The 134,456-nt window shown below is 57.3% G+C and overlaps 7 protein-coding genes across 21 annotated transcripts; all 7 read right to left on the minus strand.

The window, feature by feature from the left end:
- Positions 1 to 1,524: 1,524 nt before the first annotated feature.
- LOC111144016 (6-phosphofructo-2-kinase/fructose-2,6-biphosphatase 4) lies at positions 1,525 to 34,193 on the minus strand. 4 transcript variants are annotated; one of them, XM_022498080.1, is made up of 14 exons: positions 34,130 to 34,193; positions 25,361 to 25,477; positions 25,115 to 25,211; positions 20,991 to 21,057; positions 18,254 to 18,328; positions 17,829 to 17,885; positions 16,977 to 17,098; positions 14,379 to 14,586; positions 13,644 to 13,790; positions 6,699 to 6,803; positions 4,808 to 4,937; positions 4,639 to 4,701; positions 3,666 to 3,730; positions 1,525 to 1,584 (listed from the first exon to the last, which is right to left on the minus strand). In XM_022498080.1, exons 1-14 carry the CDS (start codon positions 34,191 to 34,193, stop codon positions 1,525 to 1,527), a joined length of 1,377 nt encoding a protein of 458 aa, XP_022353788.1. The 4 variants fall into 4 exon arrangements, with proteins under 4 accessions (XP_022353788.1, XP_022353787.1, XP_022353786.1 ...); XM_022498079.1 differs by lacking the exon at positions 34,130 to 34,193 and adding an exon at positions 30,394 to 30,490 and having other exon boundaries at positions 13,665 to 13,790; XM_022498078.1 differs by lacking the exon at positions 34,130 to 34,193 and adding an exon at positions 30,394 to 30,490.
- Positions 34,194 to 35,745: 1,552 nt separating this feature from the next.
- On the minus strand, positions 35,746 to 36,071 carry LOC111143764 (urocortin 2). Its single transcript, XM_022497608.1, is given in 2 exon segments — positions 35,746 to 36,005; positions 36,008 to 36,071. Coding segments are annotated over 2 exon segments (324 nt in total).
- Positions 36,072 to 37,274: 1,203 nt separating this feature from the next.
- LOC111144059 (collagen type VII alpha 1 chain) lies at positions 37,275 to 68,563 on the minus strand. The gene is made up of 118 exons (XM_022498146.1): positions 68,479 to 68,563; positions 67,801 to 67,981; positions 67,009 to 67,168; positions 66,840 to 66,933; positions 66,586 to 66,747; positions 66,188 to 66,351; positions 65,981 to 66,110; positions 65,754 to 65,870; positions 65,496 to 65,642; positions 65,294 to 65,410; positions 65,070 to 65,219; positions 64,850 to 64,978; positions 63,945 to 64,088; positions 63,730 to 63,855; positions 63,484 to 63,627; positions 62,781 to 62,900; positions 62,475 to 62,618; positions 62,024 to 62,149; positions 61,780 to 61,926; positions 61,447 to 61,569; positions 60,964 to 61,110; positions 60,580 to 60,714; positions 60,348 to 60,494; positions 60,130 to 60,266; positions 59,503 to 59,629; positions 59,270 to 59,416; positions 59,014 to 59,186; positions 58,879 to 58,914; positions 58,768 to 58,794; positions 58,630 to 58,674; positions 58,494 to 58,556; positions 58,003 to 58,074; positions 57,870 to 57,905; positions 57,702 to 57,737; positions 57,465 to 57,536; positions 57,276 to 57,353; positions 57,019 to 57,045; positions 56,883 to 56,936; positions 56,678 to 56,740; positions 56,531 to 56,590; positions 56,392 to 56,427; positions 56,147 to 56,191; positions 56,032 to 56,067; positions 55,635 to 55,679; positions 55,518 to 55,553; positions 55,344 to 55,376; positions 54,960 to 54,992; positions 54,740 to 54,793; positions 54,604 to 54,663; positions 54,471 to 54,506; positions 54,284 to 54,364; positions 54,141 to 54,176; positions 53,910 to 53,954; positions 53,660 to 53,731; positions 53,417 to 53,461; positions 53,138 to 53,164; positions 52,906 to 52,935; positions 52,707 to 52,787; positions 52,595 to 52,630; positions 52,483 to 52,518; positions 52,313 to 52,393; positions 52,026 to 52,061; positions 51,592 to 51,654; positions 51,337 to 51,381; positions 50,314 to 50,349; positions 50,205 to 50,240; positions 50,006 to 50,101; positions 49,849 to 49,884; positions 49,714 to 49,749; positions 49,559 to 49,606; positions 49,221 to 49,256; positions 48,962 to 49,084; positions 48,675 to 48,875; positions 48,550 to 48,585; positions 48,417 to 48,470; positions 48,165 to 48,233; positions 48,044 to 48,088; positions 47,860 to 47,922; positions 47,640 to 47,684; positions 47,252 to 47,287; positions 47,087 to 47,122; positions 46,903 to 46,947; positions 46,674 to 46,706; positions 46,533 to 46,595; positions 46,407 to 46,442; positions 46,247 to 46,327; positions 46,049 to 46,117; positions 45,887 to 45,922; positions 45,768 to 45,809; positions 45,566 to 45,610; positions 45,432 to 45,476; positions 44,712 to 44,747; positions 44,569 to 44,628; positions 44,324 to 44,431; positions 44,068 to 44,139; positions 43,889 to 43,924; positions 43,217 to 43,276; positions 43,075 to 43,119; positions 42,818 to 42,853; positions 42,672 to 42,707; positions 42,536 to 42,592; positions 42,317 to 42,388; positions 41,752 to 41,823; positions 41,501 to 41,536; positions 41,109 to 41,189; positions 40,818 to 40,871; positions 40,690 to 40,743; positions 40,555 to 40,617; positions 40,049 to 40,111; positions 39,828 to 39,944; positions 39,655 to 39,732; positions 39,504 to 39,557; positions 39,289 to 39,337; positions 38,714 to 38,746; positions 38,486 to 38,572; positions 38,229 to 38,318; positions 37,925 to 38,122; positions 37,275 to 37,593 (listed from the first exon to the last, which is right to left on the minus strand). Exons 1-118 carry the CDS (start codon positions 68,561 to 68,563, stop codon positions 37,577 to 37,579), a joined length of 8,811 nt encoding a protein of 2,936 aa, XP_022353854.1. The 3' UTR covers positions 37,275 to 37,576.
- Positions 68,564 to 72,348: 3,785 nt separating this feature from the next.
- On the minus strand, positions 72,349 to 81,095 carry LOC111143869 (cytochrome b-c1 complex subunit 1, mitochondrial). Of its 4 annotated transcripts, none has more exons than XM_022497858.1 (13): positions 80,981 to 81,095; positions 80,589 to 80,729; positions 78,639 to 78,725; positions 77,193 to 77,322; positions 76,781 to 76,979; positions 76,159 to 76,238; positions 74,639 to 74,754; positions 74,263 to 74,406; positions 73,985 to 74,145; positions 73,790 to 73,875; positions 73,398 to 73,486; positions 72,988 to 73,063; positions 72,349 to 72,542 (listed from the first exon to the last, which is right to left on the minus strand). In XM_022497858.1, the coding sequence occupies exons 1-13, from the start codon at positions 81,047 to 81,049 to the stop codon at positions 72,478 to 72,480; spliced, it is 1,443 nt and encodes a 480-aa protein (XP_022353566.1). In that variant the 5' UTR covers positions 81,050 to 81,095; the 3' UTR covers positions 72,349 to 72,477. The 4 variants fall into 4 exon arrangements, with proteins under 4 accessions (XP_022353566.1, XP_022353565.1, XP_022353564.1 ...); XM_022497857.1 differs by having other exon boundaries at positions 74,639 to 74,757; XM_022497856.1 differs by having other exon boundaries at positions 72,349 to 73,063.
- Positions 81,096 to 89,560: 8,465 nt separating this feature from the next.
- LOC111143832 (transmembrane protein 89) lies at positions 89,561 to 90,513 on the minus strand. Its single transcript, XM_022497765.1, has 2 exons — positions 90,118 to 90,513; positions 89,561 to 89,751 (listed from the first exon to the last, which is right to left on the minus strand). The coding sequence occupies exons 1-2, from the start codon at positions 90,499 to 90,501 to the stop codon at positions 89,566 to 89,568; spliced, it is 570 nt and encodes a 189-aa protein (XP_022353473.1). The 5' UTR covers positions 90,502 to 90,513; the 3' UTR covers positions 89,561 to 89,565.
- Positions 90,514 to 91,644: 1,131 nt separating this feature from the next.
- LOC111143831 (solute carrier family 26 member 6) lies at positions 91,645 to 101,290 on the minus strand. Of its 9 annotated transcripts, none has more exons than XM_022497759.1 (22): positions 100,606 to 101,221; positions 100,169 to 100,508; positions 99,183 to 99,341; positions 98,962 to 99,101; positions 98,628 to 98,738; positions 97,912 to 98,075; positions 97,543 to 97,707; positions 97,311 to 97,463; positions 96,903 to 96,985; positions 96,671 to 96,818; positions 96,302 to 96,415; positions 96,080 to 96,157; positions 95,659 to 95,754; positions 95,336 to 95,442; positions 95,116 to 95,185; positions 94,067 to 94,159; positions 93,880 to 93,978; positions 93,376 to 93,468; positions 92,886 to 93,065; positions 92,642 to 92,696; positions 92,228 to 92,260; positions 91,645 to 91,991 (listed from the first exon to the last, which is right to left on the minus strand). In XM_022497759.1, exons 3-22 carry the CDS (start codon positions 99,299 to 99,301, stop codon positions 91,657 to 91,659), a joined length of 2,436 nt encoding a protein of 811 aa, XP_022353467.1. In that variant the 5' UTR covers positions 99,302 to 99,341; positions 100,169 to 100,508; positions 100,606 to 101,221; the 3' UTR covers positions 91,645 to 91,656. The 9 variants fall into 9 exon arrangements, with proteins under 9 accessions (XP_022353467.1, XP_022353465.1, XP_022353464.1 ...); XM_022497757.1 differs by having other exon boundaries at positions 100,169 to 100,354; positions 100,457 to 101,221; XM_022497756.1 differs by lacking the exons at positions 100,169 to 100,508; positions 100,606 to 101,221 and adding an exon at positions 101,239 to 101,290 and having other exon boundaries at positions 92,886 to 93,062.
- A 2,755-nt stretch (positions 101,291 to 104,045) lies between these two features.
- On the minus strand, positions 104,046 to 127,816 carry LOC111143830 (cadherin EGF LAG seven-pass G-type receptor 3). The gene is made up of 35 exons (XM_022497754.1): positions 124,069 to 127,816; positions 121,906 to 122,556; positions 121,310 to 121,535; positions 120,973 to 121,088; positions 120,498 to 120,586; positions 120,233 to 120,390; positions 119,543 to 119,706; positions 119,152 to 119,277; positions 118,892 to 119,061; positions 118,282 to 118,467; positions 117,605 to 117,721; positions 117,044 to 117,215; positions 116,754 to 116,895; positions 116,537 to 116,657; positions 116,054 to 116,237; positions 115,630 to 115,731; positions 114,112 to 114,206; positions 113,677 to 113,886; positions 113,262 to 113,457; positions 112,855 to 113,010; positions 112,283 to 112,457; positions 111,502 to 111,669; positions 111,128 to 111,254; positions 110,833 to 111,039; positions 110,446 to 110,620; positions 110,163 to 110,275; positions 109,655 to 109,734; positions 109,095 to 109,221; positions 108,528 to 108,644; positions 108,285 to 108,433; positions 107,908 to 108,023; positions 107,439 to 107,591; positions 106,703 to 106,903; positions 105,423 to 106,311; positions 104,046 to 104,089 (listed from the first exon to the last, which is right to left on the minus strand). Exons 1-35 carry the CDS (start codon positions 127,814 to 127,816, stop codon positions 104,062 to 104,064), a joined length of 9,954 nt encoding a protein of 3,317 aa, XP_022353462.1. The 3' UTR covers positions 104,046 to 104,061.
- Between the last annotated feature and the right edge of the window lie 6,640 nt (positions 127,817 to 134,456).

Raw genomic sequence — 134,456 nt, forward strand, 5'->3', positions numbered from 1 at the left:
TGGGTGGCTGCCCATGCAGAGAGCACTCCAGGCAGAGGTGGAGAGGATCTGCCCCAACCGATACCATGCCCCCGAGTTCCCCCTGCCCAATTCCAGTCCTCGTAACGCTCTGGGTCCAGCAGCTCCTGACTGCCCTTGCTGGTTGTGCCTCGCTGGTCGTGCCTCGGCCAGCCAGTCCTGGAGAGGTGGGGACGTCTCAACGTACATGGCGCCAACTGAAGAGACCCACCATGGCCAACAAGCAAGCATGTCCAAGTGACCGAGTCATCGAAACTCGGGGAGACATGGAAACAAGGGCTGTGGTCTCCATGTCCCAAAGGCAGTGGCATGGTCCTCTGGTCCTGACTTCAGGGCTAGGGGCTCTGGCAGGCATAAGTCCAGAAGTTCCTGCCCCAGCCCTCCACCAGGTCTGTCCACGGCCACTGCAGTGCACAAGGCTGAGACGGCCAGCCGGGGCGGGGGCACATGTTCCCCTCAGGGGCAGGTGGTACCTACGGGCTGCAAAGCCCCAGGAGGCTGGGAAAGATGGGCTGTTCTGCCAGGGAAGTTTCCAGGTACAATGTGGGCTCAGAATCCCTGACCAGGACCCACTTGTGGACAGCAGGGCCTCGGACTACAGACCCAGACACCTCCTCACGCAGCTTCTCAACTTGCCAGCCAGGCCTCCTGCCCAGAGACAAGATGGAGCCCGGACCCCCTGGCCAGCCTGCCTCCCTGGGCCCAAAGGAACTCAGGGGTGTGTGACAGATGGCAGCCCCCCGGGGTGGTTCTCACGCCAGGCTCCCACACACGGGAAGCCGAAGCTGTGCCATCCTGGGAAAATCCTCCCCTGGGCAGGGTGCCCCGCCTTCCTGCCGGTCCCCTGCTCGGTCTCACGGGCAGAGGGCAACGAATGCCAGGACAGGCTTGTTTCTCTGAATGGTTCACAGCAAATGCATTTCTCGGCCACCAGGGTCCACTCCTGTGTGGACACAGCGGCGATGGGGCAGAGGTAGCGAGGGGAGCACAGTAGGGGACGGAGAGGCGGGATGGCAGCCTCTTCCTCGAGCACCTGGGTCGGCACAGGGAAGGGAGTTCACACGACCACCCCGACTTCATGTGCTTTCACCGGGACAGCCAGGGGGCAGGGGTGGCTTGGGCCCCCAGATCCCCCAAATGTTCCAGCATATGCACGGTCGAGAAGGGGTGACCACAAGGGCCGCACTCCCTGCGGGCTTCTGCTGAAGTGAGCACACGGCGCTCATGAGCGGCTCCGACACGAGGGCTGGGCCTCGGCGGCTCTCCGGTTCCCAGCGGGGCAGGACGGGAGGGGCATCCCCGGGCAGATCCAGTCTGGCCAAAACTTTACAGCAGCCCATCGGGCACGGTGTCTAACCCTGTCACCATCGATGAGGAAGCAGGGGGGCCAGTGCATGGCCTCTGGGATGTTCCAGCAGAGAAACTGTCACACGGGCCAGGGAGCCTGTCATGACAGCACCAGCAGAGCTCAGTATCTGCCTGGGGGTGGCGGTGGAGGAGACACGGTCACTGGTGCGCAGGGACCGTGACGAGGGCTTCCTCCGGGGGCCTCGAGATGTCTACATTCTGCAAAACACACACACAAAACACAGAACGTTCACTCTGTGGCCAGAACAGATGGACACCCACTGTCCTGCTGTCTACTTTACTCATCGCTGCAGTCTTCTAGGTTCACATACTCACCATCCCAGAGCCCTGGCTGTGGGACTCCAACCCCCAAATTTCCCTAAGAGCAAGGTGCCCAGGAGCCTCTCCACAGGTGAGTGGGCAGACGAGCACAAGAAGTCAAAGGAGGGGAGGAAGGTGCTTGGGTCCTGCTCGCTCCTTGCTCACGGGACCAGCAGTGCCCAGAACGAGGCCATCCCACCTCCTGCCTCAGATGTGAGGCAACTGGGAGGGAACAGTGGCTGGGGGCTCAAATCCTCACCGGTGGGGGCAGGGAAGGGAACCCCCTCCTGGAGGTGCCCACCTCCTGGTCTAAGTCTTGGTGGGCAGGTGTCTGATGAGGCCCCAGGAGCCTGTGTACCCCTCCTCGTCTGCGGCCTGCTCTGTCCTCTCAGAGCCGGGGCGCAGGGCGCCCTGGACCTCCCAAAGCTGTCAGCTACAGACGGGCCTCATCGAGCCACAAAGACCGGCCCCTTCCATGGCCTGCAGGGCTCAGGCCTGAGGGATACGGGGCCTGATACTTTCCTCAGCTCCATGAGACGGTCCTATGAGTCCCCCAATCCTGGTGGCCCATCTTCTTGATTGTGGGCCCTCACAACCAGCACCTGCTGAAGCAGGTCACCTGGGGCCACCGTGATGCACCCGGACCCACAGGGAAGAAGAAACGGCCCCCAGGGGCCCACCTCTGGGTTTGCTGAACCAGCCACTGCAAGGGGAGGGACAGGTACGACTCTGATGCGGGATGGGGCAGGCTTCCTGGGGGCCCCTTTCCCATCTCAGTTTGCTCCCAAGAATGGGCTATGGGCTAGGGCCTGGGGATCCTACCACCTAAAGGGAACCTGTGGTCAGCAGAAGTTGGCCTCTCAGAAGGCAGCATGCAGAGGGGGGCAAAGGGGCTGCCAGGGAACCTATGGGTCCCACCCTATAGATGCGAGGTTCAGCCCCCAGTGCCTGCTGGGTCCAGGGGCTTCTCTTACCATCACCCTGTCAGTCAGAGAGGGCCCACTGCCTTCTGGACTTCCCTCAACACAAAGGGCCCCTGTTAGGACATGCGTTCCCCAGTGACCTATGCGGGCCAGAGGGGGCCTGCAAGCAGAGTCTCAGGACAAACAGGGAAGAGGCCTGCACGGTGGATGGTCCCAGTGAGGGGGCAGCGCCTTAAGAACATCCACACATCTCTGCCGGTGGGGATCAAGGCCAAAGGGCTGCAGGTGAGCAGCCCAGGTTGTGCACCTTTGGCAGGGACCCAGAGCCCCCCCCCCCCATACCCCCTTATGGGGGGCAGCAGGCACAAATGAGACCCCAGGAGCCTTCTTGGTGCACCCGACTCCGGGAATGGGATCCAGAAGGGCCGGTCCAGCCCTTGGCCTCAGTGGAAGAGGTAAGCAATGTGGCAGAGAGACCTCCCATGGGCATGGAAAGGGGTTCTAGGCAATGGTCCCAGGAACTTCTATCTTAAACAAGGCACTGGGGGAACACAGGGTCATGAACTGCTCTGTAGCAGGACCGTCTCTGTCCAGCACCAACACACTCTTAAACCTTTCCCCAACAAAAAGCACACACCATTTTAGTTTTTAAAGGTGCTCGAAGTTAGAAAGGATGCCCATGAGGCCTGAACTTGGAGGGGATCATGGAAGAATCTCCACCTGTCCCCTTGTAGGCCTCCTGCTTCTTTCCCAGCTGAGGCTCCCTCTCCCGCTGGCTCAGACCTCTACGGTAGGGCTGCTGGGAAGCCACCATACCCAGGGTCAGGCACTTCCTACCCTGGTGGCCCAGCTCCAGGGACTTCCCCACTCCCAGGGCAGCACCCTTGGGAAGGCCTGGTCCAGAGCCATGACCTTGCCCTGACAACAAGACAGCAGGCTTGGCACAGAACTCAAGTTCTCTCTGGCAGGCACCCAGCTGGCCCTGGGCCTGGGAGATGCTGTATCTGGATACCCCTGGGAATAAGCTCACCACCCCAGCCGTAACCCCGTTGCTACCTGAGGCCTGTCCCGGTGCGTGTTCACAGCCATCACATTCAGGAATATGGACTCCACTTTACAACCTGCCAAAGGGAAGATGTAAATCCATTTCCCCTCCTGGAGCCATAGAGGGTAGAGGCTTCTCTCGGGTGGCAGCCCTGGGTGTCACAGAACAGGCAGCCATTCTCAGCCTCATCCAGTCCTCCCACCTTAGGCAGCTTTGGGGAGCACGTGAGAAAGGACGAGGCACACCTCAGCCCTGTGTTTATCATGTGCCACCGTGCAGCCTTGGTGAGAAGCCCAGACACCCAGGAGGGCTTCACCGAGGACACAAGCTGTCCACTGCCAGGGCAGAGCCGTCTAAGCAGCCCCAGGCCGGAGCTCCACATGTTATCGTTCTGTGAGCCTTCAGGGCCCCTGAACCACTCATACCCCAAGCCACAAACACAAGGCCAAATCCACATCACACCAGGGGCTCCGTGCAATGGGCACGAGAGGATGGACACACAGGGGCCTGACATCAGCTGTCGCTGGGCTTTCTGGTCATTCTCCCAAGGACACGACCCCCTGAGGGGTACCTCATAGCATGTGCTGAAGGTGACGAGCTGAGACCCAGGAGCTTAGGAGGAGGCCTGAAGTCCCTTGCAGGCACAATGAAAGGCAGAGGTGGTGCTCGAATGAGTCCGCCCTCAAGATACTCTGAATATTTTAAGGCCCAGGTCCTGGGGGCCGTCGGGGTTTCAGAAAAAAACAGAAAAGCCCGTCATGCGGGCGGATGATGGTTAAGGATCGCTGGAAAGGCTCAAACGGCCACAGAAATTAAAACCAAAAAAAAAAAAAAAAAGGAAACTGGGAAAGGCAGTGAGTGGACAGAGGAGGAATGAGCCCCTAAGCCCCTAAGGGGATTTTCAAGGGATCTACAGAAACATCATGGAGCCCCGTGGAAAGCCAGTGTCTGGCAAGCAGGCCAGTGTTCCAGAAGCTTCCTTACCGTAAGCCACAGGGGTCAGCTTCAGGACGGTGTGCAGTGGACACTTGAGGTAGGGCAGCTGCTCTGTGGACACAATTGGGCAGGGCTGGCACACCAGGGACGCCCACATAACGGTCCCTCTGTCTCCCTCACATACACACACCCCACCTCCCTGGGGGCTGGCCTGTACCTGCCGCCTTATCAAGGAAGTAGGCCAGGAGACAGCGCATCACAGCCTGGTGACAGATGACCAGCACATTCTCTTGCCTCTCCAGCTCCATGATGACAGGCTCGAGGCGCTGGACCAGGTCCTCGTAGGACTGCAAGGACAAGCAGGAAGGGTCCCTCAGGCCCTGCTCCAGCGGTAGTGATGGAAATGTTCTTGGTAGCAGGCTACCTCCTCCCTCCCAGGACCCTCACTGTTCGGGGAGGCTATGGCTAGATATCCTCCAGCCTGGCACCCCGGGGGCATGGGCAGTGGGGGTGGGCAGCTCCGGGATAGGGCCTGTCTCTATAGGACAGTGAGATGTCCAGCTTGAGAGGGAAGCTGGGAGGGGAGAAGAACTGGCAGTCTGGGAAAGAGAATGCATCCTCTAGCCCGGGGCCAGGTCCCAGGAGGACTGGAGGGCTGGGCTGGGCCTCAGGCTGCCAGCCAAAGGGGGCCATCTCCCTGCCTACCCACAGGGACCCCAGTGGAACCCCCAGCTGCTGGAAACCGAGGACTGGGAATAGAGATGCAGCGCCCTTCCAGCCCACGGCAGATGTAACGCACAGAAAGAACCATGGGGGTGGGAGGAGCAAAGACCCCCGAACTTTCTGGGACATGACCCATCGGCATGCCTGAGGGCCCAGGAACAGAGATCCTCATGGTCGAAGTGCCCTGGGCCTCCCCTGGGTGCTACAAGGTAGCCTATGAGGGAGCCCTTGGACCAACCCGTGGGCCCTAAGGTGTAGAGACTTCCCCTGGAGATCAAGCCCTCTTTGCACACAGTGAGCAGGCCTTCAAAACATTCAAAACACAGCCCCCCGCAGGCTGACGGGGAGCAATGCCCCATAGTTCCCGGGGAATCCTAGATCAGTTCTTTCGGTAACTGTAATTTCCCTGCCTATTTCCCCTGCTGTATTCTCAACTCTGAACAGGCAACTGCTTTGCTTCTTTCTATGGTTATCTGGGTTAGTTTTATTTTTTTTTAAAGATTTTATTTATTTATTTGACATACAGAGATCACAAGTAGGCAGAGACAGGCAGAGAGAGAGGGGGAAGCAGGCTCCCTGCTGAGCAGAGAGCCCGATGCGGGGCTTGATCCCAGGACCCTGAGATCAGGACCTGAACTGAAGGCAGAGGCTTTAACCCACTGAGCCACCCAGGAGCCCCACTGGGTTAGTTTTAAATCTGAGCTCTGCCTCACAGTACGATGTGGGGAATAATTAATGCTCCCCGGAGCCTTACTTTTCCTGAAGATAGTCTAGCAGGGGGCGGGGCAAGAGCCTGGCACCTGGGGTGGGGGGCAGCTTCTGCAGCTGTCCATGTATGTGCGTACATATGTGTGTGTCTATAGCGGTATCTTTATCTGGCCACTGTCCCAGGCCACCTCCCAGAACGGGGAGATACCCAAGTGAAAGGTGACTGACTTCTGACCTGGGCCTTGGGCTGAGGCAGGAGCCAGCCTGAGGGAAGGTGTCTGAGCACATGGCTTCTTGTGGCCACGACTCAACTGAGGAAGGTCTTCCTAGCCTGTATTCAGGGCCCTGTGTCTGGAGCCATGGGGAGGACATGCATGATCCCTGTGATACCCTGGGGAAGGGGAAAGGCAAAGATGGGGAACATTGGAGAGTAGGAATCTAACGAGTCTCAGAGTTGGGAGTCCCATGCAGCCATGTCCATCCACCGCCAAAGGTGGGTGGGGACCGCGGCCTGGGTACAATGGAAGGGAAGTGGCAGAGATGACACACACACCCAGCCTGGCCAAGCTCTGAGGTCAGGCCCCACCTGCTGCCCACGCAGCCTCCACAGAGTCCCCCAGGGGCCCTGGGGCAGACGGCAGGAGGCAGCTGGGGCTAAGCCCCCATATCCCACCTACCTCCCCCTTGGGGTACCGGTACCGGTACTTGTCCTGGTCCCGCAGGGCAAATTCCAGTGGATAATGATCTTGAATTTCTTCATAGGTCATCTCCTCACAGACACCCTAAGGAGATAGGAAAGTCATCACATCTCCCATGCCAGGCCCGGGGATCAGCCCTGTGTCGGGGACGCGGGGGAGGGCAGGCAGAGGGGACCAGGTTTACGGGGTATTTCCTGGGCCATGGGGGCTCTCCCAGCTTGGAGCTTAGAATCCCTCTGGAAAGAGCAGGCTTGTGGGGACACTGACCAAGGGGGCAGCCCCTCGTTTGTAAAGAGCTACCACAACAATCTTTTTCATCCATCCAGTTTATGCCATAAAAATAAACAGGAATGTTAACTATGTGTCTTTCCTTGTGTCTTTTGTTCTCTGTGCTGTTAAAATATGTATTCTGAATTATGGATGTCGTACAAGCCATAAAGCAAGATTTCACTTGTATCCTTCGACACACACACACTCACACATAGTGTAGATTACCTTCTATAAATGCTATTTTTTTTTTTAAATCCAGCAAAGAACACTGGTTGACAACACATAAGTGTGGTTTAAGGGCCCCGAGAGGGGAAGAAGCCATAAAATGTCCTAATAAAAAGTTGCTGGCCTCTGCCTTTGTTCTAAGTTGTTTTCTAGACCAAGCCTTGGGGCAAAGGTGTCTATTAAGAAGGAAAGGCCAAGAGAAAAACTTTTAGCTGTAAATGTCTATATGGGAGGAAAAAAAGAAGAAGAAGAAAGATCTCAAATCAATAATCTGATCTTCCACCTTAAGATACTGGAAAAAAGAAGAGCAGACTAAAGGCAGAGCAAGCAGAAGGAAGGAAGTAATAAAGACCAGAGCAGAAAGGAATGTAACAGAAAACAGAAGACAAGGAAAAACGATGGAAGCAGAAGTGGGTTCCTTGATAAGATGAACAGAATTCACAAACCACATATTGACAAGAGAAAAAGCTCCAGTCACTATAATTAGGCATCACAGAGGAACAGGACTACCAAGCTTCCAGAACGAGAAGAGACTCTAAGGGGCTATTGTGAACAACTCTGTGCCAACAAATGAGATAACTTATGTGAAATAAGAAAATTCCGAGAAAGACAAACCATCTTTGTTGAGTCAGATGTGCCCCTCCTGAAAGAGACCATCAAGTCCTAATGCATGGTACCTGTGAGCGCAACCTTATTTAGAAGTAGGGTTTTGGGGCATCTGGGTGGCTCAATCGGTTGAGTATCGGACTCTTGATTTTGGCTCAGGCCATGATCTCAGGGTTGTGAGACTGAGCCCTGCGTCGGGCTCTGTGCTCAGTGCAGAGTCTGCTTGAGATTCTGTGTCTTTCCTCTTTCCTCTTTCCTCTTTCCTTTCCTCTTCCCCTCCCCCAGCTCACACGTGCTCTCTCACCCTCTTTCTAAAATAAACAAAACACATTTAAAAAAAGATTTTATATATTTATTTGACAGAGAGCGAGAGAGCACAAGAGGAGGAGTAGCAGAGGGAGAGGGAGAAGCAGACTTGCCTCTGAGCAGGGATCCTGACCCAGGGCTTGATCCCAGGACCCCAGGATCGTGACCTGAGCTGAAGGCAGACATTTAACCAACTGAGCCACCTAGGCATCCCTAAAACAAATAAAATCTTAAAAAAAAAAAAAAAGAAAAAGAATGGGGCACCTGGGTGGCTCAGTGGGTGAAAGCCTCTGTCTTCGGCTCAGGTCATGATCTTAGGGTCCTGGGATCGAGCCCCACATCAGGCTCTCTGCTCAGTGGGGAGCCTGCTTCCTCCTCTCTCTCTGCCTGCCTCCCTGCCTACTTGTGATTTCTGTCTGTCAAATAAATAAATAAAATCTTAAAAAAAGAAAGAGTTTTTTCAGATGTAACCAAGTAAATGAGGTCACCAAGGGTGGGCCCCAGTCCACTTACTAGACGTCCTTTCAAGAGGACCAAGTGAAGACACAGAGAGACACACACAGGGAAGAAGGCCATGCGAGGACAGAGATTGCAGCTGTAAGTTAAGGAATGCCAAGGGCTGTTGGCAAGCACCAGATACTCGGTAAAAATATGGGCATTGAGGGGGCACCTGGGTGGCTCAGTGGGTTAAAGCCTCTGCCTTCAGCTCAGGTCATGATCCCAGGGTCCTGGGATCAAGCCCCACATCGGGCTCTCTGCTCAGCAGGGAGCCTGCTTCCCTTCCTCTCTCTCTGCCTGCGTCTCTACCCACTTGCGATTTCTGTCTGTCAAATAAATAAATAAAATCTTTAAAAAAAAAATATGGGCATTGAGAGTGATTCTAGTAAAGGCTCAGATGGAAGTGAAGCATGGTAGAGAGAGCTTCTATCATCTTAGAAATACATATATCCTCACGAGCATAATACTGCTAGAAATATGAACGTTGGGGCACCTGGGAGGCTCCATCGGTTAAGCAGCCAACTGGAGACTTCAGCTGAGGTCATGATCTCGGGGTCCTGGGATCGCGCCCCATACCAGGCTCCACACTCAGCAGGGAATCTGCCTGAGATTCTCTCTCTCCCTCTTCCTCTGCCCCACTGCCCTCACTCATGCTCTTTCTCTCTCTCTCTCTCTCTCTCTCAAATAAATAAATAAATCTTTTTAAAAAAGAAAAAAGAAAAAGAGGGGCGCCTGGGTGGCTCAGTGGGTTGAGCCGCTGCCTTCAGCTCAGGTCATGATCTCAGGGTTCTGGGATCGAGCCCCGCATTGGGCTCTCTGCTCAGCGGGAAGCCTGCTTCCTCCTCTCTCTCTGCCTGCTTGTGATCTCTGTCAAATAAATAAATAAAATCTTTAAAAAAAAAAAAAAAAAGAAAAAGAAAAAAGAAAAAGAAATATGAATGTGAAAAGTACTTCTGGTGAGGCCACAGAAGGAAATGGAAATGGTAATTTACTGGACACTAAAGAAAAGGCGATCTTTGTTAGAAAATGGCAGACAGCTTGCTGAAGGATGTTCTACTGTTGGTAGGTTATAAAAAAAAAAAAAGGCAGATGATAGCAAGAGTTGGTAAGGATGCGGAGAAATCACCCCCCTCAGGCACTGCTGGTGGGAACGTACAAGGCTGTGGCCTGGCAGTTTTCCACAAGGTTAAATACAGAGTTTACCATGTGGGCCCGCAATTTCACTCCTCCATATACGCCCAAGAGAAAGGACAACGTGTCCACACAAAAAGGCTGCACACGAATATTCATAGCAACATCATTCCTAGGAGCCCCAAAATGCATATCCCGCAAAAGCCCGTCAGCTGAGGACTGGATATGTCGTATGGGGTACATCCGTCCAACAGGATACGGGACAACATAACGGGATGAAGCTCACTTGCTACCACACACATGGACCTTGAAAACATGCTAAGTGAACGAAAAAAAACACTAAGTCACACAAAAAAAATTCCATAGTGTATGATTCCATTTATATGAAATATCCCCACTAGGCCAGTCCACGAAGACACAAAACAGATGAGTGGTAGCCTCAGGCTGGGGGGAGGAATTGAAAGGAAATGGAGGGATGGGGTCAGGGTTGCTTTTTGGAGCAATGCAATGCTTGAGATTAATTGCGGTTGTGGTTGCAGAGCTGTGTGACTATACTAAGAACCACTGAATTGTACGCGTTAGGTAGGTGGACCAGATGGTATGTGCATTATTTCTCAATAAAGCTGGTATTTAAAAAAAAAAGAAAGAAAGAAAGAGATAAGGCGTGAATTGTGGACTGAACTAAGGAAAAAAAAAAAAAAACACCCCAGTGTTGAAACAGAAGGCTAACCCAAGGCTGTTTACCAGAACCCAGGAAAAGAACAAAGATAAACACAGAAGAATGGTGACTAGATCACAGATATTAGGAAAACTGGAAAGATAAAGAAGAGAATCCTCCAGCATCTAGGAAAATAATCAGATTAACTACAAAGGGAAAAAAAGAAACAACTGGGGTGGCCTAAGGCTTCTGTGTGAAGCCCAGGGTTAGAGCCGCGACTGAGCCCCTGCAGGGCGCACCCCGGAGGAAACATGGCCTCCGGCCTCCATGACTCCCAGCAGTCCCAGCTGATGGGAGCCTACAGGACGGTCAAAGGAGCTACAAGAGGGTCACAAAAAGTGCTTACCCTTTTCAAGAGCTCACCAGTTCTCCCCCAAACTCCCTCCTTCCACTCAGTAGATAAATATTTAGTGAGTCCCCAACGTGTTGGACACAAGGAAGACACAGTTCCTGCCCTCACGTGACCCAGAACCCCTCCCAGGGGCCGGAAACCCGGAATGGTTCTGGATGCTTGTTTTCTTCGAAGTTATCACTTTTTTCCCCTTTCCCACATGTTGGTTCCTTGCACCTGGTCCGGTTCCAACCACAGGGCAGGCTGGCATAAATAAGTGAATAAATGAGTAAAGGGCCTGCAGATCCCTCCACTCCTCTTTCTTGCTTGGCTGCTAGCCACATTCCAGGTGTCACCTTACCATTCTAGTGTCACCTGGTAAGGTGCCACTGCGGGCACCTCTCACTGGTCTCCCTTCTCCAGCCTGTCCCCCTTCCTCACTCCCAACAACCCGTTCTCTACGCCAGCTGGGATGACCTTTCTACAATTCAAATCTGCTCTCATTACCAGCCTGCACTTCAGGCAATGGTGGCCTCGCCTGTTTCAGAGCAGCCCTCCAGGGAGAGCAACTGGAAAAGCCAGACAGGAAAAAAAAAATTTAATTTGCTTGATATTATCATAGAGCAACAAGGCGGAGAGGCTGTGAGGGGCCGAGATCTTGGAGAAAAGGGAAGCCCAAAGATAGAAACCTGGTACACGGCATCATTTCTCCCTTGGGGGTTGTGTTGCTTTGAAAGTGGCAGTTAAAAGGATGAGAAGCTGGGGGTGAGGGAGATGGGTGAAGGTGGTCCAAGGGTACAAAATTCCAGTGATAAGATAAGTAAGTCTTGGGACACCTGGGTGGCTCAGTTGGTTAAGCGTCTGCCTTCAGCTCAGGTCACAATCCCGGGATCCTGGGATTGAGTCCCGCATCAGGCTCCCTGCTAAGCAGGGAGCCTGCTTCTCCCTCTGCCTGCTGGTCCCCCTGCTTGTTCCCTCTCTCTTTCTCTCGCTCTCTCTCACACACACACACACAAATAAATAAAATCATAGATTATACATACATAAAAAAAGATAAATAAGCTTTCGGGATATAACGTACATCATGGTGACTTTGTAATTAACATTTGTAATTAACAATTAACATTGTAATTAACAATACTTTGTCATATATTTGAAAGTTGCTGAGGGGCGCCTGGGTGGCTTGGTCAGTTAAGCATCCACCTTTGGTTCAGATCATGATCCCGGGGTCTGGCATCAAATCCCAGGATTGAGTCCCGCATTGGGTTCCCTGCTCAGTGGGGAGTCTGCTTCTCCCTCTTCTCCTCCCCACCACTCGTGTTCTCTCTCTCACTCTCTCTCAAATAAATAGACAAAATCTTAAAAAAAAAAAAAGAAAGAAAGAAAGTTGCTGAGAGATCGGATCTTAAAAGTTCTCACACACACATAAAAAATGAATAACTATGGCAGTTGATAGACATTAACTTATTTTAGTCATTTCATAATATATAACTCTACCAAATCCTCGTGTTGTGCACCTAAAAGTAACACGCTGTTACATGCCGATTATATCTCAATAAAACCGGGGATGAGGCGGGGAGGAGGAGAAGCTAAACAGGAAGTAGGGACTGAGTGGACAGAAGCCTGGCTGAGCTGGCAACCATCTTGGACTGAGGGGCCAGAAACAGAAGCTTGGGCCCACAAGGTTTTCCATCAGAACCTTACAGGCCACATTCTAGGAGAAGGAGGAAGACCTGAACATTGATTGCCCCCTACAAAGATCAAAACGCAGCTTAGCAATTGCTCTATGCCTGAGTCGACTACGGTAACCCACCCCAACTGGCTGCCCAAAGTGAAAGTTAATCCTCTGGGGAGAGACAACATTCACCTGGGCCTAAATTATGTCCAGCACAGTTCATCCAAAACGTCCAGCTCCCAGTCAAACATTGGGACGTATCCAGAATACATAAAGAACTCCTAAAAACCCCCAAGAAAAAAAAGGCAGACGATCCAGTCTGGGAAGAAAAAGAACGAAAGACCTCACAAAAGATACCCAAATGGCCAAGAAACAGACTAAAAAACTACCATAATTAAAATCATGCGATACTGTAGATCATACTTAATATAAAAGTAGATGAAATAAATCAACAGGGAAAAGATAGATGGGTGGTTATAGGTAAGTGAGTTAACTGGGGAGAGATCAGTTTTTTGTTTTTGTTTTTGTTTTTTAAACATTTTATTTATTTATTTGACAGAGAGAGATCCCAAGTAGGCAGAGAGGCAGGCAGAGAGAGAGGAGGAAGCAGACTCTCCACAGAGCAGAGAGCCCGATGTAGGGCTCGATCCCAGGACCCTGGGATCATGACCTGAGCTGAAGGCAGAGGCTTTAACCCACTGAGCCACCCAGGCGCCCCGAGAGATCAGTTTTTAAGGCTTGTGTTGGAACACCAGAAGAAATTTTGGTTGGTCGAGATAGTTAAATTCAAAAGAAGGAAAGTGGGGAGGGGGGGAATCCAATCCCTAAAAACTGAAGGAAAGTGAAGGAGAGAGCTCCCCCAGGGCCTTGGCACAGTCACCCTGGCTGAGCTCTGCTGAGCCCAGGAGCACCGAGCAGCAGAGGGCGGGGGCAGTGAGGGTCCGTGGGGATGGTGAGCAGATGGGGATAGTGAACGCCGGGCAAGGGAGGGGCAGGGACTGCAGCGGAGAGTGGGGGCACTGGGGACACCGAGCAGCAGAAGGCGGGGGCACTGGGGGCACCGAGCAGCAGAGGATAGGGACTGGGGACACCCAGCAGCAGAGCGTGGGCACTGAGCAGTGGAGGGCGGGGCCACTGGGAGGGCAGCAAAGGGCAACTGATTACCGCGTCGATCTCGTTGAGGACCTTCCACTGCTCGTATGGCACACCCAGGGCCTCAGCTGTCTGGATGGTCCTCTTCATCTGGCTCGTCCAGACCTTCAGGTCCTTTATGTTCTGATCACGGATGAACTGGGCCAGACTTCTGGCAAACTGAAATGCATCAGAAACAAATTCAGACCCACAGGCCCAAGGCAGCCCTTCAAAGGACCACAAAGCTATAGGGCACAACAGAATCATGCCCACCCAGCCCCAGAACACAGAGAACTGACCTCCTGAGAGCACCCACACCCACGAGCACTCTCGTTACATGTTCTCACCAGATGCTCCCAATTCCAGTTGTGAAGCATTATGCCCCTCGCCATCGCCCACCTCCCAACCAGATGGCCCGGACCACATGGCCTCCCCACAGAGGCCTGAGCATCTCCCCCAGACTTCGGGGCAGCCATCAGCTGCATTGCAGGGACTTGGGTCACTCCCATGACAGCGTGCCTCTCCAAGGAAAGGGGCTCAACTGGTGACAGCTCACATGGAAGCCAGAGATCCAAGCGTGGTGCTTGGTGACTTTCCCTACATGATAGGAACATTCCAGATTGAATGAAGGTCATCCACCTTGATTACACATGAGCTACGAGAGCTGGAGCCAGGCCCGTTGAACACATGCATACATGCACCCAGCTGTGCACGGCTCCCCCCACCACCCCCGAGCAGGCCAATGCATGCGCACACACACGCACTGACCTCCCTGCCCCGGGGGGACAGGCCCGGGTCCCCGCCGATCCGGCCCTTGAGGTTGAGCTCGCTTTCCCCGTGTCGGCAGAGGTAGATGGAGCGGGGGGTCACATGGATGTTCATGAGGTAGTACACGATGCGGCTCTGGATGTGGTCGACCACGCGGTTCACTACGTAGCTCTGCCCCACGTCCATGATCTTGATGTAGGACAGATCCCTTTCCAGAGAGAAGGGCGACAGAGATGTGTGAGTGTGACTGCGCCCCCCTGCCAGCCTTAGAGCTGTGTGCTCCAGACCACCAGGCTCGAGATCACGACACACGGGACGGGCAGCGGGTGTGCAAGTGATGGGATGAGGAGGGAGCAACACAACACGTGGGACATCCAGACAGACCCCGTGAAAGGTGCTCAACACTTATCGTGTTTCTAAAAGGTGACATCGAAAGGGTCAGTCATACACATTGTGACTGTCACCCCAGCTCTGTGGCCCCCAGGCCCCACTTGCCTACCTCTGAGCTCTTAACGCACAGTCTGTAAGGTGAAGAAGAGAGTTTTTTTTTCCAGGCCTGACCTTGGGGTAGCTGGTAAACCTTCTTCGCCTCCGCTCCCCTGGCCAGCCACCCCTGGACCTGCTTCTCCTTCCCCCAGGAAGCCTGCTCCTGTACCCCAGCTCAGCCGCTTCCCTTGCTCACTCAGGCTGGGCAGCGGGGCGGCTGGGAGAACATGCTCACTCGTCTGTTTATGTTTGCTGGGTGTTGGGGTGGCAGCAGGAGGAAAGGCGGGGTTTCTTGGGCATCGTGCTCTGCGTTGGCCTGGGCAGGCCGTCTGAAGGCTCTTAGCTGAGTTCTCACTGTCTGGCCCGAGGGCCTGGGTTTAGGGTTAGGGTTGTTACACAAACACCAATAAAAACAGCAGCAGCAGCAACTGAGAAATCCGACAGGAGCAGCTCCATCTGGCTAAGCCCCTCTCATGCAGTTACATCACAGAACCACAAGAACCACTGTGCTGGGGTGACTGGAGAACACAAAAAACCACAGGGGCCCAGGCAGTGGGTGCCGACTGGCCTGGGCTGGCCACAGACACTCAGTCAGTGTAGGAATTGTTCTGTAAAGACACCCAGAAATCATCTCTCTTTCAGGCGCCTGTTCCCCCTGGTTTGTACGCATGAGATGTTCTCATATGATTATACTATACAGGCCCCATGTCCAGGTTTATATTCCAGACGTTCAGGTAATGCTACATAACTTACCCTGTCGCCTGTGTCTTGGCTATGATCTGTGACTATGCAATACTTTACCAGGGGCCACGGTGTTACTGACTTAACCACTGCCCCCACTAGGCTGTTACACAGAAGTTGGCAAACTATGGCCAACAAGTCAAATTCGGCCCACAGCCTGTTTTTGTAAATAAAGTTTTATGGGAATAGGAGTCATGCCCATTTATTGACATATTGTCTACGTCTCCTTTGCACTACAATGGCAGAGTTAAATAACTCAACAGAAACTGTTTGTTCCCAAAGCCTAAAATATTTGCTACCTGACTCTTTACAGATAGAGTTTGCTACTGTAAGAGCCTTAACTGCATGCCCCTTGCGGGTCTGAAGACCCTTCCCCACCCAACACTTACTTTTGCTGGGTTTGCCATTCCAGAAGGAGGCTGTGGAGCTAACCAGCACAGGCCACTGCCAGCTGTATGTAGACAGGATCTGGGCACTCCTCCTACCCCCACCGCCTCAAAACACAGACTGTGCACTCACAGAACATGAAATATTTGCAAATGCCCTGCGGGAAGGCCCTCCACACAGAAATTAGGCTTGATTTTATAAGAGAATAGCAGAAAATTCTTTCTTCCTTTTTTCTTCCTTTCTCCCTCCCTCCCTCCCTTCTTTTTATTATTTAATTTTTTAAAAGATTTTATTTATTTATTTGACAGACAGAGATTACAAGTAGTCAGAGAGGCAGGCAGGGAGAGAGGAGGAAGCGGGCTCCCCGCTGAGCAGAAAGCCCGATGCAGGGCTCGATCCCAAGGACCCTGAGACCATGACCTGAGCCGAAGGCAGAGGCTTTAACCCACTGAGCCACCCAGGCACCCCCCTTCCTTTCTTTTTAGCAAGCTCTATGCCCAATACAGGGCTTGAACTTATGACCCTGAGATCAAGAGTCGCATGGAATAACAGAAAACTCTGACTTGCTGAGCCTCACATAAGGTAATAGGGGTTCTGCAAGTCACCTCTGGCCCACAATTTCTTCTTCTTTTTTTTTTAAGATTTTACTTATTTATTTGACAGACAGAGATCACAAGTAGGCAGAGCAGCAGGCAGAGAAAGAGGGGGAAACAGGCTCCCTGCTGAACAGAGAGCTTGATGCAGGGCTCGATCCCAGGACCCTGGGATCATGAGCTGAGCCTAAGGCAGAGGCTTAATCCACTGAGCCACCCAGGCACCCCTAGCCCACAATTTCTGCCCGAAGGGAAGAAACAAGGCTAGACCATCTCTGCCTGTTGGGGCGGCCCTTCAGCCACCACGCCGGCGAGTCACAAGGAGGCAGCTGAGCGGGACCCCCGCGCACCACCCGTCATAGCTGCAGAACACGGTAATTGCTTCACTCACCTGTCCAGGTCCTCGTCCAGGGACTCGTACGAGTTCTCATAGCACTCAATGCGCCGCATGAAATCTTCTGTGGCCTCGTCACTGTCGTGGTTCACGTAGTCAGGGCTGCCCAGTTTCACTTGCTGTCGGACCAGGCACAGAGCAAGGACACATGAGGGCTGGAGGCCAGGCAGGGCCAGAGACCAAGGAGGATGCTGGGCGGGGCGTGAGGGGACGCTGAGCCAGAGGCCAGGACAAGGATGGGGGCATGAGGCTGGAGGCCAACCTCAGGAGACTTTTCCATTAGGAAGAGTACAGCAGTCCCCTGGTCTTCATTCCCACATTAGTGTTGGCAGACTACTACTGGGCAGCCGAAGGTGGGAGTCCTCATCTTTGTGGCAAGCGGGAGGTGAAGCCACAGGGGCAAAGGGCCTGGAAGCCCCTTCCCAGCTGAACCATCTCCCCCAACCCAGATGTTCATTCCTTGGATAAGGAGATAGGGGACAGGGTGTAGGGGAGAGAGGTCAAATCTCTTTCTCTTTCAAAATATAAACATCGCTTCCTACCCCCCACTCCCTACCTGCAGAGGCTGAAGCTCCTCTCCCACTGTCCAGGGAATGACGATGGGGAAAGGGAGGAGAAGGCAAGAGGAGGGAGCAAGAGTGCATGCCCCCCCAGCCACATGGCCCTCTACATGAGAGAGTCTCCGATCACCTGACCCGGCATTGTACGGCCTTCCCCTGCCACACCAATGTTCAAGAAGCCCAAAGCCAGGCCAGCCTAGGCACTGGCCCAAACCCGCAGATGGACCTCGCTGTCCCACGCCACCTCCGCTGCACTACGATCCCCCACAAGGTCAGAGACACCACTCACCACGATGTTAGCAGCTATGACCTCGGGGTCCACGCAGATGGACTCCACAAAAAAGGTCTACAGCAAGGACGAGGCCGGGCAGGAGGGAAGGAACCACAGACACATTCAGGGCACTGGGCCTGGCTCCACGGAGCTCCCACCTCCCTGAGGGCCAAGCTGACCCCAGGGCCCTTCTTCTGGGGTGGGGACAGGCTCGAGAAGCCCCAAACCAAACTAGGTGCCACCCTACCCAGAACCCTCCCATAAGACACCCACCTTCCTGGAAAGAAAAGCCCAAGTAGAGAGGAAACAGCAACCCCTTTACCCTACATCCACCCAGAAGCCCACCTTCCTGACCCCCGCACACATCAGGAGGCTGTGACAGGGACCTGGGGGGTCCGAACGTGGCACAGCCCAACCGAGGAGGTGGACCAAAGACGCCTCACCTTGTAGCCATTCTGCTCCCCAAAATTAAAGATGGTCGCTCTCCGTTCTCGGGTGGTATTCGTTGCATCAAAAACCTAGGACCAAACCAGGGTTAACTCGGACTCTGGCCCCAGAGCGGGGGAGGTGGGAGGCCAGCCAACGGCAGCTACACAGGGACCATTTTTCTCACGGGGACCAGCTGGTGCCCAGGCCACCTGCCTGGCCAGTTTCTGCAGGGCCTGGGCCAGGCCTCCCCTTCCTTGAGGAACACGCCTCAAGGAAGCTGGAAGGAGCGGGTGCCTGTGCTCCCGGCAGGCACTCAGTCCATGCTTGGCCAACAGGACTTCCTGTAAAACCAGTTAAACATGGGGTGCGGAACCCCCGTTTATCGTCACTCTACCCCGAGACTCCACAAAGACGGGAAAAGAAGAAGAAAGAGAACAGGAGAGATATTAGCAGAATTTGGGGGACTAACTCAGAGAAACGGAGAAAACCAAACACAAGCCCTCGGCCAGAAGAGCACACCCACCTGTATGGAACAGGGAGCATCAGGAAAGGGACCCAGGTGTCTCCGAGAAAAGGGACAAGCATGCAGTGGAAACAGGGGGACTGCCTGGTGGTGAAACTAAGAGCAGGTGGAGCCCCAGGCCCTCTCCCTGCCTTGTCCAGCCAGGCTGACCCACCTGGGCCTCCTTGTGAACCGCTGGGGCCTGTCCATGTGCCCTCAGGAGTGACCCATTCACTTGCATGTCTGAAACCAGGTTTTAAGGCATCATTTAAAAAATATATATATTTTATTTATTTATTTGTCAGAGAGAGAGAGAAGGCGAGCACAAGCAGAGAGAGTGTCAGGCAGGGGAAGAAGCAGGCTCCCCACAGAGCAAGGAGCCTGATATGGGGCTCGATCCCAGGACCCGGGATTATGATCTGAGCCAAAGGTAGACACACCCAACCAACTGAGCCACGGGGTGTCCCGAGCATCACTTTTTTAAGAGGGCATTCAACCAGGGCTCATGGGATGCTCCAGCAAAACCTCAACGTGAAAAACAGAGACTACATAGAAAAGAATAAAAGGAACTGTGAGGAAATGAAGATGGGACAGGGAACAGAAAGAAATGTCAAAAAACAAAACAAACAAACAAAAAACCCTTACAACTATTATCAAAAGAGAGATACAAAATACTGTAAGAACCCTGAAACAGAAATAGAGTTATAAAAAACTGGAACACTCAAAGATAAGAAATGTAGAATTTAGAGATTAAAATATGATCACAGAAATTCCTTAAAAATTCAACTGGATGCTTGTACAGTAATGTTGAGAAAGTCTCCCTGAAAATAGAACACAAGTGACAGAGATAGGAAATCGGGAGAGAAAAAAAAGATAACTGGGGCTCAGGTCCAGCATGAAACCACCAGGAGTTCTTGAAAAAGCAGCTCAGAAAATTGGGAGTGGAGCAGAGAATCAACTGTCAGAAACTGGTGGGGGTGGTTTATTAAAGCAATATGACATTTTCCCTGACCTGTTAGAAAAGAGTTTCGAATTAGAAAGGGTGGCCCTGGGGGGCACCTGGATGGCTCAGTGGTTTAAGCTTCTGCCTTTGACTCAGGTCATGATCTCAGGGTCCTGGGATCGAGCCCCACATAAGGCTCTGCTCAGCAGGGAGCCTGCTCCCCCCCCCCCCGCCTCTCTTGCCTGCCTCTGCCTACTTGTGATCTCTCTCTCTGTCAAATAAATAAGTAAAATCTTTAAAAAAAAAAAAGAAAAGAAAAGAAAAGAAAGGGTGGCCCTGGGACCCAGCACAATGGAGAAGACCCACCACAAGGTCGTCAAGTTCTCCCCAGAGAAAAGGGCATGAGCAGCCCCAAGAGACGAAACTTTTGGGAAGATCAGCAAATCAGAATGCCATCAGGCTTTTCCACACTACTCTAGAAGCCATACTACAACAGAACGATGTTGTGGAAATTCTAAAGGAAAAATACTTCCCACCTAAACCCAACCATCAGATAGTTGGATGAAAAGCCATTGCCAGACACGTAAGATCTCATGCAAGGTAATTCCCAAGTACCTTCCTTGGGAAGCTACTGCAGGATAAGCTCCAACAAAACAAGTCAGTAAATCAAGGAAAAAGAAGACACGGAGGCCAAGAGCAGGGCTTCAACTGGGGAGCCAGGACGAGGGAAGTCCTGAGACCAAGAAGGGGACTGAGTCAGGTGGAGCTGGGAGATTAAGAGCTGCAGGAACCACACCTCCAAGAGGAAAAAGCAGCTCCTGTGTTCTATTGCATAGGGTGAGGAGAGGGGCCTTTCCCATAAACACCCGGGCTCAACCTGGCCCTGCCCATCCATCTGACAGGAGCCACTAGCACATTGTTGGAATTCCATTACCGAGGATTCAGCAGGTTCCAGGAACAGCCACTAAATGCGCGGCAGGATTCTCTCCAGCCCAGCAGAAATCACACTTGCTCAAGACTTAGGTAACACGATAACCACATGTGGTGACTGACAATGTGAGTATCCAGAAGGAAGACCTACTAGGTCAAATGCAACCACAAGTCCAGAGGGAAATTCCCAGTACACATCCAGCCTCCGACTTCCTTCTGTATGGTGACTGTAGACTTCCTCCCAGGGCCTGGCACCCAGGGGCCGCTGCAGCCACAAACACCCTCCCTCCCTGCCAGGCACCTGACAAGCAAAAGGGTAGATGTAGCTAGGCTTCCCACATGTCACTCCCAAAAGACACCGGGATGTCCCACTCACCGCCACATGGCCTCCCTCCTCACTGAGGAACCGCCGGACGTCACGGAGGGCTGCCAGCGCACACTGCCTTCAGAAGAGAAAACAGGGTCAGCCCCACACCCGACCCTGAAGGCCGGAGGGCCACAGGGCCACAGTTCAGAGACACATCCTACCCTGACCAGGGAGGGCCCAGTCCCTGGGGCCCGTACCCTTCTCAAGGTCGCTTTCTCCTTGAGGTCCTTTTCAGTACTTTTGCTAACTCTGCTCCTATACCCCGAAGGTTATGTGCTCCTGGCCACGGGGTATATATATATTTTTTAAGATTTAATGAATTTATTTGACAGAGAGAGAGAGAGAGAGCACAAGCAGGGGGAGCAGCAGGCAGAGGGAGACGGAGAGGCAGAGAGAAAAGCAGGCTCCCAGCTGAGCAGGCAGCCCAATGCGGGACTCGATCCCAGGACTCAGGGATCATGACCTGAGCTGGAGGCAGATGCTTAATCGACTGAGCCACCCAGGCACCCGCAAAATACGCACTTTTAAAACCAGATGGTTCCTTGTGTGTGAGTGCTGGGGGCTGGTGGTAGGAGAGAAAAGACACTGTTGCTGGCCCCCAGGGCGACATTATACTTAATATTCCATTTGCTTTCCTGGAAGAGCGAATATGTGAAACTCTTATGGAGGAGGTTGCTGTGTCTCTGCCTCTTGCACCTATGTCCACGAACCCTCTGGAAGATGAAATCTTCCCCATGACTAACCATCAACTATATTGCCTTCAGAACACCTCAGCCTTTTGGTTTATTGCTGCAAAATGGGCTGTCATACTTAAGGTCTTCCTCATACTATCCTTTTCTCCTCTAATGTCTGGAGACAGGCAGGTCACTCAAGGCTTTTATCTATTACCTGCACTTTTTTTCCCCAAAGATTTTATTTATTTATTTGACAGAGAGAGAGAGATCACAAGTAGGCAGAGAGGCAGGCAGAGAGAGAGGGGGGAAGCAGGCTCCCTGCTAAGCAGAGAGCCCGATACAGGGCTCGATCCCAGGACCCTGGGACCATGACCTGATCCGAAGGCAGACACTTAACCATATGAGCCAGCCAGGCGCCCCTACCTGCACTTTCTTGATGCAAGAGTAAAGTTAGAAAGTTAGATGTTCTTCCGTTTGTTTGATCTTCAGATTTGGTACACAAACCTGCAGCACATCCAAGGACGGAGCTGTGGGGCCTTTCACCAGCTGGGCCCCAGGGCCTGAGCATGGAGGCACAGGCCAGGCAGAGCAGGGGGCCGGCCGCTGGGGTCAGGGGCAAATTGGTGGCACAGCTGAGTCCAGGTCCCCAGAAGCTGTTCTGCTCCTATGCCTCTTTGTGACCTTTTTGCACCCCGGCAGGTCTTTTGGTTAAAACTTTAAAGAGCTTTCTTCTGGGGCATGTGGGTAGCTCAGTGGGTTAAGCCTCTGCTTTTGGCTCAGGTCATGGTCTCAGTGTCCTGGGATCGAGCCCCACATCAGGCTCTCGGCTCAGCGGGGAACCTGTTTCCCCTTCTCCCTCTGCCTGCCTCTCTGCCTACTTGTGATCTCTCTCTCTCTGTCAAATAAATAAATAAAATCTTTAAAAAAAACAAAAGAGCTTTCTTCTGCCAAGAAAAACCCTGAATTCTGAGAGTCTGGGCAACACATTGCTGGAGCCATTTCTGGCCAGCTGTGCGAACGCCCTGGATCCTGGACTAAGATTGGCGGTTGCTCTGGCTGAGGCAACACCAGGTGAGGGGGATCTCGGGGCTCCAGTGGAGACGTGGGACCAGCAGCCAGGGAGCCCAAGCGTATGCGGGTGTGGGTGTGAAGCGGGGATGGTCTTGTGGGACTGAGCCCTTCCCCTGTGCAGACTGATGCTAACTCCAGGTGCACCGTGTCAGGACAGACCTGAATAGGATTGTTAGATGCACATGCATGTGCCCACGGGCGTATGTGCACGCGGGCTCATGTGTGGTAGAAGACTAAGTGTGCCCAATGGCGCGTGTGTTCACGTGACCTGCATGTGCACACGTGACCTTGCATGCCCTTCCCTGGACCTTCCACGGTGCCCGGTGTCAGGGACAGACATCGATGTGTAGCCCCAGGGACCTCAACAATGTGTTGAGGTCACCCAGGCCTCTGGGCAATCTAGCCTTCCCTTCTCAGGCTTCCCATTTTAAAAAGTCTGATCCTTCTGTGTTGCCATTTACCTGTGGGCATTTTGGGCTGGTTATTGGGAAACGGTCCTGAAGCCCAGGGGCCAGAGCTAGACTTCAGATCCAGGAGGGAGGGTTTCCAGGAATAGCCAGAGGGCCTGCCTGCAGGTAGGCTCCAGTGAACCCACCCCCAGCTTCTCCCACTGGGGCCTCTGTTCCATCTGGGCCACCCTAGCCTAGCTCCCCAACCTCTCCAAGTCGGTGTTTCCCCCTCTGAGTTAATCCCAATACTCCTACCTTCGGGAGGCCTGAGCAGAATTACTGGTGGGCCCTGGCAGGGCCAGCTCCCTTATTCTTCCCACAGACACTCTGGATTTAGACAGGCCTGGCTTCAGATTCAAACCCTGCGTGATCCCAAGCAACACCATCGCTTTCAGACCATGCCTCCCCATCTGGGGGAGTGAGGTGACACCACCGGCCCCCACGTAGGAGAGGACAAACCGGCTAGTGGGTGCCCACAGCTTGAAGTTGTTGCAGAATTGGCACTGGATACAACCTCTGACCTACTAACTGGGTAACACTAGAAAGATGGACACGGAAGTCTTCGGTGGTGTGGGCTTAGATTCAAGTCCGGGCTCTGGGCAGAAACGTGTTATCTTGTGTGAGACTCCTGAGCCTCAGTTTCCTCACCTGTAAAATGGGCAGGAGTGACAATGGGCAGCATGCACCCAACACACAGCGGGAGTGCAAATACCAGTCCCCTCCCTTTTGTCTGGGTCACAGAGAGTCCGCCCCCAGTTTCACCCACAATTGGGCCACAGGCCTGAACGACAGACTCCCCTTCCCCTTTCTTGGTGCTGCGGCACCAGGACCACGCCCCACAGTGGGGAGCTCTTGCCCCCTGGTGGCCAGAGACGGAGCAAGCAGCCTAGTACCCAGGCCTAGGCGACAAACGCAGAGCTTCTGGCCTGGAGCTCTGCTTGATTTGGGGAGGTCCCTAGAGCTGCGCCAGCCTCTGCTAAATGCCCTAGCACAATGGCCGAACCCCAAGCAAGCGTAAGGAGACTTCTTGATCCCTCAGCTGGCACCTGCCAAAAAGAGCACAGATCCCCAGACCACCAGTTGGAGTCTGAAAGGGGCGGGGAGGGGAGGAGGTAGGGTATTATCTGCAAATTCCCATCTCATGAATGAGAACAGAGGGTCAAGTCTGAGCCACTTGAAAGCAAAGCCGAGGCCTGTCCTACACATGCCAAGAACATGCTAAGCAAGTGCCAAACATCCTCCAAATACACAGTTTATCAAGGAAAGGGTAGGAAGGGTGCGGTACTGGGCCCAATCCTTCCCACTCTGTGCCAGAAGGTGGTCCCTTGTCCCACTCTGCCCCATCCTGGAGGCCTGTGTCCCCACACCCATTCAGGCTCCCCTCCTTACCAGAGGCCATGCCGGTGGAGGGCCTGGGGTAAGAAGTGAGAGGTCTCTGCAGCCGGCCCATGACCTGTCCTAGGTCTCCTCAATCTCTGAAGCCCCATCTTCCCCTCCCATAGGATGTCCTTACTAAGGGTTCATAAATCCCAGGGAGGGCCAGCCGCCAAGGTGCCACCCTGGGGCACCTGGGTGGCTCAGTAGGTTAAGGGTCGGCCTTCGGCTCAGGTCATGATCTTAGAGTCCTGGGATCGAGCCCCACGTGCGGTTCCTTGCTTAGCAGGGAGTCTGCTGCTCCTTCTCCCTCTGCCCCTCCCCACTGCCCATGCTCTCTCTTCTTCTCTCTGTCTCAAATAAAATAAAATCTTAAAAAAAAAGAGGACTTATACCCTCGCCTATTGTCCCCATATCACCAACCCCACCACACTCTGAGAGATCAGAAGACCAACCCTGTCATAGCCCAGTGGGGCAGAGCAAGGCCAGGGCTCAGGAGCAGCTGGACATCTGGGCTCCAAGGTCTTCTCTGTAAACACACATAATTACACACGTACACACTCACTTCCTGATCTTTAGGCCCTCTTCGTTGTCTGGAAGGAAAAACTCAAAAGACTTGTACGTCTTGACCATGTCCCGGCGATACTGGCCAACGTTGAATTCTGGGGGAAAGAAAGGCTCAGCTTTCACACACCCAGCAGCAGCCCTCCCCAGTTCTTGACCTTGACCCACTCCAGGCCAGCCTTCTCTCTTCCCCTCCCCTCCCCCACAAAGCCCCCAGGCCCCCTTGGAATCCCAGGCCAAGTCTCACCTCGGGTGGGCACACCAATCCAGTTCAGGTAGCGAGTCAGCTTCTTAGAGATGTAGGTCTTGCCCCGGGCGGGCAGGCCGACCATGACAATGAGCGTTGGGCAGTTGGTCATGCAAACTGAAAGGCAAGGAGGCGGTGTCAGATAAGGGCTGGGACACCTCCCAGTGGGCCCCTCCCTCTGCTCCTGCCACAGGACATCAAGATGGGCCTGCCAGGCCTCCTGGCCTTAAGACCCTGGTGTCAGCCACCGCTGGCATAACCCTGCTGCCCAGGCCTGCCTGGGCTCCAGCAGCTGCGGCAGAATCTCCTCAGCCCCTTATCCTGATGGGTACTGCGGATATAAAGCCGGACCTGCCCCACCCCTGAATGAACAGGCAGACAGAGCCAAAGCCCAGGAGACAGTCAACGCCCACCTGTCATCCCGGAACCCACACCCAGCTGCACGGAACCTTTTCAGCATTTCCTGCCAGCACAGTTCCACTGCTTATCCTCCCCGCTGGGAATTTTGCCTCATCTGGTACAAAGCCCGGCTCAAAAGCTGCTTCTTCGGGGAGCCCTGCCTCCTAGCCACCTCCATGGTACCCCGGCACACTCCCTCAATCCTGGTCACCCCACCCATGGGTCCGCCCCCTGCACCTGACTACTTGGAGAGAGAGCAGCCCTGCAGCGCCAGAGCCGTTCAGGATCACGCAGTCTGGCACAGAGTTGCTTCTCAAAAACTATGGGGCAAAGAGGGGGGGAGCAGCATCTCGAAATTCCCCAGGGTGAGTGCCACGGGGCTGAGACCAGAGACCCAGACCAATGTCCACAAGGACTGTCCCTTGCACAGCCCACCCGCCACCATCCCATGTGCCACCAGGTCAGTGCGCCCCCCCCGGGAGAAGCTGCCGAGGCCAGAGGCGGGGACGGGTCTGGACACAGCATCCCCAAACCCTGGCCCACTGGGACAGACACCAGGGCAGCAGAACTACCAGCCTCACGTGATCCGGCTCGGCTTTCAGTGTGGCCTCACCATAGAAACCTTAGAAAGCTTCCCTTTCACTGTCCCCAGCACCTAGGCCATGTGAAACCACAGCAGACAGACAGGTGGCCCATGTGGGGACCTGTCACTGTCCCTCTTTTGCCCCCAGGGCTCTGCAAATGCCGTCTCCTGGCAGCCCTTCTTGGGCAGCTTGCTGGGCCCTACCCCTCACTGGAGTTGGAGCACAGAGGCCCCAGGGGCAGCCCCGTTTGGGGCTCAGGAGTCAGGTCTGGGTTCCCATCTGGACTCTTGACAACGACTGGTAACTCTGAGCCTTGGTGTCCTCACCTGTCAAATGGGATGAGAATCGCTCAGTGAGGCCCCGCACTATCTCCAGGTAAAAGCCAGAGTGTGTCTAGGAAGCCAGAGCCACCTGCCCCACCCTGAGATGCAGGGGCACCTCGGCATCCACTGTCCTTGGGACCTGGGGGACAGAGGCATCTGTCCGTCTCCAGGCAGGTCCCACAGCGAACCAAAGGGCCCTGCTTGCCAGTGGGGGCTGCAGCGCTCCTGGACTGGACGTGACCTTTGGACAGATGTGACCTAAACCTTAAGTCTCAGGGGAGGGAAGGACAGGATCCCACGGAATACGGGCTGACAGTGAGCAAGCGGGAACTTGCAGAAAAACCTCAGCATTGGCTAAGGTGAGAGAAAAGCAAGTTAAGCAAGGCCCTGCGTCCTGAGGGCCAGCGACACTGGGGCCTGTGCTGATTGCACAACTGCTGGCCAGGGCTTGCAAGCAAGCCAAGGGCAGTGAGTCGGCCGCTAAGCACCGGGTGGCGGGGGGAGCCTGCACACCCAGACTGCTTCCCTCCTTCCCAATGCTCCCTGAAGGGCTCTCCCAAGCCTTCAGGAGTGTGGTTCTACACCCCCTCTTCACATCTCCTATCTTCCCAGAGACAGCCCTGGCTTCCTCCCCCAGTGTGTGGTGACAGGATCCCCTCCCCAGCCCCATGCACGGCCACCTGCAGAAGGCGGGCAGGGCGGTCCACCAGGGCTGGGAGCAAAAGCAATAAATTACCTACCAACACTGTTCCTCAAGATAAGCTCCCAAGGAAATGACCCAAAGAAAGCTCAAAGTACACGTGTATTTGCAATAGCTCTGCTTACAACAGCATAACATAAGCAAGCTAGCAGAAGAGGAATTACAAACCGAGGCCCACAAGAGGGAACACACGACCGGGCCTGAACAGAGAGCATAAGCACCAGGGGAGCTGGGGTTCTGGGCCCCTCGAGAGCCTCGGCACTGGGCAATTAGACAGCAGAACATGAGGCTTATGTGCCCAAGGAGATTTGCAGATATGTCCAATCAACTTACCTCACTGGTTCCTTCTCCTATAAATTTGCTTAGGGCCACAAGAGCCCTAGGAATCAAGGGGCCCGAGACAAGGCTGGTGCTATCCTGTGATAACTTTCTGGTGGACCACCTCAGGGGCTGCCACAAGCCCTAAAGAAGGTTCCAGAACTGCACCTGCTCCTGAGCATGTCTCCTTGGGCCAAGCTGGGGAAGGGAGAAAGCAATCTGGCATGACTGTCTTGTTCAGAGGGGACAGAAAGTCATCTCCCTTGTTGTCCTGTGCCCATTCCAGTCATGTCCTTAGCCAAGAAGTTCTTGCTACCTTATTGCCAATAAAAGCTATCTCAAGTGCCATTCTTTCTGGCATGCTCTGAGTCCTTTCTTCAGCCCCTGCCCCACCTGCCCCCAGTGCTCCTCCAGGGCTGAGCTGAGGGGTCAGTGATGAAGAAAGGTAACAGGTTCCACGCCCTCATGTGAAGCCTGAATTTACCCAAAGGAAAAAGAATTGCTAACGGAGAGTAGGGGTAGAAGAGGCACAGCCAAGCAGTCGCTGGTGCCCTCAGAGGCCAGGGACTAGGCACCCAAAGATAACCCACTGCACAGCACAGACCAGCCATGGGCCTCTACAGCCTCTTCTCTATACAGCCTCTGATCAGGTCAACTTCCACCCATCCCCCACCCGTCCTTGGGGTCTTCCACCAAGTTATAAATTACTACGCAGGGGGTAAAATGCTACATGGCAAAAAAAAAAAAAAAAAAAAAAAAATGCTACATGGCTACATGCACAGGCTCTGGGGACTGTGGGTGCTGCCCAGTCAGGTTCCATGTTCACTCATGGCTTACTCTCCGCTGTGAACTCGGGGACCTTCGCCCGGGACCCAAATCCCCATACAATCTGCAGGTCTCATCTTTGGTTTCTTGGGTGCCTCCTCCTCCAGGAAGCCCTCTTGAGCTAGGCCAGTCCAGAATCTCACCTACTGTAACAGCCTGAGACAGGGCCACACACAAGCCCCTGTGCTCAGGCCAGAGCCATATTTTCACTGCATCCTTGGAGCATGGAGAAACACAGGCCCCTCCCCACTGAGCCTCAGCATCTTTGCCATCTGGAATGGGGGTTGGCTCACAGCTGATGCTTCAGTTCCTGACTCTGAGGTATTGAGAAGCAAAGAAGGGTGGTGATGAAATGACAGCATCACCTGCCACCACTTATCAAGCATCTCCCCTCAAAGAGGCTCACAGCAGCTCCTGAGGGCAGGGATGATGACTGTCTCCATCCCATAGATGAGGAACCCGTGGCCTAGCAAGAGTATCAGCTCCTTGCCCAAGGTCACACAGCTGAGCAACAATGTGGCTCTTCAAAGCCCAGGTTCTGACTTCTTGCCCTTTATATAATAACAGTGGCCACCCCCTCATTAGGACAACACAGACTGGCTAGAAGCACAAGGGCAAGGGGCCTTGGCTTTGGTCCCTCCACAGAAAAGTCTGGAAGGAGGGCTGGCTAGGCACTCACTATTGCCTCTCAGGACCAAGTATTGACTGGAAAGCCATGGCCCCAGGCCTAAGAGCCTGATCATCACCTAAGAATCCTACCAAGACCTAGATCATGGTCAGAGCCATGACCCACCAGAATGCCTGGTCAAAACCACGGCCACCCCCCCTAACAGGACCCGGTGTAGTAAGAGACACACACAGCCCACCCATAGGACTTACATTTTGGTCAAAGCCAAGGCTTCCAGGCTGGCCTCAAAGCCAAACAAGAACAGAGCACTCTCCCCTCCCTTATCATGCCCAAGCAGAGGTCAAGGAGTACAGAGAGACCTTAGCACATCGCACAATCTCCTGATCTCCATTTCTGTTTCTGTACCCAAGTTGGACAAGATGTTCTCTGAGGTCCTTGCCAACTTGTAAATTCATTATAATGTTTGCTACTCCTAAAAAAACAAACAAAAAACCCCTTTGTTTTTCTTGGCAATAAGAGGTTGCAGACTCATCTAAAGACAAGCAGAAAGTCAAGTAAAGTGGATTAGACATCGGGATCCCAGGAAAGGTGAGCCCCTTAACAATCCCACGAATGTCAGCAAGTCTCCTGGACGTTTTCCCCTCTAACTTTACCATTCCCCCACAACCCCGCGGGGTGCACATACCCCATGGACACAAAGACAGGTTTATATGAGACAGTGTTCCCACCTTCTTCATCCTCAACACAACTGCACTTCCCTGAACTTCTTCCCAAAGCTTGGTTTCAGCCCCAGAGGTGGGTAGTTAAGGCCAAGGGGCCACCTTCCTCTCACTGGAGGACTGGCCCACCTTTGGGCCTCTGAAAGTTCTGGGCTCAGAGAGGTCAAGCGATTTCCATAAGGCCAACATAGCTCAGACACCGTCCACGCTCTCTGGCCTGAAGTGAATGGTAGGGGGAGGTTCCGAATCCTCCCCAGGCCTGACTTGGTGGATAGAGACTCGGGTGAGAGAGGGCCGGCGCCTCCTGGAGGTGATGGTAGCCAGACCTAGTCCTTAGCGAGGGGAGACAGGGCCACATATCTGCCTCCGCCCCCTGCTCTGCCACACCTGTGCCCGGCTTTCGACCAGTTCCTGCTCCCCTACCATCAGTCACGGCAGCTTCACCTGTCCCCGGTTCCCCACCTGTTCCTGGCGCAGGCCGCCTGATCCACCCATCCCCGGGCACCACCCTGCCCTTCTCCACGGAGCCCGCCTCACCACGGCGCTGGCAGGCGTGCAGAGCGGGCCGCCCATTGCTGTATGGCATCCAGATCTTCTTCAAGGGGTTCTGGGTCAATTCCCGTGGGGACGCCATACCCTGGACGTGATGAGTCGGACTGCGCGGCTTCCGACCCAGCAGCGGGGCCACCTCGGGCCACTCGAGGCCCCGCCCCTCGGCCCCGCCCCTCCTCGAGCAGCGGAGACGCCGCTCCAACTCCCGGCAGGCCCCGCCCCAGAACGAGTAGGCCCTACCCCAACAGAAGAGAGCCCGGCCTCCGACTACGCATGCCCAATCGCCTACCAGCCGGTTTTGTACCCTGCAGGCCCGCCCTTCACGCGGGGATCGAGGACGCGCATGCCCAGCTCCCCACAGGTTCAAGGCCGGGATGGTGCCGAACCTGCCGGGGATGCAGGAGCCCAGCACGCCCGCCCGGACCGCGCAGACTTGCATCGGCCTCATCCACAGCCTTGCCTTGCACAGCCTTGGCCCCAGGCACCCGGGTTCCGCTGACTGCTACCACTGATCTGGGGCGGGGGTGGGTGGGGGCGGCCAGGAGGGAGGGATCTGCATGCCAAGGAGCTGTCCCTGCTTGACCCGCAGCTCTCAGTTGGTCAGGACCAGTCTGGTGGCCCCTGCCTTATGCCAGTTTCAACCACCGCGCCCCTGAGCCGCCCCTGAGCCGGGCGTCCCGACCCCCTCTAGAGCCCCAGGACTCTTCCTCTCCCACTGGAGTGACTGGCTCAACCACGCCAGAAAATCTTTTACCTCATGGACAGGGACATCTCAAAATTGTTTCCTCTCTTTACCTTGGCCGCTGGGGAACTCAGGCTAAACTCCAGCCCACCCGGAGCACATGAGCAGGACCTTTTAACCAAGCTTTCTGGGGACTCCCTGAGCTCTGGCACTATCTTACTTCTTACAGGATTTCATTTTTACCAATTAAATTGTAAATTATAAATTTGCATATTTTAAAATTAGGAAAATAGAATGTGGATATCATTGACCTGACAATTCTGGTATAGATTAAAATGTGTCAGTGTCTGAGAAATCCATTCTGAAGCACATTAGCGATATCATTTATATTACTTATCTCTCTCCTGTCTCTAAGAATGCAGTGGAAGCAAAGGGCAAGGGAGAGATCCAGAAGTTCAGGAACCCTGGGTCATTCTCCTTTGTCTCCTCAGCCCAGCTTCTCCCAAGTTCTGTACACTTTCTGTCTGGGGGCCTCACTGACCCTGCTCAAACCTGCCCTCTAGCGATGTCCTCCACAAAAGCCCCAGACAGGATCATGGCACCCTCAGGTTCTCTCTGCCCAAAGTGTGTCCAGCCAGGAGCCAGGGCTAGGGGCACGGAGAAGAAGGCTCCAACCAGCGCACCCCAGGTGTGGCACCCCCTCCTTCTGACCTCCCTGCCACACACTTGTCTCCACCCAGCACTTCAGAGCCTGGCAAGGACCCTTCAGATAATTCTAATACAGATGTCTTGCCCTCTTCACAGGAGATGAAGTTTCAGGAGGCAGAAGCCCACCTAGACCCTCCCTGAAACCAGCTCTAGCCCCCTACCCCGGGAGGAATGCCCTGCCCCAGCCAGAGCTGAGCACTTCCTCCTTCATCCTTCCTCTGCTGTGTTCAACGCACCGCAGACCACCCCCCACCCACGAAGAGACAGCTCCGAGCACACCCGTGGGCAGGTCCTGATGAGCAGGACTTGAGACAACCTGCCCACTTTCCTACTTCTCCAAAGCCACTCAGGCTTTGACACAGGCAGCCTTGCTGTCTGTCTCCTAGCTATTGCCAAGGCCATCTTCGGGCCACCTTGACCTCACAGACCTTGTCGCCACCCACCCACGCCCTGTCCAACCCCCGGCACTTATTGCAAAAGCTACATGCTCTACCATCCACAGACAACCAGCACTTCCTCCGGCCCGCCCATTCTCCTCCTCAGCCCTCCTGGGATGTTAGTCAAAGGCTGGAGGTAGGGGATAGCCAGAGCAGGGCAGGATGCCAGGGTCATTTCGAGGAAACTGTCCCCACACCCAGACAGTCTGAGCTGAGCCTCCCAGGAAGAGGGTGGCTCTGTACCTCCACTCTTCCCCAAACAGTCTGACCCTGGGCTGACCCAAACACACCTTCCCAAGTCCCCATATCCAGTGGAAGGCCACAGGTTACCAGCAGGAGAAGCGTGGGGCTCCTCCCCAAGGCCAGAGTCTACCTCTGCTCTAAGAATATTCTTCATCTCCCTGCCCATTTCTCGAGTAGGAAACTGAGGGAGGGGAGAAGGACCCAGGGTTACAGAGCCAGCCCACAGTGCAGGATGGACTCAGATGAACTCCCAGCCCTTCAAAACCTCATCTCCCATATCTTCCATGTCACCACATTTCCCCACCCCTACGCCTGGGCTCTGGTTTATTCCCTCCAGGGCTCTCTTGGCTTTCTGCTTCCCCAGCATCCGTAGATGCCCAATAGAACAGCCAGCCTTTATGGCTTTCCCCTCCTTGGGGCATCCCAAAGTGATGTGGTGGAAAGCGTACTAGGGTGTCAGCAGGCACTGGTGTGTGACGATGGGCTCAGCCTCCCTGCTCCTCCATGAAGTTGTCTGGCCTGCCCGTGGTTAGCTCCAGTGGTGCCCTCTGCAATGACCTCTGGACCTCTCTCCAGTGTCCCTGGCTACAAGCTCTAGGGTGGCTGAAGTCCTAGATCCTCAGTTCTCACTGCTCAAACTCTTCCCCATCCCTATATCTTCTGGTCAGTCCTGGCCAGACTTTGCAGCATAAAGGCCCAGGGGCCTCAGTGAATGCCACACAGACCCACGTGCCCATGCATGGAAGCATGCACACAGAGCCCAACGTGCACGCACACTAACAACCCGTGCACTGACAACCCAGGCCTGCACAGAGACAGGCAGGCTGCAGGGGCCTGCTGCTCTCTACTGCCTCCCTTCCCTTTGATTTCCCTCCTCCTCTCCCCTCTGCTGCCACTGGGAGGTTCAGGGAATTCCCAGGAGCTCCAGCTTCCTCTGGCCACTTCAAGCCAAGGATCATCCCTGGTATCTCCCTGGGCCCAGAGCTCATGGGGGTTGGGGGTGAGGTTCCAATTTGGCAGTATGGAGCCATGCGACTGAGCAGCCTGTGAACCGTGGCCCGCTTGGTCTGACTTGCTGATTCCAGCTTGGCACAGAGCACACAGTAGGTGCCCGGAGTGACTCAGGGCCAGCCGAGGCACACAGTAAGGGCTCAGAGAGGTTCATGACCAGGGCCGAGCACAGAGTGGGTGCTTAGAGCAGTCAGGATCCACACAAGGCACACAGTAGGTGCCCTAGAAATTCTGGTTCAAGGGCTAAAGCCACTTCATATGAAAAATTTCCCAAATGAGCCTCTGGGTCTCCCCAGGATGATGGGTGACCCCTCGGGGGGACATGGACAAACATGACCCCTTGGAGGCCAGCAAAGGGCAGAGCAGGAGGGCCGCAGGCAGCTCCAGCTGGCTGTCCCTCTCTCTGGGCTGGAGGGGGAAGCTATTTATAGTTCCCCCTTGACCCAGCTCCCCCCCCCCACTCCCCTGAAAGGCGACGGTGTTCCCCCTCCTCCTTGCCACTGACAGGCTGATGCCCCCTCAAAGCACCCCTACACCTAGAGAGACCCCCCAACACCCTCGCACCTCTTCCAGCACCACCCCACTGCGCCCTGGTCTTTCCCCCAATCCCCTCCACCCGCTCCCCGCCGCCCATGCCTACCCTGCCTGCTGCTCCCTGACCCGGGGTCCGTCAGGGCGCTGCCTCCCTCCTCGTGTCTGTCCATCCTGCAAGCGAACTGGCCCTGGGCCGCCGCCCCCTGCAGCCTGGAGCCGGGCAGCCCCGCCCTCCGGGCGCGGAGGGAGCCGCGGTGTGCCCCGTGTGGCCCCGCCTTCCCAGCCCCGCCCCCGGCCCGCCCCCCAGGGCCTCACAACTTGAGAGATCAACAGTGCCCCCAGCCCAGGCAGCCGTGCTCCCGCACTGTGTGGCCTCCCTCTACAGCCGGAGCAGTCCTTACTGCCCAGCGTCTGCCCTTGTCTCCAGCCAGAGCTGTCCACACTACCTACAGTTTCTGCCCCATCTGCAGGCAAGCCTGTCCACACCGTTCAGAAGGTCTGTCCCATCTCCAGTCCCACAATGGAGCTGGTGGTGTGAGATTAGAGAAAACCTATTCTTTCCACACCTAGGGGACCAGGTCGGTGAAATGGGGCGGGGGTGGGGAGAGTAGGCAGAGGGGCAGCGTAGCCAGCAGTGACTCAGCCCTTGACTGTCCCTGCCTGGGTGCACACGACCGTGATCCTCATTCATCCCATTCTCCAGGCATGACGTTTATTGAGCTCTTTCCTGCATGCCAGAACCTTCACGTATACCGTCACCAGGTGCTCACGAGAAGCCGCTGGCATCACTCTGCTCTCCAGAGGAGGAAGCTGAGGCTTGGAAAGACGAGCACCTTTGCTCCGTCCGGACAGTTGGATGAGGGAGGTGCAGAGCTGGCCGTCCCAGTGCAGGCTGGAGTCCCAGCAGCCTGAGCCACGTGTGTCCAAGGGCCACGGCTGGGTGTGCAGGCATGTGGGTGGGATAGTGCCTGGCTGTGCGTTGAGCGTGCTTCAGGACAAGCCCCTGTTCCTCACAGCCCCCTCACATGCCCTCACCTTGCCCACACACAGTCACAGTTGTCAGATCCGCAGAGAAGCAGTCATCCATGCACGCATACACCTGCCACAGGGCAAGGCTGCCCCCGCTACAGTCTTCCTGCATTTGGCCACCTGTGCCTGGAGATGCCCCTGACGGCCCCTTCATCTGAGATGGGTGCTGCCTCCGGGAGCAGGAGACATGTGTGTGACCCTCCACTGGCACCTCCCTGTGTGGTGACCTGTGGGGGGCGGGGCAGACCCGCAGTTCTGGTCTCAGGCAGACTGAGATAGGTCTCAGATAACATGTCGGGCCTCTGTGTTGAGGTTCCTAAAAGTGGCACAAGAGTAAGCACACTGAGTGTCCGGATGCTCTTTGACCGTGGGGCACCCAGACATGGCGAGACTCCTCCCAGCACTGACATTCCGCTGTAGTGTCCACACTGTCCAGACATATTGGAAGTCTGCGGGGCTCCAGGCGTGGCAAGACTCCATTTGGCCGCCCCCCAAACTGGCAACCTTCGGGGCTGTCCAGACACACCGTGGCTCTGAGAGACACTCAGCTGTGATATGACACCGCCTGGCAGGGACCCCACAGGGCGGTGGCCGGGTGCCCCATGCCCCAATGTAGTGCCGTCCTGCTCTGCCACCACCTTCCAGGTCTCCTGATCCAGGGTGGCCCCATCATTGTGACCCCCACTCTCCAGCTCAGCGGCGGCCAACCTGGGCCAGGATGCAAGCATTGGTGGCAGCCCGCTCCCTCAAAGCTCTGGCCCGAGCCTGCTCCAGTAAGATCTGCAGGAGGCCAATGGGGACATCCAGTGAGAGGGTGATGCGGGGACCCGGGCGGGGGCCGGGGCTGGGGTGGCCCCAAGCCCTGGAGGGGCCCGCGGTGCTGGCTGAGGTGCTCTCCGAAGTCACGGGGTGGGGAGTGGCCTGGGAAGTGTTCTGGAAGGCTGGCAGAGGGTCGCAGGGACAAGCAGGGCCCTGCCCCACGTCAGGACCATCAGCACCAGCAGAGCCCACCTGGTCATCGTGTGGTCAGGCTGCGAGGAGAAAAGAGGCTCAGGGCAGGAGCTCTGGGCAGCCGTGGCACATGGATGGAGACAGATGGGGAAAGAAGACAGACAGGGAGACCGAGGGAAAGAGACAGAGATTAGAGAGGCCAGGCAAGGAAGGGAGAGAGATGGAAGAGACAGAGATGAAAGGACTAGACAGCCAGAATGAGACAGAAAATCAAGACAGAGCTAGGCAGAGCAGGGGCCGAGGAGACAAAGAGAGCACAGCTAGATCTAGATGTAGAGATAGAGATACTCTTGGGGAGGGGAACCGGAAGAGGGAGAAAGGAGAGGGAGGAAACAAACCAAAATAGAGGGAGACTGGAAGAAAAAGAGGCTGGAACCACCCCAGACACTGACAACATGATAAAAATAGGGATGCAGGGGCCCCTGGGTGGCTCAGTCAGTTAAGACCTTTGGCTCAGGTCATGATCCAGGAGTCCTGGGATCCAGTCCCACGTTGAGCTCCCTGCTCAGCAGGGAGTCTGCTTCTCCCTGACTGCTCCTCCCCCTGCTCGTGCACACATATTCTCTCTCAAATAAACAAATAAAATCTTTTAAAAAAACAGGGATGCAGAGACACAGAGAGAACACAGAAGGGCAAAAGGGGAGCCTGAGTTCTGAGGGAGCTTGCCACAGATCCAGGACAAGGAAGAGCAGGAAGGGGGTCTTCAAGCCAGAGAATCCAAGGCCCCCTCAGGTCCAGAGACCTCCACCAGCCCAAATCCCAGATCCACTCAGCCCCCAAGGCCCTGCCCATCCCACCCAGAGCCACCCCAGTCCTACCAGCAGCAGCCTCCTCCAGGACAAGGTGGGGCCAACGGGGCTGCCCGGGGCTGGGGCCAGGCTGTGCGGTGCTGTGGTCCAGCCCTCTGCCCCCATCACAGCCCATTTATCTCTCTCAGCCCCCTGAGGTAGGAGCTGGGGCATGGCCCCTGGCAAGAAGCAGCCCCCCACCTCTGACTCATCCCTTCCTGGGGGGCCGTGAGGACTTGTCCTCAATCCCCACTTGGTCTACGCCTTTCTGGGGACAAGTTGGGGACTGAGGTCATAGGACAGAGGCCAGGGCCAGACAGAGCGACTGTGCACCCATGCAGGATAGTACTGACCTCCCAGGGCAAACCTGACCCCTGCCACCCCCATCTCCCCAAAGAGTCACAACGGGGGCCTTTTAAAACAGCAGCTTTAATGCCCCCCCCAAAAATCAGCACCATGTCATCACAGGCCTGGGTCAAGGGGCAGGTCAGATGCAGTCACATCCGCTCCCTGCCCACAGCCACCCCCACACTGAGTCATCTGCTGGGGAGGCAGGAGCCACAATGGGGGTTTGTCCACAGGGGGGAAGGCTAGACCCACGGACCAAGTCACTGAAATAACGGACACACTCATGCACGCTCACGTGCACACAGGCCTCTAGCACCAAGGGGAGGGACAGCAGGACTCCTCCAGGGGACGCTGAGTCTCAGCTGGTCATCTAGGCCTCAGCTCCGGGCAGCACCTGGTGGGGGGTGCAGTGTGGCAAGTGGGGAGCTGTCTTCTGCCATCTGGCCTCACCCAGCACGTAGGTCCCAAAGAGGCACTGGGCAAAGGATCGGTGGGGCAGCTAGGGGCACGACAGGAGTGGGGTCTGACCTCACAGAGGGGATCCTCACTCAGGTCCCCTGGAGGAGGGAGCATGGAGAGGGCCCCACAGCGAGGGTTCTCTGTTCAGCTCCTTGGTCTGGGGGTCTGTCCCAGGCCCCCTGTCTGAGGGGGCTCCTGACCCAAGACCCTGACCAGGACCTGATCTGGATGGGCTCAGTGTCCAGGATGGAGGGCTAGGCCCATACCTGTTCCCTGGTTCTGGACCATGCGGGGCGGGCAGCGGCGCTCACAGGCCTCACGGGTCCCGAAACGGTTGGCATTCCCTCCACAGCCGCCATAGACAAAGGGGTGACAAGCCTCTGTGCCACCTGCCGCCGCCCGATGGTACCAGCGCAGGGTGTAGGCTGTACAGGAGCCCTCGTCCAGAGGAAGCAGGCAGGGGTCTAGGGCCAGTGGGGGTCAGGAGGTCAGCAGGGCCGGAGGCCGTCAGAGAGAGACTGGGGTCTGTCTCCTGTCCCCGAACCCTTCCGGGCCCGCCCCCGCTCTCACCGGTGCCGGCCGGAGCAGCTTCTGGGTCCTGGTACTCCTCCACGGAGTACTCAGAGTATTCGTACTCGTCGTCCTCAGGGGGAACCTGACCTGCACAGAGGGTGAGGGGTCCTGGGAGCGAGGCCGCCGCAGGGCCACGTTCAGGCTGCCCAACCCTGGCCCTGGGGGCAGGGCGGCCAGCCCTGGTCTCCCACACATATGCCGTGTCTGCGCTCTGCCCTCCGTGCTGCCCCATGCATGTGTCCAGCTGTCCTCACCTTCCTCCTCCACGTGAGAAACCCGGAGCACGGGCACGGCGTGGAGCTGGGGGCCCGCAGTGTCTGCAGCATAGCTAGGGAGGGGTCCTGGAGCAGGGGGCACAGGGCCTTGGGGTCATAATGATGGCCACCCAGCTAAGCCCCTGCTGAGTGGACCCAGGTGATGGGCACAGGAGGGTCTGGGATGAGCAAAGTTCCAGGAGCAGAAGATACCAGAAAATGACTCACGTGATCCAGATGCGATGAACTGGCCCTGGCAGGCTGGAGAGGGCAGAGAAGGGCAGGGACAGAGATAAGGACAGAGAGCAGGAGACAAAGATAGAACAGCAACAGGGGGAGAGACAGAGGGACACACCCAGCGAGGCAGAGGTGGACAGAGAAGGACCGCAGGAGAGAGGGACAGAGAGACCGATGGAGGGAGAGAAAGAATGGGTGGGAAACAGAGAGAGAGGAAGGAGGACAGAGAGAGAGAGAGTCAGAAACCGCGGGGCGTGGAGGAGGTATGGGAGCAGTCAGACAGACGGACGGGAGCAGACAGAGCTTCACTCTCTGACGCCCAGCGGGCTGCTCCCACCTCCACCCTCTATGCACCGCCACACCGGGCTGCTAGGGACCCTATGGGAAAGTCCTGTCGGCATATCTGTCCGGAAGCACAGGCGTCCTTCCGCCTTTCTATCCATTTCTGTCCATCTCCTTGACTGCGCCAGCCCCCTAAGTTCTGGGGACCCTGCCTGCCCCAGTCTAGGGGAGCTGGGATGGAGTAGGAATGGGACCCAGGAGGCTCTGGGCTGGGCCGCACTCACCGCAATGCTGACTCATCTCCTGACGCACCAAGCCTCGGATGTCACCCTCCTGGGAGCACAAGACCACAGGGGATCATGAGGCACCCATGGATCACGGGAGAGACAGGAGGCCCATGATCCAGGGAGCATGGAGAGACAGCCCTGAGTCAGAGGCCCAGGCCCAGGAGGTCCTGGGTGCAGGAGGTGGGGCCCAGCCCACCCAGGCCTACACTTACCGTCAACGCGGCTTCTCCCTTCTCCCCGCGGGGGCCGGGGGACCCTGGCCGCCCCTATGCACAATGGATGGGACCTGGCTGTGACCTCCGATCTTAAGGACACCAGAGGTCACTCTGGTCTCCGGCCCTATGCCCAGGAATCCCCACTCACCTGCTCTCCTCTCTCTCCAGGGGTCCCAGGGGCTCCAGGGGCACCCACCACTCTCTCTCCAGGGGGGCCTCGCTCACCCTATCAGACGCAAGGACCAAGAGACCAGTCAGAGACAGCAGAAGTCAGAAGTTGGGGAGGTTCAGGGGTCAGGAGTCAGACTCAGAGCTCTTTACCTTCTGGCCCTGAAGTCCTTCAGGGCCTTTGGGACCAACACTGCCGGGTGGCCCAGGAGGACCACTAGAGCCATCACTGCCCCGAGGACCTGGGAAGCCCCCAGTTCCTGGGGGCCCCTGTGGAGAGACAGGTCAGAGTCAGTGATCAAAGCCCCCAAAGATGGAAGCACTTCCAGAAAGTACAGTCTCCTTGGCTTACCATGACCTTGGTCTTAACTTACCCGCTCCCCTTTCTCGCCCTGGTCACCCTTGGGTCCCAGCTGCCCATCAAAGCCTCGATCACCCTGGGGATGGAAAGAAGCATGAGAGACCATCTGCCTTGACCTCCTCAGCTCAACAACCGCAAGCCCCTTGACCCAATGGCCACAATCTTCCATGCCCCAAGCACCTGTGACCCTACCCTCCCAGGACCCTCAGTCTGCCGCGCTCCCCGTGACCCCGACTTTACTATCATACCCCTTGTCCTAATTTCACCTATTTTCTTTATATGGACACTCCAGCCTCCCGTACTGCCCCCTAGCCCTGATACACATCTCCTCACCATCACCTCTCCCTTAATCCTAAATCCCCACTGTGACCCCGACCTAAACCTCAAGACCAACCTCACTCTACCCCCGCAATGTCCCAACTCTCCACAACCCTTTTGACATGAAACCTCCATCACCCTACTATGATCTTCCCTGCCCCATTCTGACCCCCTTACAACCACTGTTGAGAGACCCCATACCTTGGGACCGATCAGGCCCTCCTTCCCAGGGGCCCCCGACTGGCCCGGTACCCCTGGCTCCCCCTAGAAAAGAGAAAACATGAGCTGGGTCCTGGCCCACCCATCCTCTTCCCATCCCAGGTGCCCCACACTCACCGTATCTCCTTTGCGTCCTGCCAGCCCAGGGCGGCCTGGGGCACCAGGTTCTCCCTGTAGGCATCAGGTGGAGGGGTCAGACGTAGGCCCAGGCCCCGCAGCCACCCACATCCCCATCACCTCCATACCTTATCTCCCTTTTCTCCATCAAGGCCACAGGCTCCCTTTACCCCTCGTTCACCCTGTGGGGAAGAAGCAAATGGAAAAGTCACTTCCAGATAGATCACCTTATAACCAAGCCCCTGATCACATAACCACTTTCCAAATTGGCCTCAGACACTCTAACCGCTGACTTTCCAACCCCTAACCTAGTACCCCACATCTGACCCCAGATATCTGACTTCTGACCCCAGATACCTTGCCCTCCAACATCAACCCCCCCGACCCGGCCAGGAAAACACCTCAGAGCCCTTTCCCACCTTGAGACCCCGGGGACCCATGAAGCCAATATCTCCTTTGTCTCCCCGGACACCAGGGGCTCCGTCCTTTCCTGGGGATCCCTGGTGAGGAGAGGGGTCAATATGAAGTCAAAGAAGTAGAGGGGGATCCAGGGGAATCATTGTGGATGAGAGGAACAGGGAACATCACGGGGTGAGAGTTACTGCTGGAGACCAGAGCTGCTGCAAGGGCAGGGCTTCCCGAGGGCAGGGGTCACCATGTGGGATCATCACAGCAGTTACTGTGAAGGTGGGGGCCCCCAGGCAGCATGAGCACACCACGAGAGCACCAGTCACAGTAAGGTCAAAGGCCACCACATGAGGACAGGGACCCTGTGGGGTAGGGCATCTCTGTGGGAGCATGGGCGACTTACCGGGTCACCCGGGCTCCCTGCAATGCCAGGCTCACCCTGTGGGAAGCAAAGATGGGGGAGGGCAGTCCTTCAGTGTGACTGTCCCCCATGCCTCACGGGGACTCCCAGGCTGCACACAGATCCCATGAGAACACACATGTGGCCAACAGCAAGGGAGGCTTGCTATCCAAGCTATCCAACGATCAGAGGACACCCACAAGACAGATGTGTGTGATGAGTGGTTCTGGGTCTATGCCTGGGGTGAGGCTGACCTTGGGTCCCGTGAGTCCACGAGCTCCCAGCAACCCGGCTGAACCCTTGTCACCAGGCTCTCCTTTGGTGCCCTGTGGGTGTGACCAGGAGAAGGGCACAATCAGGACCAGACCAGGCTGGGGGTTTGGAGTATGACAGGAACCTGCCAGGTGAGGGGAGCTATAGCCAGAGCTGCTCCCACCCACTTCCCCAGTGGGGCTCAGTTCTCAGCCCAGGCTCTCAGATCTGTGTCCCTCCCTCCTACCATGGGGCCCCCAAACCCACCTGGAGTATCCCTGACCCCTGAGAAGCCCCTTATCTGTTCCCAGAGGGCCTCTCCTTGAGCTATGTTCCACAGAGCTACCTGATGACCTCACATGGAGGTCCTCGACCCCTCCAGAGAGCCCCCATCCTCTCAGCCACCCCACAGCGTCGCTATAGCCTCCTGAACCTCTTTCCCTCTAACCCTTCCCCAAAAGCCCCCCATCCTCCCCTCCTATCCTCACAGACCCTCAACAGAGCCCCCACAGCCCATAGAAACCCTCTCCTGACCCCACACAGAGTACCCCACCCTCTTCCCTGTACCTTCTCTCCAGGGTTCCCACTGTCTCCACGAGGTCCTTTGTCACCATCTATGCCTGGAAGGCCTCGTTCGCCCTGGGTCGGGGGTCAGAAGTCAGGATCAGGGGCTGGAGGGTCCTCACCGTCTGAGCTTCGGCTCTCGGATCCCCTGGCCCAGCCCCCCGAGAAGTCCCTCCCACACCGAAGAGAGACCCAGTTTAGACATGGGCCAGATCTACTCACCATGTCCCCCTTGGCACCCCGTGGCCCTGGGGGCCCCACAGCCATGGCTGCGTCACCCTGAGTGGACAGGGGGCTGTCAGAGGGGTCCAGAGCACCCTTAGTCGCTGCCTCTGCCCTCCCCTGTGCCCACACTCACCTTGTCACCCTTTAGCCCTGAGGCTCCGGCGTCACCCTGTTGGGTGAAGAGTGTGAATCTCTCCAAAGCAGAGGGGTTCCAGGTCCTGCATTACAGGATCTAGCCCCACACCCACTCACCCCAGGGGCTCTTGCCCCCATCCTTACCTTCTCCCCACGCTCGCCCCGGCTGCCCGGGGGCCCCTGTATGAGAAGACAACAGTGAGCTAAGGGAATTCGGGGACATTGGTGGAGAGACCGCTCAGGGTGCAGGGGAAGACCCAGGGGACCCAGGGGATAGGAGAGATAAAGGACCAGAGAGTACATAACAAGTGTCAGAGGGGACAGAACGTGTTCCAAGGGCATAGAGGGTATAGGCAGGGGACAGAAGGCACATCGCTGGCTCTTTCCCCAAGGGGACCCACCATGAGTCCTCGGGGTCCCTCTAGGCCGGGCCGGCCATCTTCACCCTGGAAGGTGACATTAAGTTCATTGACTCAGAAGTTGGAAATCAGAAGTGAGAGCTGTGCTAAAGGGAGCCGTGGCTGCAGAGCAGGACATACATACCCGGACACCTGGTTCCCCACGCTCACCACGGGCCCCGGGCAGACCTGCTCCAGGGTCTCCCTGGAGAACAAAAGGGTTCCAGGGATATCCAAAGGGAATCAGTGGGGGACAGAGGGGGACAGATATGGTGATGGGGGTCAGTAGAGGTGAGAGGGGGTGACAGGGGTCAGTGGAGGAAGGAGGGGTGACAGGGGTCAGTGGATGTGGGAGGGGGTGATGGGTCAGTGGAGGTTACAGGGGTGACAGGGGTCAGTGGAGGCAGGAGGGTTGATGGGGGTCAGTGGAGTAGTTGTAGGGGTGATTGGGGTCAGTGGAGGCAAAAGGAGTGACAGGGGTCAGTGGAGGTGGGAGGGGGTGACGGGGGTCAGTGTAGGTTGTAGGGATGGTGGGGGTCAGTGAAGGTTGTAGGGGTGAGGGGGTCAGTGGAGGCGGGAGGGGTGACAGGGGTCAATGGAGGTTGCAGGGGGTGATGGGGATCAGTGGAGGTTGTAGGGGTGACAGGTCAGTGAGGTTGTGGGGTGACGGGGGTCAGTGGAGGTTGCAGGGGGTGACAGTGTTCAGTGGAGGTGGGAAGGGGTGATAGGGATCAGTGAAGGTTGTAGGGGAGATGGGGGTCAGCAGAGGTATGGGGGGTGATGGATACAGGGGAGCCAGCAGCCTTGTCCCGTCTACCTTGTCTCCTTTGAGTCCAGAGGACCCGGGCGCTCCCTGCGGGCAGAATAAGGTGAGGGTTCTGTGCCCCTCAAAGGCACACGCACACACCCAGCCATGCAGTGTGTCCCAGTCCCCATGTGGACAGACCCCAACCCGCAGGAATCAGACACATGGGACCTTGGGGCTCTTCTACTCACCGTTGACCCTGGTGGTCCAGGTGGCCCTAAGGGACCTGGGGCTCCCTCTCTCCCAGGGAGACCCGCCAGACCCTACAGGAACAATGAAGGAAAGCAGCAGAGGGTGACTTGGGGACCTTCCTCCCCCTTGGCCCCTCCAAGACTGGGAGCCCCCGAGGCAGGGCCTGGGCTCCCTTCTCCTCACCTGCTCACCCACTACCAGATTCAGAGGTCCTGAACTCACCAAGTCCCCACAAGCTGCTCCCAGCATGCTTACCCGCTCTCCACTGGGGCCTGGCTGACCCATCTCTCCTCGAGGGCCTGTCTGACCGGGGAATCCGACAACACCAGGAGCACCGGGGGCGCCGGGAGGGCCCACATCTCCCTGGAACAGAGACAGCAAAGGGAGGCGCGGTCCCCACAGGGCTCCTTCCCAGAACTAGCCCCCGAACGCAGTCTTCTCCACTCTTCCAGCGGGTTCCTGGCCCACTGCCCACCACTGGAGATGGGGCATCAACTTACCTTCAGACCTAGAGGACCAGCAGGCCCAGGAGGGCCCTGGACCCCCACTCCTGGGTCACCCTTTAAGGGAGAGAAGAGTCAGGTCAGGCCCAGGGAGTCTCAGGAACATGACCTCCACCAGAGACACTACAGGGTACACGTACCTTATTACCCTTGAGTCCAGGAGCCCCTTTTTGACCCTAAAATAGTGAAATAAACAGCACTTAAGAGGAGGAAGATGAACCCAGAGCTGAGACGTGGCCCAAGAATATTCCCAGGGCCGCTTAGATGTGTTCCTGGAGACACAGGACTCAGACATGTACACAAGGACTGACTCACAGGAGCTCAGAGGTGACCATGGTTTTTTGCACAGAGGGCAGCTCAGCTGTGAGCACAGATACAGGGAGTTCGGGCGTGACTACAGACACGTAGTGCTCACACAGGACCAGGGGCTCGGGGACCTCGGACGTGAGCACAGATGGGACATCCTAGGAGCATGCCAGCACAGGAACTCAGAGCCACCCCAGCTCAGGGAGCTGAGAGCCGGAACTCCAGGGCCAGGGGACCCGGGAAGCATAAGCAGGTGACCAAGGAGAAGCCCCCAGGAACTGTGCTGTGTCCTGAGCCTGGGGGCAGTGGATAGGAACCACACACATGCGCTCAGACACACCGAGGAGCAGGAGACCGGAAACAGGCACCAGGAAGCAAAGATGGCGCCCCCACCCCCCCACCCCGGGAGCATGGAAGCCAAGAGGATTGATCCCTGTGTGCCCCCAGGAGCAGGATCCTGAATGCTGGAAGGTGCACAGGCCTGGGAATGCAGCCTCAGGTCCACAACTGCACTCCTCCTCCCAAGCTCAGACTTGCCCAGACCCCAGACTCACATCTTCCCCAGGGTCTCCAGGCTCCCCTGCACGGCCAGCTTCACCCTGCACAGAAAGGGTGGTAAGGGGGTCTAGCCACCTGACCTGGCCCCCCTCAACCCAGTGCTCTGGCCCTGGGGCCGGGCCCAGCTCACCTTCTCACCCCGAGGCCCTGGCAGTCCTCGGTCACCTTTGGCCCCCTGTAGAGAGGGACAGGAAACAACACGGGCACTGGGGTCACTGATAGAGGATACTCAAGGAAGGAGGCACGAGGCCCAGGGTCAAATGCGACCCTTATTACGGAAGCCGAGGGTCAGGCAGATGGGTGAACAATGCTGTTGGAGGCTCGACACTCACCGGCTCTCCTACCAGGTCTCCCGCGAAGCCTCCAGGCGCTCCCTGATTTGGGACACGGGTCAGGCAGATGCCTCGGCCTCCAGCACTTGGCCCCTCCCCCAGGACTCCCCCACACTCACCTTCTCTCCCTTTGCTCCAGGGAGCCCGACCACAGCCTACGGAGAATGCCCAGTGAGTTACCTCCTCCCCTGCCTTCTCCCCGGCCCCATCTGCCATCCCGGATGGGAGGCCAGCATTAGACACGGTGAGGCACAGAGGATCGGGGTCAGGGTCAGGATCACCTGTCCAGGAGCCCCCATGGGTCCAGGCTCTCCTTTAGGTCCAACAGGGCCGGGCAGACCTGGTGACCCCTGTGACAGAGCAGAGAGAAGGACTCAGGGCCTCCCCCTCAACCCTGGTCCTGGGGCCCTGCTCTCCTCACCCTCCCCACATAGGCACCCGTCACAAGCCTGAAGCGAACCTCCCCCTGGAACACACACCGGCACGCCAGGAGCTCCTCTGTCCCCATCTTTTCCACCGGCACCATCACGACCTGGGGCTCCCGGCTTTCCTGTCTCCCCCTGCGAAGGAGGAGCTCTGTCAGGGGCCTGCCTGCCAACTCGTGACCCCTGGAGCCCGGCCTCCACCCCCAGGACTCACCACTTGTCCAGGCAAACCTGGCGCCCCCTGAGGACCCTGAGGGAGACAAGTCAGATGTGAGGGGGACAGAAGAGAACGTGGGACTCAGAGGGCAGGACACGGTGTCCCTGCAGGGACCTCACTCACCACCAAGCCTGAAGGTCCAGGAGGGCCGGGAAGTCCCACGGCTCCAGTGGGTCCAGGCAGACCCTGGGCGAAGAAAGAGTTCAGAGCGAGGCCTATGCACCCAGCTCCCCGTGGCTCTCACCCATGAGCTGGGCCACTCACCCGTCCCTGTGGTCCGGTCTCTCCAGGCTCCCCCTGCCAGAAACCCAGAGAACGCATCACCCACAGAAGGACAAGAGACTCCTCAGCCCCTGTCCATGAGCAAAGGCCCCAGGGAGAGGACACCACGGTGCTCAGCCCTACTGCAGGGCAACAACATCTCTGGTGTGGACCCGGCTCCGATGACCTGCCTCTTCCTGTCAGCCACACACCCGCACATACCCGTACTCACCTTCAGGCCAGAAGGACCCTGGGGTCCTGCGGGACCAGCAAGGCCCTAGAAAAAAGTAATAAGACTGGGGGACAGGGTCAGAGTTATCTGCCCAGGCTTGGGGAGTCACACAAACGAGGCCAGGCTCATCAGTGGGGACCAACACCCAGCCCACCCCACCAGGCTGTGGTCTCCTGTGACTCACCGGGGCACCGGGTGGCCCAGGGTCGCCATGGCCACCCTGTTGGAGAGAGAAGGAGTCCGATGAGGGGGAGCCAGTGCCAGCCCACCAGGGAAACTCAGGGAGTACATCCCCTGTGGGATGGGGTAGGATAAGGGCAGGAGCAGGGGAGGATGCTAGGGTACTTACCGCTGGGCCAGGGGTCCCCCTCGGACCTTGCAAACCCTGGATAGAGAAGGGGGCTGCTGACCCTCACTCTGGGCCTCACTTGGGCCTGCTCCCACCTTCTGGAGCCCACCTGTAGGCTGCCACTTTCCCCCCCAAGGTGTAGATCACCCCGCACCCCGCACCCAAGGACTGTTCCTCAGGGATAATACATACTGGCCTACACACACACACATAAACACACACACACACACACACACACACACACATATGTCACATGTCTGCACTCATGCCCAGGCTCGTGGGCACGACGCCCCTGTCACTAGTGACATGTGCCCAGAGTAGCCAGCACATGGCACAGAGCAGCTGTCCCCAGGAGCCCGGGCCAGGCTGCGCCCCCCCCACCACTTACCGGCTTCCCTTCAGGTCCAGCCACCCCACGCTCTCCCGGTAGGCCCTGGAGAGAACAGATTTAAGGCCACACAGTCCCTCTTCATTTCCCCATCCCGGCACTCCCCCAGACAGTCCCAGGCAGTGCAGACTCCATGCCAGACTGCTCTGTAAGAGATTGGGGCTGGCATGGGCCAGGCTGGTGGAGGGGTTTGGGGGGCTGGGCCATGGCGCAGACTCACCGGGTTGCCATCAAGACCCCTCTGTCCAGGCTCTCCCTGGTCTCCCTTGAGGCCCGGCACACCCTGCAAGGAGAAAGGCAGGTCCTGAGCCCCTAGTCACTACCGTGCACCCACAGACACACCACCCCTCGTGGGCTCCCTTAAAGGAACGGAAAGCACGGTGTGGGGTGGGGGCAGGCCTCACCCGGTCTCCCTTGGGGCCTCGGTCGCCATCACTGCCTGGCTCCCCCTGTAGGGATGACACGTCAAGCTAGGCCCTGGTGCCAGGGCAGAGGGCGGGCCCCCAACTGATCCCACACACTGACCTTGGCGCCCTTGAATCCAGGGGGTCCTTGCATTCCAGAGAGTCCTGGCCCTGGCTCTTCCCCAACCACCTACACGTACAAGGTCACAAGGGAGAGAGGCATCTGTCACAGAGTCATGGAGGGGTCATCCCTGCTCGTAGGATCCCCCAGTGGTTTGGGGCAGACACACCACATGGAGCTTCTGGGGCCTGAGTTAATGGTGGCCTTGTGGTACCAAGAGTCACAGGCCTAGGGCAGGGCTGGGATGATCACCTTGGGGCCAGGGGGCCCAGGAGGTCCAGGGAGGCCAGGAGGGCCGTCTCTCCCCTGCAGAGAAGAAGGAAATGGCAGGGCTGTCCCAGCACAGCGCCCAGGCAGTCCTGCCCTGGAAGCCCCCTCAGCTCACCTGTTCTCCGCGTTCTCCTTTCTCTCCCCGTTCTCCCTGAGGTGCAAACATCGGAGTCATGTCCATGGGGCGTCCAGCTCCTCCTGGGCCCACATCCCCAGCCCTCCTTAGCTAGCCTCACTCACCCTCTCTCCTGGCCTCCCTGCCTCCCCCGTGCCCCCAGCCCGGCCTGGGAGCCCAGGAATGCCAGGCTTTCCCGGCTCCCCAGCAAGGCCGGGAGGTCCGGGGGGGCCCCTTTCTCCAAGGGCTAGGCCTGGTGGCCCCTGAGGGCCAGGGTCTCCACGATCTCCCTTCAGCCCGCGTTCTCCAGAGAAGCCGGTGGGGCCCTGGGTGAACAGAAGAGTGAATGTGTGGCCAGCTGCGCAATGACGCTGTCCCCAGGGCGCCCCCGCCAACCTGTGGATACACACACCTCCTTGCCGGGGGGCCCCCGCTCGCCTGGCTCCCCCTTAGGGCCACGGCGCCGCTCAGAAATGGGCAGGAAGCTGCCAGAGCTCTCATTCCAGGTCTCCGTGATCTCCCGCAGGGTAGACGTCTGAGTGATGGCAAGGTCTTGGAGAAACAGGGCCTGACCCTGCACCCACCCAGGCTCCCCCAGCTCGGCCATGTGGGCACCACTAGCTCCATGGGGCTCCCCATGCGTCCCCACTCCCAGCCCCCAAACAACCTACCTTGATGCCAATCGTTTCCAGCAACCGTTCCACATTCTGAGGACAGAAGCTGGGGTGAGGGGCGGCCCTCAGAGAAACTTCCATACCTTCTTCCCCAGGCCTCTGGCCCACAGGACCTTTTAGCACTGGTGCAGGTGACCCGGGGCTCTAGAAGCCCCTCCCTGGCATGTCCCCATTGCCCGGCACCCCAAATGTCGGCTGTGGGAACCCCAGGAGGGCAGGGGACTGAGTGCACGGCACAGAACCCGTGGGGACTCGTGACAAGGGGGAGCGGGGAGGGGCGGCTCCCTCACACCTGCAGCTTCGAGTCAAGGACCGGGTCCCGAGGCTTCACTCACCCCTATGCTCCCAGGATCTCCTCTCAGGCCGCGCTCTCCAGGGAGGCCCTGGAGACACCAAGAGACAAACTGCTGGACCCAGTTTCTGGGGGAAGTGTGTGTGCCTAGCTGCGAGCTTCAGATGCCTAGACATGTGAAAAAGGTAGGGACCTCACCTGTTCCCCTTTGGGTCCAGTCTCCCCACGGTCACCCTGAGAAGGAAGAATAATCAGGTGGGAGAAATGCCCCAACCTTGCTTAGCCTTCACCATGCCCCTGACCCACCATATGCACCATACGCACCACACTCACCTTGGGGCCTACGTTTCCTGGAACCCCAGGAAAACCCTGAGATAGGACAGAACACAAAGTGGTCACATAGGATCACGGCATCCCAGGAGGGTGTCTGGTGGGAGCACAATGGCCCCTGTTGCTCCCAAGTCCTGGAACTCCCCTCCTGGGTACTCACCTGCCCAGAGGGGCCCATCTGCCCTGGGAGGCCTGGGGGGCCCTGGAGTCCTGGGCTACCAGGAGCGCCACGCTCACCCTTGGGACCATCGCGACCCTGTGGAGGAGAAAGCCAGCATCAGGACCCTGAGACCCTGGGGTCTGCCGGACACTGCCGAGTCGGGATCTGGGATCAGATTGCAGAAGAATCCAGCACTCACCTCTCTCCCAGGGGCACCCGAATCTCCCCTCTCTCCCTGAGGAAGACAAGAGCGCTTTACACAGGGCCCTAATCTGGGGCCAAAGCAGACTCCAAGTGAGGGGCTTTACCTTCCTCCCATCTTCTCCAGGGTCTCCAGGTTCTCCCTGTGGGCAGAAGATTCACATCAGCCCCCAAATTCACTTTCATTGCTGTCTGGCTGCAAGACACTGGCGTGGCGGGCCTCAGATGACCTTATGTCTGGGCCGGTAGTTCCAAGCCTCCGTGGCTCAGAGCAGGGCCTGTGACCGTCAGAGTGCACTGTGGCACTCGGAGAGCACACCTACGGGGCTCTGCTCACCTCGCAGGTAACTGCCCATGGCCTCATCTCTGGCTTTCCAGATGTAGCTCCACATCTACGTGCCTCTGGACATGTGTGTGCACGTGTGTGCGTTAGCGTGTGTAGCCGTGCATGGGTCTGTCTGTGTGTCCTGGCAGGTGACACTTAGTAGGTGTCTTTGTCTGTACGCCTTCACCCACGTCTACATATGGCCACATACACGTTTATGTGGAACAGACATGTGTCCACATGTCCCTGGTGCCTTGAGAATCATCTGTATGTCCCAGGATCTGCCCGCAAGTCTTGTGCGTGTCATCTCGATACATCTGGCCATATGCGTACGAGTGACTGTGGATATAACTGCGTGTGTCACACGCCAGAGCCTTGGATGTGTGTCTCACCATACTTCAACGCAAGTCCACATGTGGCCCAGGTTCCACATACATCTTGGCACCTATGTGGGCGGGGTGGAGGTGTCTGCGTGCCAACACATCTCCAAGTATCCCTGAACGTGGCTTCACACCAGTACGTCTGCACCCCTCCGTCTGTGCCCATGGCTCTTTGCCTGTGCCCGTGGCTGTGTGTGATCGTGGCAGCTGTCAACCCATCTGGGCATTGGTTAGCGTGGCCCCGTGGCTCACCATCCGTAAGACTGCATGTGTGTGCACGTGGATGTGTTTCAGGGAGTATGTGTGGGTCCGGGGTAGGACCGTGGGTGTGGACGCATCTCAGCAGGGGTCTGCGTGTGTGGCCCCTGTGTGTCTGCACACCTGGGCTATGTGCACCCGTCCCTGTGTCTGCTCTGGACACTCACGTTTTTCCCGTTCAGGCCAGGCTTGCCGTCCTCTCCGGGCTTTCCCTGTGGGGACAGATCACTGATCAGGAGTCAGGGCCTGGGGGAGGGCAGGAAGGGGGTGCCCCGCTGGCGCAATTGGTAGCGTGTGACTCTTGAACTCAGAATCATGAATTCAAGTCCCACGGTGGGTGTAGAGATTACTGAGGTCATTTAAAGAAGTATGTAAATGAACTTTTAAAAAAAAGAAAGGGTACCATGAAATCTCAGTCTCACCTGGGCTCCAGGGGGGCCAGGCGGGCCAGGGGGGCCATGTTCTCCTCGGAGGCCCGGAAGCCCCTGGAAAAAGTCTTTGCTAGGACTGAAAAAGCCACTAAGAGAGCCCCCAAAGCACACCGATGGACTGGGGAGGACCCCACTGAGATCCTCCTTGAGGGCAGAGACCCCTAAAATTTGGAAGTTTCATTGAGATCCCCTGAGGCAGAGACCCCATTGGTTAGGGGTCCCCTGCTAAAACTCCCCAGGGAAGAACCTCCAGGACTTGGGGGACCTCCTCAGACCAAGGCAGAGAAGGTCAGAAAGCTGGACCCTGCTAGAGCCTGCCTGCCAGGCACAGGGCTGGACCAGCTCCCACTGCTCCCACTGATGCTGCAATGTGATGACCCTGAGCTGGTCATGAGCCCTCCATCCTGACATCTCCCATCACTTACGTCTCTCCCTGGGTCTCCAGCTTTGCCCGTAGCACCCTGAGGAGAGACTCAAAGTCAGGGAGTCTACAGTGATCATGGGCTCAGGAGGACCACCTGCTGACACGGCCACTAGTTCCTGTGAACTCAGGGCCTGAGAGGCATTCATACCCCCCACCCGGGAGGGGTCTAGGAGAAGCCACAAATACCCCATCTGTCCCCAGAGCTCAAGACCAAGAAGACCCAGATGAGGCTGGGGTCATGTGAAAAGGGAAGGCGGGCATGACCAGGCAATGACCGTCACAACTCACGTTCAGCCCAGGGGGGCCAGGGGCTCCTGGTTTCCCATCTAGCCCACCACGGCCATCTAGGCCAGGTGGACCCCGATCACCCTGAGGAAAAAAGAGAGGTAAGAGGCCACAAAGGATAAGACAGACCTAAGAGCCTGGCTCACGGCTAAAAACCCTCCCTGTCCTCTCACCTTCTCTCCTGCTGGGCCTCGGACACCTGGGTCTCCCTGGGGAGAATAAGGTCAGATGAGAGGTGAGGGGAGGAGGGGGACTGAGGCTGCAGGGGCAAAGAGCATCACTCACCTGCGGGCCTGGGGGCCCCCGAAGTCCACTGACACCCTGGGGATAAGGGGAGGAAGAAATCAGACCAGGCCTTCCCAGACCCACACTTCCTCCAGGGACCAATCACACTCACCCTCTCCCCAGAGGCTCCAGGGGGGCCTGGGTCACCCTTGGGTCCTCGAGGACCCTCCTGTCCACGGTCCCCAGGTTCTCCCTGTGGCAGAGACAAGCTTGTTGAAGGAACAGCCCTACGGTCGCAGGCATGCCCAGTCGTGGAGGCACTGGGATGCTTCCTGTGCTCTGAGCCCCGCTCCACACCCAGACCCTGATACCTTCTCTCCAGCTCCAAGTCCCGGCTCCACCTGTTGGGAGGAATGGCTGGTGAATGGTTCAACAAGGAGAAGCGGGGCCAGTGAGGGGCTGTGGGATCACTGGAGCTATCAGGAGGCCATGGGGGACACGGGAGCCATCCCATCCCACTGGAAGGAGTGAAGGGACACCATACAGCATCAACAGGGGCAGGCAAGGGAGAGGACAGTGGACCAGACTCAGCTCAACCCTTACCGGCCGTCCAGGGAGTCCTGGGGGACCCTGGGGAAGGAAATGATTATGGGCAATAAGGAGCTCCAAGGTCCCAGGGCATGGTTCAGCTCTGCCCCAGCCTCAATTCTGCTCCTAGATTCCCTGAAGCACCCCAATGCCAACCCCCAGAAGGCAGGTCGGGCCTGGAGGTGGCCATCAGTGCTCCCCACCTTGACATTCAGGGCCCTTACATGGTCACTGACCAGACCAAACACTGGAAATCTGCATTCCTCCAGAGCCCAGGACACTGGCACTACTCACCGGCTCCCCGCGGTCCCCCTTGGGTCCAGAGAGTCCAGGACTCCCCTGCAGAGATTCAGGGCATCAGGATCAAAGATAGCCCGCAGTTTCAGGGAGTTTGGGGCACAAACTGAGGACTCATGGGGATCCTGGAGGCCTTTGGGGGTTGTGATGAAGGGGTCCCAGCAAATTGTGAGGACCTAGCATTGTAGGGTTGGGCGGGGAACCGGATGGTTGAAGTTGGGGTCAGGGGTTAGGACTCACGTTTCGTCCATCCTCTCCAGGATCTCCTTGGTCTCCCTTCTCACCCACAGGCCCCCGAGCTCCAGGTGCCCCCTGGGAAGAGCAGCTGGCCTGAGACAGGCCCTCCCAGCATGTCGCAGGCTTCCCATGACCCACCCCCCCATACTGCCCCAGGTTCCCCATCACCCCCAAACCATGTCAGAGTTTCCCATCACCCCATGCCTCCTTCCAGACTCTCCAGCAGCCCCTCACTTCGCCCTGCCAGCCTCACCCGAAGGCCACGCTCGCCAGCTTTTCCGGGCAAACCTGGATCACCCTGGTGACGGAGAGAAAGCCACACTGAGCAGGTGGGTTGGACTCAAACTGACTCAGGGAGAAGGGGCAGAGAAGGGCCTGGCCCCAGCTGGACAGAAGGCAGGGGAATGGACTGGATGACCTGGTGGCGTCCCCTGCCCAGTGGGATCCTAGTTCAAGGGTAGGGGTTCGAGGGAAGGAGTCTCACCGGGGGGCCCTCGTCGCCTTTCTCTCCAACTTCACCCTGTGAGACAGGAGAATCAGCCCTGGTCCCCAGATCCCCCATGAGGCTGACAACACCCTACTCCCCTGTCCCTCAGAAACCCCCTCCCCCAACTCCAGCTTTCTTACATCTCGTCCTCGGGGGCCAACAGGTCCTGGAGAGCCAGGCCTCCCAGGGTCTCCCTTCTCTCCAGAAGGCCCCAAGTCACCCTGTGGAGGAGGCAGAAGTGAGGTGACCGGGACGCAGGTAGCAGCCAACTCTTGGGGGGTGGTAACCCCAGAAACCTCCAGGTTACCCAAGGTCACAGGTACTCACCGGGGGTCCTGCTCTTCCGGTGAGGCCAATGGGACCCTGCAGGGCATGGAAGGGGGGTACGGGACTCATTTGGAGCTCCCAGGTACTACCTCATCTCCTTCTGTCACACCCCCACAATCCCACATTTACTCACCCGGTCTCCAGGGTCTCCCTTGGGGCCAGGGTCTCCAGGAAGAACCGAGCCGGGTGGGCCCTGGGACGGAAGGATCAGAAGTCAGGCAGCACAGCCTTCACCTGCCCGACCCCCTAGACACTGTCCCCTCACTCACCCGCTCCCCTTTGACTCCTGCTGCTCCTCTGGGCCCAGGGGGCCCCACATCTCCCTAGAGGTGACAAAGGCCATCAACCATCAGCACCAGCCCCAAGTCCCAGGAACCAGCCCCCACCGCCGCCCTGATCCAGCAATCCTGCCCCTCAGGGGCCTCCAGCAGGCCCTATGACCTTGACCTCAGCCCTGTGTCAGCCTCCTTTCCCTCTTGCCAAAATTACCTTTTCTCCTTTGGCACCGGCACCGTCAGGTCCCTGAAAACAAATAGAACAGACACACTTGGCCACACCTGGGCACCGCAGTACTGTGACTGACTGGGGATGGGGTTATATCGAACTACAAGTCACAGAGCTCATCTCTGTCCCAACATCTCTGCCCGGCTGGGAGCCAGGCAGGGGTTACAAGGAGCCAATGACCTATGTGATGGTCACAGGGTCACAGGTGACAGCCAGGAGTCAGGAGGTGTGTTAAAGCATAAGGAGAGTCACAGAGCTCTTAGCCTGCCCAGGTCCCTGAGGTTACAGGGTCCTGGCCTGGAACACTGGTCTACACACAGGCCAGTGTGCAAGGAGCTGTGCCCAAAGCCCCGCCCTCCCTTTGCTCACCACTCCAGGGTCCCCAGGGCGACCAGGCTCCCCCTGTGGAAAAAGGACAGAGGTGAGGATGGGTCAGAGACCCACCTAGGAATCTACATTCCCAGTGTCCCACCTGCCAAAATCCCTAGTATAGAGCAGGGATGGGAGGGTAGGGAGAGGACCAGTCCCCAGGCAATGACCCACCTTCTCTCCTCGGCGGCCGGCGGGTCCTGGTGGCCCCTGCATGTGGAAAAAGTGTGGCCAGAGTGGGAGGAACATGTGAAAAGCCCTCTCCCAGTCCCACCACGGTCACAGACTCACTTCGGGCCCCTCGGGTCCAGGACGTCCAGCCACTCCAGGCAGCCCCTGGGGAAGAAGAGCAGACATGCTGGTCCAGGGTGTGAGGGCGGGAGATCATGGCAAACAAGGGCTAGAGACTGCAAGGGTGCTGGAGAGAGGGTGCGAAAGGCCAGGATTCAGGTGGCAGGGGTCGAACTCAGCGGGACGACAGAGACCACGTCAGTGGAAGTCAAGGTCAGTTCAGTAGAGTCAATTAGTTCAAAGCAGGTCCCAGGGGTTGAGAGTTAGAGCCTGCATGAGCAGCAATTACGTGAGCAGAGGTGGAGGGGCAGGGGGAGTCTAGGCTGAGAAGTCAGAAGCAGGAAGGGGCACAGAACTCGAGTCAGCTGGGCACTGGCTTTGGGGTCAGAGGGCTCACCTGGGGTCCCACTGGGCCGGGGGATCCACGTTCACCCTGATGGAACAGGACAGCTCTGAGCTGAGTCTGACCCCAGACCCTCTGGGGCCCAGAAAGACCCCTGGGGTGCACTCACCTTCTCTCCGGCCTCACCCTCAGCTCCTTTCAGTCCTCTGTCACCCTAAGGGGAGACAGGGAGGGTGCCTTGACTGTCAAACCCCAGAGAAAGTGTCTCAACCTCTAGCCATCCTGCCCTGGAAGCCACAGCCTCTGACCTGGTGAGAATCCTCTTCTCCTGACACCCCCACACTGCCCCCAGACCTACAGCAGTCCCACCCAGTGTGTCACGTTCCACACCTGACCCCCCAAAATGGCACTTACTTTGGGGCCAATGTCTCCAGGAGGTCCTCGTAGGCCCTAGGAGGGGTTCAGAGATTTGGGTTTGGGCATAAGGAGAGCGTAGAGGGTGGGAGGTCAAGGCAGCTGGGGCCTCCCTCAGAACCCTTGCCCCTACACTCACCCGCTCACCCGGGCTCCCAGGTTGTCCTGGGAGACCTGGGGCTCCGTCCTCACAGTCACCCTGAAGGAGAAACAGATGAGTAGAAGACCCTGCCCCTGCCTCCGCCCCCACCCCAGAACTGGGACACCAAGGGGTCAGGCTTCCTACTTTTTCTCCTTTCTCTCCGGAGGGGCCAACTGGGCCTTGGGGTCCGGGGTTTCCAGGAAGACCCTAGGAGAAAGTGGATAAAAATGTGAGCCCCAAACGATGAGGCCAAGCACCCCCCGCCACTGCCCAGCGGAGCCCCAGCCCCAGGATCCACACCCCTGAGCATGGCCCCAAGCTCCCCAGCAGAGCCTCAGGGCTCCCTTACCGGCAGCCCAGGCTCGCCTGGACCAGTGCCGCCATCACCTGGTCCTGGAGGGCCCTGAGACAGAACAGCAGGTGAGGAGACGACCAAGGAGAACCAAATACCAAGCCACCCCCAGGACACTTTGCCCCTCACTTACCCGCTCCCCACGATCGCCTTTGTCACCCTGAAAGACAGATCATGGCCCCATGACCCTGGACTACAGCTCCACTCCCCAATGTAAGGGGAAAGGTGAAGGTCAGGGACAAATCGGATCACGAAGGTCATGGGGGCACTGAGGAGTCATGGGACGCTAAGGGTTACATGGAGTAAGAGTGACTAGTAGGATTCAAATGGGGTCACTAGATCACTAGAGCACACGGAGGTCATGAAACCATACAGGGGTCATGTTGTCACCTTCACAGCTGTTCCAGGAAGTCCGGGAAGCCCCTGGGGTCCTGGGTCCCCCAGTGGGCCACGGGATCCAGGAAGGCCCTGATGGAAGAGATAAAGTGTAAAGTATGTCCCCACGGACCCCTGCTCCCACCCTGCCTTCCATTGGTCCCCCACCACATATCACTTGCCACCACACGTCCTGGAACTTACCGGAGGTCCACGGTCCCCTTTCTGCCCAGGAAGTCCTGGGCCCTCGCCTCCAGTGACTCGTCCAGGCTCTCCCTGCAGGACAGAAAGCAGTGGAGAGGATTCAGGGTATGGGAGCCTTGAGGCAGGAGAAGCCCCTCGAGGGGCCTCAGCTATCCCTTATCATGTGGGAGGCCCTGCACAGTGTCCAGCCTGCTCCTCCTTGGGCCACCTGGCTCCCTCCCTCCCCCCTGCACCTACCGGCTCCCCCTTCAGGCCTCGAGGTCCTCGCTCTCCCTGAGGACAAAATAGAGCAAAGGGTGACGCCTGGGCACTGGTGCTCCGACGCTGCACACCCCCACAGCCCCCCACCCTGCAGAAAGGACTCTGGGAAGATACTGGATAAGCAAAGAAGGGAAGACAACTTACTGGTTCTCCGCGAGGACCAGGCCACCCTGGGGAACCCTGTTAATGGAAGCGGTCAGGACAGTCAGACACCCACCACCCACTCAAGCAAAGAGCCTGTCCCAACGTGGGACCTGCAAGGGCAAGGCTTGCTTACCTTTGAGCCAGGGCTTCCCGGAGTCCCAGGGAGGCCAGGGCTGCCTGGAGGGCCCTCTGCCCCAGGGAAGCCCTAAGGAGGCAAAGAGGTCAGGGCAGGAAGGGGCCCTCCCTCATGCCCCTGGTTTGCTGGAGGAGCCCAGAACCCCACAGGTCCCCAAGTGTTCCTGGGGCGGAGCAGTGGGGCACAGAAGCCACCCTTCTGAGCTCAATGGGGCCTCATCCTGGGCACAAGGGCAGTGACGAGGCAGAGGGCCTTCCCTGCCTCTGGGATTTAGAACTTACACCCAGGCTCTCTGGGGGAAATCTCAAAACTCCCCTGGCTGTTCTGCTTGAGGCCCTTTCCTGAAGTCTCTGGTACGATTTACAACGTCCACTTCGGCTTCTGGGAATACCCTTATGGTTCTACCCCCGTTCTTTCTTTCTGTCTTTTAAAAGCCCAGAGGACACTTGCAGGAGTGTCTTAGGGGAACCTCAGTGGTTTCCACTCACCCTGTCACCCTTTGCAGCAGCACTCCCTGGGGGCCCTTGGGGGCCAGGAACACCAATCCTGCCCTGAGAGGAGAAAGCAGGTAAGGAGCCTATGTGCCAGTCAGGGAGCAGAGGACAGGTGTGGGGAGGCACTCACCGGAAGGCCGGGGGGGCCAGGAGGCCCAGCTTGTCCTTTCAGGCCCTAGAAAGGGTGATCAGTGAGCTCTGTACCACCAGCCTTCCCCCAGCCCCATTGACCCCCAACCATTCTCTGCCTCTAACTAGGGTCACTCACCCTCTCTCCAGGTTCCCCCTTCTGGCCCTGGGGAAAGATATGTCCAATGAGGGTCAGGGGGGCCGGCCCCGGGTATGGCCCTCACCCACCCTCTCAACTCTGGACATTTACCTTTGGACAATGCACCGTGCAAGGTTCTGGCTGTGGCTGTGGATATAAGATCTCCTGGAGGCCGGGCTCTTCTACCAAGGGTCCCCAGGCCCCCTCCCCCGCCAGCAACCCCTCCCCCGGAGGCCCCTTGCAAACCTGGGTGGCCGAGCCTATCTGACACAAGGATGTTGCCAGACTACTGACTGCCCTCTCCAAGCTTGGACCATCATCCATAGCAAAGAAAGTCTGGACAGGGTCCACGCCCGGCACCAAGCGACGCAACTGTTCTGGGTCAGCTCCAGCTTGGCCCAGAATCATCACTTTGAGCCCTAAGGAGGGGTCCAGTCTGCATGACAACTGCGCCAGAGCCAGGCTGTCCCCAGGCCCCATCCCCACTGGCCCTCCTCCTCACCAGCAGCCTGGGCCTCACGGATAGGGTTGAAGATGTCACCTCTCAAGGGCTCATCGACTAGCAAAACCATTACCCCTGGTACGTGCTGGCGGCGCCCGGGAGCATCTGCGGTTAACAGATGCCTGTGAGCAGTGACCACAGCAGTGCCTGGGAGAAAGAACATGTCAGAAGCCAGGGACCACCAGCTCCCCGCGGGGAAGCCCCCAGAGTCCACGTCCAGTGTAGTTCCTTACCCAGGTTGTTCCCACTTGGGTCCACGTAGGGGATGCTGCGGATCTTCTGCAGGATGACGCCAGGATCATAGGAGCTATTCAGTGGGAACAGTGGGGAGGGCCGATGACTGTAGGACAGGAGGCCAACCTGGGGTGGGAGGAGTACACAGAGCCTGGGGAGGATGGCAAAGCAAGAATGACAGGGCCTGGGGGTGCCTGGGTGGCTCAGTGGGTTAAAGCCTCTGCCTTCAGCTCAGGTCATGTTCTCAGGGTCCTGGGACTGAGCCCTGCATCGGACTCTCTGCTCAGTGGGGAACCTGCTTTCTCCTCTCTGCCTGTCTCTCTGACTACTTGTGATCTCTGTCTATCAAATAAATAAATAAAATCTTGAAAAAAAAAAAAAAGAATGACATGGCCTGTGGGGGGAGATACAGAGCTCAGGGTGTGGGACTGCACCTGAACTTGGGGGAGTCAGCAGTGATGGTAGGTAGGATAAGGAGCCAAGCAGCAGAAGGGGAGATCTGGAGCCTGGGGAGGGCTGGGATACAGCCTGGATCACTGGTAGAGGGGCCTAATGATAGCTGCTGTGAAGCCTGGGTGGGGGAAGGGCTGGGATCGGAAGGGGTCTGGCTGTCTCTGGGACCAAACCTGCACTGCCTGTGGCCCGAGAGGCCCAAGTGCAGACACCAGACGCTCCAGGGCTCGCTTTGCAGCCTCTGCACGATGAGCATTGTCCTGAGTGGCGTGCAGCAGGAACACTACATCCATCAGGCCATGCGCACACACTGCAGGAAGGGGGCTGAGTTACTGAAGTGTCTGGCCCATCTGGCTACACCCTTAGGCCCCTCCCACTGTGCCTATCATACCTGGGATCTGTGTGACAGAGGCCTCAGGACCCCGTACTCCCTCCCGGATGGGTATCAGCGAGAAGATGTAGGAGAGGCCAGGCTCTAGCCCCGTCACCTGCTGGGAGCTCGAGATCCCTGGAAGTGTCTGCGAGGCCCCAGGGATGTCTGCAGAGGATAAAACCTGGTTAAACGGGAGGCCTCCTGTGGAGCCCCAACTGCCAGCCTATCCCAAACCTGGCCTCCACTTCACCTTGGCCAGGGCGTCTGAGTGGCCGCCAGGACAGGATGTAGCTAGATACTCCAGACACTGGAATCCAGGCCAGGGTCACTGAGTTGACTGAAGTGTCCACCACACGCAGTTCAGTTCTTGGGACACGGGGTGACTCTGAAAAAGGTATCAAAGACCAGGGATCAGAGTCTATGTCTTGAGAACCCAAAGGGGAGAGATCATCTGAGGAGGTTCTTGGGTTAGTGAAAGAAATGTCATGGGAGATCGTGCTGGGGGTCACCCCAGGGGCAAGAGTGGTAGGAGGGCTACAGGAGGGTCACTAAGGGTCATGGGGTGCAGGAAACCAGGGTGAGTCATCAGTGGGGGAAAGCTCACACCAGGGAGGAGTGGACTCTCTGGGCTCACCAGTGTGTGCAGTCACTTCCGTGGGGGGCCCTTCTCCAGCTGACCCCAAAACACTCAGCCATATGCGATATTGGGTGGCTGGTTCTAATCCATCCAGTTCATAGCTGCTGAGATCGCGCCCCAGGACCCGGGATTGTTCCTGGCCACCTGGGGCAGGCATGAGAGTGAGGACCCAAAACACGTGGAAGGATGCTGCAGACCAGCATTAATGAACTTGCCCACCTCACCGACTGACCCTGCCGACCGGATCCACTCTCCTAACTGATCTTCCCCATTCTCGCTGACCCTGTTCACTTTCCCGACCCTGCACGACCGACCTTTATTGATCCCACCCACCGGATTGACTGATTCCGCGCACTGTCACTGATCCAGCAAACCACAGACCCTGCCTACTCACGGACCTGGCCTAATTCGCCAACCCCGCCCCCAGCCCCGCCCCCTCTGGTCCCTGAGTCCTCCCCCGCACCCGGGGACAGCTCTCACCCTCGGGTCGCCAACGCAGACGGAAGCCCTGTGCCCCGGGCACCGGGTGCCAGCGCAACCTCAGCGAGTGCTCCCCTCGCTGCACAATGCGAAGGGTCTCCAGTGCTGGCGGAGCCTCAGGAGCTACAGAGAAAGCCCCGGCATCAGGGAGGCTCCGCCCCCACTAGCTCCTGAGCCAATGCCAGACCAATCCTGGAACGCGCACCGCCCCAACCGCTCCTCTGCCTATCCGAGGCTTCATCCCTCTCCCTCCTCGACCCCCGCCGTGCACAAACCCCGCCCCCAAACCGTCCACGCCACCAATCCTGGAGCCCCAGCCCGAGCTCCGCCTACGTGTAGTGACGACAATGGAGACTGGCGCGCCCTCGCGGTCTCCGACCAGTGCGGTCACTCGCACCGAGTAGCTGACTCCGCCTTCGAGGCCCCGTATTTCTGCGGAGTCCGTGTTTCCTGGGAGCACCTGCTGTCTCGTGGGGCCACCTAGGCAGGCAAACATGGGGCAACAGTCGGGGTGGGGGTGGCTTACCAGAGAGGGCAGTCCCAGCCGGAGGGAAAAGGGTGGGTCAGGGAAACATACCCTCGCTGCGGCCCCAGGCCAGTCTGTAGGCTGTGGCTCCAGGGACCCCTACCCAGGTGACCCGCAGAACATCACTGGAAGCATTGAGGATCTGCAGCTTGGACACACTGCCCACGGGCGCAGGGTCTGGGGGCAGAGGCAGGGTAAGGGGCCAGAGGCCACTGGATGGCTGGAGAACAGGGTGGCAGTGCCAACATGGTCCGTGCAAGGAGGTCTGAAGGTCAGTGTGAGGTTAGTATGGACAGGTCAGTGCAGGCAACCTCTGAGAGGGAGGAGGTCAGTGCCCCAGAGTGGGCAGGGTGGGGTGGCCAGGAGGTCGCTGAGGAGGGACACTTAGTCAATGTGGAAAGGTCACTGAGCCGTGATGGAGAGGGCAGCTGAAGCCGACAAGAATACACAGTGGGCTGGGGTAGCTGATGAGATGTTTGCCAGCTGGCCAGGATCCACTCACCTGTCCTCACAAGCACGGAGGTGGGGGTCCCATCCACACCATCCACACGGGCCCACACACGCACCGTGTACTGAGTATCTGGCTCCAGCCCATCCAGCTCAGCCACCGTGGCCTCTCCAGAAACCAGCTGGGATTTTTCTGGACCTGGGAGTGGGAACAGAGGCAGCTCCAGGGTTGGGTAGACTCTACCTCCCAATGCCCCACCTGGACCCCTAATTAACTCCCATCCCCCATTCCACCCAGACCTGCACCCATCCCCGTGACTCTCCAAAACCTCCAGTCCCCTCCAAAACCTCTGGTCCTCACCACGGCCTGAGTGCCAGGAGATCCTGTATCCCGTGGCACCAGGAACCCTGCTCCAGGCGATGGTGACAGATGAGCTGCTGGTGTGCGTCACATGGACAGTCCTCACTGGGCCCAGTGGGTCTGGGGGGAGAGGCAATGGAGAGTCTCATGGAGGAGACAGTGGAGGGTCTGATGGGGGAGGATTGGGGGACCATCTACCGGAAGGCTATGGAAATCTAAAAGGAGACAGGGATCTGATAGGGGAGGTGGTGAATGGGCCAGATGGGGGAAGAAGTGGGGGTTCTGACAGAGGAGACAGTTGCAGTCTGAGTGAAGCAGGTGATAGGAATCTGAGAGAGAAGAGGGTCTAACAGGGAAGACAATAGGGTCAGAGGAGGCAGTGAGGGGGTATAAGCATAAGTCTTAGAGGAGAGTCAGGTGGAGCAGAAAAGGCCGTGGGAGCCTGAGAGATGAGGTAGTGGAAATCTGAGGGCAAAGAGTGTGGGATCTTTGAGGAGAGGCAAAGGAGTCTGAGGAAGGGGGCGCTTAAAAGGAGACAAGGGAGGCCAAAGGGGAAAGCAGGACTCTGAGGGAGAAGGCAGAGGGAATCTGAAGAGGGAGACTGTGACTGATCTGGGGCGAAGCAAGGGTCTGAGAGGGGAGTGCATGGGGGTCCAAAGGAGCACTGGAGATAGATAGCCAAGGGGCTGGGTCAGGCCCTGACCAGTCTGAACCATGATGACCGCAGGGGGACCTTCCTCTCTTCCTCGCAGTGCTGACAAAGCCACCTGGTAGGACGTGCCAGGCCGTAGCCCTGTAATATCTGTGGAAGTGGATTCTGGGGGCAAAGTCTGGCTGGACTCTGGACCTAGGGTCAGAGGAAAGTGTTGACATGGCTCTTGCCTGCCCCCTCAACCCCCCATACCCTGACCGTTCCTCTCCATAACCCTCCCACACACTCCACACCGACCACTGTCCGTCCTCCAGCTAATCCGAAATCCACTGGCTCCAGGAACGGGGCCCCAGGCCACTCTCACTCGTGTAGCATCCGATGCCACGACTCGTAGCCCTGGGATGGCAAGTGGGGTTTCCAGTTCTGGGGGTGAAAGATAGAGGTCAGAGGTCAAAATCAGGACTGCAGTGAGCCAGGCAGCTGTCCCCCCACAGCCCTTCTGCAGTACTCACCCCTGCGGACCGTGAGGATGCTGGCGCCCCCCTCGCGGGCGCCCACCCGAGCAGACACCCGCACGGTGTAGCTTAGCCCAGCCCGGACATCATCCAACTCAAAGGCTGTCTGACTTCCAGGAAGCACCAGAGTCCGTTCAACCCCTAAGAAGGCAGGGTAGGCAGGCAGGGGTCAGTGAGACACAGAGATGTGGGATGATGGCAGTCAGTGACAGTGACACAGGATAAGGGACCAGTGATGAATGCAGACCCAAGATGATAGAGGTCTGAGGACAGGGACGTGGAATGCAGGACGAGAGAAGTCACTGGACAGTCATAGGAATTGACAGGTCGGGTGCCTGAGTGGCTCAGTCATTAAGCATCTGCCTTTGGCTCAGGTCATGATTCCAGGGTCGTGGGATCGAGGCCCACATCGGTCTCCTTGCTCAGCGGGGAGCCTGCTTCTCCCTCTCCCACTTCTCCCTGCTTGTGTTCCCTCTCTCTCTGTCAAATAAATAAATAAAATCTTAAAACAAAAAAAAAGGAATTGACAGGTCATCAACAGACAGGGACATGGGGTGACAGGGGCCAGTATTGGGTGGGGACAGGGGCTGAGAGCTCAGCAGGGGCAGTGGTTCCAGCTAGAATCCCCAAAGGACAGGGACTGAGCTTGTACTTGTGGAGAAGGGGACGAAGCTGCAGCCAGGGATGTGGGGCAGTGAGTGCAGACAGACCCCGGTGAGAAGAGGGCCTGAGGCAGGGCTGGGAGCAGACACCCAACGACAGATCTGGGCTCGGTTGCCACCTCGAGCGATGGATGGAGAAGGCTATAGAAACCCAGAAGCGGAAAGAGATGGGGTGAAGGTGCAGTCAGGCCCCAACAGCTGGATCTTTAATGTGTGTGGGTGTGGCTGTGACCCCCTCACCGTGGGTACTGCGCACAGCAATGCGGTACTCGGTGGCCCCGGGAACTGGGCTCCAGGACACTCGCACCCGCTGCCCGGGCAGCTCGGTAGCCTGTAGGTCCGTCACAGGACCCACAGGCAGCTCTGGCCCTGTTGGAGAGTGCAGCATGAAAGTCTGCCCGGCCCCCTGCACCCCCCTGTCCCTTCCCCTGTCACGAGGCCAGGCCCACGGAGCCCTCACCAGTGGGGACCACGGTGGCAGGTGTGGCCACCTCACGGCCCTCCAGCAGCGTGTAGAGCGTGAGGCGGTACTCGGTGCCCGGCTGCAGCCCATCCAACTGGTAGCGGGTCACGTCAGGGGGCAGCACCACCTTCTGCGGTGCCCCCAAGCCTGCAGGATGACAGGGTCAGGCCAGCTGAAGCCAAGCCCAACCCTGCCCGCCCACCCCTCTCCCCTGCACAGACCATTCTCACGCCGCCATTCCAGCCGGTAGCCACGGGCCTCAGGCACCAAGTTCCAGGAAATGAGAATGGACGTGGGGCCCAGGATGACCGGGCGCAGGGTCTGTTCAACAGAGGCATCTGCCCAGGGCACATGGGATGTCAGCGGTCTTGGTGCCCTGCCCTCCTGCCTGCCCTGCCCGAAGAAAGCCCCCGGCCCTCTCACCGGTACGGGCAGTCAGGGAGGTGGTCGCCCCGACACTCCGGCCAAGCAGGCTGCTCACAGTCACCTCGTAGTCTGTGCCAGGCTCCAGGTCACGTAGCAACACTGACCCCTGCCTGGGGCCCAGCTCCTGCTGCTGTGTGACACCGCCTACACGGAGGGCACAGGAGGGCACAGGGGGACACGGCAGGGGTGGTCAGTGTGCCTTACAGACTCAGAAACCTGCCATCCTGCCTGACGTGCGGGGATCCCCTCACTCACCACTGAGGACCCGCCATGTCACACGGTAGCCAGTGGCACCTGGCACGCTCCGCCAAGCCACCAGGAGGCTGTGGGTCGTGGTGTTCTGGATGGTCAGCTCCGGCCCCTCCAGGGCAGCTGGGGGAAGGTGCACCAGGCATTAGCAGAGTCAGGGGTGGGGAGGGGTTACTGGGAGGTTAGGGGAGCGGGGTCAGGGGTTAGGGTCAGAGGTTAGCGGAAGTGCTCACTGGTCCGGGCTGTCCCACTCACGGCCTCCCCAATGCTATTGGCGTAGAGGGCTACCACGGTCACTTGGTACTCGGTCAGTGGCCGGAGACCCTGCAGCTGCGTGCTGGTCTCACCAGCGGAGACGCTCACCTGCCCAGAGTCAGAGGTCACTTTACCTTGCCCAGCCAAATCCCCAGCCCCCCACCTGCCATCCCTGACATCCTTACCTCCCGCCGCTCGCTGGACAGTGGCTGCCCCAGCCCTGTCAGAGGAGCATACTGGACCTTGTAGCCAGTCACAGGGCCACTGGCTGCGGTCCACTGTACTCTCAAGGACTGACTGCCTGCCTCAGACAGCACCAGGTCTCGGGGACCGGAGGTCGAGTCATCAGCTGGGAAGGGCGGGGAGTCAGTTAACCAGGCAGGAGGATCAGGGGTCAGACTTAAAGTGGAGCATTGGGGTCAAAGGTCAGGAGCCCCTGGGGTAGGGTCAGCACCCCGAGGGCAGGATCGGAGGACAGTACCCCCAGCCTGGTGTCAGGGGCACATGGGATGGCATCACCACTCCCAGGTGGGGGGCAGGGACAGGGGTCCAGGTCAGGGCACAAGTGTGGGCAGGAACTCACTGGGCAGGGTCACGGGCACACCCCCTGCAGTCGTGCACACTCTCCGGGAAATAAGAGGCAGCAGGGTCCTCAAGATACTGAAGTCGTTGACGAAGAAGAAGAAATCACTGGTGGGCTGTGAGGCAACTCGCCTCAGCTCCTCGGGGTCGGCATTCTTGATCCCTGAGGGAACGCCCAGTCAGAGCTCAGGGGTTCCCATGCCCTCTGACTGGCCCCTGCCACAGCCCACGTTGTCACCTCAGCTTGGCACTCACCCACGGCAAACAGCTTGACCCCCTGCCCCTTCAGCCTCTGGGCAGCTGTGTCCACCAGATCCTGGGACTTCCCGTCTGTGATGAGGATACAGACCTGGGGCAGGGGCACGGGGTCAGTCAGTGTGCCTCAGCCAGCTAACATGGGGGGCAGGGTAGGGGAAGAGATCACCTTGGGGACACCAGGTCGGGCCAGCTGGGGCAGGAAGACGTGGTCAGCCACGTGGAGAATCGCAGCCCCCGTGCGCGTGTTGCCCCCCTTGTAGCTGAGCTCACGGATGGCTTGGATCACATCGCCCCCTGAGCCAAGTGCATCGAGGCCAAACTCTGTCCTGTGCAGGGGAGGGAAGGTGGCAACAGGCTCGGGGCCAGGACCTGTTCTGGCCCTGGCTTCTAGGAGGCTTCTGGGGTGAGGTTTGCGAATATCAGGTCCCCTTGAGGGTCCTCTTGGTTCTGTGACTCCTGTCCTCCACCTCTGAAGCCAGTCACAATCTCCTTTGGTACCCCTCTGTGCCCTGCCTGGGGCTGGAGCCCTTGGGGCTCCCTGCCTCTGGGAGCAGGATGTCTGGTTAATTAAGTAATTGTGGGAGGAAGGGTCCAGTTGTAGGGAGGTGGCCGTTGGCCAGGCAGGGAGGCCCTGTGGGAGGGGAGAGGCTGAAGGCATCAGGAGGCTGAAACAGGGACAGTCGGGTAGGTAGGCAGGGGGCATCTGAGGCCCCTGAGCTCCCCATCTCCAGACCAGAACACATAGGGCTGTCTTTGGCAGGACACCAGCCCAGAGGTGTCTCAGGTATAAGGACTCTACCCGGGAGATCCTTGCCTGTCTCCAGAGGAGGTCGTGGCTCAGGGAAGAGGGGTCTGGGTTCCCCAAAGCCTGGCCTTGGGGTTTCTGGGTTCCCTGCTCCTGTGGGGGGAGAATCCTGGTGAGAGTTCCGGGTCCCCAGCTCCAGGGGCCACCACTCACCGGGGATCATCGCTGTACTGCACGGCAGCGAAACGCACGCCCTGTGCGCTGGCTGCCCCCGAGAAGGGCAGCACCAGTCCCTCCAGGAAACCTCGCACTTCACGGAAGTTGCCTCGGCCGATGGACGAAGAACCGTCGAGCAGGAACACGATGTCGGCGGCGTAAAGGCGTGTGCAGGTCACTAAGGGCAGGGAGCAGCCATGAGGCTCTCTCCTTGGAGACCACCCACCCCTCCAGGCACTGTAGTCTCTTGGCATTAGGGGTTGGGGAGGATGGAGTAGGCCGCAGAGGCTAAGCAAACCGGCTTGGGCTGGCTGGGTCCTGGGAGCCTCTGAGGGAGGGACAGAGGAGCCCGGAGCAGACTCTGTGGGAGACTGGTGTGTGCAGAGAAGGGAAAGCCTGGCCAGGGGTGTGGATCTGGGACTGAGGTCGGCCTCGGGGGGCCAGCGTGGAGTGACAAAGAGGGGGTGACCCAGCTTGCATTTGGGGAGCCAGAGTTTGGGATCCAACAGGATAGGATGAGGTTTAGGAGACCAGCAGGGGGAGCGGAGGGTTTGGGGAGTCTGGGGAGAGTTAGCAGGGATGCAGGCAGGGTTGTGGAGGTGGGAGGGGTCCCAGATGAAGGTCACGGGTGACAGGGTGAAGCGCCCGTATGAAGTCCTTCCCGGCGGTGCCCACCTCTCTCCCTGTGCTGCGCCCGCGCGCGGAGCGCCCCTGCCAGGATCCCGGCGCAGAGTGCGGCCACCAGGAGCGGCAGCCTCATCCTGGGTGGAGGAGACGGTCAGCCAGGCCCCCCGTCTCTGTCCCTCATCCCCCGCAGCTATCGCGGTGGGAGCCCAGTGCACCCCTACCCCGGTCCCGGTCTTGCCTGCCCGTCCACCGGCTCCCGCCGCCAGCCGTTGCTGCAGTCCCGCCGCCACAGCCGAGAAAAGTCCCCGATCGGGGGGCGGAGCTGCGGGCGGGGTCCCAGGCGGCCCGCCCCCCACCCAGCGTCCCGGAGGCCGCGCCCCCACTACCCCTGCCTGGTTAGACAACTTGACTCTACTAAAGGGTAAAGCCCCGCACCTCCTGTGGCTTCCGGGACTCCCCCCAGAAGGTTCTTGACCCTCCAACCCTGCCCAGGGTCAGAAGCTGTGGCTGCTTTAAGGTCAGAGTGACTAGTGTCATGACCGCTGGAGGCAGGAATTTAGATAGGTTACGGGGGATGGAAGAGACGGCGGAATGGTGGTGGGGGGAGGCTGCAGCTGGAGATGACTCACCCCCCACCCCATGGGGGTGCCCAGACAAGCCTTCAGGCCATGAGTCCCGCCGGCCACTCCTGTGATTCAGCCATCCCTGTCTCGGATCTCCTGTGCCCCACCCCAATGCCATTGACAGCTGGAGCAGCCCCCAGCAAGTGAGGGGCTCTGGGCTCATCCCAGGGAAACCAAGGCACCACTGGACTGAGGCTGCAAAATGCGCCCCCCCCTCACCTTGGGAGGAGGAAGCCGGGAGGGGAGAATCAGTGTCGTGCGTATGCATACGTGTCCATCCCGGCACCCCACACCCCCTGCCATGCCCTGAACCAGTCCCAGGCAGATGCCATCCAGCTGTGTTTGCACGGAGGGGGACTTGTCCATATGTGCAGGGTGGGACCACCCACAGTGACAGCTCAACTCTCAGGAATCCACCCCTTCCTGCCTATACCCCCACTGGTGGCCCTGAGTTCCCCCTAACTACTCGTCCTCCTTCTGGCCTGCCGGAGTCTCCTCCCTCACTCTATTCTTCTTGAAGACCCCCTTCTACCCATCATCCCCACCAGGTCCAGAGGTCACCACGGGCCCTCCCTCCTCTCCTTGCCTCTCTCAGGGCCCACCTGCAACTGCCACCTTCATAAGTACCCTTGTGCCACTGCTCTCCCCTTAACCAGCCTGACTTCCCACCCATTTCCCTAACTGGCTTTTGTGACTTAGACAGTCCCCTTTGACAGATCTCCAGGTCACGAACGCTGCTGTCCTGAGGACATGAGTGTTTTTATGTGTGTGTCTTCATCATAGCGGAGTGGTATCAAGGCAGTGATGTTCCCAAGAACAGCAGGCCCCGTGTTTTGTTTGTTTGTTTTCTGAGAAGCTCAGAAAGTATGTCTACACCCACCACTGCCACAGAGTCCCTTCCAACATCCTGGCCCCTCGGGCCTCTCCTGGGTCAACAGGCTGAGTGGGGAAGAGATGGGGACAGCTCTTCTTCATCTTCCTTGGGCTCCATTTGGGCTGGTGTTGGCAGTGCAGGGTGGGGAGGGGTGGTCTCTGGTATGGCCAGAGCTGGAGGCAATGAAGACCATCCATGCTGCCTGTTTTCCTATTGCCCAGATGGCTGAAGCTACAGAATGGCCCCTTTTATCACTGATCCCTCCCTCATCATAGGATACAGGGCTGTGACCCAAGGGGTCCAGAACTTTTTCCAAGGTCATGGTGTCCCCAGCCCAGCCCTTAAAGCTGTCTGTTGGGTGAGAAGAGCAGAGAACCAGACACAATCTCCTTACGGAGGCAGCCCCTGCTCCCAAGACCCCCACCTCTTCTTGCACATCAGAGGTGAGAGCTCACCGTAGGGTCATAGACACATAGCGGTCCAGCCTGTAGGGGCGACTGGACAGCCTGCTGAGAGGGTAGCAGGACCATGATGTGCCCTGGAAAGGAAGGGCTGCCTGCTGTGTGGGGATCCCTCAAAGGGTGCTGGGAGAGGCTGTTGGGGCGGTTCTAGCACAGGGGCGATGTGTGAGACAGGAGCCCCCTGAGGCCACGAGCGGGTATGTGACCATCCGAGTCTCTTGACTTCAGCCTCCTGGCAGGTGCACAGGCTAGGGCACAGCTCCAGAGCCCAGGCCTTCCATCTGAAGAGTGGGGTCCCGGAGCTCCGTCCTTCTCACGCTCCCCCAGAAACCTCCTTCTCTGGCTTCAGTCCCTACCTCTGTCAGGTGTTACCACATCTTTAACTGGGGCTTTTTAGAATTCCAGCCCCACACATCCTACTGTCTTGGACACCTCCAAATTTCTCACAACTATGGCCAAAGCTAGGCAGGTCGTCCTCTTCCAACCTACCCCTCCTTGGGGTACCCCAGCGTTGCTGGGGCTACTGTCCTGCTTGTGTACCCTACAGCCCGCTCCAGCTCTTCCTACGGCTGTGACCTCTGCTCTGCCATAGCACAGTTCTCTGGGGTGCCACAGAAATCCAGCCTGAGTCCCCATGCTAAACCTCAGGCTGCCCAAGTCACTTCTCTTCCCTGTAACCTCCATGGCACCTCCCTCAAAATGTCTCCAGAGCACAGATCAAATTCCCTGGCTTGGTGTGCAAGGTCTGTTGGGACCAGATCACATCCCGGAGTGCTCAGCACCCCCAGAACCTTTCTAAGCCTGGGCTTAGACATCAACCCCATCTTCCAGGAGCTCAGACTTACTCCCTGGACCCAGTGTGCCACATCTATAAGCACCAGGGGTGGGCCTGTCAGGGTTCTGCACTGTCTAGTAGGTTCTCTCAAAGTAGGGGGATGACCTGGGACCTCCCGCTCTGGGTTCTAGCGGGCACTCGATAGTTATTTCCTAATTGACAACTGGTGACAGCAGAGATGAGGGAAAGGCACTGGGGCAGGGCAGGAGGGATTCAAGGATTGTTTGGGGCCACTGCAAGGCTGATGCTGGGTGATTTCTCAACCACCTCTGTCCCCACATCCTGTTCCTGACTGCTAGTGGCACTCCCCCAGGAGAATCAGGCCCCTCACTTCCACTTCCTTCCTGGGCTCCCAGGGAACCTGACTGCAGAAGGGATGGAGACACAGGAAGAGGGGTCTACCTGCTCACCCGCCTTGTGGGGCCAGGGCCTGAAGGGGGACCAGGCAGCTCTGAGCTCCACTGGCTCCTGACTGCCACAGGTAGATGGGAAGGGGATCATCAGGCCAGCAGCTCAGGACTTGCCTGGGACAGATCTAGTCAAGGGAGGGGGCTCGGGCCCCACTGAGCTCAGGGCTATTCTCAGAGCCTGAGTCAGCTGCAAATCGAGGCAAAGGATTCCTGCCCTGCCTGTCCAGGCAACAGTCAGAAATCAGATGGGAACACTATGCCCCAGGCTATCATCCTCCCAGGATCCCGAGTAAACATTCGAAGGAGGCTTCCTCGGGGACTGTCCTTGGCCCTTCCTGGTCCGTCCAGGAGGCCAGGAACCGCCAGAAGGCATACTACATGGGGCCCACACCAAAGGGCTTCCCTCCTGAGCCACAAGAATTCCCAGGCAGGGACCTCTACCAGGGCAAAAGCATGGGTTCCCACACCCTACTCTTGGGACAGACTAGCTAGGAGCATCCCCCACGTGGCTAAGTGGAAACATCTGGCTTCAGCTCCCTGCAGGCATCAAAGGCTTCCGGCCTCCATAATGCAGCCCCCACGCTCGCCCCTGGCTGAGGAGACATCAGCCTGTGGGAAGGCGGAAGGATCTGGGGCATACATAACTGGAGGAAAGTCCCTGCTCCCCCATCCGCTGCCCAGAGGACTCCACAGCAATGCCAAGGAAACAAAACAGTTCTCAATACAAGCCTTTATTGGAGGTAAGGTCATCTGCACACAGGTCTGAAGAACCGAGGTGGTATGTCTGTGGCGGGGAGGGACCGTGAACCTTGGCCCAGCCCTCTCGCCCATACAGCCGTCTTGCCTAGAAACGCAGCCAGTACATGCCGCTGCGGATCCGGTTGTAGTCTGGGAGCTGCTCAATGGGGCCTGTGGAGAGAGGGTGGGGCGTCAGGGCGGGGTACCTGGCCTGTGCAGGGACACCTGGCCCTGTGCCGCACCCAACTCGGAGCTGCCCAGAGCAGCACAAGACAGGCTTTGAGTGGAAAAAGGGAAAAGAACATTCCCCCAGGGGTGCCGAGCCTGTCACTTCATGCTCTGGCTCTTGGAGCCCCACCCCACACACGGAGGTGTCCGTTACCTGGCGGGTGTGGAGTATTGATGGAGGCACCTTGGCAGGGAGTCAGGGAGCTGCTGGGACAGGTTTTCTGAGCAAGAACTCCCTGGCAGCCAGTCTATTGGGCAGAGCCTCTCGGGGGCCTCAGTTTGCTGCTGCCAGTGCAGGCTGGGGGGTGGGGGGAGGGCAGAGGCAGAAGGGGAGGCCAACAGGAGGCCTGAGGAGACGGATAAAGAACAGGGCCTCTAGGCCACTCACCAAATCCAGCCACTGCTGGACACTGGTCATAGAAGTACTTAGAGCAGACCTCACGGACCACACTGGCATCCACTTCCTGCGGGAGAAGCAGAAACCACATTGACGGGCAGATTCCGGGGACCACCTCAGCTCAGCCCACCAAGATCTTCCACATGGACCGAGAAGCTGCCCCCCTCAGCCAAAGGAGAAAGGCAGCGGGGCCCTCCCTGCCGCAGACCTCCGCAGGCCCCACCCAGGCCCTCAGCCTTCAGCGCCTCTGCCCCGCCCTCCAACGATGCACCCTGTTGGTGCTGAAGACACCAGGGATGCCTGCGGCAGCAGACTGCCCCGTGCACTGTCAGGCCTCAACTCCCCGCCCTAGAAGTCTGCCAGGTCAAGACTCCAGAACCTCTCCCAGGGGCCCACATTACCGCAATGCGGCTTTCCCACTCAGCCAGGGGGATGCGCCGGCCGTAGGTCAAGAGACTGCGTCCGATGTCTTCACACACAGGAGTGGTGCCTGCAAGGATCAGGGGAGGCTTACAGCCCCCTCCTCCCCGCCCGGTCCAGTCCTAGAGCACAGATGCTCACTGAGCCTCCAGCTCCAGGCTGGCACCTGCACCAAAGGCCAAGCCCGGATCCCAGCGCCCGCTCCCATCATCGGCTCCTCTAGCGCTGGGCTGCAGCTGACCTGGCCGTGGCAGCAGGGATACGGCATGGCCTTCAAAGCTCTCCTCTCCCATCCTGGCTGGAACCGTGGCTACCCTAGGGCTGTCCCTGCCAGGCTCTGCACCACACCCTCCCCACAGAGTGCACGACTCACCATCCAGATGAGCCACCAGGGCATTTCTGAGGACATTTTTGCCCCGCAGCACCTCACTCTCTGTGGCACTGGTGCACAGGCGCATCCTGAAGCGGGCGGGGGTAGGTGGTCATCGGAGGGACGGGGCTGTCCCCGACCCCCACTGTCCTGCTCAAAGGCCCCTCCCGAGCCTAGCAGCACTGGGCCTCCACTCACCACTGGCCCTGCAGGAAGAACATCATGTCGTCAATGTTCATGCGATCGCACACAAAGTGTGCGCCCAGCAACCCAGTCTCCGCGTAGCAGATGTTGAAGGTCTGGAAACTCTGGCACAACTTGTTGGTCACGGAGACGGCGGCCAGCGGGCTGGACAGGTGCTGCCAAGGGTGAGGATCGTCAGCAACCACCTCCCTGTCTGCGGCCCCCCCCGAGCCCCACGGTGCAGGAGCTCCGGGCCTGGCACCCCTGCTCCCGAAGGTGAGCCCCACACTCACTGTGCCGCCGCCGTAAGTGCAGTCGTAGTGGCCAATGATGGCATTGGCCACTTGGAGGGCTACGTTGTCCGGGTTGGCCCAGCCAGGCCCCTCTACCGCAATAGCTACGTGGGCCAAGGGCAGAGCATCATCACGGTGACGGATCTGAGGAAGAACATGGCAAGACTGAGAGAGCCAGCACGTCCAGGAGACCGGGGAGGGTAGCAGGGGTGGATGAAGCACGCACATGCATGTGTGAACACGTGTGCTTGAGGCAGCGGCCACAGGACCTGTTCCCCACCCCCAAGGATCTCTGGCCTCATGAAGACAACCACGTTCATGAGGGTCTTTCCAGAGGCCAAGGCTGGGACACCACCCCTGCCCACAGGCGGCCCACCTCGCTGCCCGTGAAGCGGCACGGAGCCAGGGTGGGCACGGTGTCCTCAGTGTACACCTCTGAGACGCTGCCAAAGTGCTTCTGGGCGAGGTCGAGGAGCTGCCGGTGCTCCACCCCTGCTGAGAGATAGCGAGCGCCGTGACTGGCCGGGCAGCAGGGGCCACGGCGCAGGGGAGGCATGCATGGGCGGAGGGCCCCACGTCCTGGCTCGGTGGGAGCCGGCGGAAGGCAGGCACATCAGGACAGGTAAGGGAAGAGAACCCTCCAGAGAGACTCTGCCTCAAGGGGCGGGGCGGGTACCTCTGGACCCAAGAGCCTCCATCACCTCAGCCCCAGGGAAGCAGCGGCATGCCGGGCTTGAAGATGGGTCCCCGGGGATGCATTCTCCCCCACAATAAGGACAAGCCTGGAGCTCCCCAGGCACCAGGCCAGCTGCCCTCCTTTTCCCTCTGATCCTTCCTCAAGCAGATGGCTTGAGGCTGCTGCCCTGGGGCAGGGAGGGGAGGCTAGTAAGAGGGCACAGAGGTGCTCCTGCAGGGCCGAGACTCATTCTGGGGACATTCACAGATGTTGCGACCTCAGTCCCTCAGGACCCTGCAGGACTTTACATCCTCACCTTTACAAGAGGAGGTCTCTGCTGCTCAAGCATCCTGACCGGCTGGCACTGTGGCCATAAGCAGCCTGCCAGGTACCTCAGCCTTTACTCCTTGCTTCCCCGAGCTCACACCCTGCTGGACGCAACACAGCCTCTCATGCCGCCCGCTTAAACTGCCCTTGGTGCCCCAGGTCACAGGCCCCACGGCCACCAACCATGCCCTTCCCAGCAGTCCTTTTCACCCACCTGGCTGCCAAGGCCACAAGCTGGAGAAGTATCCTTAACCCCATTCCTGTCCGCTTCCCACCATGGCCAGACGTCCTTCAGGTTTCCATCTATGAAACCATCCCTCGCTCCCGCCACTTCCCACCAGACGCTTGCCACAGACCCTCCCTGGTCTCTCTGCCTGCGCTCTGGCCCCTACATGGCAGCTAAGCCTTGGCCATGACTTCGCCCTGCCCCTCTGCTCAGGTTCCCCACTCCCCACCTGACCCCCCCATCCTTCAGACCTTGGCTCCCACAACACATGCTTCAAAAGCACCCCCTAACCTCCAACTTTGCACTTCACGGCCTGTCATCAAATGTGCATCGTCACACCCCAGTGTCCGGCCTGCCCGCTAGCAGGGATGCAAGGAACCAACCTGCCAGCAAAGCTTACAGCTCCCAGCAGCCTGCCACGTGGGCCTCTTGAGGGGCAAGGCGGGGCTGAGAAAGACCTGTACTAACAAGGCCGAGCGGCATCCCTACATGGCAGGCCCCGGCGGGGGCAGCAGGGCAGAATCCCACCCCACCTTAGAGGGCATGAGAGCGAGCTCACTGTCCTTAAGGACAGGACAGGAGCAGGATCCCCAGGGGTGGAATATCCCCTACAGTCAGAAGCAGGAGAGCTGGGCTCTGGTAACCAAGGATGGTGCCCAGTACTCACCTCCGGCTGCTGCCAGCACCATGCGAGGGGCCTTGTAATGCCTGCTGAGGTACTCGGTCAGGTCTGCACGAGACAGCTTCCTGCAAGACACACAGCCAGTGGCTCAATGCCTCTCCCAAACCACAGCAGTCTGGGTCCCATAGAAGCAGAGCTGAGGAGACAGACAAGGAGAGACATGGCTTCTCTGGGGAGTGGGCCCTAGCACAACCTTCGATCCCCTTCCCCATCTCTGCCACCCGCCCTCCGGCCCCCCTCACGTCAGCCGGAGGAGGACAGGCTCAGTCCTTCCTCTCTGAGGAGGCTGTGAGCTGATGCTGGGATGCTCTCAAGGGGCGGTGTCAGAGCTCGTCCCACCAGAGGACAAAAAACCACGCAGACAGAATCCCCAACACTCCCTCCCTCAGGTTGTCAGGACACACATAGAATCATACCCTACAAGGAGGCCCCTAACTCGAGTGAAGACCACACAAGCATTCAAAAAGACCCCCAGGGACCATATGGCAACAGAGAAAACATTTCCAGTTGTACAAATTAAGAACATACGATAGCACAGGCCGCCTAAAAACAAACTCATGTGGACAGCACTTGAGCACGTGCCAGCACGGGCCCAGCCACCCCTCACCTGACATTCCCGCTGGGCCCCTCCACAGCCTGGGCTAGAGGGGTGCCCTGGAACGCCGTGGCATGCAGGTAGTCAAAGACCACATCCCGCATACACGCATCGTTCTCCTGCAGCTCCTGGAGGATCACATCCCGCTCCTTCTCAATCTGGGAGTCTTCTAGACTGCAGTTCTGCACAATGTCGGCCAGGAGCTCCACAGCTGGATGCAAGAAGGGCAGGTGTGGGTACCAGGTGGGCCGATGCGGGCCAGTAATGGCACAAACCCCCCAGGCCTGGCAGGCCTGCTTGCCCTGCTGCAAGAGGATACTGTTGGGGTAACCCCATTCTCCGGCCAGTCCAAGCTCCTGGCACCTGTCCTCTGCACCCTGAAGTCCTATCCCCGTCCCTGCCCTCTCCTCTGCGCATTCATTACCTTTTGGCAGGTCCTTGGACAGCGCCTTGATGTAGTAGGCCGTGTGCTCCCGTGTGCTGTAGGCATTGAGATGGGCCCCCATGCTCTCCACCTCCTTTTCCAAGGCACTGCCAGGCCGATTCTTTGTTCCCTTGAACCAGGTATCAACAGGACCAATCAGGGGCCACATGGGAACTCAGGATCCCTATTTTGAAAGGCCAAAGTCCCAGAAGGACCACTCGTCCATAGGCACCACCTTCAACAAAGACTACAGGAATACTGGGCCTACGATCTGTGTTCACCAAGTGCTGAACAGGCCACGGTATCAAAGGCTAATCAAATGGAGAGAGCCAGGGGCCAGGAGAGAAAGGCATGGCCAGTTCAAGTATGGCCTGAAATCCACAGCCCCACAGCAGCCTGGCCTTACCAGCATTCTCTGTCACTTCACTGACAGTCACAGTCAGGTCAGCTCACGTCAATGTTCAGGTGATGCTGCCATGACCCACTCCACCCCCACGACATTCACATGACTGTGCGTGTGTTAGTGGACAGCTCTGTGGGACTCAACCCCAGTCGTGTGTGTGCGTTTGTGTGTTGCTGTCCACTGGCACACACACCCATGTTGAGATCTATACACACACTTGTGATACGGCTGCTGCTGGCTAGTCCGCCTGCCTGGGTGGGTAGTCACCCACCCAGGATGCTCCACACCCCCACCCATCCATAACTCCTTCTCCATTTCTTCATTCATTTAAAAAACTCAAGACTTCGGGGTGCCTGGGTGGCTCAGTGGGTTAAGCCTCTGCCTTCAGCTCAGGTCACGATCCCAGGGTCCTGGGATCGAGCCCCGCACTGGGCTCTCTGCTCAGCAGGGAGCCTGCTTCTTCCTCTCTCTCTGCGTACTTGTGATCTCTCTCTGTCAAATAAATAAATAAAATCTCAAAAAAAAAAAGATAAAAATAAAAAAAATTAAAAACTCAGACCTCAGGCCAACACGGGCTGACTGAGGGGCTGAGGGTGGATACTGTCCCCATCTTCAAGACACCTCGGTATTTACGTCTATAAACGAGATGCCCAGGTATTCTGCCAGAGGAGAGCATTTGACAATAATGCAGGCCAGCCCAAGTCTAGGAATTTGTTAAAATGCACGTGTCTATCTACGTGTTTCATGCTTCTGCACCAACGCACACATACAACACAGGCCTGGCCTCTCTGGTGAGGAGTAGGGTCCTGCGGCTCCCTGGGTTTTTTTCTGGCTCTGGGGGCCTTATGCAGGCGCTGACCAGATAGGTGCTCACCCAGCAGAGGCTAAGCCCATGTGGTTCCTTCCAGAAGAGCCAGCCAGAGATCGCCCCCCCCCCAGCTGAAGCCCGTAACTGAGGAGGCTGACTTTGCTAACTCGAATCCTCAGAAGGGATAAGAGGCAGCCCTAACCCCAAAGGAGATGTAGGACTTCAGGAGCCTCACCTTGAAAGCCAGATGCTCCAAAAAGTAACCTGCCCCATTGTTCTTCTCAGTCTCGTAACGGCTGCCAACGTCAATCCACACCCCGACCTGGACAAGAAGCCATCAACAAAGGTAACACACGAACTATCCCAGCCCCCACTTACACCCTACCCTAGATGACTCATCAGAAAACCTAGGTAGGTGGTCACAGTCCCAGAGTAGAGGAGAGCTGTTTCAGTAGGACCCCTGTGCTTGGAGCTACAGCTGTGCTCTGAGCACAGGAACTGGCTGAAAGAAATACTATGTTATCTTTCCTTCCCATATTTGTGGACTGGTTCCCAAGGAAGTTTCTAACTGTGCACACTCGCCTGACCCCATTACTATATGAAATATTATATTCTTTTATTACTTTTCAGTTCTTTTTTTTTTTTTTTTAAAGGCAAGCAACACTTCATTTGCAAACAACAACTTATTTTCTCCTTTCTAAAAATTATACTCTGTGGGTGCCTGGGTGGCTCAGTGGGTTGGGCCTCTGCCTTCAGCTCAGGTCATGATCTCAGGGTCCTGGGATGGAGTCCTCCATCAGCAGGGAGCCTGCTTCCCTCCTCTCTCTGCCTGCCTCTCCGCCTACTTGTGATCTCTTTCTCTCTCTGTCAAATAAATAAATAAAATCTTATTTAAATACATAAATAAATAAAAGTAAAAATTATACCCTGCCTTTGTTCTGACGATTTTGTCTTTCAACATTAAGAAAGGAGGCTATTGGTTTAGACACTGAACATTTTCTCTTATTAAGCGAGGCGTTTTCATTCACAATTAGTTTTAAAAAGTTTTTAACCAGCCTCAAATACTTAACATTGCCAAGTGTCTCACTGGCACCCAATGAGAATCTCACAGTTTCCTCAATAGCCCCCTGGTGTGCTATGAAACATACACCACCTCACTCACCCCACCCAGGCCACATCTATCTAGTTTTTTAATATTTGCTCACAGCTGATTTAAAATTTTCACATCTACTTTCCCAAGAGATGTGGATATACATACCATATCACAAATTCTTACACTATTATTTGTTACACAACTAACATCTCAGAAAGAAAAATTAATCTTACGACCCATGGTAGCCTTTGGGTATCATCAACAGCATTCTTTCTCCAGCAGTGGTGTCCCTTACAATCTAGAGCATCTCAGGGTCCATGAAATACAGCAATCTCTCCCAAATTTTCTTAACAGGCTTTGGGTCAGTTTATATAGGCACCATGTAATACGGTAGCTGCCCATGATCTTTTACTGTGTTCACTTATATTAAACTTATATAACTTGCAACAACTTATATCAAACTTATATCAATACTTATATCAAACAACTTATAACAACTTCTATCAAAGGACATTATTTGTTCCTGGAAAACTGAAAGAATTTACCAATAAAATGACTTAGCCCTGGAGTTTAGGGTGCAGAGGATTACGCTTGAGAATCCTCTCACCTATTCACGTATCTAGCCAAGATTTCTCTCCGTAAGTCAATTTAGAGGATTTGTATCTTTTGGAACATCACGTTTCTTTGGAATCTTCAAATGCATTCCTTACACAAGTGCATAAGCAGTCTAGCCAGGAGATACTTCGGGCTGAGTCTAGCGGTCACCTTATGTCTCTGAAACCCACTTCCCTCACCGTAAAATGAAAACAGGATCACTTCTCTCATATGGGCTACTTAAGAAAACGCTGCAAAGAACTTGGCCTCCTGCGTGGCAGGCATCATATGCTAAATGACTGTGGGTTATAGTGAGGAAGGCCCCAAGAAGCCAGGCCTAGCCGGAGTAGGGATTAAGGTGGTAGAATCAATCTATAGGTGAGTGAGGAAGAGTCCGACCCAAACCACAGAGGACTCGAGACCAAGGTCACACCCTGACTTGGGAAAAGACGCCAAGCGCAATATGAACGCGGCCTCCCGAGAGGGGCCCCCGCTCACCGTGCAGGTAGGCTGGGAGGACTGCTCGGAGGCCACTCGCAGCCCGTTGTCCAGCACGCTGACCTGTGTCTCTGGCATGCTCTGAAGAGCTTGGGCGAAGGTGGCGGTGCTGCGCAAGGCAGGCGACCTCAGCAGGACCGGCTGCATAAAGGGACGACCAAGACTGAGGGCTGGGTTGCAGGATCTCTCCTCGGCTCACAAGCCAGCAGTGGGATCCCGGTCGCCGCCCCCCCGCCAGCCGCGAGACTCCCATCCCCGCTCAGCGCCGTGACCTTCGCACGGCCCTGACCCCGGAACCTCCCCAATCTCCACCCTCCGCCGCTAACAGTCCGCTCCCCTCCGCGTGCCGAAGCCCCCAGCTCCACGGCCTTGTGCTCTCGCTGTCGCCTCACCGAGCTGCGGGTGCGCAGCAGCACTCTCGTCCCGGCCCCCGCCGCCCGGCAAACTGCGGAAGCCGCCATCTTCTAGCTCCGGTCGGCGTTACGTCGCTCCGCTCAAGCGTAGAGTGGACGTAGCGGCGCCGAGGCGCAGGCGCACTACCGCAGAGGTGGGGCTCGGCCGCCTCCTGGCGGAGACCAGGAGTATTCACGCGGGGCTGATACGTGGTTCTGTCCGCGAGTCCATCGGTACCACCGCGTGCGTCCGCCCACCTGGCTGTCCACGGCCACTGCGGGCCCATCCGCGGTCCAGTATATCTTCCCTTTTCCGTGGGAGGCAAAGAGCGCGATGTTTCTCACGAACCGCGGGAGTCCGAATCCACTGAATGCCCGGAGCTGCCGCGCGGGACAGGGGCGCCGCTGCCGCGCGTGTCCAGGGATGGGAGCCTGGGGGCTCAGGCCCCAGCGTGGGATGCTGGGGACTCTGAGGTAGCTGCTGATCACGGTTTTCTTTAAAAGGGTGAAGTCAGTAGATTCAGACGGTTGACATCGAAGGAATTTAACAAGATATCGCTAAGAAAAAGGAACAGTTTAGAGACTGCTTATTTGGGTGGAGAGAATATGGATTCCGTTTGTTCGCGATTGACACTGGCACTGTGCGTGTGGCACTGACTGTGGCACTGTCACCATGCGCCCTGTGAAACCGACTTCAAATTCAAAGTCATCGGCCTTGAGCCACCTTTCGGAGAGGAACGTGAGAGAAGGCTGTTGCTCCCGGTTCCCGTCTTACCCGGCTTCCGTGTGCATTGCACACCGTAGAACAAAGAAAACTCCTAATCTGGGGTGTGTGAAGTAGTCTTCCTTGTTTGCAACACAAAACTTGCACACACAAACAAAACAAAACGATGTGGTTTTTCTAATAGATCTCATAGAAAAAAAATCCGGAGGAACTCACTCGAAACTTGAAGCCGAGTGACTTCTGAAAAATGGATTGAAGGCTAGGAGAAGGATGCTACCATATTTACGTTTACATTTCTGTGTTAATACAGAATTTTTAATTTTTACAAAACAGACGTTACTTTTGAAAGAGCATACCTCTGAACTCCACTTTTACATGATTTATGTGATTTATCGTACTAAGATCTTTGTAATCTTTCAAAAGAAGTCGTACTTAAGATATAATTTTTGTAAAAGCAGACCAAAAGACGCTTAAGTGTGTGTTTATTAATATTTTGTGGTCTAAAATTATATTATGATCTAGAAGTGAAAAATAAAAATGCAGGGGCGCCTGGGTGGCTCAGTGGGTTTAAGCCTCTGCCTTCTGCTCAGGTCATGATCCCAGGATCCTGGGATCGAGCCCCCGCTTCGGGCTCTCTGCTCAGCGGGGCTCCTGCTTCCTCCTCTCTGCCTGCCTCTCTGACTACTTGTGATCTCTGTCAAATAAATAAATAAAATCTTAAAAAAAAAAAAAGAAAAGAAAAAGAAAAATGCAGTAGAATTGTCTAATTAGTCCTTCTTCCCATTTTAAAAAAACTTTAAAGAAGTTTTATATTTACAGAAAAGTTGAGCAGATAGTAGAGTTCCCATATAGTTTCCCCTGTTACTAACACCTTACATTATTAAGGTACATTGGTTGCAATTAATGAGCAAATATTGGTACACTATTATTAACTAATATATATTCAGATTACCTTAATTTCTTAATGTATTCAGATTACCCTAATTTCTACCTATTATTTTTTTCTCTTCTAGGATTCCATCCAGGATACAACGTTACATTTGGTTGTCACGTCTCTTTCGGCGCCTCTTGCCTATGAAGCATCCTCCCCCAGTGACCACCACACTTCCCCCAAGAGCTCACTGCATGTGCTTCCTCTCCTCCCATTCTCTCCCAGAGCCACTTCAGTCCAGTCCTCACATCACTCCTCCAAGTTCACACCTGTCATTGTAACCAGTGAACTTCATGTTGCTTGGGCTCCTTTAGTATAATTAGCCACTTCTTCCTCCTCCGAGCTTCATCCCTTCTCCACCTTCAGGTTCCCACACTCTGCTGTTCTTGTCTCACCACCCTGGAGCTGGTTCTTCTTCACCTCCTGATCTTAATACAGTCCAGGTCTCAGTCCTGGCTACCTCTTCCCTTCCTGATCAAAATTTGCTCTCTGGTCATCTCACCCAGCCTCATGGCTTCTGTGCTCTCTGTACATACAATATTCCTACCATGTACTCACCACCTCCCCTAGAGGGCCAACGTCTCAATAAAACATATCTAACACTAAACTCTTCACTCTCCCAAACCTGTTCCTCCCACAATTGCCTTCGTCAGTAAATGACACCTCCATTAACCCAGTTGCTCAGACTAAAAATCTAGGACCCAATCTTGTTGACTCCTCTCTCAAAATTCACACCCAACCCTTTAGTAAATTCTATTCCAAATAATTTCTATATCCAGTCTTCTCCAACCCCTTCCCCCACCCCCACAACTACCTTAAGGTGAGAAGGGAAGGATAATTATAAAAACAGGAAGTGCGTGATGTTGTAGAAGTCCTGGGGAAGTATGCGTTTCAAGAGTTTGGTCAAAAAAGGAAATGTTTACTAAAAGCAGCAGCCATTGCAATGACTTGGCAAGAGTCTTTGATGATTCACTGATCTTTGGAATTTACTTGGTATATGGAATGAGGTGAAGTAAAAATATCCTTTCCCCCCCAACTGAATTATTAAGTAACTTTATGCCCAATGTGGGGTTTGAACTCATGACCCCAAGATCAAGAGTCATATGCTCTACCGACTGGGCCAGCCAGGCGCCCCTCTAACAGCATTTCTTTCTTTCTTTTTTCTTTCTTTCTTTCTTCTTTCTTTCTTTTTAAAGATTTTATTTATTTATTTATTTATTTTAAAGATTTTATTTATTTGTATGACAGAGAGAGAGATCACAAGTAGGCAGAGAGGCTGGCAGAGAAAGAGCAGAGAGCCGCATGCGGGCCTTGATCCCAGGACCCTGAGATCATGACCCGAGCTGAGGGCAGAGGCTTAACCCACTGAGCCACCCAGGCAACTTAACAGCATTTCTTGTCCAGACCTTCTTTCTCTATCCATCTCTACCCATATCCCCTTTATTACCCACCCCAGGGATTCTCAAACCTGTAAGCAGGTCTATGTGGGCTGCCTGAGAAGGCTGTGGCACTAACCTTACTCTTCTCGTTCAATATTTATTTGCTATACTCATCAATTTATTATTTTAGGCTTTTTTCATGTTTTTTTTTAATTTGATTTTATTTTTTAAAAGATTTATTTTAGAGAGAGGGAGAGAGAGAGAGCAAGAGCATAGGGAAAGGGACAGAGGGACAGAGAGAGAATCCTGCAGCAGACTCCCTGATTGATCAGGACTCAATCCCAGGAGCCTGAGATTAGGACCTGAGCCAAAAATCAAAAGTCAGCCTCTTAACTGACTGAGTGAGCCACCCAGGTGCCCCTATTTTGTTTTGTTTTGTTTTTTAAATTTTAGATATAAATTGTGCTAATATTTATGTAAAATTTAGTATCTTAACTATCATTAAGTGTACAATTCAGAGGCATTGGTTACATTCAAAATACTGTACCACCACCATCATTATTTCCAGAACTTTGTCATCATCCAAAACAGAAACTGTACCGATTAAGCAATAATTCACTATTTCCTCCTTCCTCCAGCCCCTGGTAATCTCAATTCTACCTTCTCTTTCTATAAACTTGCTTATTTTAAATATCTTGTAGAGGTGGGATTATACAATATTTATTGTTAAAAACAAGAGACCCAAAGTAGAGTCATTTATGCTAAGCCTCAAACCACCAAACCAAACTTTGTAGTTGTCTGTACTCATGTTTTTCACCAGATTTGGGGGGGTAGTTGACCGTGATTTATTCAAATTTTTTCTTCTGCCCCTTTCTCTCTTCTCTGTTCGGAACTCCCACTCTACATAGGTTGTTCTGCTTGATGATACTCAACAGGAACTGCACATTTTTTCTTCTTTTTTCTTTCTGACCCTCAGACTGGATAATTCCATCTGTTTTACCATCAAGTCCACTGATCCTTTCTTCTACCTGTTCTAGTCTGCTGTTGAACCCTTCTAGTTCTCCATTTCCATTATTGTAGTCTTCAGCTCCAGTGTTCTTGGATCCACTGAGAATTTTCTCTTTATTGATATTCTAATTTTATTCAGATGTTGTTTTTCTGATTTCCTTTGGCTCTTTGTCCATGGTTCCCTTTCACAAATAATTCCACTGCCTGGGCTTACTTAGGGATGTTTTCTGTCAAGTTCTCCCCCCCCCCGACCCCTGCGAATGGGCCATACTTTCCCATTTCTTTGCATGTTGCATAATATTTTGTAGAGAACTGGACATTCTGAGTATGGCATGTGGTAATTCTGGAAATCAAATTCTCTCACTCTTCAGGGAATCCTGATTTCAGCTCGTTGAGGGGGTGGAGCTGTCTGTTTATGACCTTTCTATACTGTTTTTACAAAGTGTATATTCCTTGTTATGTGCAGTTGCTGAAGTTTCTATTCTATTTTCACTTTGGGCAGCCAGTGATCTGACAAAGATTTCCTTAAATGTCCTGCTCCCAAAGGCAAGGTGGGATGGGAGGGTGAGGGAGTGAGGTCTACTTAAATCCCCTGCACCTGGGAAGCTGCCTCAGCATGGGGTGGAAACAGGGAAATTCACTGAAGTTTTGGTTTTTTTTTAAAGATTTTATTTATTTATTTGACAGACAGAGGTCACAAGTAGGCAGAGAGGCAGGCAGAGAGAGAGAGGAGGAAGCAGGGTCTCTGCTGAGCAGAGAGCCCGATGTAGGGCTCGATCCCAGGACCCTGGGATCATGACCTGAGCTGAAGGCAGAGGCTTTAACCCACTGAGCCACCCAGGTGCCCCATGAATTGAACTTTTCATCAAACTCTCCCTTGCGTGCTGCAAGTGTTCAACTAGACTTCAGGGTTCCAAAAACCTGCCACGTGGTCTTTGCAAGTTCAGTAATTATTTTGGTGGAGAGAAGGATTCCTGGAGAATCTTATTCTGCTATCTTTTGTGATGTCACACCCTGTTCTAAACTATTTATAAGAATAGTCCGTTGTCAGCCTAAAAGCAAAGCATGGATTGATTAGAAATGTATCAATGCCAATGATTTGGGGGGACAGTTGGCCGAGAGTTTCTGGTATCAATATCCTGGTTCTGTTTTAACCCTTTTCCTCTCAATCTTCCTCCCTCCTCTTGCATTTTACCATAAATAACAAGAGCTGAGGCTGTGTTTTCCATTTTACTTGGAAATCTCTTTTATTTAATGTCCATGTTCATCATTTACAAGTTCTGTTTTCCACCCACCAGCTATTCCACTAAGCTCTCTACAGCTACTTAGTGTCCTGTTTCCTCCTGGTCTCCAGTAACATGTTCCTTGTTTCCTTCTGAGCCCTCATGGGCAGGAGTTTTAAAGTCAAGAGATTTCCGCTAATGGTTGAAGGTGGTTTTGGCTTTTTCCATTATGCTCCTTGACCTTCTTCCAGGTTTTCCTCACTGCTCAATTCCAAAGCCGCTCCCATATTTTTAGAGTTTGCTACAGTAGTACTTTGCTCTTGATACCAATATCAGTATTAGTTTTCAATTGCTCTCATAACAAATCACTTGGAACTCTATGACTCAGCACACAAATTTGTTACCTCACCATTCTCTAGGCTCAAAGTCCATCATGGATCTCATTAAGTTAAAATCAAGGCATCAGCGGGGCTGTGTTCCTTTCTGGAGGTTCTAAGAGAGAATTGTGTGTCCTTGATCATTTGTATTGTTGGCAGGATTTAGATCCTGGTGGTTGTAGGTCTGAGGTTCCTGTTTTTCTTGCTGGCTATGTCTGGAGGGTCATTCCCAGCTTCCAGAGGTCACCTGAATTCCTTGGATTTTTGGATGGTGGAAGGTCCCTTCTACCATCTTCAAAACCAGGAACAGAGGATCAAGTACATCTCACAATTTAAATCTGACCAAGTCAGCTGCCCTCATTGTCACTTTTAAAGGCTCATGTGATTACATTAGGCCCAAGAAAATAATCCAGAGTAATCTCTCTACCTGAAGGTCTTTGACCTTAATTCCATCCACCAAGTTCTTTTTGCCATGTACTGTAACATAGCCGCAGATCCCATGGCCCTCTTGAGGGGCCATTATTCCGCCCAACACGCCCTCACTAGGAGGTACTGACCCCTCCTGCTCCCCAGCCTGCTCCTTCTTACTCTCCAGAGCTCCTTTTTCCACAGAAATTCTGACCACCTTCTAGTTCCTGGATAAGGCCAAGGTCTGTCCCCACCCTCTTACCAGACTTGTCATTCTGACTGGGGCACTGTCCCCTACTCTAGTCACCTCATCCTTCAGGTGCCCACAGTTGGCCCACGTCTTCTCCATTCTGACAGGCCAGCACACGTCTCTGCAGAGTAAGTGCTTTTCCTGAACTGATTTCACCACCACCGCCGCCCTCCCATTTGTGAGTAAGTAAGGCGGAGCCCTTTCTGTTCGGGACCTCACTGGATCCCAGTATCCGCAATGGAACTGGCAAACAGTGGGTGCTCACTGAACCTTGTAGAATGTAGAGATGGGCCTAGCAAGAGGCTGATGAATCCTAAGCTTCAATGCCCTTCTCTTCCAGGCCTTGGGGAGACTCCCAGTAGTGTGTCTGTAAAGGCAAGTCTTTTTTTTTGTTTTTTTGGTTTTTTTCCAAAGATTTTATTTTTTTGAGACAGAGCACAAGTGGGGAGAGGATCAGGAGGAGAGGGAGAAGCAAACTCCCTACTCAGCAGGGAGCCCGATGTGGAGCTCAAACTTAGGACTCCAAGATTACGACCTGAGCCGAAGGCAGATGCTTAACCAAATGAGCCACCCAAACACCCCAAGTCTTTTTTTTTTTTTACACTTGCAAAATGAAGATATTCTAACTGTATTCAGTTAGAACCTCTGTCTTTTCCCACTCAACCCCTCCACCCTACCTCTTCTCTTATAGGGAACACGGAAGAAGTATAATTTTGGGGGTTCAGGCAAGAGGAAGGTGGGTTGGGGATTGTCCCAGCAGACTCCAAGAGGGAGATTAGGATGTTTACCAGGGAGTCAAGCTAGGTATCTAAGGGAGGGAGGGAAAGGGTTGGACCAAGGGCAAAAACTAACTGTGGTGAAGCGCTTCTGTGGCTGAGCTAGACGCACTTGCCGGTTTGCCCTCTCAGTGCCTGGCGGCAGGCTGGGATCTGAGGGCCGCAGCTCCAAGTCAAACTCAGGGACACACTTGGATTGGGTTTAGAGAGACCCAATGTGGTTTGCTCCACTCCTGCATGTGGTTAACTAATTGTTCCTGTCCTGGTACAGGAGGCCCCCCAGGAACATCCTGTCAGATCAGAACTCCTGGTCAGGACAGAAATACAGGATCCTATCGCATTTGCAACCCTAGGTGCCCCCACAGTGCCCAGCGCTAGAAAAATTGTGGGCCACGAAAAGAAAACAAGTTTTGAAATGTCTGGGGAGCCCGAAGCCCATCCTGGAGAAACTCCTCCCGATTCCACAGCTTCTATATGAAGGCAAGTTGATGAGCGTTTTCCAAATATGAAAACCACCCAGACCATTGATGAGACATCATCAATAACAGGTTAGGAGAGGAATTTTCTAAATTATCAAAAATTAAAACACAAATGCCAATCAACCACGTTAGAAGAAAGACTGAGTTCTTTTTCTGTTTTCTGTAGAGAGTATGTCCCCCTTATGTCAAGCCCCTCATCCTATATGGAGGTTTTCAGAGTCGGCAGCTGGGGGTTCAGAAGAACACACAGTCCAGAAACACGTCCGGACATCACCGCAAGCACATCATTGGTCTGGATTTTGCATCATAAGGTCAAGTCTTTAACATTTGTAATCTCTCGTTTCTTTCCTCTTGTGAATGCACCTGTTTCTATTTTTGAATATTCTTTTTCTAAAACAGACCTTCAACACGTACAGGTCTCAGTACCCACTCAGCCTGGGTTGTCTGCAGTAGAAGGGAGGGAAGTGGGGGTGAAGTTCAGCCCTCATTCCACTTCCAGGGGACTTAAGGCGGGGGCTGCCCAGGCGCCAGACCATGTTTGGGGCTGCCACAAGGATGAAGGCAGCCAGGGCTCACCCTCCAACCACCGTCTGCCCCCCTACCCAACTCTCTGCATCACCAGCTGGGAGCCCTCATTGACTCAGCCAGGTTATCACCTCCTCTGGGAAGCCCTCCATGGACTACCCAAGTCTGCCCTGATGGTCAAGTCTTGTCCCACCACACTGGGGCCCCTGAGGAGCCCCAGAGGAACAGCTGGATTTGTGGGTGAGACCTTAGGGAAGAGGGGTCTGTTGGTAGGGGCAATGGAGCAGTGTGAGCCCATCCCATCTTCCCACCCATCCTGGACACAGAGGCCTCCAGTCTGCTGCCTGCAGAAGGAAAAAGGGAACACAGGGTCCAGGGTCCAGGCAGGCCCGGAGAGGACGGACGGACGGACACACACACACACACACACACACACACACACTGAGGCCGGCCCAGAGCCTTAGGCCATCCTCAGGTCATCAGGCAAAGGGAGGCATATGTTGGGTCACCCACTTTGGGCGGATATCCCCTTTATTGGGGTCTTCTGTTGGGTGGATATACGCTGCAGGTGGCCCTCAATATGGACCAGGAGGGAATCCAGCATGTGCAGGACCCCAAGGAGCAGGGCGCGGTCTGAGATGTGGGTCCGCCGTTTCCAGGGTCCACTCGGGTTAGTGGTCACCTGCGGATGCTGAGGAAGGACCAAGAAGCAGGAGTTAAGAGCAGGGGATAGGGCGGGGGTGTGGGGAGGGGCAGCGATGAGACCGGGGAGAAGGGGATGGGAAGGGAGATGGTCATGGAGGGTCAGAGAGGGTCTGCCGTGGGCTAGGGTAGTCACAGGGGGCTGGATGAGGGATAGGGATAGTAAACGGGTGGACAGATGGGGGCAGAGTACTGGCCACAGGGAATGGTCAAGGGCTGATGGGTATGGACCGGTGTAGGGGCCATAGGCTGTGAGCCAAGGGGTAGAGGACGCAAGGCCTGGGTGGAGAATGTGAGCTCACAGGGTGGGAGTGGAGGCAGGAGGCTGCGGAGGACCAAGCAGCACTGTACTCACCTCGGACTTGGCCTGGGAGCGCCGCCGCTGCAGCACCGCGCGGCCCATCATCAGCATCATGGTGGTGGTGATGGTGACCCCAGCCACGGGGTAGAGGCGGTTCATCCCCAGGCCCATCCAGTGGCCGGCACAGCCCAGGCTGCCCCCGCAACCTTCCAGGCTGTTGGGCTGGCATCCCCAGGGCTGAAGGTCCAGCCCCACCTGGTACCACAGGGGCCGAGACCAGGCCTGGGAGGGAGCTGGCATGGCCAGCAGTAGCAGCAGTAGCAGGAAGGATGGTGCGAGCAGCATGGCGGCGCCAAATGCCCGGATAGAACCTGGGTGCCTGGCAACGGGCAAACACCCCTCCCCCAGCAGCGAGCTGTGGGTTCCAGCAGGATCCATGGCCTTTCAGGAGGGGTATCCTGGCCAGGAAACACTGCTCCCTTAGCCTCCCTCCTGTGACCCTGCTGGGCAACACAGTCCCTTCTCTCTTGTGTGACCCCGTTTTGTTTCCTTCAAAGTCATTCTAACAATGTGCAAGTTCTTATTTGAGGTCTGTCTGACCTCCGTTCTGGCCTAGAAGTTTCCCTCACCCAGTATTTGCCAAGCATACCACAAGCCAGGCACCGTTCCTGCGGCCGGGACATGGCGTGTCAGAGTGGATTAAGAAGCCCTGACTTCCTGGCCTGTGATTCTGGGAGGTGGGGGCAGGGCAGATGATTCATGAACACAGAGCAGGATGCTGCCGCCACACACGATAAACACTGAGCTGGACAAGGGGCACTTCGGTGACAGGAAGGGCAGTGCGGTCTCCGTCCACTGGCCCAGCACTGAGCAGGGCGCCTCGGCAGTACCTGCGGAAGGCAGAGCTCCCGGGCTCTGAGCAGGGAACACTGGTCTTGTTAAGAGCATTCCTTGGCACTGCCTCATCTAATACTCACCAAGCAACCCACGATGTGGGAATGGTGACATGACCATCCCTGCTATTCCACCACGGAGACCCAGAAGATTCTAGCCACCCCCCACCCGCCTCCCCTCATTCAGGGCTTCAGCTGTCCCGGAGGAAGGCCCATGGCCGTCCACTGGGCGACATGCTCAGATGCTGACCTTTTAAGGTAGAAGTCAGCACATGCTTCTGGGTGGAGAGTGACCTGCACAGCCCGAGTGACCTAATGATATGAACAGACTTTTTTCCCAAGTAAGTGAATCCTCCACATGCTTACTTCTTGACACAGGCTAGTAGCACCTGTGGACACCTCACTTCCCCAGCGGGTTGCTCAGCTTCACTCTCCGCCCTCCAGGGGCCACACTCACCGGGACCATTCCTGAGAAGCAGATTCCATGGTCTTCCGGCTAAAGACACAGGCGCCGAGGGCTGTGCATGGCTGGGGAGCGTGAACCCGGGGTGCCCCCACCCTGGCCTTGGGCCCCATAACTCTCCCTCTGGCTCTTTATTCTCCCACCTGACTCTGCCCTTCCCAAGCCTTCCCCCCCAACTTCTGACTTCAGCCCACCATGTTGGGGCATAAGAAGGGTGTCAGGAGCCAGGGCTGTGGATCACTGCCCACTCCACCAAGCCCCCACCAAGGCACAGCAGAGCCTGGTGGTAGGCAAACAGGTCTTTATTTCTGGGGCTAAAAACATGGATCTTTCCCCAGCCCAGCCGGTGCCGGTCTGACTCCAGTGCCCCATCCCAGACCCAGGCCTATGGCACTGAACTTGGGAATTCCAGGACCTCCATCCCTGAGCTGTGTGTGTGTGTATATGGAGGGGACTCCTGGGTGACGTCTGGAGGCAGCCCGGGGGCAGGGAGTTTCTCACAAGTGCCTGGTCACAGCCTCCAGAGGTGAGCAGTGGTAGGCAGGGCGGAGGCACCGTCAGAGTTTGGTTGTCTGAGTAGGTAGAGAGGGAAGGCTCCAGTCAGTTTCCAAAAACACACAGCAGCCCCGTCCCCCAGGACAGCGACCCCTGCCCCTGGGAGCAGCTTCAGCGGAAGGCGGGAAGGGGTACCAGTGGGTCCACTGGGGACAGAGCCATTCAGAAAGGGTGGACTTCCTGGAGGTGGGGGTCAGGGTAGGGACAAGCAGTAGACAGACAAAAAGAGCACAGGAGCCAGAGGCCAGCTCACCAAAACAGGGCTGGCAGGGCTGGACCGCGGGTGCTGGAGGGCAAAGAGCACAGCATCGTGGACAGAAGCAAAGAGATGCTGCTTAGTGATTGATGCATCGAAGAAGTGCCCAGCCTCAAGCTGGGAGACCACAGGAGCTGTGGGCAAGGAGTAGGTCTCCCCTGACTTGCGGAACCACCAGGCACGTCAAGCCCCCAAACTCAGTCACCAGAAAACCCTGACCCATTTCACCCATGACCTCTATGCCTGAGGTTACTGCTAAACCTCCAGTCACTCCTGACCCTTGACCCCTGCCTCCCAAGACCCCTCTGACCCCCAGTCTCAGAGACTTTTGTTTGTGCTGCTTGGCAGACTCCTTGGCTAGAAGAACCCCACTCCCCGACCAGACCCCTTGTGCCGTTGCCCCCCACGCACCGTGGCAGGCGGCCATGTACACCTCCACCTCGATCTCTCGGAAATCGCGGAAAATCTGCAGCCAAAAAGTGGGGGCTAGACTCAGAGGGAGCTTCGAGGGCTCCAAGGAAGGACTCAGGCAGGTGGTGGAGAGAGTTTTGAGATGGAGCTCAGAGGGGCTCTTGGATCTAGTTATGGGGTCAGGAGGCTTGGGGGGGCCTTGTCCTCTCCCATGGCTCTTCTTAGGAGCACCCCAGCCCCTTACGTTCTTCAGGCTCTTGATGCACACAGTGTCCACGAAGGAGAGGGCGCCCAGGTCCAGAACGAGGCTGTGGAAGTGTGGCTGAGGCAGGCCCAGGGCCTTCAGTGTGGACCCGTTTGCGGCCTTGGCATCTTCTTGACCGCTGCCTGTTGTATCCTCTAGCTCTTTCCCTGCGCTCGCCTGCTAGGAAACCAGACACCCTGCAAAGGCTGCCCGTGAAGGGGTGATGGCAAAGAACACAGACAGGCAAGGGCCACACAGGATCAGATGTGGGACCCCACACGCAAACACCCGCCTATATGGGACGTGCAGGGAAAATCTATGGCAGATCACTAGGCCTCTCCCTATAGGGCACTGGACCCATCACAAACCTCCCCCGCCGCCGCCCACCACTGGCACGACTACCTCGAACCCACGGCTTTCCCCGCAGGATGCGCGGACCACTCACATCTCTGCAGCTCACGGCTGCCCCCTCTCCCACCTCCAGCCTCACCCTGGCCTTGGAGTCGTCCACATTGTTGCTCTCCATGTCTCTGATGTTGGTGTTGACTTGGACGGAAACAGAAGTGCCCTCGGAGGCAGCAATCTAGGCCAGGGGAGAAGGAGGACAGGAAAGAGTTGTCCCGGCTATCATAGGACAGCCAAGCCATCCCAGTCTGGTGTCACCCCCAGGCTTTGGGCAGCTAGGCAGGCCAGGGACTAAAGCTTGGGACCCAGGGCTGCCAGGCTGGGGTCGGTGGGGTTTTGACCAGTTCCAGGAACAGCCAAGAATGGAAGAGGTGGTCCATGCTGTCACTGGCATGGGGGCGGGGAGGAAAACGAAACTGCCCAGAGCGCTGACCTTGGGGAGGGGGGAGCTAAGCAGGGCCCCCGGGAGGGGGCATCAGGGAGAAAGAAGGGATGAGTGAGGCTAAGAGCTCAGGAGGCCAGGAGAAAGAGCATGTGGGTTCAGCAGCAGGACGGGGGGCAGGAATCCCCGGCTCGAAGGGGCCCCTGCCTGTTTCTGGAGGGTCTTCTGCATCCGTTTCAGCTTCTGCTCCTGCTTCCTGAGCCACTTCTTCTTCTTCGAGATGAGGTGATCAACGTCCACACCACACTAGAGGCAAACAACACGGAAGGGGATGTGGACGCTCTGGGGCGGGGAGAGACCCTCTGACACTCACCCTGGGGACCCCCGGACTCACCCTCTTCTTCAGCGCGTCGCTGTAGAGCTCAGCATTAGCGAAGTACAAGGTGGCCGAGGAGCGGAAGACCTTCACGCCTGGGACCTCCCTGGCCTGGGGATGGGGCAGGGTTGGAGTGGCTGAGCCCTCCACTCTCCTGGCTTTCTTGTTCTCCTCCTTCCCTCCCCCCGTGTGGCCCAGGGCCCCCCATCACCAAGCCTCTGCTCGCCAGCCAGCAAGGGCCCAGCCTGCGGCCCCTGCCCTCCTAAGATCTTAGGCCACAAACTTAGCTATATCACCCTAACTCCTCCTCCTGCTCCCTACCCCTCACCCTTGTCACCCAGGCCCTCAGCCAGGCCTGTCAAAGCTTCCTCCAGGGCACCCTGTGCCCTCCCTTCCCATCTCCCCCTACTTCTGCCAATACCCAGGTCAGGCTCTTAGGCCGCCCCTTGGGGCTCCACCGCCCACCCTGTGATCAGTTTCCTGCATGTGCACAGAGAGACGCTCCCCGGCTCCCACTCCAACAAGGGCTCAGCACTTGGGCCTATATAATGCATCCCACCTCCCTTTCCATCCTGCTGAGCTGCCCCCCTCCTACCCTCCCCTCACTCTGCCTAATTATACTATACTCAGACTCCAAGGCTCCATGTCAGCAGGAATGGGCTTGTTTTATTCCAGAACCCCACTATTAGGCATGAAGCTTCTCAGGAGGTAAACGGACAACTGGGATGTAGAACTCCACTGATCAGGTCAGCAAAACAGCCTCCCCTACATCCTGATGCCCCAGGCTCCTGCATTCCTGCCCCAAGGCTGCTCGGCAGGATAAGGCTTATACTGCTGGCTCCAAGACAGACCCCTCTCCCGGCTCCCCGGTCCCTCTCTGTCCACTCCTCTGTCCTTTCATAGTTCTAAGTAGGAGTCATGGACCCAAATTCCTTCCTTAAGTTCCCAGGACCAAAGCACCCTCAGCCCCCAGGGTCTTTGCCTGATGCAGAAAGGACTAACAAAGGCCCATTCTACCTCCGTCCCACCCCACCAGGCCGTCCCCCTGCCTAGGCCCTGCCACCCACCTCTGAGTATTCGGCCACATCTTGGTAAATATCCGTGTCTGGCACCTGCCCCAAGACAGAGTAGCGGGGCCTGTGAAGGAGAGAGTGTGAGGAGGGGGCAATGAGGGGGTACCAGGGAGCCTCGGGCTACTCACGAGATGTGGGAAAGCTGGGGGGAGCCAGCGTGGCCTTCACACCCCCCCCCCCAGCTGGGATGGGGGGACCAACAGGGGAGACTCACAGCTGCGTGCGGAAGACCACAAGGAGCAGGGAGAAGACGACAGCGATCGCCAGGCCTATGTCCAGGTTCAGCAGGATGGTGGCCACAAAGGTCACCAGCCAGATGAGCTAAAAGAAGGAGGCAACGTGGCTAGGGGAGTGGGAGAAAAATGAAACTCTGCCCTGAGCACTGATCTGCAGTGCTGGGGTTGGGGGGAGGGCCTCGGGGAGCAAAGCAGGGGCCCTGGGGGCATCAGGGAGAAAGGAGGGATGAGCAAGACTAAGAACTCAGGAGGCCAGGAGAAAGAGCATATGGGTTCAGCAGCAGGATGGGGGGCCTCTCACCAGATCCATTCGATTTGACTTCCAGAGGGAAGGAATGTCGGTGAACTGCTTCAACATACCCTTCAAGTTCACGATAATGGCAGCCGCCAGCACAGCCTGGGGGAGGAGTGGGCGTGTCACAGGGGTTGCTGGGAGGTACCCAGATGTTGACAAGCCTGACCACCCAGCCGTGAGCAAGACTGATGCTGGCATAACCCCACATGACGCTCACGGCCACCCCTGAGCCAAACACCTTGGATCTGAACCTGAAGGGTTCTAATCCCCTACTCTCCACTCCAAGTTTCACCCGAGAGAGAGCTCAACCTTGAAAAACAGGTCATGCACCACCTTGTATTCCTGCCCCTCGCCTCGGACCTGACTGCCCCTTGCCCCTGGCCTGGCCAAGTCCCTCAAGCCTGGCTGGCTGGATGTGTCCACTCACCTTGGGCAGATCTCTGAAGAGCTCCCCAAGTTTGACGATGATAATGAGGATAAAGAGGGAGGAGACAGCTCCAGCCACCTGCAGGGTGGGAGTGAGCAGGGGGGTGGGGCGGGGGTGTAGGGGTGGCGGGAGGAGCGGGGTGGGATTGCCCAAAGCTGTGTGTGCGCACGTGCACAGATGCTCGCGCACACGCACAGATGCTCACCCACACCCAAAGCCCACCTGTGTGTTGCCCCCAGAGCCCTCCTGCACCAGGCTGCGGGACATGGAGCAGCTCACGGGGAAGCACTGGAAGATGCCCCCAATGAGGTTACTGAGGCCGAGAGCCACCAGCTCCTGGTGGAGAAAAGTGCAGGTGTGTAGTGCCTGCTGCCTGTGCCACTATGTCTAGGCCTAGGTGTCCCCAACCTCCATCCACACTCAACGGCCCCCCAGGCTTGGCTGCTACTGTCCCGAATGCCTTGCTCTCCCGCCCTCAGTCCCCTGCGCGGCCCCAGCATGTCTGTTTGCTATTTCCCTATGTCCCACCTGACACTCCACACCCCCTGCCCCCAGGCCCTGGGGTCTCTGTATACCCAGCTACCCCCAGACCTTGTTGCTGTCCACCCGGTAGCCGTGCCTCAGGGCGAAGATCTTCCCCAGGGAGATGGCAATGGCAAAACCAACCACAGCGATGGTGAAGGCATATCCCACCAGGCTGGCGAACAGCTGGGGACTGGGGGCCGCTGGGGGCACCAGCCTGTGAGGGGCATTTGTGAGGCCAAAGGAGGGAGCCGGCCCTGGTCCCCCAGCCCTCACTGCCCGGGCAGGGGCCAGAGCTCACCCTGCAGGGATGTCGCCCACAACATCCACCCCAAACCTAGACTTCAGGCCCACGCCATAGGAGATGCCTGTGGCCCCGATGAGCTGGGGAGAGAGGACAGAGTCAGGGGAGGGGTTCTGGCATCATCAAGGGGGTGGAGAAACCTCTGTGGGGGTGAACAGCGAGGCCTGAAGCAAAGCCTTTGGCGGTTGGGGGCGGCTGGGGAGAAGTGGGCAAAGGGGTAAGCTACACCACCACCCTTTGGGGAAAGGAGATGATATCAGGGTCCAGAAGGTACCAACATGGGACCTTCCTGCTGTGGTCACACCCCATCCTCAGGAAATCTCCCGGGTGCCCACTCCAGCTGGTCGTTAAATCCCGGGGGTGCCCACTGGCCAGGATGTATCCCCCCGCCAACAGATTCCAAACCGTGAGCAGCTCCCCAGGGATCGGCATGGGCAGGTATCGGTGCAGCTTGTCGTTGAGCAGCTTCAGCAGCACTAGTACCACCCCTGACACCAACGCGGTGACCACCGCGCCGACCACACTCTGAGGCAGCAGCGAGCAGACCTCCAGCACTGTCTGAGGGGAGGCAGGGTCACCGGCAGCACTCAAGGTCGTGGGGCGCGCCCCGGCTGGCCCTCCTCCTGCCCGCACTCACATAGATGAGGGACAGCGGCCCAGAGCGGCTGCTCAGCTGGAGGCCAAACACATACTTGAGCTGTGAGACGAAGACCTGCACGGACGCGGCTGTGGTATAGCCTCGGACGAGGGGCTCCGACAGGTAGGTAACCACGAAGCCGAAGCGGACCAGACCCAGCCCCACCTGTGGGGTGGCCAGGGGCCATCATGGGAGGCAAGGGTCAGGGTCGTCAGGTCGGCTACAGCAGAGCCCAGGGCAGGGGGTGGGGGGATGAGGGAGCAGCCAGGGGGAGGAGGAGGGCAGGGATGGGCAGACCCTGAGGGGAACTGGCAGGGGAAGGCCGGGGGGAGGGGCAGGGGGGGTCACGTCCTCCCTCCTGCTCTGCACCTGGAAGAGGCCGACCAGGACGCTGAGTGTGGAGGCCAGCTGCACCCGGAAGTGGTCTCTGGCCACCTCATCCACGGTGGCGTTCACACCCTGCAGGAAGTTCTCATCCGGGGCCAGGGATTCTGTCACACTGCCCACCATCACAGACATGACAGCAAAGGTGCCTGCAGGGGTAGGTCAGGATGGGTCTGAAGGGGACAGGGCACTGACCTACCCTGGAGACCTGCCCTTAAGGGGAGAGGTCAGGAGACAGCTGGTTCTAGACAAGTATCTTCAGACTACGTCAGGCAGATAGATGCTGTGCTGATAGTCAAGTATGAACTCTGAACTTAAGGACTCTTGAGGGTGGCTAGGAATGTTGGTCTGCATCACCTTCCCTGCCCCACCTGTGTCCATCAGTCCAGAATCACGCCCCTTGCAGAAGGTGAGATGGGGAAAAGGGCTCAGCCTGCCTCAGGCTGGTCAGGACTCTGCTGAGTTCTGGACCCTTCGAGCTGCCTCACCCACCTCCTCTTGGAGCCAGGGGCTGGAGCTCTCCTGAATCTGTGTCCCCACAGTCAGAGGCCTAGTCCTGCCTGGAAATGACCGTGGACCCAGCACCAATGTTGTCCCCTTTCCTAAGTTCCCTTGTCCCTCCCATTCAGCCCTCCCTCACCCTGTCCTCCACAGGGGAAGGTGGACATCCTCCTGTAAGGCCCGAGTCTGGCTCCACTCACCCACGGAGATGTGCCGGGAAGTACCAAACAGGAAGTAGACAAAGACAGGATAGAAAGAGCTGTAGAGGCCGAACACGGGGGGCAGTCCAGCCAGGAGGGCATAGGCTAGGCCTGGAAATGGAATGGTAGTAATGGAGGCTTGGAGGCCAGGGCCTTGAAAAGGATGAGGGAATCCCAACCCTAGGTCATGGGCCACAGTTCCAGGGGCAGCGTTCACAGCATCAGATTATGGGGGTGGACGAGACCACAGGGCTTCTGGCCCGGGGCCTTGAAGGATTGCAGATCACCCCCAGCCAGGACTCAGGGTACAGCCTCCGGGTCAGGTAGGGCTCACCCTGTGGGAGCTGCATAATGGCCACACTCAGGCCAGCCAAAAGGTCGCCCAGGAGCCAATCACGCAAGGGATACCGGGGTAGCCAGGACAAAACTGGGACGTACTGGAACAGAAGGGCTCGGGCCCGAGCACGGGAACACCTGTGGATACAATGGTAGGTATTGGGGACAGGGTCTACCTAGGTCCTGCCAGGGCCCCCAGACCCCCACCCTCAGCCTTACTGAAACCAGGTTCGCCACTGGTAGGTCCTGGTGGCTGAAGTCCGGTGCCCCAGCTCCTCCAACTGTTGCTGGTTCATCAGTGGCCGCTCCACATGGTAGTCTCTATTCCTCAGCTCCATGGCCTGTGTCACAGGCAACAGTGCCTGTGTGTCCCTCCGTCTGGGGTGGCGAGACCAGAGTCACAGTGAGTGTACCCCTGGTCCAACCTCCCCCACACTTCCACCTGGGATTAGAGAGTCACCCACTTGACTTTTCTAGGCCTTAAGATCTAGGTAGCTGAGAGCTGGACCCACACCCAGCCAGAGGAAATCTCTGAACTTTGGCTGGGAAAAGTCTCTCACTGGGCCAAAGTCCCCTATGAAGAGATGGCAAAATGAATACAATCCATACCTCCGACCCAGGTAGAGCTGCCCACCTGTGAGTGTTCTATCGGTCCCTATCCCAGGCTGACTGTCCCCCTGACTGTGCCCCCAGTCCCTCCCCCAGATAATCCCTGTCCAGTCTCTGAGTCCCCATCCAGCTGCCCCATGAGCTCAGTGCTGTCTGAGAGCTTGCACGAGGAAGGGACCCAGCAACCAGGGGTCCAGTTCTTCAGTCAGGTTCCTCTTTTTTTTTTTTTTTTTTAGGATTTTATTTATTTATTTGACAGACAGAGATCACAAGTAGGCAGAGAGAGAGGAAGGGAAGCAGGCTCCCCCTGGGATCATGACCTGAGCCGAAGGCAGAGGCTTTAACCCACTGAGCCACCCAGACGCCCCCAAGTTCCTCTCTAGAGTGGTTCCCCTCCAAAGGAAGGAAAGTACTGGGGCTAAGATTACCCCTGGGCTTCCAGCCTGGGTGTCCAGGCTACAGACAAATTCAGGCTTGATCTGGGAAAGCCAGGGGATGGCTCTCACATGGAAAGGCAAGCCCCCACCTGAAGTGGGCAGATTTCCCCTCCAGAGCTCCTACCACCAGGCTCTTTCTCCCTTAGGGAAAGCTCTCACCCAACAGGAAAGTTTGCACCAGCCAGGTATGTTCTGTGTTGGAGAATCTCTTATCCACCCAGAGGCTCCCACTTATAGGGGAGAGGGGAGGGAAGACCTCCCTTGGGAATAGGCGATCTGTGGGGAGGGAGTTCTCATTCGAGGAAGCACATACTGGGAGGGAAGCTTTCTCCGGAAAGTTTTCACCTGCCAGGAAAACCAGGAAAGTTCTCATCCTCAGGATACTCTTGCCTAAGGGAAGCTCTTACCTGGCTGAGGCTCCCACCTGGAAGGGTTGAAAGCTCTCACCTGGGAATAGATCCCGGCGCAGGAGTCTTCCCTGAGGGGGAACTCTCCCCTGCTGGGAAAGTTTTCAGGAAAGTGCTGTTCTGTGGGCTCTGACCTAGGGTTAGGATCCCACCCGAGGGGTAGGAACTCGACTGGGAAGAACTTCTAACCTGGATGTCCCGGCTGGAGAAGGGAGTGGAGTAGGTGCAAGGCAGATCCTCAGAGACTCTTGGCACCGCCGTCTCACAGAGATCTTTGAGTACCCTTGCCCCTCCTCCGTGAATCACTCAAGTCTTCTTAAAGGGCTCCCCCATTCCCCAGGCCACGTGCTTGGAGGGCGGGGTCTCGATCCTGGGCCCCTCCCCCTGGAAGGGCACCTCGGGCCCCTCAGTCCCGCTCAATGGTACAGCTGGGTGGGCTCGGGCCACCGCTATGGGCTCCTTGCGGCGACCTCCGGGCCTCAACGCGCCCAGCGGCTCACCTCCAGGGCCGGGTCTCCTCCACACTCAGCCGCCCTCCGCGGCCCGAGGCTAGCCCGCGGGCGGCGCTCGAGCGGCTTCCCGCACACCCCTCCGGGGCGGGGGGGGGGGGTCGCGCGGGCTCCCGCCCCCATCCCCCGCTTCATGGGGCAGCCGCCTGCAGAAAATCCGCAGAGCTGCAAACCAGGGCGTCGCAGGGGGAGGATGCCTGCTCCGGACTTAGCGGTACCCCTTCCGAGCTAACCCAAGCCGGCGCCCGCACCGGGGCCACGCGGAAGCTCGCGGACACGGACGCGGGGAACCGGAACTGTGCCCTGCACTCACCCTGAAGCTTCAGACTGCCCCATGGCCAGCAGGCTGCCAGCCTGGTGGCGGCTGCTCCCAGAGGCCGGGCGGGAGGCCGCTACAGTTCGGGAGGGGAGACCCGGACTTACGGCGTGCTCCGAGGGGCCAATCCCTGGACAGGACGAGGCAGGGTTGGGCCAATCAGCGTGCTCGGACGGGGCCTGAGGGACGCTGTTTGGGCGGTGCGAGCCTCGTGGGGGGGGGGGGGGGGCGCGTAAGATTTAACCCCTTCCTACGCTGCGGCCTGGTTTCCGCTACCCCTCTTGGCTCGCCTAGTCCTCCTCCCTGAGCCGGGTGGAACTTAGCTGGGACTAAGGATCCGCGCTTGGCTGGTGGAAGCAACGGCCCCGGGTACCTGAATATGACAAGGCGGATACCAAGTCCTGGCTTCTCTCGGAGGGTCCCCGCGGGATGGGGAGGGAAAGCCCCCAGATGGGCTGCGTGGGGACGCTGCTGGTAACCACAGCCTTAGCTCTTCTTAGGGTATCCCGGTCCCTGGGGCCTCTTCTGCCTCCCACTCAGGGCGTCCCCTTAAGACCAGGCAATGTCTGACACTGAAGGTGCTCAAGGCCTCCCTTCAACTCTGTACATCCAGACCTGAAGTGAGGCAGCCAGAGGTTTCCCTCCAGCACACCTGGCATCTCGCCCGGAAGGCTTGCGGGGAAGGAAGGCGATGTCCTGGCCAGCTGCAAGTCTGAGAGGCTAGTAGGGGTCAATGCTGTTAACGGGCTCAGGGATTGGCAAGGGCAGTTCCTAGAGGTGGTGGAGCCCTGGCCAGGGCAAATGCCAGGTTAGAATTGCAGGCCCTGAAGATCAAGTCATAGTGCTGACACCTTGAGGAGAGAGGGTTTCCATGTTGCCTTACTTCCAGCACCTTTGCTCATACTTCAGGCCCCTGATCACACGGCAGCGGTCCAGAACTCAGGGTGAAAGAGATAGGAACCTGTTCCAAATGTCAGATGAAATTAGCTAAAAATAGCTGAATATTGAGAGGGGGCAGCGCTCAGATTTCTCCCAAAGGTCAGGTTGGTTTGAATAATTCATAACCACCCTTCTACCCCACACACCCCACTCCCACCCCCAAACAGAAAGAGGCAATAACCATTTTCTATAGAAGTTTAATCCCAAAACAGAGCGCGGCTTCACGGAACAATTTACACAGACAGGGAAAGGGGCCAGTGGGCTGGAGCAGGGGAACCCGGGAGAGGGGCATCTATAGAAGCTAGGACATAGCAAGGACAACCCCTTCTCCCCACAGTGGGCCCCTCAACCCTTCAAGGGCTGGGGTCATTCTGGGTAAGGAGAGCTGGAGTCCTGGCTGGCAGGATTTGGCACCAGTCAGCAAAGTAGAACTTTTAATCTCCTTGGAAACTGCCTCCCAGGAGTATGTGTGGGGGAAGGGGGGTGTCTGCACAGACCCCCTACAACCCTGCACAACCCATGGTTCCTAGCTATTAAAGGAGCCTACTCTGGAGGCCTTCTGGGTCTGCTGTTCAACAGGGGGCTCAGGGCTGACCTTTGGCCTGGGAGAGCTAGGAGCTAGAAACCCCTCAAGATGGCCAGGTCCAGGGTCCTCCAGCCCCTCTCCTGCCCTCTCAATCTTTTACTTGTAAACAAGGGGGGGGACACCACATTTTCAACTGTAAGCAAAGTGTAAAAATTTGAAGTTTTAAGTTGTAAACAAAGTTTTAAAATGTTTTAAATCTTGTCCTGTAAACAAAGTAACAAAATCTAAAAGTCCCCAGTTCTGGATGTCAAAGTAATAAAAGAGAGTTTTGTGAACAGGGTTCTAACAGTCATTTTTCCCTTTAGAAAGGAATAGAATAGGGTAGAACTAGCAGCCCAGGTGCCTAGGGCCAGGGAGGGTCCTGTAAACATGGGAGGCAGTGGCACCTACATTCTGTGTCTTCAACTCTCTTATTTCTGCTCCCCCTTGCTCCCCTGCCTCCCCCTACCCCTAGGAAGAAATTCTAGCACAGGGCAGTGTCAGGGAATCCAGTGGGACCACAGACAACGTTTGCCGGAAGCAGGGGCTGGCAAATGACCCCCTGGCCCACCCTCTCCAGGAATGTCTGAGTAGAGGCCTGAGCCCCTCCATGTGGGAGAAAGGGAAGCCTTGCTCTGTAAACATGACACGTGCAGCGCCCCACAGCATCAGTCCTAGGTCATAAGGCAGTAAGTGGCAGGGACTCCACATAAGAAACACACACATCCACGGGGAGGGGCAGCACGAGCAAAAGCCCCATGAGGAGGTCGGAGGACCCCTGTTTCCAAGACCAACCCCCAGTCCCTGAAGTTTGGCCCTTGGGGCATCTGAGAAAGAGCAAGGATCAATTCTGTACTTTGGGCCCTAACAATATTCAGATCAACGGGCGGGGGGCTATGTGCCCCTCCTCTCTGAATCCACCCCAGTAAGATGAGAGGAAAGAGCGTGTGATTTGCCAGGGACCCGAATGGGGCCAAACACTGCACCTCTTACCCTCTGTCCCCTTCCCCCTCCCAGCCCAGCCTCAGAACCCCGGGAGACGGAAAAGCTGAAAAATAACATAAGCATATCTCTCTGGTTACAAAGGTACAAAACGTATAAAAGTCCTCCTTTCAGGCCCCTCCCCCTGCACCTGTTACACAGGCTCACACGCTCACGGACAGAGCGAGGCGTCTCAGCACTGTGACAACAGGAGAGCAGGGTGTGGGGGTTGGGGTGGGAGGCTGCCTTGGGATCAGCCCCCGACTCCTGGAGTCTCTTCTGTTAGCTCAAATCCTCCATGGCCCTCAGCCGTTCCTAGTCCAGAAGTCTGCCCCTCAGGAGTGCCCCTCGCTTCTGGGAACTCTGTAGAGTGGAATGCAATGGTCAGAGGTGGTTGGGGAAAGAACTCAGGGGCCTCTTGGCCTCCCCCACGGCCTGGCCCCCCACCATCTCCCTCCTCCCACAACCCCATCACCTTTTCCTCTCACTCCCCAGCCCCCTTACACCCATTCTGGGGTTCTCAGACCCCTTCACCCCTTCTGCACCCTGAGACCCATCAGCAAATCCCCCTGGTCCCCTGTCGTCTCTCTAGGCACTCAGCAAGCACCTGCTGTGGACGAACACTATGTTAGCTCTTGGCAGATTTGGCCTCAAGAAACCTCCGCATCTCAGTTACTACAGACCCATTTTACAGATACAGAAACAGAGACTTGGGGAGGTCAAGAGTGACTCCAAAGCCCAAATCCCCGCACAGTTCCCCAGGAACTAACCCCCCACCAGCCTGACATCAAGGCTAGCTGTAGTTGGGCCCAAGCAATACTCCTAGCTCTCCCTCAGCCCTGAGTCCAGCACCCTTCCAGAGTCCCTGGCACAAGGCCCTAAGCTCCCTGCTCCTCCTTCCTTTCTCCTCCTCTGACTCCCCTTGGGTTCTATTGGTCTCCTGCCCCACTCCTGGATTCCCCCCCGCCCAAGCCTCCTTTCACCCTGCAGACCTCCATAGAGCCTGACCTAGCTCTTCCTCCTTCCTGAAACTCAACTCTTCTCTTGGCTTCCAAAGCCTGGCAACCCCTGGTGCCTCCCCACTCCCTCTCCAACTCCTGTGTATCCAGTGGCTTTCTGGGTATGGCTGCTGCTCCCTGCACTTCCAATGGCACATGGGCCCGAGATGCACCAGGTCCCAATGTGTGCTTCACCCCGCAGTGCCTAGAGGCACAAGGAACTTCACAATACATGGGTAAATGATTTACTTTCAAGATTAGGGCTTCAGCCTGAATGAGATGCCCCCATCCTGGCACCACTTCTGGCCCCTCCTTGTCTGTTACCACCTCCTAGGCAAAGCCTCCCAAGCCCTGATCCCTCCTTTCCCCCTTGTCCCTTTTTATACCATGTTATCTCCTCCTTCTAGGCCTTGGCTCCTGCTCGCAACCCCTCCACTAGCTCAAGCCCTTTGGAAGGCATTTCCTTCACTTCCCTAGCCCGGGAGGTGCAGGGGAGGGAGGCTGGCAGCACTCAGACACCCGGCGAGTCCCTTCTAACCACACCACCATTCCCTGCCCGAGGCCCACTGGCTGCACTGAGCCTGGGTTAGCCCACGCTGCCAACCCACACCCCCATTCTGTGGCAAAACACAGGGCAGGGTCCCCAGAGGGTGCCCTAAGCTGATGAGGGTGTGGGCAGGTGGCCACACCCTGCTTACTCTGAGTCTGGAGACAGCTCTGAGATGCTGTGGGACGTGGCAGAGCGTGGTGTGGAGGGCCCAAGCGCAGAGGCTGTGGCAGAAGGCGTGGCAGTGGTGTGAGGGCCCGAGGGCGTGCTGGAGGACTGCACAGAGGAGGAGAGAGCTGAGGAGTTGAAGGAGGCCAGGATAGAAGAAAGAATGTCCAGCTGCTCTGTGGAGGGGCCGTGGCTAGGGCCACTGGCTGGGTCCTCCCTAACTCTGAGCAGCTGTGGGGGTGGCCCGAGGCCTTCTCGTGAGGGGTGCCGGCTAGGCACATGGTCCAGCGGCTCCCCTGAGTTCGATCTCCTGGACAGAGAATCCAGGGGCCGGGATGGCAAGAGGGGGTCCCTTGAGAGTTGCCGCTGGGGAGACAGGGGCAGAGGCGGGGGCTGTGGGTCAAGGTCCCGGGCACTGTGGGGCAGGGGCAATGTGTTCAACCACTCGCGGGGTGCCCCTGGGTCCAGAGCATCTCGTGACCCGAAGCGGCCGGCCCTGACCCCAGGGTAGTCCCTGGGTGGCTGCCTCCGTGGGAGGGTACTGCCCCGATCCCTGGGCTCCAGGCGTCCTGGCCCGGCATCCAGGCGTTCCTGGGAACCCGGCCGACTCAGGGGACGAAGAATGGGGGCAGGGGCGTCCTCCAGTCGCTCACGGCTCAGCTGCCGCCGGAGGAGCAGGTCCAGCTGTTCTCGAGAGGAGTAGCGGCTGGCTGGCTGTGAAAGGCTGCCTGTGGCCCCTCCAGCATAGACGCGACCATAGGAGGCGGCTGGCACAGCGCGGTGGCCCAAGGTGGCTGCGCGGCACCAGGACAACTCAGGAGCGCCTCGGGTCTGTGGCACCAGTGGGTACTGCAATCGGTTCTTTAGGATGCCTGTGTGAGGGACAAATAGGAGCCAGGGTATGTATGGCTCCTAGGGCGGGGGCAGACACTCCCTGGGTCTAGGGAGGCAGCTGCCCCTACAATCCCTCTGACATGGGGCTGAGGGCAGAAACCCCTTAGGGAGCGGCAGAGGCAGCCCCTAGGGATTCCGTAGTGGCAGCAGGACAGAGCTCAGAGTGGGGAAGCAGCAATCCTCTGTCAGGACAGAGTCTGTCCCCATGGTGCACGAGTAGGGCAAACCCCCCTCACTTGAGATCAGAGGACGAACAGCCCCCAGGACCTGGCAATGCAGGCCAGGGTCAAAGGGCTTAGGAATCCCCTGGGTTGGGGTAGAAGCTGTCCCTCAGTTCCCTGAAGTATCGGCCAAATTCAGGGATTGTACCTTTCCTCTGGCGCTGGGCCTGGCCCAGGGAGGTTTCATCTCCACTGGTCAGGGCCAGGTCCGGCTGGTTGTTGTTGGCTGCGTCCTTGCTGGTGTCCAGCCCCAGGCGCCTTTCGGAGCCCCAGGTCTGCAGAGCACAGGGAGTGGCCTCGCACTCCCCCAGGGCTGGCCAGTAGGACAGGAGGTCATTGCCATCCACATCTGGGGAGCCAGAGCAGGTTACAGGAGCCTCTGAGTTGACCCCACTGTTACTGCCCCCACTCCCCCAAGTCTGACCCTCTTGCTCATGAAACCCTGGTCGTTCTGACTGAGCAGAGGTAGGAATGAGTGGGCGTCGCTCAGAAATCAATGGAGAAGATTGCAGGTGAGGCTGTCACTCGAGAGGTGGACAGATACTAGGGGTGGGGGAACTTGGTGGCTGAGGGGCCAAGAAGAACACTGAAGAACCAACCAGTTTGAACCCTAACCCTCAGGGAAGAAAAGGGGCTGGAGGAATGACATGTCACCCCGTAACACCTGACTTTGACCTTGTTACCCGGGCTGTTCCCAGATCTCTAGCCAGCAGAACTGCTAGGAAGCTGGATGGGGAGAGGTGTGAGGGCGCCCGGTGGTGACCCCACGTTCCCAGTAGGTCAGTCCCAGGAAGCCTCAGAGGATATCAGTGTCCCTGGGTCACACCCAAGTGGAACAGGGGGTGTCTCTCTTGGTCACTGATGGGATCAGAGTATCCCCTCACCTTTGGGGTGAGTGAGGAGCCTCTCACTCTGGGCCGCGCGGCGGAGTGGACGCTGGAAACGCCCGCGGGTCCGGCCATTGTCCTCGCTCTCTGAGGATGGGATGGACAGACTTCTCTCCTCCTCCAAAGACAGGTCACTGTCGGAGTCAGAGTCTGCAGCTGGAGTTGGGAAGGTCAGAAGAGGGAAGGCACATCAGCGGCTCGGGAAGGCAAGGAACTTGGGGTTCAGCAAAGAGCCTGGGACTGAAGGTCTTGTGGTGGCTACAGTAGGGAGCTGGGGCTGGGGACCTAGGTAAAGCCTGGAGTGGGGGTCGGTGCAGAATGGCTGGGACTTGGCAGGAGAACCAGGTGTCCCCCGGCGCAGTGACCTGAAGGGAGCTCGCCCCACCACAGTCAGCTGCTGCTCTCAAGAAAGAGAAATGGGGGAGAGATAACTCCGCCTCCCCCGACCCCCAGCCCAAGCCCCTACCTCCACCGGCATCTCGATGGAACATGGCCACGTCCAGGTCAGTAGGGCCAGCATGAGCCTGGAGGCTGTGGTCAGTGTGGTCAGCAGCTGAGCCATGTCGGACCAGGACGTTGTCCCTAGAAATGCAGGAGCGGCCCCACCCCCACCATCAAAGAGGGATGTGATGGGGTGCTTTGGAGGCTGGGGTGTCTGTGCGCACACAGGCCAACTGCTGTGGAATGGCTCCGAAGGCACCTCTGGGTGTGTGGCCAGAGGCGTATGGGCCCAGGTGCCAAGACAGGCAGAGCCATCACCCCGGGACCTGGAACACCCACCTCTGGTCCAGTGGGACCAGTCTAAGCTGTAGAGACCCTGCCCGAGAAGGCTGCTCTGCTCACCTGAGGTAGCCGCGGCCCCGCTGGCTGTCTTGGTCCTGGGTCCGGCCAGAGCGGGCACTGCTCACCGAGGACACAGTAGAGGCACCCAGGGTGATGCGGATGAGGCCACTCTCTTCAAAGAGGGCCGTGTTGTTGTAAGCCCCGTGCCCCTGCAGGAGGTGGGCGCCCACAGGCATGTGAGCCGGCTCTGCAGAGGCCACCTGGGGCCCCCTCCCCAACTCCCCAGCCCCGAGAGCCCCTCACCGTGCCCGGCACCGGCCTCGCTTCCTCGGGAGCTGCCTTCCTGCCCAGACAGGCCGGTGTCCAGGCTGCCCGAGCATCTGCATTCAGGACACAGAAGAGCAGCAGCACTGCCAGGCCCTGGGCCAGCGAGGGTCAGTGTGGGGTCAAGGAGGGGTTAGCGAAAGTCAGTGAGAGATCAGAAATGAGTCACAGGTCAGAGCAGGGCCACCAGGAGGGGGCAGTCGGGGCTGGGAGAAGTCACTGCGGGTCAGCAAGGGGGACCAGTCACTGCAGGTTAGTGTGAGGGAGTGAGGAGCCCAGGGCTGACCCAGGAAGGGAGTCGGGGAGAGTCTTGGAGGCAGCGAGGGCTCAGAGGGGCACAAGTGACCAAGTCGGTGGAGGTCAGTGTGCGCCAGTGAGCGGCCAGGAGCTGCAGGGCTGGAGAAGGTCAACCCAGGATGGGCAGCCTGCCTATCATCAGCCACCCAGCAGGAGTCAGCCCTAGACCAGGGCTCGAGGGCCCGCCCAGGGTTGGGGCGACCCGACTGAAGCCCCACCTGGCCCAGGGCGGGGCGGGGTGCCGGTTACCTGGAGGCCGCAGAGCGCAGCGTGGAGGTAGTGGAAGGCCAGGACACTGTGGTTGACCGCCAGGAGGCCGAAGAGCCAGGAGGCACTGACCAGGAGAAGCAGCAGGAAGCAGCTGCGGAGGCTCCCGCTGTGGAGCATGGGAGGACATGGGGGACATGCAGACGTCACGTGGGGCTCAGGTAGGGGACACACAGGGGACATGGAAGGACAGGCAATCCCACAGGAACATGGCAGTTTCAGGAGGACACAAAGGGAGATGAGAGGTCACTGAACAAACCAGGAGGGTACTTAGGGAGCCACGAGGGGACACGGGGGTGCTATGAGAGAAATGTGGAAGACAGGGGGGCAATGCAGGGGGTAGGGGGCTAAGTGAGCCACCCAGGCCACGGGAGCCTCTGTGGAGACAGCAGGGCAGAAGCACATGCAGGGCTGGAGGGTGATGGGGGCATCAGAGAGGGACCACAGGCCAGGGCGGGTAGGTCTGCGTCCCTGTGCCCAGAATCCCAAGTCCAGCCTGCCCAGGAGAGGACCCCCCCACCTTCCCCAGCCAGCCGACTCACAGCACAGAGGTCTTCTTGGCCTCCCTCTGCCCCGTGGAGCAGGTTGTGCGGGCAGCAAGGAGAAGCATGGTCCCATTCATCTGGACCCGCGGCCAGACATGTGGAGCAGGGGCGGGGCAGAGAGAGACAGAGACAGTGAGAGAAAGAGAGCGACAGGGACAGAGAGAGACTGAGCCATACAGGGAGAGACAGAACCAGGGAGAAACACGCACACGATCAGGAGATCAGAAACAGAGAGGTCCTTAGACACAGAAGAAGCCCGAGGTAGGCAACCAGGGAGGGACTGATAAATGGAGAAGGAGGTTCGCAGGAAGAGGCAGCCGAGTTCCTGACCCGACACCTCCCATCTCTGCACCAGGGGAGCAGAGGACAGAAGTTGGGGTGGAGCCCTGCAAGGCTGCGGACTGTCACCTGGCACCCCTCCACGGACACTGCCACACCTGCTGCGGGGCCGTGCCCTGATACCTGCCATGGCACACCTGGGTGGCCTCAGGTGCAGCCCACTCACCACAACGACCAGGATGACGGGGCCTGCAAAGCTCCAAATGAGGGGCTCGTGGATGGAGATCCAACAGAAGTCAGGGTTTCCATAGCCCTCAGGATCCAGGCCCACAGCAAGGCCTGTCAGGGAGGATAGGAATGACAGAAGGGGTATGTTCTAGAGCGGGTGCCCCTTTTGTGCACAGGGAGAAGTTGAGGGGGAGGGCGGAGCACACGGCATGGGGGACTGAGGTTGGGTAAGGATCAGGAAGGGGAGTACGTGACAGAAGCCAGGGGTGCGGGGCCCTCACCCAGCAGCACAGCGGGGACGCCCCAGCCCAGGGCGTGGTAGAAGCGCATGGCGCCACGGTCCACATTGCGTGGCTCCACCTGCATACGGTAGAGGTGCAGGCCGTGCACGAGGAGCCACGCGAAGGTGCTGAGGAAGAAGTAGTGCAGCAGGATGGCGACCGCCGTGCACACCAGCTGAAGGCAGGGGGAGGGGGGCGTCAGCACCGCTTCCCCCTCACCCCGCGCCTCGGACCCCTAAACCACGGCACCTTACCCCGGCGTCCTGCCCTGACCCCTGGGCGCCCCCACCGGAGCCTCCCTGACCTCTGACCCTGAGCTTTGGCTCCAGGACTTCCTGGGCTGGGTGGTGGCATGAGGACACAGGCCCCCTGGCCCTGACCCTGCACCTGGTTGTGGGTCCTGTGGATTCCCAGCAGGAAGAGAAGCTCGGCCACGCCCAGGGCCGCCGCCACATTGGCATGGATGCCACGCATGTTGGACTTGAGGCTGCGCAGGCTCAGCAGGACAGCAGCGGTCAGAAGCAGCGCGGCCACAGACACTGCCATGACCACGTGTGTGAACACCGCCAGCAGCTCCAGGTCACCCTCCAGCCGCTGTGGGGACAGGGACGGTCGCTGGGGCGTTGGACAACCCTGCCCTTTGGCCTGTCCACATTCCTCAGCACCCGGAACACAGTCCCACCTCACGGGGGGAGGCGTCCATAAGGACCCCAAAGGTGCCTGTCCGACTGCAGCGACATCGGGCGTGAGACCCGTTCCTGTGCACCAGCTCGCAGTCCCGTGCTGTCCACATGCCGTGCTGGTCCGCCCTGCAGCCACAGGGCAGTTAGACCTACCATTCCTTGCGGCACTGCCCTGTGGCCAGGTGGAGGCAGGGGCGGGGGTGGTTTGTGACAGTTAGTTGGGGTAGGGGGGGTGGGGGTGGGGCTGAAGCTGGGGAGCAGCATTCCTCATGGGTCTGGGTGCACAGGGACATGGGTGGGAGGCCACCCAGGGCAGGCAGGGTGCTCCAGGGGCCACCAGGGGACCAAGGGTTCCCGGAGCGGAGGTCCTCACGGGCCAGGCGGGTCCCACTGCACGCAGATGGCCTTGCTCCGATTCGCAGTCTGCAGGAGGCGGAACTCCAGGCTGATCGGGGACTCCAGGACACCCCTTAGGAAGTTGCGTCGGTGGAACACAGCCACACTGACCACCGGGGAGTTCATAACAGGGTTCTGGGGGAGCCTGAGGAGACACCCCGCCTGGGCTCGGACACCGCTGACCTCCTCAAGCTCTGAGTACCTACACCTCACGGTCTTCATGCCGTTGGCATGGCTGACCGAGTCCGGGACGCCCCAGGGCAGAAGCTCTTTCTGGGCCACTTCAAGACCCTGAGTCTGGTGGCCTAGATGGGCTGCCACGGTTCCACATAACTGGCAGGCTCTCTGCACCAGGAACTTCAGATCCACTGCCCACCCTGGGGTCTGCAGCCTGAGCAGCTCCAGACTGTTTGCCTTAAAGGCCCTCCCTGACAGCCCCCTCTGACCTCCGCCCGCCAGTCTGTGCTTGCCAGTCTCTGTCAGCCAGTTTGCCTGTCTGCACCTGGCTCCCGTACCCCTGCTTTATGCGACCGCCCCCACTTGTGGCTCTCAGTCTGTCTGTCACTGTGCACAACCCATGGACGTGAGTCACAGGGAAGCCTGCATGGACGAGGCTCCCCGGGGCTGGGCACAGGAGCCGTCTCAGAATGACGGTGAGCCTGTTCATTTGCCCACCAAGAAAGGGATCCTAGCCTGGGTCGAAACTTGCAGGAAGCTCAGGGGTGAAGGACCTAGAAATAACGCCTTCCCCATGGTACCTGGCTCCCCGGCGCTCGGCCTGGAACTGGGCAGGGAGCAGCCCCCCCAAGGTGCGGTAAACGAGGAGGATGACAATGGAGATCCCAGGCTCCGGCTCGGGCTCCGGAGGAGCTGGAGGAGGGGCCGCACTTGAGGTAGTGGAGTTTTCCATGCTGCTGCTGCTTGTGGACAGAGCTGCGAGGGGAGGGAGAGGAAGCACCGTCAGTGGCCTCTGACCCCAGGCACCCACAAACCCAGCTCTGAACCAACCAAACACAGCATCAAGCATGGGAATCTCTTTCCTGAAGGCCTAGAACTGAGAGATGGGAGGAGCAGAAGCCCATGTTCCCTTCATCCCCAGGGCTGGATCCTGAGTGTCAAGGCCTGGGAGAGATCATCAGGAATGAGGGAGAGAATCTGGTGAGGTAAGAGTGCTATGGGGGGTTGACATGGGAGGGTCTCACGCAGGGGTCTGATGTGGGGCAGGTCTGGCTGGGGACAGGTGTGGGGGGACTGGCAGGAGGGTGACATGCTGTCTGGCAAACGGGCAGGGAAACAGGAGCTGGGCCAGGGGTCAGCCAAGGGCTCTCACCTTCAGGCGGGGACGGCCGTGGGGACTGGGAAGGCAGCAGCACATGTGTGTGAGGGTCCCAGGCATCCTGGCCCCGGAAAAGGTTGCTATGGTAACGAGGGTAGCGACGGGTCCCCCGGGTGGGACTGGGGTGCTCCATGCGATCAATGCTGAGCACTGCCCAGGAGGAAGACGGGTAAGACCCAACCAGGATCTCCTCCCCACGCCGAAGGCCCCACACCCTCCTATCCCCATCCCGTACCCGCGTCCCACAAGCCATCGCTTCACGGCTACCAGCACAGAGCGTGTCCCTGCAAAGCAGCTGAGGGAGGGGGCACAACCTCCTGCCACTGACGTTGACATCCATGTCCCCAGCCCCTCCGGCCTCCAGGTCCCTGCCCACCCCCCACGGGCTAGCCGCCACCTACTGATGTTGGGCGTCACCAGCCCCACGGGATTCAGGTACGTGAGCTCCATATTCCTGGCCAGGGTGGCTGCGTACTCCTCCAGATGCTGCACCAGCCCCGCGCTGCCTGGGGAGCCCCCGGGGACCCGCTGCCCCAGGGCTGCCCACAGGTCTCCGGTCTCCGGAGCAAGCAGCGCAGAGCCAGCCCACAGCAGATTCTGGAAGGAGGGAGATGAGAGCGGGCTCAGCGGCCTGAGGACGTGTGAGATGGGCAGGGCGGGGCTCAGGGGTCTGGCTGGGCACTCAGACCCCAGCAGGCAAGGGGCTGGGTCGGGAAAGGACAAGGGAAGAGGGATAGCCTGGGCTTCCAGTTCCCCAGGGTCAGGAGAGGACTGAGCAGGGGTCCCTGGGATGGTGAGCACAGGGCATGGCCCTACCTCATTGAAGTGGGCATCCTGAGTGGCTGTCAGCCCGAAGCCCTGCTGGTGGCTCTCGAAAGCCAGCAGGTGGGCCAGCAGCCGGGCGGTGACTCGGACGTCCTGGCTAAAGTAGTGGTCTGTGCGGCCGGTCACCTCCCGCAGCCTCTGAGCCAGCTTCTTGGCCTCCACCGTGTCCAGGGCAGTCTTATTCAGCTCCAGGCCATCCAGCTGCCAGGACAATGATGGGCATGGTCACTCTCTGGTCCCTTAAGCCTTTCTCAAAAGCTTCACCAGAAGAGGGGTTTGGCCAGATTAAAGGGCAACCAGGAAAAGTCCAGGAGGTCCAGGGCTGGGGCATGAGGCCTTAGGGCCCAGCACAGGCCTGAGGAGGCCAAGGCCAGGCCAAGGGCCAGTGCAGGTCCTGAGGGCAGGGTCAGGTCTGGGCAGTCTCACCAGCAGGTTGAGTTCTCGAAAGGCAGGGGAGGTACAGTTGAAGAGGTCAGGCTCCAGCCAGCCCTGGTCCTCGTCACACAGCCTCATGGCAACACCTAGGGGCAGACGACCCCTGTCAGGCCCAGGGCCTGGACATCTTCACTGAGGAGGTGAGCACAGCACCATCCCCTAACGCAGGGGGAGTTCTGAGGCAGAGACCGGAATAATCGGCATCTGTGGCTGGACCCCTGGACACCGCAGCCCCAGCCCCCAGCCCAGGCAGGTCCTAGCTGCCTGTCCATTAATTCTAGAGGGGGTCTGTGGTTACAGAGCCCCTGGTTACATAAAGCTGAGTACCAGAGCTTTCTCTTTCTCTCTTTCTTTCTCCATCTCTCTCTCTCTCCATCTCACACACACACACATACACACACATATACACACAAGCAGAGGCCAGGCCAGGTTCACAGACATGTGGCCCAGGGCAAGCACACACACGTGTACCAGCACTCACATCTGCACACACGTAGATATGTGGACTGGGACAAACACACAGACACACGTGCTTTCTCATGTACGCACACACAGACATGCTGACACAGACCAGGTTTTCCAGGGGTATCATGTGACCAAAAGTGAGGGTGGGATGACTGTTCTCACACCAGTTTTAACTGCCCCAGTGGTGGACTTTGCTGCCCTCTCTCCCTCGTCTGTGCGACTGGGATGGGGGTTGCATGAGAACTGATGTGGGCCTTAACAGAGCTTATAGCCACTAGCAAGAGGGACCGTGACTTAAACACAGAACCCCCTCCCCTGCAAGACGGACTCACAGACACGTGCACAGGCACAGAGAGACACACACATGAGCATGCAAACACAGACCATGTCTGTCCAGCCACTGTGAAGACCTCAAGCAGCAGGGAGGGTTCTGCGGGGACCTCAGGCAATGGGGAGGGGCCCTTAGGCAGTGGGGAGGAGTCTAGAGGGTCCTCAAACAGAGGGGAGGGGTCTTTTGTGACCTCAGACAACAGGAAAAGCCCTGAAGACCCCGGGAGCTGAGGAGGGGTCTGCAGTGATCGCAGGAAGTGGGGAGGGGCCTGAGAGGAGCTCAGGTAACAGAAAAGGGCCCCCGCATCCTCAGAGAGTGGGAAGGGGCCTCCTGGGACTTCAAGCAGCTGAGAGTAGTTTTCAGAGACCTCGGGCTGCAGAGGATGGGTCCGCAGGGATTTCAGGCAGCAGGAGGGGTCTGCAAAAGCTCTGGCAGTGGGGGGGGGGGCAGCACACCTGAGCAAACACGTACCCCTTACCTGCACCCCGCAATCCTGCCCAGAAGCCAAGAGAAACAGACGGAGGCTCAGTGAGGGCATGGGGAGGGACCCAGAGCCCCCAGGAGGTAGTGAGGAGCCCACAAGGACCCCCTCCCCGACTCCCACTTCTTTGCAGGAGCAGGGCCACCCAACTCAGGAAAAGAAGTAGCTCCAGCAGTCAGAGGACAGGCCTACTCCCACCCTCACTGATGCCCCTGCCCACCCAGGTACTCACCCAGCGCCCCCCGAGGACAGGGCACTGAAGCCAACATGCCAAACTTGGTCTGGGGCCACCACACACCAGATCTCAGGGACTTGGGACAGGCATCATAGAGCACTAGGGAGAGAGGAGGCACTGAGGCAGACAGCCGGGGGCTGAGGCCAACGATAGCCCCACCCACGGCTCCTCTACCACCCACAGCAGACCCACCACCCACCACCCACCACTCCACTGCTGACCTTATTACGGGAGCTGGCCTATCAGATTCTGTGACAAGTCACTGAAGTACGTGGGGCAAATGTGGTCCCTAGTTGCCAGCGGTCTCCTTTAGGAAAAACCTTCCAGAGCCCCTAGCTAGGGAGCCAAGCCGGCGAGGCGACTTGGTGGCAGCAGGCCAGAGGCGGCCCTCTCTATGTGGCACTGCATGGAACCCGCTCACCTCGGCAGCCGCTGGCGGTCACCTCTGCAAAAGGACTGTCACAGCTGTTGCACTGGCGGCCGAGGGCTCCTGGGCGACAGGGGCACTGCCCACTGTGGGGCGCACATGAACGCGAGGTAGAGCCCACCGGGTAGCAGTCACACGGAAGGCAGGAGTCACTGCCCCGTGGTCGGTAGTGGAACTCCTGTTTGAGAATGGATCAGGGAACTGAGGTCAGAGATCAGGGCTTAAGGTCAGGGCCTCAGGCCTAGGGAATGAGTGGAATCAGGGGTAATCAGGGGAATCAGGCCGGAAGGAAGGTTGGACTTCAAACAAAACATAAGGGAGAGATCAGATGTCAAGGACAAGAGGCGGCAGTTAGGTGACAGGACAGAGTAAGAGGTTAGGGCTTGAGTCGGGTAGCAGAGATGAGCAAGTTGGATAAGAATCACAGATCATGGCTAGAGAAAAATTCAAAGGTCAGGGGTCAGGGGCCAGGAATACCTTGCAGTGACACTGCCCATTTGTCTTATTACAGTTGGGGTCAAAGCCCTTGTGAATGTCGCAGTTGCAGGGGCCACAGCTTGGGCTCCCCCACCAGCCCCGTGGACATTGCTGGTCCATCCTGGAGGAAGAGGGCCAGGTGAGATGCCGCCACGTCTCAGTGACCCTCCCCACGCCCCACCAGGTCTTTCCATCATCTCAGCCTCCAGCCCCTCACCTGTGCTCACAGTGGTGCCCAAAATAGCCGCCCGCACAATCGCAGGTGTAGCCATGGGGGGCTCCTGGAAGGTGGCGGCAAGACCCCTGGTTCTGACAGGGGTTCAAGAGGCAGGCGTCCACACACCCTGGGCCATAGTAACCTGCAGGTTGGGTCAGCAAGCTTAGGACACCTGGCCACAGCATGAGCGGAAGAAGGCACCCGTTCTTCCCATACCTGCCTCCTCCAGGCTCTTCACCATGAGCCCCTGGTTCCCGCCCAGATCACTCAACCCTACCCCCAAGTCACACCTGGCCAGCAGGTGCAAGTAAAGGTCTGCCAGAGGTCTCGGCAGTCCGCGTGGGGTGGGCAGGGGCCAGATGCACAGGCGTTGGTCACGGCACAACCAGGTTCCACATTCACTCGGTGGCTGGGTGGAAGCAGGGCTGGGGATCCTGAAGGCGTGGAGCCGAGCCACACCCCCTGCGGACAGAGCCACCAAGGTGTGAGACCCATGTCAAAGCACCCCGGTCCCTGCAGAGCCAGCCACCTGATCTGATGACCCCTGACATGCAGTCTCCCTCAGGCCCCCCAAAAGACCCAGTCCCTGACCCCCAACATCCCCAATTCAGCCCCCCCATGGGACCCCTAATCATGCTGTTCCTGACACAGATCTCTAATGACCCTTGATAATCTAAGCTAGATCCTCACCTCCAACAGTGCAGAAAGGCCTGACTGTCTCTGATGGCTCTGGGTCACATCCCTCCCTGTGCCAACCCCTACGTGGATGCAGCTTTTCAGGTCCCAAGGCGCTCCTAACCTCTGACCACTCACCCTAATGGCCCATACCATGTTCCCATGCTGAACCCCACCTGGATACAGCCAACCAGACCCTGAGGAACCTCCTCTTCACTGCTGGGGGGCAGGCCTCCCACATGGAGTCGCTTTACTTTCAGACCCTGCAGTTCACTCCCCACTGCCATGGTGTCCTGGGGGAGGAGGACAGTCAACAATGGGGGTGTGGGGGCACCTGATGGATCCCTGCCCTGCCCTGCCCCAGAGTCAGTCTTGACCTTGTCCTAGCCCTGCACAGCCATCCTCTGTCCCTCTGGACCAGGGGAACGGTCTGGGAATTAGCGGCCCCTGAGTATGGAGGACCCGGCTGGAGCATGAGGGGTGCATAATAGCAAGGTTTTGGTCAAGAACTGGGCCCAGAGAGGCCTCTCTCCTGGACCCAAATAGAACCCTGACATTTCATGGCTTTGAATTAGGGAGGTCAGGGCAAGGAGCAAAGGGGGTTTCCAAGAGCTCAGGAATATCCCGGCTGCAAAGGTACCCCAAGACCAGACCAGAAATCTGCATATCCTCTCTGACATGAGCAGGCCTGGCAGCAGAGCAGCCTGGCTGGCAAGGTAGGCTCGGAGCAAGGGTATAACGAGGGCACTGCAAGGAGAGTGCGGTACAGTGGAGGGAACGGAGAGGAAATGGACTGGGGAGGAGGTCTAGTGGGAAGACTGAGAATGGACTACCGCAGAGTCAGAAATCAGACCTGAAAGAGGCTAAAGTCCAATGAAACCATGAGGACATGATGGCCCCGCCGGCCCCCTGGCTCCTCCTGCAATTCCAGCCGCAGATCGTGCCACCGGCCATCACTGACAGTCACCTGGTCCAGGAGGAGGTGGGCAGCATGGCCTGAACCCCTGGTCACCGTCACGGACAGCAACCCCCGATCCAGCTGCAGATAGAGAAGCACAACCCTGGGGTCAGGGGCCCAAGATGGGCTGGGGCTGGGAGTGTCAGGAGGTGAGGTCTGGGGCCTCAGATGTCAGCACCGCAGGGTCAAGGCTATATTTAGCACACAGGGGATTGTGCCCGGGGATGTCATGTTGCTGAGAGGGAAGTTAGGGGCCAGACGTCAGGGTCAGGGGTTGGGGATCAGTGCAGCTAGCACAGAAGAGATATTCTGGGGCCCTGCACCTGCAGAGGATATCATGGTGGGAAGGAAGGTCAAGGGCTAGGGTCCAGAGCAGGGTCAAATACGGTCAGGACACCTGGTAAGAGTAAGCAGGATGACCAGGTTCAAACCCAAAGGAGTGTTGCTGGCAGCATCTGAAGTTGAGAACTGGGGGTGGAGGGAGGGGCCAGGAGGACAGACACACCTGACAGAGGAGCGTGCTGTGTGGCCCAGCCTGCACTTGCATCAGGACCCCCTGCGTTGCCCGTGTCCGAAATGCCAGGCCCAGGTACCACGGCACAGACACAGCCATGTCATTTCCGAAGTCCCAGCTCAGTGTGCCATTGCCTCGGAAATGATGGGGATGGGCCATGGCTGAGGGGATAAAAAGAGCAGGATCACAGGCCCCACCTCAGGAACAGACCTTACCCTGCAGGCCCCTCTTGCCCCGTGCTGCCCACTCACTGAGCCTACAGTCTTTGCCACCGAAGCCCACGGGGCAGTCGCAGCTGAAGCCGCCCCAGCGTTCTGAGCAGAAGCCGCTGTTCTTACAGGGGCCCGAGTCACAAAAGTGCAGCTTGGCCTGGCAGCCTGGGAGAGGAAGGCACATGGAGGATGTGAGAACATGGGGGGAGCGGGGGGCACGAGTACTAGACAGGACACGGGGGTCCAGAGGGGCCAAAAGTGGCCACGATTTCCGCCCTGTGTTCTCTCAGGGTGGAGTTGGAAGGAGGCGGGCCCTAAAGGCTAGGCTATGACACAGCGCTTGCCCACAAAGGAAACAAGGGTAAGATCAGATATGGAATCACTCCACGGAGCCCTCCACCCCCCTCTCTAATACAGGGGCACGGACTACCTGCCATGGTGCCGTTGTTCGCGACAAAGGCTGCCATGTCCACTCGGCGGCCATCAATGTACAGGTCCCTCATGCAGCCAATGAAGTCCTTGTGCGACACGGGGAAGTTCTCGGGGAGGTTGGGGACACCCCCCAGGAGCAGAGGGCCCGTTAGGTCCAGGGACCTGGGGATCAGGGGTCCGCATCATTGTTGGGATGGGGGCCAGGGTGGGGTGGTTCCTGAGGGCCATAGGAAGTGTGTGTGGGGAGATAGGACTCAGAGGGTAAAAGTGATTTAGGGGGGAGAGTAAGGCCTGGTTAGGGAAGAAGCTGGGGTCTAACTTCAGTTGTAGGGGTGCACAGGAGAGCTCATGATGCACAGATGGTCTAGGGAAAGGTGAAAGAGGGGTTGAGGGCTAGGATGAAAGAGTGAGGCATTTGGGTGGTTGGTGAAGAGTCTGGGGTGCCAAGAGGGGCTGTGGCGCATTAAAGAGAAGCAGGGAGCATGTACACTGGGGACTGGGGACCTGGGGAACATGTGCAGGAGTGGGGGGTCTGGGGTAGAACACAGGGATGGAGCTAGGGTGAGGTGGGTTTTCAATGTCCTCAGGGGGAGAGGGAAAGGGTGATCTGGGGAAGGGTGGGGAGTGGGACATGTGAAGGGGTGGGCTTCGGCAGGCAGGGCATGGGGATCAGGGGCTGGGGTCTCACTTCTTGGAGCTTGTTTGCACGCCAGCAGCCGCACATGAGTAGTTGCCAATGTCAGCCCCGAACTGCAGAGCCACGGCCACATCGCAGTCATCCACGCTTAGCACAGCCACCTTGTCCTTGGAGGGGCCCTGAGCACCCCCCAGGGCATCTGTCCGGGGCTAGAGACCCAGGCACACCACTCAACAGGATCCCCAGGGTGACCTCTGAAGGGCAGAACCTGGCCTCCCAGCTCCCCTCACACTCCCATGCCAAGGCTGGTGCCCACCTTGTTGTAGTATCTTAGATGCACTGTGTGCCACTGTCCGTCACTCAGGCCCCCTGGAACTGTGGGGCTGACCACTGTGTTGGACTCACCTGTGGGGAAGATACACGTGGAAGGTTGTCTGGAGCTGCCTAGTTTCCTCTCCCTCCCCACCCCCAGTCATAGAAACACAGCTACTCCCAGGATGTAGCATATGGTCCTGGATACATCAGATCAGTCCCATCTACTAGTGACCGCACTGGCTGGACCAGAGTGCCTCCAGACAGATAGGAGAAGCACTCACATTGGACAGATGGACTTTCCCCCAGGGAATGGCTAGGACGTCACATCCTCACTGATGTCTGTTTAGCATGGAAGTAGGTATTGAGGGGGTACAGTGAGGCAAACCTGAGGGAACTTGAGGCTCACACCCCCCCCCCCCCGCCATCTCCCCCACATATGTACACCCGCCCCGACACACATCCATGGAAGCACCCACCCGTGGAATAGGTAAGCCGCACTTGCCCGGCCACGAGCTCCAGGGCCAGGAAGTCGTGCTTCTCGTTCAGGCGCCCGTTGTAGAAGAGCAGCCCACTTGGCTGCACTGTGGCAAACCTGGGTGGGGTGGACAGGGAGCGATGAGAAAGGATGCCGTGACGTCAGGGATAGTGCAGTGACGTCAGGGACAGCGCCGTTCCAAGACAACCCGGTGGGGCATCCCGGGAGGGGTGGTGTCCTGTGGGGGATCAGGATGGGGCAGCTGGGAATCTGAGTCAGGGTCTTGGAGGGAGCAGGGACAGCGTGGAGGCGCGCGGTGATAAGGGGCTGGCACCTACGAGAGGGACAGCGTGAGGTGGAAGCGCTGTCGCAGGCCACGGAACATGACGAACGAACTGGGAGGGAAGGAGCGCGCTGCCACTTCGCAGCGCGGGCCCTCGAAGGCGCCGCCCGCCGGGCACTGGCAGCGGAAGCCGCCGTCGGGCCCGTCGGCACAGGTGCCCCCGTTGCGGCAGACGCCGGGGACGCAGCGTCCAGCCTCCGTGTCCAGCTCACAGTCTTCTCCTACGGGTCACACCGCGGCGGGAGGTCAGCGCCCCGCCCGCGCGGACTCCAGCGGGCCCCTCCCCTCAAAGACTCCCAGCCCTCTGAAAGGGCGAGCTCCCTGTGGGCACGCCCCCTGTCAGCCTGGCCCCTCCCCGCGTTCCCAGTGGCCCGGCCACGCCCCCAGGGCCCAACCCCCTCCACAGCCATGCCCCCTCCACAGCCTTCGGCCGGCAGGCCGAGCGAGGCCTCTCTCTATTCCTTCAGCGCCTCAAGCTCCCGCAGGGCCCGGCTCTACCACTTCCGGCCCACTCGACTCCGGTACGCTCAAGACTGCCGCCGCACCCTCACTCGCACTGTAGTTCCGGCCCCAGCCCCGCAGCCTGCCCACCTGTGAAGCGCGGCCGGCACACGCAGGTGTAGCCCCCCTCGCGCCGCGCGCAGGCGCCGCCGTTCCGGCACGGGTTGGAGTAGCAGAGGTCCAGCTCTGTCTCGCAGAAGTCTCCCGTGAAGCCGGGCGGGCAGCGGCAGCGCAGGCCTGCGATGGGCTGGATGGGTCGGAAGAGCGTGGAGGCCGAGGCCAGGAAGGGCGCGGACGAGTCGAAGCGCAGCACCGACACGCACTTCATGTAGTTCTCACACGGCTCGCGCAGGCACACGTTGTCGTCGAAGGGCAGCACGTCCAGGAGCGAGCGGGCGGCAAGGGCCGCGCGGCGCACGTATAACTGCTCTTGTAGCTCCTCGGAGCTGAACCAGGGACCCGCAGCGCCCGCCCCGGCCCCGCGTGGCGCCAGTGCGGAGAAGCTCACATTGAGCACGGTGCCCCCCACGTCCGTGTCGTTCTGAATGTTGAAGATGAAGACGTCCTCGGCGGGAGTAGCAAGCACCGAGGCCACGCCTTCCAGGAAGTGGCCCAGCAGTGGTGATAGGAAGCGCTCCTGCCACATGTTCTCAAGGCGCACGGTCAGGCTGTTGGCCAGCAACTCCTCGGTGATGATGACCACGCGCAGCACACACTGCGCGGTCACGCTGTGCAGCCCATCTGCGGGTGGGGATAGGGACAGAGGTCAGTGTGGGCTCAGTGGCTGCCCCTCCCTGGGACTCAGAGGGCTGGGGTCAGTGAATGCCCAGACCCCCAGCACCTCTGAGTCAGCAGGCTGACCTTGCCAGGCACAGGGCTTCTGGGGCTTGGGACCAGCTCCCCCAGCATCAAAGAACAAAGTTGCTGCTTCCTATCCCCTCCCTCCAACATCAGCAGAGATCTGAGCCAGCCCATGGGTCAGTAAGTCATTCATCCAATAGCACACAAGAAGATCCCTAAGTGGTCAATAACCCACCCTCCCCCAGGTTGTCATGGTCAGAAAGACACCTTCACTCAGAACTTAAAGAGCTGCCAGGGCCACTGACCACCCACCCCTACCCCCCAGCTTCGCATAGACAGGAAAACATCCCCTCAAAGAGACAAATGGGGTTCTAGACCAAGGATTACCCCTCCCCTATCTCTGGTCAGCAAACTGCTTTCCACGGCACTAAAAGGGGCTCTGGCCCTCTGGCCACTCAACCCCATCCCACAGAACCCTGGCTCAGCAAGCTCCCTCTCTCCAGGAAGGTCTTGGACCCTGGCCACCCACTCGCTCCTCAGCATTCTTGGATCAGAAAGCTGCCCATCACCCCAGACCTGGGTCCTGTGATCTCAGTGGCCACCTTTCAAAATGAGGACAAGCTGCTTATATACCTTGTCCCCAGGCCCTAGTACACATTGAACGCTAACTAAGGATTGGTTGTTGAGTGAACTGAGGGATAATGAAGGCTGTGCCTCCTTTGGCAGAGCCAGGAGTCCATGCTCCAGAACTGGGGAATGAACACCAGCAGAAGCCCGGCTCCCAACCTCTGAAGCAGCAGACAGAATTGCCAGAGCCTCTCCCACCTGAACCCTCCTGTGAGGGAGTGTTTGTGGAAGTCTGGGGCTGGAGAGGTAGGAAAGAGGTAGGTGGGGGCTCTGGAGATATTCCTGAAGGGCTGGGCTGCAGTCAGCCTCTTAGACGGCAGCAAGGCCAATGTGTGCCCACTCTTTGTCTGAAGCTGCCAGAATAAGCTGCTGCTCTTGACCATTGAGCTATTGGCCTCCCTCCCTGTACAGATGAAGGTCAGTTCGGACCCAAAGTAATGCTTCATCTGGACAAGGGTGTGCTGTGGGCTGACTGGCCCATGCTGGCTTTTCCTGTGACCTCCCCAGCATTAACCCAGGACCCGCAGCCTTCTGGGAGTGGGGGCACTATCTCTAGTGTAGTAGGCAGTTCAGATGGTCTTTATGGGGTCTGCTAGATGTCCTAGAATCTCTGGGGTTCTGTGGAGTCTACCCAAGACCCTAAGCAGAGATTATGTGAACTTAACCTGTGAAGTCTATGGCAGATCCTGTGGGATGCAGGAACCCAGCACTTTAGGGATTCTTGGAAGGCTTGGAAATCCTTCTTGGTTTGAGGTGCCCTGTGGAGCCCATAAGGCCCTGACAGGTTGAGGTCACTGGGTCACCTGTCCGCCCCCCATCCCTTACCTGTGACAGTCACCAACATGGAAGCTACCAGTGGGCGGTTGTTGTCTAGCTTGCGGCTGAGTCGAAGCTCTCCGCTGGTCTGGTTGACCACCAGCAGCTGCAGCTCATTGCCCCGCTCGAAAGAATAGAAAAGGTGGTCAGAGACATCAGGGTCATAAGCTGGGATGCGTCCAATAACACCTGAGGGGAAGGTGTCTGAACGGTTGGATACATAGTTGTTGAAGAGGATCTGGAAGTTGTTGAGCACAGGGCTGTTGTCATTCTGGTCAACCAGGCGGACGTGCACAGTGGCCCGACTGACCAGAGGGGCAGACGTGGCCTGCACCACAATCACATATTCCTGGCGAGCCTCGTAGTCCAGGTCAATGAGTGCAGTCAACTCTCCAGAGAAGATGTCCATTTGGAACAGCTCAGGGATGTTCCCTTCCACAATCTGGTACATTATGTGGGCATTGGGGCCTTCATCAGGGTCTACTGCTGTGATCTGAGCCACCACAGAACCCACGATGCTATTCTCCTTCACTCGCACCTCAAACTCCTCAGCTGGGAAGACAGGTGCATTGTCGTTTACATCCTGCACCGTCACCTGGATGCTGACTGGAGTCCGCAGTGGGGGCACACCTCGGTCCACTGCGTAGGCAGTCAGTTCATAGACTGGCACTGCCTCTCGATCCAGCCGCCTCACTGTGCGGACAATACCAGAGGTGGGCTCAATGGTAAAATCTCCATCCCCATCTTCCCCATTCTGGAAAGTGTACTGGACCCGGCCATTGGCATGAGCATCCCGGTCAGTGGCTGAGATCTGCAGGACACTGGTGAAAGGTGGAGCATCCTCGGATACCAGCCCCGTGTAGTGGGAAGCCACAAACTGTGGAGCGTTATCATTCACGTCATTGACCATCACCTCCACGTAAGTGGTGTCTGCCTTCTGTGGGATGCCATTGTCCCGGGCTGTGATAGCCAGTGTGTAGGTCACCTGGTCCTCATAGTCCAGGGGAGCCTGTAGCGTAATGGCCCCTGAGTCTGCATCAATTCGGAACTGGGGCAGGTTGTCCTCCAGAAGATAGGTGATACGGGCATTCTCACCCACATCATCATCAGAGGCACTGATGACCACCACAGTGCTACCCACTGGCCGATCCTCATTCACACTCACAGAGTAGTGAGCACTTTGAAAGACGGGCCGGTGAGTGTTGGCATCTGTGATGTTGATGTGCACATAGCAGTGATCATGAAGGGCACGGTCAGAGGCGGTTAGCACCAGTTTGAAGTAGCGTTCCTGCTTGTAGTCCAGTGGCAGAGCCAGTGTCACCAGACCTACACCTCCCTGGGTGCTGATGGCAAAGCGATTCCGGGTGTTGCCACCTGTGATCTGGTAGCTGATGGCACTGTTGGCATCACGATCTACAGCGGTCACACTGACCACGGTGGTGCCCACAGCTGCATCCTCATTTAGCCGTAGGTGGTACTCCTTCATTGTAAACTCGGGCCGATTGTCATTAACATCTAGTACAGTTACTGTGACACTGGCTGAGGCCGAGAGTGGGGGTGTACCATGGTCTCGGGCCTCCACACCAAAGAAATAATGCTCCACAGATTCACGGTCCAGGGGACCACTCACAGAGACCCAGCCAGTGGCACTGTTTATCACAAAGGGTATATCAGGTGCCACACCAGTTAGGGAGTACTCCAATCTGGCATTCTCCCCGTGGTCTGCATCCACTGCCTGAATGTGGATGACTGAATGGCCCAGGGGTGCGTTTTCCAGTACAGAGACCTGGAAGGGTGTGCTGACAAAGATAGGAGTATGGTCATTGATGTCCACTACCTGGATGCTGGCCAGGCCTGTGTTGTTGGACAGTGGTGGCCGGCCCGCGTCTTGCGCCCGGATGCGCAAGGCATACTCTCGCTCGGCCTCAAAGTCCAGAGGTGCTACCACTTGGATCTCACCCGTGAGGCTGTCAATTGCGAAATGGCCACGGCTGTTGCCGCTAATGATGTTGTAGTGCACCAGTCCATTGGCATCCTTGTCCCGGTCGGTGGCTGTGACGCGCAGTACCACCGTGTGGGGGCGCACATCCTCGCGCACCTGCGCCACATAGCGCTTCTCGCTGAACTGGGGCGCGTTGTCGTTTTCATCCAGCACCGTGATGTGCACACGCACAGTTGCAGAGCGCGGCCCGGGCTCTTGGCCTTGGTCGCTGGCCTCCACAACCAGCTCGTAGCTTTCCATGTGTTCGCGGTCCACGCGACCGCTGGTGCTTATGAGGCCAGACCGCGGATCGATCTCGAAGGCCGCGGAGGCCGCGGCACGCGCAGCTGGCGGCCCCACGAAGCGGTAACGCAGATTGGCGTTGGGGGGCGCGTCTCCGTCTGTGGCACGCAACTGAAGAATGGGGTAGCCCTCCTCCACGTTCTCCCGAAGCGTCTCCCGGTATTGCGCCTGCTCAAACACCGGCGCGTGGTCGTTGCGGTCGGCCACTGTAACAGCCACCATGGTGGTGGCCGAGAGGCGCGGCGAGCCGTGGTCCTGCGCCGTCACGCGCAGGTAGTGCCGTTCCATGCTCTCGCGGTCCAGAGCAGCCTCTGTGCGGATGAGGCCGCTCAGTGGGTCAATGCTGAACAGCTCCAGCGAGCGGCTGTTCATGAGCGCGGCTAGCGAGTAAACTAGGCGACCCGCCTCGCCTGCGTCCGGGTCCTGCGCCACTACGCGTAGCACCGCGGTGCCCGCAGCCTCGTTCTCGGGCACTAGAGCCTGATAGTTGTACTGCGGAAACTGCGGGTGGCGGTTCGCGGCGCGGCGGGGGCGGAACCTGCTTGCTGGGGGTATTCTCCAGACTCTAGGCCGAGCCGGGTCCCCCGGGGGGCGCGGCCCGGGGCGCTGCGGGAGGAAGCGGCGGCGGAAGAGGCTACGCGAGCGCATGCGCTCGGGCGTCGGCTCGGGAGCTGTCCGAGACTCGCGCGGTGCTGAACCAGACTCGGGAGCTGTCCTCTCTGTGCGCGGTGCTGAATCCAGCCCAGGGCCAGATCCCGCAGCCCTGGGGGAACAGTTGGGCTGAGGGACTGTACTCTCCACTCGAGATGTCGCAGTTCTCTCGCCCTGACCCCTGCGCCTCGGCGCCCACAATTCCCCGCAGCAACGCATGGTTCCCACTTTTTTCGGGGTGCCTCTCCCAGCATTCCTCGGGGAGGACACAGGCTTGTAACCACGGGGCCGAACCAGAAGATCGGAAGGGAAGGGCGAGCTGTTCTCCAGGCTCGGAAGCCCTGGGGACATAGCCTCTGGAGAGATACTATCTCTTCGCAAGGGTCCTGTCTGACCGCAAGAGGAGACCTCTGTGCGCCAGCATAAGAGAGACCCTGGTCCCTGTCCTGTTTCTCGCCCGCGGCTGTCTAATGCCTGGACCCCATATTTCGCCCCTAGCCCCCCGTCCGGATGCTTAGGGGGCCCTCGACCACTCTGGGCGCTTTGCCTTCCCCCTCGGAGCCCCACGAAGACAGGCTCCCTGACTTCCAGACCAGGCTCTCCATCCTCCTGGACCCCGGGCGTTTCGGGACAAAGAGCTAAGGCTCCGCCACCGGTCCGCGCCCCTGGCCCCGTAGCGGCAGCTACTCCTGGGTCCCAGCCTTGGCCCCCGTCGACCCCCAGCTCCTCCCGGCTGAGAGGGAACAAAGAGAAGAGGAGAAGGAGCAGGAGTAGTGGGGTCGTCGGCCCCCTGAGACTCCACCACGGCGGCCGCCTCGCCATCACCCCCCGCCTCCCCACACGGCCTCCACCGCCCCTCGCCCCGGTCCGGGCCTTGGGCCCGCCCCGCCGCTCAGGCCCCCTCCCGGGCCCCTGCCGCCGCCCCGGTCCCCCGCCTCTCGGCCTGTCGCTCCGCGCCTCCTCCGCCCTCTGGGCACCATCTACTCCGCGGCCAGAACCCCTTTGGCATGCGGCCCCGGCTTTTGCCGCCCCCACCACAGCATCCCCGACGCTGCTGCCGCCTCCCGCCGCTCCAACATGGCTCCCGGCCTCCGCGATGGTTCGTTCCACCTGTGCCCCGAAGCCCCAAATCCGGTGGTACAGCCCATTGCGCATGCCGATTCTGACAATTGAAGCTATTGCCGCCATCTTTGTTAAGGGCAAAGCGCAACTGCTGCCCGCGGTACTGAACAGGGCTAGAAGGTTCGCCGTCCCTGGATCCATCCTCCTTGCTCTGAGCCACCGCCCTTACCCTCCTTTTTTCTTCTAGGCGCGGTCCCCCATCCTTTCTTCTACTTGCAGGTCTTTTGTCCTCCTTCCTGAGGACTCGTTCCGAACACTGTCCTAGATTTTGGTCTGAAAATGTGGTGCCCATGATGTGCAGAGAGCGTTTTCCTGACTCTTGGCAGGGGTACTAAGTGCAATCCTGGGGGTGGAAGGGACGTTGACTGGATGGGGACTTGGGACGCCAGACCCAAAGTTAATAGCTTGAACTATTCGATCAGTGAGTATTAACTCATGAAACATGTCGCGACCATCTGCCTGTTTGGAGCGTCTCTGCAGATCAGGGACTGTAGGTGACCCGCCCAAGGCATGAGTAGAGACCAAACTCTTCTCTGCCTTCCTGGATCCCGGCAGTCTCCCGCGCTGGGGACCCCTCCACTGGAGGCTATACCCTCCTCCAGGCCGCGGGTCTCGAGTGCTCTGGGATGCCACGTGGAGCCCGACGTTGCCACAGGGCTGCAGCCACGGCTTCCTCGGATCCCCGCCCCTCGCCCGCCACGACCGCGTCCCTTAACCCCTTGAAGGGACTAGCGGAAGCTCAACCCTCCTCCCACGATTCAGTACAGTTCTCCCAGCGCTGAGCAACTCCGACGCCAATCGGTCCCAGCTGGCCAATGGACAGACACCGCCAAATGGACGTCACAGAAAACGACACCAGGTTAGGGGAAAACTATTGGCACAATGGGAGGCTCCGCCCCCGACGGCGGACTCATTGTCTGAGGGGAGGGTTCTGTGGCTTCCAGGATGGCCGGAAGAGATAATCCCGGAGGCTCTCTACGGTCCCGCCGGCAGAGGCAACAGCGGCAACGCTCTGCAGCGTCATGTGTGAAGGATGCAGACGTCCCAGGACCGAGGAGGGGTTTAGGGCTGGATCCCAGAACGCTCCAAGGGGCGCGGCTCCTCCTAGGAACTAACGGGAAACTCCTCGCTGAGGCATCCGGCCCACTTCGACGGTACCTATGACATCATCATCAACCAATCAAACGGCACATTCTTTGGCCCCGTGACTTCTTCGCTTCCGGGAGGTGGGGCTCCTGTGGGCTCCACCTCCCGAGCGCCCGCCCTGTCTACCTACGGAGAGCCGGCGGATGGGCTCCAGAATCTAGGAAACCCCTTAAGGTCGGAGCTCCGCGCCGGGTGTGCAGTCTGGGTTCCACTGGGCGTGAGGGTGGAGCATCCGCTCGGTCGCTGATGGCGGAACTCGGTTGGATGGGGGCCCAGACCTCGCAGGGGCTGGAGGAGCGAGGCCGAGGATGAGGTTTTGGTTGCACGTTCGCCCTCCAGGTCCACAATCTAGCGAGTACAGGGCACAGAACTTCACACTAACAAAGGAGGGAGGCAGGCGAAACGCTAGGGGGAGGGGTGCTAGGGTCCCAGAGGAGGTGCCTCCGCCAATTTAGCGATCTGGGACGGCTTCCCGCTAGAGAGAATGCTTGAGCAGAGCCCGAATAACCGAGAGGAAGTCCGCAGCTGCGAGGGAAGGAGGAGCGCTCATCCTAGGTCTTGGAGGCTAAGTGGTCAAATGTGCAGAGGTGTAAAGGAACCGCCTGCCGAAACAGATCAAACTCTGCTGTCTTCACCAGGGCTAGCAGTGGCTTCAGCGGATCCTCCCGTGGAGAGCAAGACCTAGACTTTTTTTTTTTTTTTAAGATATTATTTATTTATTTGACACAGAGAGAGAGATCACAAGTAGAGAGGCAGGCAGAGAGAGAGAGGGAGAAACAGGCTCCCTGCTGAGCAGAGAGCCCGATGTGGGGCTCCATCCCAGGACCCCGAGATCATGACCTGAGCCGAAGGCAGAGGCTTAACCCACTGAGGGTTAACCCAGGCGCCCCAAGACCTACACTTCTTAATACCCCTGACACGTGACTTCAGTGGCTATCCTTGTCGCTTCCTGCTGTTCCTCCCTCCGCTGCAGTCCTCTCTCTGGCTGCTGTACCCATGGAGGCCTCCCGCTCCCCATGTGCACTCACCTCTATCCCCCCACCCCTCTGTGGCAGCTTCTACTGCGTCCTGTAAAGACAGAAACCAACTATTTCTGAGTTTCTCCCTTCAACTCCAGACCTGCCCCTACCTCCTAGCAACATAGCAAGATCCCTGCGGTTCATCCTCTGTCTCTTTTCAATTCTAAGCTAGAGTCCACCTGGGGCTCAGAAACCTGGGTTTGAGGCTGCTGTGGGATAGATGGAGAGCAGCCCAGAAGACCAGAGGGCAAAGGCTTTGCAGAAACTGCTCTCTAGGACATGTTGGCCTCTCGCATCCTGGCTTTTCCTTCTACCCTGTGTTTGCCCTCTCCTTCCCCCTCAGTCAGGTACCTTGCTGGAAGAGAAAGCCAGAAGACTTGGCCAACCCATCCAGCTAATTATCCAGTAGTTCTTTGAACTCATTGAGATCTCCAATCCATCATTTCTCACCTCCCCTGTTCCTTACCTTTACCATTAGCTTTATAGAATCCCGCGTTATAACAACTCATCTGCCCTGCTTTTCTTAGACAAACATGAGCTAAAATCTAACCCCACTTAAAATAGACTAACTGTGGGACGCCTGGGTGGCTCAGTGGGTTAAGCTGCTGCCTTTGGCTCAGGTCATGATCCCAGGGCCCTGGGATCGAGTCCCACATCCGGCTCCTTGCTCGGCAGGGATCCTGCCTCTCTCTGCTTCTGCCTGCCTCTCTGCCTGCTTGTGTGCTTTCTCTCTCTCTTTCTGACAAATAAATAAAATCTTTAAAAAAAATAAATAAACTGTGTATTCCTCACCTCTGGAGCAGCAGAACATTACAAGAGAAGAACATTTATTTATTTGACAGACGGAGATCACAAGTAGGCAGAGAGGCAGGCAGAGAGAGAGGAGGAAGCAGGCTCCCTGCTGAGCAGAGAGCCCGACGTGAGGCTAGATCCCAGAACCCTGAGATCATGACCCGAACCGAAGGCAGAGGCTTAACCCACTGAGCCACCCAGGTGCCCTGAGAAGAACATTTTACATTCATGACTACAAATCTCAATGTTATATCGGAGGGCATAGCCAGTGCTGTTAAGGCAGGAAAAGTAATAAAAAGGTATGAGGATTAGAGGATTAGAAAGGAAAAAGTAAAACTTATGCACAGGCAATAGGGCTGTGTGTGTGAGAAATTTGAAAGAACCTATAGATAAGTTATTAGAGTAAGCTTAGAAAAGTTCTTGAGGGGCGCCTGGGTGGCTCAGTGGGTTAAAACCTCTGCCTTCGGCTCAGGTCATGATGCCAGGGTCCTGGGATCGAGCCCCACATCAGGCTCTCTGCTCAGTGGGGAGCCTGCTTCCCCCTCTCTCTCTCTGCCTGCCTCTCAGCCTACTTGTGATCTCTGTCTGTCAAATAAATAAATAAAATCTTTAAAAAAAAAAAAAAGAAAGAAAAGTTCTTGAACACAAGATCAATATATAAAAATCAGTTGCAGGGCACCTGGCTGGCTCAGTTGGTGGAGCGTGAAACTCTTGGTCTTGGGGTTGTGAGTTTGAGCCCCACACTGAGTGTAGAGATTACCTAAAAATAAAATCTTTAGGGCACCTGGGTGGCTCAGTGGGTTGAGACTCTGCTTTGGGCTCAGGTCATGATCCCAGGGTCCTGGGATTGAGCCCCACATCGGGCTCTCTGCTCAGCAGGGAGCCTGCTTCCCCCCCCCCCTCTGCCTGCCTCTCTCCCTACTTGTGATCTCTCTCTCTCTCTCAAATAAATAAATAAATAATCTTTTAAAAAATCTTTAATATAAATAAAAATGAAAATCAGTTGTAATTTCTATATATCAGCAACAGAAAATAAAAATTTTAAAAATATGCCATTTACAAGAGCATCAAGTAACAAAATGCCAGGAATAAAGCTAATGAAAGTTATGCAATGACTTTTTTACACACTCACACACATTACTGAAAGAAATAAAGACATAAATGGAGTGAAGAGCTGTGTTCAAAGATTGGAAGATTCTATATTGTAAAGATGCCATTTCTTCTAAAATTGACATTGACATATGGATTTAATGCAACTCCAATAAAATCCGGTAAGTGTGTGTGTGTGTGTGTGTGTGTGTGTGTGTGTGTGTGTAGACTGATAAACTAGGTTCTAAGATGAGGGCCAGGAATACCCAAGACAGTCTTGAAAACCAAAGGAGGACACCTTCCTCTACTGGAAATCTACAGAAAGCAAGACTATGGTCCCAGAGCAGGAACAGACTGCTAGAACATAATTCAGAAGACGGGCCTAAAGATTTGTGGAGACTTGAATTTTGACGAGGGTGGCTCTTAAGAGTCAACATGAAGGAAAAAAAATGGGTCTTTCAAAAAATGGCGCCGGCTCAGTTGGATATCCATGTAGAAGAAGTTAAATGAGAACCCTACTTCATACTACCACATACTCAATTCCAGATAGATTTGACAGTTAAATATGAAAGGAAAGAGAACACAGCTTTTAGAAGACAACACAGAAGAGCTTCTTCATACTTTAAGCAAAGATTTATTAACAAGATACAAAATGCACTAACCAGAAAGAAATTCCTGGAAAAACTTACAACTCTTACAACTAAGACCATCTTTTCACCAAAAGACAACATTGAGGATGGGAGCAGATATTGCAAGATAGACAACCCAAGGACTCCTATGCCACAGACATACCACAAATCAACGAAAGAGAGACAACCCAGCCAATGAACGGGCAAGAGATTTGAACGGGTTCACAAATGATCCAAATAGCCAGTAAACTAGTGAAAAGGTGCTCAATCTCTTTAGCCATCAGGGAAATGCAAGTTTAAAAGCAAATACTATGATGGAGTACTGGAATGACTTAAAAAAAAAAAAAAAAAGAAAAGGTTGACAATACCGTTTTGGGAATGAGACAGAGGAGCTGGAAATCAGCATGACTGGAGGGGGGCATACATTGGTACAGCTACTTTGCAAAACTATTTGGAGTGTGGGCTTTTGAGCCTGCAGTTCCACTCATGAGAATACACCCCCAATATAATGCACATGTGCAAAAGACAACCGGGGTAACAATGTTCCTGACGGCACTATTCGTAATAGGTAAGAACTGGAAACTAAGAGATCATCAGCAGTGAGTAACGGAGGATACATCCCACACAACTTTGGGGGTGAACACACTGCAACCACATACTAGGACACAGACAAATCTCAGAAACTTAATGGTGAATGAAGAAGCCAACTAAGAGTTTATACTGTATGGCTTCATTTATGTCAAGTTCAAATACAGGCGAAACTTACCTGTAATTCCCTCCAGGGAGGACGCGTGTGTCAGTGAGGGAGAGGGGGCACACACCAGTGGGCTTTGGGGACTGGTGATATTCTATTTCTTGACTCGGGTGGTGGTTGTACTAGCATTCTCTCTTAATTCATTCAGCTGTACTCTCTGTATACTGCACTTTTCGTGATTACGTTATTTTTCCATAAAAACAAGAAAAAAAGGAGCGCCTGGGTGGCTCAGTGGGTTAAAGCCTCTGCTTTCGGCTCAGGTCATGATCTCAGGGTCCTGGGATCAAGCCCCAAATAGGGCTCTCTGCTCAGCAGTGAGACTGCTTCCCCATCTCTCTCTGCCTGCCTCTCTGCCTACTTGTGATCTCTGTCAAATAAATAAATAAAATCTTAAAAAAAAAAAAAAGAGAGAAAGAGAAAAAAAGGTTTTCACCTGTTTGGAGTGTCTGTACCTTTCGGGGACCGAGCAGGCATGTGATTTCACCCAACGCCTTATCCTGGAGTTGCCTGATGCATGGGTAGCCTGTGGTCCATGGGGTTCATCCCACAGGCAAGGTGCCAGCACCTCTGTGTACCCACTTCTACCCGAGAGCTCAGCCCAAACCCCCATCCCTCAGTGCCCCTCACAATCTCCTTTGAGTTTTTCTTCTCGGCCCCATCCACCAAATACTCCCATTTGAGTGGCTTAGTTGTCTCTCTCTGCCCTCTGGCCTCACCACATCCCATGTTTACCATCCTTCCAAGCAGCCAAAGAAAGCGCAACTCGATTCTTGGAGAAACTTCCCTCGCTGAGGAATTCTGTGGCTAACCATCATTTCCCCTTATGGTTGTAATTTTGTGTCTGGAGAGCACCATCAAGGTGTGTGCTGAGGGGGTCGCAGAGCTCTGGATCCTCTCCGAGCACGTTTGCT

This window comes from Enhydra lutris, unplaced genomic scaffold (genome assembly GCF_002288905.1).
Source record: "Enhydra lutris kenyoni isolate GAN:26980312 unplaced genomic scaffold, ASM228890v2 scaffoldscaffold10, whole genome shotgun sequence".
Taxonomy (NCBI): domain Eukaryota; kingdom Metazoa; phylum Chordata; class Mammalia; order Carnivora; family Mustelidae; genus Enhydra; species Enhydra lutris.

Bases quoted from the DNA above. Each gene is read 5' to 3' on its own strand.
- LOC111143830 (XM_022497754.1), bottom strand. From the start codon at position 127,816: ATGGCGAGGCGGCCGCCGTGGTGGAGTCTCAGGGGGCCGACGACCCCA. The intron at 113,011-113,261 runs GTAGGTGGCGGC...CCTCCTGGGCAG, and splicing joins GCTGGTGACGCCCAACATCA to TGCTCAGCATTGATCGCATG. The intron at 111,670-112,282 runs GTACCATGGGGA...GTGTCTCCTCAG, and splicing joins GCCGAGCGCCGGGGAGCCAG to GCTCCCCCAGAACCCTGTTA.
- LOC111143831 (XM_022497755.1), bottom strand. From the start codon at position 101,261: ATGGGGCAGTCTGAAGCTTCAGG. The intron at 95,186-95,335 runs GTGAGTCTCCCC...TCTCCTTCACAG, and splicing joins GTGGTCTTCCGCACGCAGCT to GCCCCGCTACTCTGTCTTGG. The intron at 94,160-95,115 runs GTGGGTGGCAGG...CCCCATCCCCAG, and splicing joins ATGTGGCCGAATACTCAGAG to GCCAGGGAGGTCCCAGGCGT.
- LOC111144059 (XM_022498146.1), bottom strand. From the start codon at position 68,563: ATGAGGCTGCCGCTCCTGGTGGCCGCACTCTGCGCCGGGATCCTGGCA. The intron at 46,443-46,532 runs GTGAGTGAGGTC...TGTCTCCCTCAG, and splicing joins CTGGACCTTCAGGCTTGGTG to GGTCCTCAGGGGGCGCCAGG. The intron at 40,872-41,108 runs GTGGGAAAGGGC...TCTTCCCCACAG, and splicing joins TGGGTCCCCGGGGTCTCAAG to GGTGAACGAGGGGTAAAGGG.
- LOC111144016 (XM_022498078.1), bottom strand. From the start codon at position 30,490: ATGGCGTCCCCACGGGAATTGACCCAGAACCCCTTGAAGAAGATCTGG. The intron at 25,478-30,393 runs GTGAGGCGGGCT...CTTGCCTTTCAG, and splicing joins GCACGCCTGCCAGCGCCGTG to TTTGCATGACCAACTGCCCA. The intron at 4,938-6,698 runs GTAGGTGGGATA...TTGTCCTTGCAG, and splicing joins ACCGGTACCCCAAGGGGGAG to TCCTACGAGGACCTGGTCCA.
- LOC111143869 (XM_022497855.1), bottom strand. From the start codon at position 81,049: ATGGCGGCTTCCGCAGTTTGCCGGGCGGCGGGGGCCGGGACGAGAGTG. The intron at 78,726-80,588 runs GTGAGCGGGGGC...CTTCTTGTCCAG, and splicing joins CCTCCCAGCCTACCTGCACG to GTCGGGGTGTGGATTGACGT. The intron at 73,487-73,789 runs GTGAGTCGTGCA...TGATCCTTGCAG, and splicing joins CCTGGTGGCTCATCTGGATG to GCACCACTCCTGTGTGTGAA.
- LOC111143832 (XM_022497765.1), bottom strand. From the start codon at position 90,501: ATGGATCCTGCTGGAACCCACAGCTCGCTGCTGGGGGAGGGGTGTTTG. The intron at 89,752-90,117 runs GTGAGTACAGTG...GTCCTTCCTCAG, and splicing joins GCTCCCAGGCCAAGTCCGAG to CATCCGCAGGTGACCACTAA.